The sequence below is a fragment of the Leptodactylus fuscus genome, chromosome 7 (assembly GCF_031893055.1).
Source record: "Leptodactylus fuscus isolate aLepFus1 chromosome 7, aLepFus1.hap2, whole genome shotgun sequence".
NCBI classification, from domain to species: domain Eukaryota; kingdom Metazoa; phylum Chordata; class Amphibia; order Anura; family Leptodactylidae; genus Leptodactylus; species Leptodactylus fuscus.
In genome coordinates, this window is record NC_134271.1 from 138449579 (window position 1) to 138567936 (window position 118358).

A 118358-nucleotide genomic window follows, 5' to 3' on the forward strand; every position below is an offset into this window, starting at 1 on the left:
TGCTATTATCCTAGAGGAGGACCCATGTTTTTTTAGACTTTCTCCCACTAAGAGCAAAATACTCTTTACAGAAACTGAAGTATTTGCTGCCGTTGCGAAACGCAGAGAGGGTGGAATCTGTGTTTCCGTTCAATCCTCGGGTTCAGGGACCTGAGATGAAGATTATGGTAAGTAGAAAACACCGTGACATGGGAGCAGTGAGTTACTGTTGAGAGGGCAAGGTGTTCACTGGAGATGTCTCTTCACTTCTACAGATGATGGAGGTCTTGCAGAGCGTTCCCTTCTTCATTGTCTTCATCTTGACAATGGGCTTTGACCGACTTCTTATCCACATCTTTCAGGTTATTCACAAACATTTCCAGGTTTCCTATGTGTTTTCCGGTGAGTACCAACACTGTCTTTCTGGAGGCACTCTACTGAAACACAAAGTTTTCCAATGTCTGAGTGGGGATCTGCACTTAGGGCTATGGGGTTATAGAACACTTATGGAGGAGTCATGTTCCTGTACTGAAGGTTTATGGATATATCACCCCATTATAGCAGCACTCTGATAGTAGAGGTAGATGGAGCCTATTATGCGGCCTGGGCATCAGATGTAACCTCTTACCTCATGTGTATATAACTATGATAGGATCTTCTTTCTATAGTCGAGCACAAGCTGGAAGTTTCAGTAGGAGGCGACACCTTTCTTGCCCGGCTTCTGCAGCTTACGGTGCGAGCCTTCAACAGCTCAGACAAAGCCGTAGAAATTGGTAACAATACAGGTAAATGAAGACGTCTGGAGGAGGGCTACAAGTGCCAAACAGTGAGATCATAATACATGTCCTCTAATATACACTGTATGTAACGTGACATGTATAGTATGAAGTTAGGACTCAAGGTTCTCTTCTTCCACAGTTTGCCTTCCAAACCCATCCATCATGAGCTTCCACAGCTATGTAAGCTCTTGCTTGCCGACTGTCGGGCTCTTGTCCTTGTGCTTCCTCCAGGTGTATGGCTACCGCCTCCGAAGAGTGATTGCCGCCTTCTTCTTTCCAAAAGTAAGTAACATACTTAAACTCTGCCCAATGGAAAGACCCCCCGCATTGATTACAAGATGTGGTCTTTGCAATCCGGTCTTGAATGGAGAGGCTTGTTGGACAGCACTTGCCTCTCCATTCATCTCAATGGGATCACTGGAGATGACCGAGTGCTGTGTTTCAGCAGTCCATTGAACTGGGGCGTAACTACCACAGAGGCAGCTGCCACAGGGCCCGGGACATTAGGGGGCCCGGTGACAGCCGCTACTGCTGCGTTTTTTTGGTTTTTTTAATAGGCCGTTACCGGCTGAAGTTACTTCAGTTGGTAACGGGCCCTATTTACCTACCGATCCTGGCTGGGCCAGGATTGGTAAGAGACACCGCGAGCCCCACAAAGACTATCATTATACTCGGGGGGTCTTTTCAGACCCCCGTGTATAATGATCGGAGGCCCGGGAGAGGTAAGGGAATGTAACAAACACTGTTACTTACCTCTCCACGATCCATGCAGGCCTCCTTCCTGACATCCTTTCTGACGTCTCTGACGTCACATGAACCCGGCCTGCGTCCCAGGTCATGTGACATCTGACATAATTTCAGAAGGACGGCAGCGGAGAAGACTGCGTAGGAGCCGGGGGACAGGTAAGCAACAGTGGGTTTTTTAATGTTTTTATTCCCCCGAGTCTCCAATTATTATACTCTGGGGTCTGTAAAGACCCCAGGGTATAATAATTGTTTATGGGTGTCCACAGTGGAGCATAATACTGTGTGCAGGGGCCACTATTGGGCATAATACTGTGTGCAGGGGCCACTATTGGGGATAATACTGTGTGCAGGGGCCACTATTGGGGATAATACTGTGTGCAGGGGCCACTATTGGGGATAATACTGTGTGCAGGGACCACTATGGGGCATAATACTGTGTGCAGGGGCCACTAAGGGACATAATACTGTGTGCAGGGGCCACTATGGGGCATAATACTGTGTGCAAGGGCCACTAAGGGACATAATACTGTGTGCAGGGGCCACTATGGGAACATAATACTGTGTGCAGGGGCCACTAAGGGAAATAATAGAGCGCGCAGGAATGCAGAGGATGGGTCAGTCGAGGTCTTTGGCGTCAGTGTCGGTGTGGGGGGGGGCATGTCAAAAGTTCGCCACGGGGCCCCGCCATTCCTAGTTACGCCACTGACTGAATAGACTGGCATCCAACCACCCACTTCATTCAAAACTGGAGTGCAAAGCACCCGAGTTCTCATAATTGGTGGTGGTTCCAGTGGTCAGACCCCACCCATAATCTTGTTACCGGAATGTGACCAGAATAACCATTTAAGGTCCCCATATGCAATAGAACCAAACTGATTTTGGTGGCACCAGCTGATTATGTTATGCATCAGGCCCTTGACCATGCTGGCGTGTCTGGAATCAGCTCTTATTAAAAACACATGGACACTCAGCTGAGCAAAGCATGCTTGTTTATGGAGTAGTCTGGAGGAATGGCTATGAACCCAAAAAATCTAGAAGATAAAATGAGATACATGGTACTTGTCATCCACAACGTGTTCCTATGTGTCTTTGATCCCACAGAGAGAGAAGTGCCGAGTGATCTTCCTTTACAACCATTATATTAGAAAGAGAAAGTGGTACCTTTACGAGAAACGCTTCGAGGTGATGAGAAAATGCAAGAGCAGACAGTTATGGGTGAGTTGTGAGTAATATCCCCAGCTGTACCCCTAACTCTTACCCTAAAACTCCATAGAACTATCCCCATATTCAACCTCCATCTTATGGACCTCAAACCTCATATCTGACTTCTATGGTTATGTTTTCTTGGCCAGGAGAGGTCCTTTTGGGGCAAATTCCATAAAAGTTACCTCTGGACGAGACACATTTTGCCTTGGCGCTGCATTGTATGTGAAGCGAGGAGAAATAAAGACTCCCATGAGTGCGTTACCCCAGGATGCTACACCGTATATTGTGATGAGTGCTGGTGGGACATGGACCAGTTCTGTTTGGCGTGTGTCCCATATGAACAGTACACGAACGACGACATTGATGATGAATAAATAATATATCTCTGATGTAGAGAGATTATAGAAAACATTTGTTCTTGGTTATAAAGTTCTTGCGTATTTGGTTTACTTCTGTCCATTGTTGTACAGGGTGGGCCATAAGTATGGATACAATGGAAGTGGTGATATTCATTATGGAGTGATTGACATGTTTGTAACATGGAGCAATGACAGTAACTCACTAAAGGATGTGCACAAAGTGCTGCCCATTGTGTTGAATTGTCAACGCAGTTCTCTCACTAGTAGAGCCGACTGCGCATGCGCGCAGTTGCGGCTTTGGAACTATAGCCGGCGGCTGGCATGCGCAGTTGGCTCTACTAGTGTCTCACTGGCAGAGCCAACTGCACAGGCGTCAGAGGTGACGCCGAAGAAAGATGACGAAAGAAGGGGAGGATCCAGCCGAAGATAGAGGCGTCGCTGGAGCCTGTTCTCGAGCAGCATTGGGTCGCCCCTCATCGCTGCGAGATAACTAATTTGCATGCCGGTAAAATACAGTATTTCTAAGGAACGGCGGGGCGGAGGTCACATCTAAAGGTAAGAGACGAATAGCCTTTCTAAAAGGGTTTTAATGGTAGAATCCCTTTAAGTGCCCAAGGACATGAAAGATGCTCTTTAAGATGCCAAGTGACTCAGCAGCATTTAGAAGGGCACTAGCTGGCTAGGTAAGAGGCCTTTGGCGTAGGTCAGGAGGGGTACTATGTCTCCATAAAGGGGTTTTACAGTTTCATGAAGCACCACGGGATAGGTGATCAGTAGCTGATCTGTGGGAGTCCGACACCCGGGCCCTGCACAGATTATAAGTTATGGCATCCTCCAAGCATTGGAAACTGTTAAAGTGGACAGGGATCGCTTGCAGTCTTCTCCTATTCCAGTAATAGGAACGGCACTGTAGTACCCCGACAACACCACTATACAATGGATAGGACCTCAGGTCTGTTCTCATTATTTTAAGAGGAGACTGAGCACTGTCTTGTGAATAGGGATCAGTAGGAAACAAGCATTAAGGGCCATAAAAACCCCTCAGCCACCTCCCATCCATTTACACACATCCCATACATTTTAGCAGCATTTAAATTTCCCTCCTCTATGTGATCTCAGACTATTCACACCATGTCTGTGCCTACAAACTTTACATCATTCACATCTCTGTTAGTGCCCCCACATTGTAATAATGTTCCCCTTTGGTGTCACAGCCTCTCCCACAGAATCCCTCCTTCACTAAAAGCTCCTCTAACAATTGCTATTTTTGCCATGAAACGGTTAACTTTTTTTCCTTTCTGACAGTGGAAGGCTGTTCATTATAAATCTCATTCTAGTGCAACAGAACAGAGATGAAAGAATCTCATCCTGCCCCAGTGTGGTGGGGGTGACCATCCTGGCCACAGTCGTAGTGTTGACCACTGACACTACTATAGTTACATCATTAGTTGGGCCCTCACCAAACAAAATGTCATGGCACTTCCTAGCATGGTAGTGATATACCAACCATGTTTTTGCATCTTTCCCTACCAGGCTGTTACATGGGCCAATGATGACATCTCAGTAAGAGCATATTGTATCCCCCCCCCCCCCAAATTTCCTAGAGCCAATCAAAGTGTGCAGAAGTCATACTACCCCCCTCCATCCCATTTGGTAATGTCACATTGGCCTAGTACAAGGATGACGTTACTGTGTGGTGAACCACAAGTTACCAACCAATGATTGTGAAACATTCAGATGCAAATACCCTGCACAAACAAAGAAGTCATGTGAGGAGCTTCCGCCATTGGTCTGGTATAAACTTGTGTTCCTCTAGAAAATTGGACCTGGTTTGCAGTTTCATATCCTGTAAAATAAAAATAATACTGCTGAATCATTTTGATGAGTCTTCTGTATTAGACTGCAAACCATAAATTGACTTTACAATGACCCTTTCAGGGCTGATCATGGGGGTGTGCGACCTGTAAGGCTTGGGACCACCACAAACTTGCTTCTTACCTCTTTATCCTCATTGTTCCAAGAGCTCATTTGCATATTGCCAAAAACACTGATATCACTGATTTACTAGGGAAAAACACTATGATTCAGATGACCCTAACCTATCTGTGGCTGGAGTGATATGCTGGTTCTGGTGACACTAACCTATCTATCTGCGGGGCTGGGTTCATATACTGGAGTCAGATGACTGTAACTGATCTATCTGAGGCTGGGCTGATATGCTTGGATCTGTTGACCTTAACTTATCTCTCTGCAGGGCTGGGGTGATATACAGGTTCTGGTGACATTAACCTACAGCGTTGGCCAAAAGTTTTAGCACCCCTGCAATTCTGTCAGATAATACTCATTTCTTCCAGAAAATGATTGCAATCACAAATTCTTTGGTATTATTATCTTCATTTAATTTGTCTTCAATGGAATACCACAAAAAGAATTGTCAAAACCCCAAATTGGATATAATTCCACACCAAACATAAAAAAGGGGTGGACAAAAGTATTGGCACTGTTTGAAAAATCATGTGATGCTTCTCTAATTTGTGTAATTAACAGCACCTGTTACTTACCTGAGGCACCTAACAGGTGGTGGCAATAACTAAATCACACTTGCAGTCAGTTGAAATGGATTAAAGTTGACTCAACCTCTGTCCTGTGTCCTTGTGTGTACCACATTGAGCATGGAGAAAAGAAAGAAGACCAAAGAACTGTCTGAGGACTTGAGAAGCAAAATTGTGAGGAAGCATGAACAATCTCAAGGCTACAAGTCCATCTCCAAAGACCTGAATGTTCCTGTGTCTACCATGCGCAGTGTCATCAAGAAGTGTAAAGCCCATGGCACTGTGGCTAACCTCCCTAGATGTGGACGGAAAAGAAATATTGACGAGAGATTTCAACGCAAGATTGTGCGGATGGTGGATAAAGAACCTCAACTAACATCCAAACAAGTCCAAGCTGCCCTGCAGTCCGAGGGTACAACAGTGTCACCCCGTACTATCCGTCAGCGTCTGAATGAGAAGGGACTGTATGGTAGGAGACCCAGGAAGACCCCACTTCTTACCCAGAGACATAAAAAAGCCAGGCAGGAGTTTGCCAAAACTTACCTGAGAAAGCCAAAAACGTTCTGGAAGAATGTTCTCTGGTCAGATGAGACAAAAGTAGGAAAAGGCCTCAACATAGAGTTTACAGGAAAAAAAGAGGCCTTCAAAGAAAAGAACACGGTCCCTACAGTCAAACATGGCGGAGGTCCCTGATGTTTTGGGGTTGCTTTGCTGCCTCTGGCACTGGACTGCTTGACCGTGTGCATGGCATTATGAAGTCTGAAGACGACCAACACATTGTGCAGCATAATGTAGGGCCCAGTGTGAGAAAGCTGGGTCTCCCTCAGAGGTCAGGGGTCTTCCAGCAGGACAATGACCCAAAACACACTTCAGGTCAGCACTAAAAAATGGTGGTGAGAGAAAGCCCTGGAGACTTGTAAAGTGGCAGCAATGAGTCCAGACCTGAATCCCATAGAACACCTGTGGGGGAGAGATCTCTTGGTGGCAGTTTGGAGAAGGCCCCCTTCACATCTCAGGGGGGACCTGGAGCAGTTTGCCAAAGAAGAATGGTCTAAGATTCCAGCAGAGCCTTGTAAGAAACTCATTGCTGGTTACCGGGAGCGGTTGTGCGCAGTTATTGTGTCTAAAGGTTGTGCTACCAAGTATTAGGCTGAGGGGGCCAATACTTCTGTCCGCACCAGTTTTGGAGTTTTGTGTAAAATGATCAATGATTTGACTTTTTTTTTCATTCTCTTTTGTGTTTTTTCATTGCAAGCAAAATAAATGAAGATATTACCAAAGAGTTTGTGCTTGCAATCATTTTCTGGAAGACACTGAGTATTATCTGACAGAATTGCAGGGGGGCCAATACTTTTGGCCAACACTGTATCTATCTGCAGGGCTGGGGTGATATGCTGGGTCTGGTGACCTTAACCTAGCTATCTTTTTGGCTATATTCCTTTGCTAGGGTCTGGTGCCCTTTAACAAATGATTGTCTTATGTAATGACTAATAGTGGTAATAGATGAGTGTGCGGATCTTGTAGGAGGCAGTGATCGCTCCACAAAAGGCCATGTGACCAGATCAAGATGATTGAAGACAAGTTGCAGTCCTTAAAGGGGTTATTCGGTTTCTAAGATTGATGGCCTGCCCTCAGATCACCGGTACCGAGGTAGTGCAGGAGAACCGACCTGCTCACTTATGGTACAAACTGTAGGAATGACTGTAGGTAATGCAGCATTGAGGTCTATGGGGCCGCAGCCTCAGTAGTGCTATTATAATACTCAGAAAGGGGTGGCGAGTAGAGATGAGCGAACAGTGTTCTATCGAACTCATGTTCGATCGGATATTAGGCTGTTCGGCATGTTCGAATCGAATCGAACACCGCGTGGTAAAGTGCGCCATTACTCGATTCCCCTCCCACCTTCCCTGGCGCCTTTTTTGCTCCAATAACAGCGCAGGGTAGGTGGGACAGGAACTACGACACCGGTGACGTTGAGAAAAGTAGGCAAAACCCATTGGCTGCCGAAAACATGTGACCTCTAATTTAAAAGAACAGCGCCGCCCAGGTTCGCGTCATTCTGAGCTTGCAATTCACCGAGGACGGAGGTTTCCGTCCAGCTAGCTAGGGCTTAGATTCTGGGTAGGCAGGGACAGGCTAGGATAGGAAGGAGAAGACAACCACAACAGCTCTTGTAAGAGCTAAATTCCAGGGAGAAGCTTGTCAGTGTAACGTGGCACTGACGGGCTCAATCGCCGCAACCCAGCTTTCCCAGGATCCTGAATGGAATACACTGTCAGTGTATTCCCGTATACCCGATATATACCCCGATACCCGTTCCAACGGTGTGCCCCCCCACCTTCACCCCAGAAATACCCTGCAAGTCCCCTAGCAATAGAATTGGGGCTATATACACCCACAATTTTTACTACTGGTATACAGTGCCATTGTCTGACTGGGAATTCAAAGAATATATTGGGGTTATAAATACCCTCATTTCTTGCTACTGCCATATAGTGCCAGTTTCTGACTGGTAATTCAAAGAATATATTGGGGTTACGTGCACCCACAATTTTTACTACTGGTATACAGTGCCATTGTCTGACTGGGAATTCAAAGAATATATTGGGAATACAAATACCCTCATTTCTTGCTACTGCCATATAGTGCCAGTTTCTGACTGGTAATTCAAAGAATATATTGGGGTTACGTGCACCCACAATTTTTACTACTGGTATACAGTGCCATTCCCCATACGTCCAACACAGCAGCACAACAGATGGGGTATTCCTGCCCCTGCGTGCAATCAGGACAGGTGGAACTTTTACTCAATCAAAGAACCTCCCCTATAAGAGGTCACCAGACCTCCCCCTCCTCGTGTTTTTTTCTGTCCTGCGGACAGAGACAGGTGGTGAGGAGGCCTGTGGCCTCCTCCGGGATCGGAAGAAGGTGGCTGTTAGCTCCTTCTTCTTTCCCTTTCTTTCCTTCCTTCTGAGAGAAAGATTTAGGTTTTGTCTTACCTGCTTTGCAGGGTGTCTGATGTTCAGCTGTGCACAGCTCATTCACTGCCCAGTAAGGTAAGCTGAGTCCTAGCTTTCCTCTGTGTTTACTGAAAACTAAAAGCACTGATACTTTTTGCTATGGGCACTCTATTATGTCTATGGTATGTCTATTGCAGTAGCCTGTATGTACCTGTCTGTGTTACAGTCAGGCATGGAATTTGTGTGGAAGCCTTGCTTCCCTTCATGCCTGGTGCATAGTGTGAGCACTCATTTCTATTGCAATGGCCTGTCTGTGTAACAGTCAGGCATGGAATTTGTGTGGAGTCTTTGCTCCCTTCATGCTTAGTGCATAGTGTGAGCACTTATGTCTATTACTGTGGCCTGTAGGTGCCTAGCTGTGTTACAGTTCACAGGCATGGAATTTGTGTGTCAGCTTCTGCTCCCTTTATGCTTAGTGCATAATTGTGCATGTCGATTGCGATGGCCTGTGCGATTGCTATGGCTTTACCGCACCTATCTGGCCGGGCTTCCCGCTGCCCTAAAGCGCAGCTAATGGGAACTGCAGCCTATGAGATGGCAGTGAGTTGTCCAGCAACTCCCACAGCTCTGGTGAGGTAAGCTAAGGTGCACCAAGACTACTTTTGTGAGTGAACAAGTCCCTTAAAAAAGAAAAAAAAAGGGAGTTTTTTTCGTATTGCTGTCTGTAAGGAAACAGACTTTTATGTTAAGTGCACCGGGTCTAGAGTTCTATACTGTTCGTACTCTACCCGAAGGCTAGATCTGCCTTCTCCATCTGTGCCATCTGCCTGTAGGCTGCCTGACTAACGCCTACTGTGTCGGCGTCACTACAAATTTGATCGTTGGGGTCCTCCCCCAAGAGTCGATATGGCTGTCTCTAAATTATCGAGGCGCACGTTAGTGCCATCAGAAGATGGCTCAAATCTCCAGGATGCGATATACAGGCGTGCAGAGGGTTCCCTGCACCGAATTTATACTGCAGCATCTGCGCAGGCCTCCGTGGGAGTTCAACAGGAGAAGTCGTTCAGTTCCTGCGAGGTAATATATCTACTCTGTGTAGAGATATCTATACAGGTGTTCCCTGTGATGATCTTCTGGCGTTCCTATCCTCCACCTCCGTAGCAGTAAATTATTTGGCAGAAGCAGGTTTGTATCAAGTGAAGATTGCGGCGAAGGCTATCTCATTAGCCACGGCTGCAAAACGCCCCCTGTGGATGAAGCCCTGGAGGGCAGATAGTACTTCCAAATACTACTTGTGCGCACTTCCGTTTGAGCCGGGCAGGCTCTTTTGGAAAGAGCTGGATACCATTATGGAGGAATAAATTGACGCACCATCCGGGAGCCTGAGAAGGAGAAAACTACCTTCTGACGTCTACTCCCCCCTCCCCTTGTATCCGCTTTGCCAGTGGAAGGTCGACTTTCCCACTTCTCGGTGGCATGGAGCCGTCACATTCAGGACCCATGGGGCCTCCAGCTCGTGTATTCGAGCTACAAAATAAAGTTCACATCTCACCCACCCGACAAATTTGTGTAAACCCGCGTTTTGTGTTCAAAAGCAGATCCTTCTGGAGAACGCTGTTCAGGGATACCTGGACAAAGGCGCTCTAGAGCCAGTGCCTGGCAGAGCAATCGACCGGATTTTACTCTCCAGTGTTTTTGGGACCCAAAACATCGGGAGTCAGAGAATGGTGGTCGATTTAAGATTTCTCAACCAATACGTCCTCAAGACCCGTTTCCGGATGGGAACTATCAGGTCAGTGACACCTTTTCTGCACCGAGGAGACAGGTTTGTCACCCTAGATTTAAGGGACGCATATTTACACGTCCCGATATTTCCGCCACACAGAAGGTTCTTGAGGATCGGGGTTGTGCTGAACGGTACTCTGTGTCATCTGCAGTTCACAGCTCTTCCGTTTGGAATATCCTCGGCCCCCCACACCTTTACAAAGGTCGTGGCCCCGGTCGTTGCAGCTCTTCGGCTCCAAGGTATATTCATCATACCGTACCTAGACGATTGGCTGTTAAAGGCCCACTCAACAGAGGTTCTCGCGGCCCACCTAAGGATCACTATCGCCTTCCTAGAAGAGTTAGGCGGGCTGATCAATGGTCAAAACTCGGCAGTCGTCCCCACCACCAGAATCCAGTTCTTGGGTTCATTGTGGACTCTCAGAGGATGGAGATATCTCTCCCTCACAGTCAGAAGGAGTAGATTTGTCGGGCGTTGCAACATCTGGCGGATACGCGGGAGGTTCGGGTAAGAACCTCAATGAAGGTCCTAGGTTTAATGTCAGCAGCTGCAGATGCAGTTCCATGGGCACTAGAGCATATGCGTCCACTACAGAGCGAGATCCTCAAGGTTTGGAGCCGCAGCCCCTCAGGGCTGAAGAAGCCTATCCAGTTGTCCATCAGTACCCGTCGATCACTGCAATGGTGGTCCCTATTGAAGGACGGGATGTCCACGGTCCAGCCCGACTGGACCCTGTTGACAACGGATGCCTCCTTCCATGGCTGGGGAGCGCATCGGGGGGAGACCCTGGCACAAGGGACATGGAGCCGACTGGAGACTGCTCAGTCATCGAATTGGCGCGAGTCTGCGCAGTGAATTGAACCCTGCTATACTTCACCCAGGATCTACGCGGCAAGGCGGTCAGAGTCAGGACGGACAACGTCACGGTGGTCCTCTACCTGAACAAGCAGGGAGGGATGAGGTCCCCTCCCTCTTCAAGCTAACAGATCAGATTTTTTTTTTTCCTGGGCTGAGGAAAATCTAAGCCACCTCAGTGCGGTGCACATAAGGGGACATCTGAACGTGCTGGCAGACCAGCTCAGCAGGGGAGAAGCAGTGTCGGGCGAGTGGTCCCTCAACCAGGAGGTCTTTCGTCAGTTGACTCGGATGAGGGGTCTCCCCGAGGTGGATCTGATGGCCACCCAGTACAATGCCAAGGTGGAGAGGGTCTGTTCCCTCTACCAGGAGGACAACCCCTTGGCAGTAGATGCCCTATCAATACCTTGGAGGTTCAGGCTGGCATACATCTTCCCTCCACTTCCCATGGTTTCGAAGGTATTGGCCAAGACCAGGTATGGGTGATTGCCATCATACCGTTCTGGCCAAAAAGGGCATGATTTACCCACCTCATACAGATGAGTCGAGGGAATTACTGGAGGCTTCCACTTCTTCACAACCTGGTAACCCGAAACAAGTGGCTATGCCAGGACCTGAAGAGGTTCAACCTGACAGCCTGGAGGTTGACCGCACCCTATACGGACATGGGGGATTGTCACAGGCCATGCGGACAACACTGGCCTGCTCAAGGGCAGATTCTATGAATAGAAGCTACATGAGGATTGGCAGAATTTACCAGCAATGGTGCACAGAGAATCAACGTGCAATACCAGTTATGGAGACGGTATTGGAGTTTTGGTAAAGCGGGCTGGAGAAAGCCCTCACCCCGGTGACATTAAAAGTGCATGTAGCTGCCCTTTCAGCCATATTAGGGATAAGATTGTCTCAAGATTCGTTGGTAAGTTAATCCTTAAGAGGGGCCGGTGGCTCCGACCCGCAATCCAAGTCCTAATCCCCCAATGGGATTTAGCTACGGTACTGCAGGGGCTCTGTGGGCCCCCCTTTGAACCACTACAAGACATAGGACTAAAGTTCCTCTTCTGCAAAGTGGAATTCCTCTTAGCCGTCACATCAGCTAAGCGTACTGGAGAACTGCAGGCTTTAGCAGCCTCTGAGCCGTATTTACTATTCTTCCAGACAGGGTACAATTAAGATATCTCCCGGGATTTATTCCAAAAAATCCCGTCGACCCAGAAAACCTTTCTGGTAAGTCTTTTCAGAAAATACAAGGGGTGTAGAGCCTTGAAGGCAACATTGGCGAGATGGATCAAGGAGGCCATCTCTCAAGCATTCAGTACTCAGGGCCTACTTCCGCCTGAGTTTTAAGGGCACATTCTAGTTGTGCAGTTGCCACGACATGTGGGGAGAGATATTCCATCTCCCTGGACCAGATTTGTGCGGCAGCAACCTGGAGTTCTCACTTAACTTTGTGAGACATGATAGGTTGGACGATTTTAGCGCAGAGGCGGCTGCCTTCGGTCGCTCGGTATTGACATCAGCTTGTCAGGAAGTCCCACCCTAGGGGGGGTTTCTTGCTACCTCCCCATCTGTTGTGCTGCTGTGTTGGACGTATGGGGAATGGAGGATTATGTAGATAATCTGTTTTCCCATAGTCCAAACAGCAGCACAAAGCTCCCTCCCTGTATGTTTGGCTTGTTAATTTTCTGAAGGGTTTGGAAATCTCTACTTTAGAACTAACACGAGGAGGGGGAGGTCTGGTGACCTCTTATAGGGGAGGTTCTTTGATTGAGTAAAAGTTCCACCTGTCCTGATTGCACGCAGGGGCAGGAATACCCCATCTGTTGTGCTGCTGTTTGGACTATGGGAAAACAGATTATCTACATAATCCTCCATTGTCTGACTGGGAATTCAAAGAATATATTGGGAATACAAATACCCTCATTTCTTGCTACTGCCATATAGTGCCAGTTTCTGACTGGTAATTCAAAGAATATATTGGGGTTACGTGCACCCACAATTTTTACTACTGGTATACAGTGCCATTGTCTGACTGGGAATTCAAAGAATATATTGGGGTTATAAATACCCTCATTTCTTGCTACTGCCATATAGTGCCAGTGTCTGACTGGGAATTCAAAGAATATATTGGGGTTACGTGCACCCACAATTTTTACTACTGGTATACAGTGCCATTGTCTGACTGGGAATTCAAAGAATATATTGGGAATACAAATACCCTCATTTCTTGCTACTGCCATATAGTGCCAGTTTCTGACTGGTAATTCAAAGAATATATTGGGGTTACGTGCACCCACAATTTTTACTACTGGTATACAGTGCCATTGTCTGACTGGGAATTCAAAGAATATATTGGGGTTATAAATACCCTCATTTCTTGCTACTGCCATATAGTGCCAGTGTCTGACTGGGAATTCAAAGAATATATTGGGGTTACGTGCACCCACAATTTTTACTACTGGTATACAGTGCCATTGTCTGACTGGGAATTCAAAGAATATATTGGGAATACAAATACCCTCATTTCTTGCTACTGCCATATAGTGCCAGTGTCTGACTGGTAATTCAAAGAATATATTGGGGTTACGTGCACCCACAATTTTTACTACTGGTATACAGTGCCAATTTCTAACTAGGAATTCAAAATGCGCAAGGCTCCCGGAAAGGGACGAGGCCGTGGGCGAGGTCGGGGGAATGGTTCTGGGGAGCAAGGTAGCAGTGAAGCCACAGGGCGTCCCGTGCCTACTCCTGTGGGGCAGCAAGCATTGCGCCACTCCACAGTGCCAGGGTTGCTTGCCACATTAACTAAACTGCAGGGTACAAACCTTAGTAGGCCCAAGAACCAGGAACAGGTCTTGCAATGGCTGTCAGAGAACGCTTACAGCACATTGTCCAGCAGCCAGTCAGACTCTGCCTCCTCTCCTCCTATTACCCAACAGTCTTGTCCTCCTTCCTCCCAAAATTCCGAAGCTTTACAGAACAATAACCCAAACTGTCCCTGCTCCCCAGAGCTGTTCTCCGCTCCTTTCATTGTCCCTCAACCTGCCTCTCCACGTCACGATTCCACGAACCTAACAGAGGAGCATCTGTGTCCAGATGCTCAAACACTAGAGTCTCCTCCATCTCCGTTCGATTTGGTGGTGGATGACCAGCAACCCACCCTCATCGACGATGATGTGACGCAGTTGCCGTCAGGGCATCCAGTTGACCGGCGCATTGTGCGGGAGGAGGAGATGAGACAGGAGTTGGAAGAGGAAGTGGTGGATGATGAGGACACTGACCCGACCTGGACAGGGGGGATGTCAAGCGGGGAAAGTAGTGTGGATGTTGAGGCAGGTGCAGCACCAAAAAGGGTAGCTAGAGGCAGAGGCAGAGGTCAGCAGCTTAGGCGAAGCCAGGCCACACCCGGAATCTCCCAAGATGTTCCAGTTCGTACCCAGCCCCGAAAAACTCCCACCTCGAGGGCACGTTTCTCGAAGGTGTGGAGTTTTTTCAAGGAATGCGCCGAGGACAGATATAGTGTTGTCTGCACAATTTGCCTCTCGAAATTGATTAGGGGCTCTGAGAAGAGCAACCTGTCCACCACTTCAATGCGCCGTCATTTGGAATCCAAGCACTGGAATCAGTGGCAGGCAGCAACGGCAGGACAAAGGCCGCCTGCCGTTCACGCCACTGCCACTGCCTCTGCCACTGCCTCTGCCTCTGCCACTGCCACTGCTGACTGTGCTGGCGATGCACTCCAGAGGACGAGCCAGGACACCACTTCATCTGCCTCCGCCACTTTGTTGACTTCTACCTCATCCTCCCCTGGTCCTGTCTTATCTCCTTCTCCTGCACCATCAAAGGCACCATCAGGCGTTTCTTTACAACAACCCACCATCTCTCAGACATTGGAGCGGCGGCAGAAATACACTGCTAACCACCCACACGCGCAAGCCTTGAACGCCAACATCGCTAAACTGCTGGCCCAGGAGATGTTGGCGTTCCGGCTTGTTGAAACTCCCGCCTTCCTGGACCTGATGGCAACTGCGGCACCTCGCTATGCCGTCCCTAGCCGTCACTACTTCTCCCGGTGTGCCGTCCCCGCCTTGCACCAGCACGTGTCACTCAACATCAGGCGGGCCCTTAGTTCCGCGCTTTGCACAAAGGTCCACTTGACCACCGACGCGTGGACAAGTGCATGCGGACAGGGACGCTACATTTCACTGACGGCACACTGGGTGAATGTAGTTGAGGCTGGGACTGCTTCCCAAACTGGCCCGGTGTACCTCGTCTCCCCGCCTAACATTCCTGGCAGGGACACGAGAAGAACACCCCCCTCCTCCTCCTCCTCTACCGCCTCCTCCTCCGCCACCGCCTCCTCCTCCGCTGTTAGATTGACCCCAGCTACGAGTTGGAAACGTTGCAGCACTGGCGTTGGTAGACGTCAGCAGGCTGTGCTGAAGCTGATCAGCTTGGGGGACAGACAGCACACTGCCTCCGAGGTGAGGGATGCCCTCCTCGATGAGACGGCAATATGGTTTGAGCCGCTGCACCTGGGCCCAGGCATGGTCGTTTGTGATAACGGCCGGAACCTGGTAGCAGCTCTGGAGCTTGCCGGACTCCAACATGTTCCATGCCTGGCCCACGTCTTCAACCTAGTGGTGCAACGTTTCCTAAAGAGCTACCCCAATGTTCCAGAGCTACTGGTGAAAGTGCGGCGCATGTGCGCCCACTTTCGCAAGTCGACAGTAGCCGCTGCTAGCTTAAAATCTCTCCAGCAACGCCTGCATGTGCCACAACACCGGCTTTTGTGCGACGTCCCCACACGCTGGAACTCAACGTTTCAGATGTTGAATAGAGTGGTTGAGCAGCAGAGACCTTTGATGGAATACCAGCTACAAAACCCTAGGGTGCCACAAAGTCAGCTGCCTCAGTTTCACATCCATGAGTGGCCATGGATGAGAGACCTTTGTGACATCCTACGGGTCTTTGAGGAGTCCACAAGGAGGGTGAGCTCTGAGGATGCGATGGTGAGCCTTACAATCCCGCTCTTGTGTGTTCTGAGAGAATCCCTGATTGACATCAGGGATAACTCAGATCACACAGAGGAGTCAGGGATAGCATCCGATCCGTCACAGCTGGAGAGTAGGTCCACACATCTGTCCGCTTCATCGCGTTTAATGGAGGAGGAGGAGGAGGAAGAAGAGTTGTCCGATGATGTGATGGTGATACAGGAGGCTTCCGGGCAACTTCGAATCGTCCCATTGTTGCAGCGCGGATGGGTAGACATGGAGGATGAGGAGGAAATGGAGATTGAACTTTCCGGTGGGGCCAGAGGAGTCATGCCAACTAACACTGTGGCAGACATGGCTGAGTTCATGTTGGGGTGCTTTACAACCGACAAGCGTATTGTCAAAATCATGGAGGACAACCAGTACTGGATCTTTGCTATCCTTGACCCCCGGTATAAAAACAACATCTCGTCTTTTATTCCGGTAGAGGGGAGGGCCAATCGCATCAATGCTTGCCACAGGCAAATTGGTGCAGAATATGATGGAGATGTTTCCAGCATGTGACGTTGGCGGCAGGGAGGGCAGTTCCTCCAGTAAGCAACCAAGTTCTCACCGGTCCACACAAACGAGGGGCACACTGTCTAAGGTCTGGGACACCTTGATGGCACCCCCTCGCCAAAGTGCCGCCACGGAGGGTCCTAGTGTCACCAGGCGTGAGAAGTATAGGCGCATGTTGCGGGAATACCTTTCCGACCACAGCCCTGTCCTCTCCGACCCCTCTGCGCCCTACACGTATTGGGTGTCGAAGTTGGACCTGTGGCTTGAACTTGCCCTATATGCCTTGGAGGTGCTGTCCTGTCCTGCCGCCAGCGTCCTATCTGAGAGGGTGTTCAGTGCAGCCGGTGGCATCATCACTGACAAGCGCACCCGTCTGTCAGCTGAGAGTGCCGACCGGCTCACTTTGATAAAAATGAACCACCACTGGATAGAGCCTTCATTTTTGTGCCCACCTGTGTAAAGCACCCCAACATGAAACTCCATGTCTGTACTCAACCTCTCCAATTCCTCCGCATCCTCATACTCATCCACCATAAGCGTTGCACAATTCTGCTAATACTAGGCTCCCTCCAACATGATTTCCCCCAACTCTGCTGGTTAGAGGCTCCCTCCACCCTGATTTCCACCAACTCTGCTGGTTAGAGGCTCCCTCCACCCTGCTTTCCCACAACTCTGCTGGTTAGAGGCTCCCTCCACCATGAATTTGCCCAAACTGGGCTGGTTAGAGGCTCCCTCCACCATGAATTGGTCCAAACTGGGGTTTTTAGAGGCTCCCTCCACCATGAATTTGCCAAAACTGGGCTGTTTAGAGGCTCCCTCCACCATGAATTGGTCCAAATTGGGGTTTTTAGAGGCTCCCTCCACCATGAATTTGCCCAAACTGGGCTGGTTAGAGGCTCCCTCCACCATGAATTGGTCCAAACTGGGCTGGTTAGAGGCTCCCTCCACCATGAATTGGTCCAAATTGGGGTTTTTAGAGGCTCCCTCCACCATGAATTGGTCCAAACTGGGGTTTTTAGAGGCTCCCTCCACCATGAATTGGTCCAAACTGGGGTTTTTAGAGGCTCCCTCCACCATGAATTGGTCCAAACTGGGCTGGTTAGAGGCTCCCTCCACCATGAATTGGTCCAAACTGGGTTTTTTAGAGGCTCCCTCCACCATGAATTGGTCCAAACTGGGGTTTTTAGAGGCTCCCTCCACCATGAATTGGTCCAAACTGGGGTTTTTAGAGGCTCCCTCCACCATGAATTTGCCCAAACTGGGCTGTTTAGAGGCTCCCTCCACCATGAATTGGTCCAAACTGGGTTTTTTAGAGGCTCCCTCCACCATGAATTGGTCCAAACTGGGGTTTTTAGAGGCTCCCTCCACCATGAATTTGCCCAAACTGGGCTGTTTAGAGGCTCCCTCCACCATGAATTTGCCCAAACTGGGCTGTTTAGAGGCTCCCTCCACCATGAATTTGCCCAAACTGGGCTGTTTAGAGGCTCCCTCCACCATGAATTTGCCCAAACTGGGCTGGTTAGAGGCTCCCTCCACCATGAATTGGTCCAAACTGGGGTTTTTAGAGGCTCCCTCCACCATGAATTGGTCCAAACTTGGCTGTTTAGAGGCTCCCTCCACCATTAATTGGTCCAAACTGGGCTGGTTAGAGGCTCCCTCCACCATGAATTGGTCCAAACTGGGTTTTTTAGAGGCTCCCTCCACCATGAATTGGTCCAAACTGGGGTTTTTAGAGGCTCCCTCCACCATGAATTGGTCCAAACTGGGCTGTTTAGCGGCTCCCTCCACCATTAATTGGTCCAAACTGGGCTGTTTAGAGGCTCCCTCCACCATGAATTTGCCCAAACTGGGCTGGTTAGAGGCTCCCTCCACCATGAATTTGCCCAAACTGGGCTGTTTAGAGGCTCCCTCCACCATGAATTTGCCCAAACTGGGCTGGTTAGAGGCTCCCTCCACCATGAATTGGTCCAAACTGGGTTTTTTAGAGGCTCCCTCCACCATGAATTTGCCCAAACTGGGCTGGTTAGAGGCTCCCTCCACCATGAATTGGTCCAAACTGGGTTTTTTAGAGGCTCCCTCCACCATGAATTTGCCCACACTGGGCTGGTTAGAGGCTCCCTCCACCATGAATTGGTCCAAACTGGGGTTTTTAGAGGCTCCCTCCACCATGAATTTGCCCAAACTGGGGTGTTTAGAGGCTCCCTCCACCATGAATTTGCCCAAACTCTGCTGGTTAGAGGCTCAATCCACCCTGATTTTCAAAACAAATGTTGGTGCCAACCTCAACTTACTACAAGGGCCAAATTCACTGCTGGTGACAAGCTCTCCTCACTGCAAGTGCCAAATACACATGTTTCAAGGTGTTTTCCTACTGTCAGAGAGGTGGTATTGAGTGTGTAAAGTGTGTAGTTGTTAGGCTGTGATGTTGGGGTAATAGAGGGTCTTTGGTGTTAGATGCCCCCAGACATGCTTCCCCTGCTGTCCCAGTGTCATTCCAGAGGTGTTGGCATCATTTCCTGGGGTGTCATAGTGGACTTGGTGACCCTCCAGACACGGATTTGGGTTTCCCCCTTAACGAGTATCTGTTCCCCATAGACTATAATGGGGTTCGAAACCCATTCGAACACACGAACATTGAGCGGCTGTTCGAATCGAATTTCGAACCTCGAACATTTTAGTGTTCGCTCATCTCTAGTGGCGAGGAAAGATAATACTCAAGTATCATGATGTCAGCGAGCACCATATGACTTGATTGGGCCTCAGCGGTCTCCTATGGCCTGTGATCTGACTCAGGAGGCTGGAAGAGTACCCTGCGGAAATGCCAGATGCTGCCAACAAGCCCAGGAGAGGTGAGGTTATTATTTACACACCACCCCTGGGCCTCCACTTGTTACACTATGGTCGTAAAGACCCAAAGGTCTGAAAGAGGGACAGCATGCAGTGAATTTGGCCCCACCCAGTTCCACTTTGACCCCTGCCTATTCCCATCTATTTCTCCACACAATATAACACCCCTACAGTGGGCATGACACTAGCCGGGCTGTAAGGAATGCCCCTCCTGACAGTAGAGAGATATGGACGAGTATAGTCAGGAGGGGGTAGTCTTCACAGCTTAGTGTCATGGTTGGGCGGTAAGGAACGCCCCTCCTGACAGTACAGAGATATGGACGAGTATAGTCAGGAAGGGGGTAATCCTCACAGCTTAGTGTCATGGCTGGGCGGTAAGGAACGCCCCTCTGACAGTACAGAGATATGGACGAGTGCAGTCAGGAAGGGGGTAATCCTCACAGCTTAGTGTCATGGCTGGGCGGTAAGGAATGCCCCTCTGACAGTACAGAGATATGGACGAGTATAGTCAGGAGGGGGATATTCCTCACATCTTAGTGTCATGGCTGGCGGTAGGGAACGCCCCCTCTGACAGCACAGAGATATGGACGAGTATAGTCAGGAGGGGGTATTCCTCACATGTTAGTGTCATGGCTGGGCGGTAAGGAACGCCCCTCTGACAGTACAGAGATATGGACGAGTGCAGTCAGGAGGGGGTATTCCTCACATCTTAGTGTCATGGTTGGGCGGTAGGGAATGCCCCTCTGACAGTACAGAGATATGGACGAGTGCAGTCAGGAGGGGCATTCCAGCTAGAATGTCACAAACGCCCTTCTGACAGTGAAGAGATATCAGTAACTGCAACAATATCTGTTGCCCCGCAGCTCATAATGGGGAAGCCAACAGTGTGCTGAATTCAGCGCATTATCGGCTTTCTAGCAGTATATAAAACCGCGTGCCCGAGGAAATGAAAGGCCTCTTTAAATATAAGGTTTACACAATGACCACAAACCCCATTTCAGTTGAGGACTTGCTGCACTGTTTCAGTATTCTCCGTCACTTCTGGCTTATCACACGTCTCACATGTTCTTCCCCATTGACTTCCAGTAGCGCTAGTGGTCTCTGGGAACATACCCCGAGGTAAGACAGAGGCGTCTCCAGTGGTGTCTCCAGTGTCCTGACATTCTAGATCCTAATATGTGATATTGTCCTTTATATTCTATGTGGTGTTGGGTATACATTACCTAAGACAGTGCTCACTTTCCTGCCAACTTACACTCTTTTAGTAACTACTGGCACTGCTATGAGTAAAAAATAAATAAATAAATAAATAAATAACAAAAATACAAAATAAAAAAAACCATTAAAAAAATCACCCATTTCTTCAATAATTTTTTTTATCCCCCTCCTGACCATCAATAAACTTTGGGAAGGATCCTTTAAGTTGGTGCCTAAAGGAGTTGTCCAGCCCCAAATTGATTTTCCCAATGCAGTTCCCCTAAACGTTTGCTGTGCAGTGGACGGGCTTCTGTGCTTCTCCTATTACTTGAAATAGATTCTGCACACGTTCCCTGTCCATTAGCAATTTCTGACAACTTGAGGATGCTAGAATAGCTGATCTGTGTCTGATGGGTGTCAGACCCTGACAGATCACATACACAGGATAGAGCATCAGCATGGAAAATCAGTTTTGGAGCCGGAAAAACCAAATTGGGTAAAATTACAAATTACATGCCATTGCTGTGACCATGTGGTCTGATCTTTTTAGAGTGGAACCAAAATATTTGTTTTTTTTATCAGAAAAACACTAAACATAACACGGTCTTAGACGTCTGTATTTGGTCCCTGACATCCATGGGGTTGATCCAGTTTCCTGGACAGATCACTGAGCAGGGACCTGGACTTACAGCATCATAGTCATCTGTAATGCTAGGAGTCCCTACCTCTGTCCCTCACCACTGTCTTGCACCAAAGACATGATTACAGTAGGGGGCAGTAATTTACCCATTTTTTTACTTGTTCGTACAAGTGCAGGGTGAAAAGGTGATATCTCAGACCATCAAAGCACAATGGGCAAAAGAGGGATTTCAACTATTCTTTTACTGTGATTTTTTTTTTAATTAGGAACCAGAGGCGGTGTTGGTCTGGGGTGTCTAGGGCCCCTTACAATTTATTCTAAGGGGCCCACAATACAGCTACATGTAAATATTACGTGACATTTATTTGCAATTTCCTAAAATGTCTCTCACCTTCCATTACCTTTTTTTATGGGCCTTAGGAGTCCTAAGCATGTTCTACATTATGATTTATAGATAGGTTCCTAGGAGCCCTGACAGTGTTGTACACTATGTTTTATAGATAGGTTCCTAGGAGCCCTGACAGTGTTATACACTATGTATTATAGATAGGTTCCTAGGAGTCCTGACAGTGTCATACACTATGTTTTATAGATGGGTTCCTAGGAGTCCTGACAGTGTCATACACTATGTTTTATAGATAGGTTCCTAGGAGCCCTGACAGTATTATACACTATGTTTTATAGATAGGTTCCTAGGAGCCCTGACAGTGTTCTACACTATGTTTTATAGATAGGTTCCTAGGAGCCCTGACAGTGTTATACACTATGTTTTATAGCTAGGTTCCTAGGAGTCCTGACAGTGTTCTACACTATGTTTTATAGATAGGTTCCTAGGAGCTCTGACAGTGTCCTACACTATGTTTTATAGATAGGTTCCTAGGAGCCCTGACAGTGTACTACACTATGTTTTATAGATAGGTTCCTAGGAGTCCTGACAGTGTTATACACTATGTTTTATAGCTAGGTTCCTAGGAGTCCTGACAGTGTTCTACACTGTTTTATAGATAGGTTCCTAGGAGCCCTGACAGTGTCCTACACTATGTTTTATAGATGGGTTCCTAGGAGCCCTGAGAGTGTTATACACTATGTTTTATAGATGGGTTCCTAGGAGTCCTGACAGTGTTATACACTATGTTTTATAGCTAGGTTCCTAGGAGTCCTGACAGTGTTCTACACTATGTTTTATAGATAGGTTCCTAGGAGCCCTGACAGTATTCTACACTATGTTTTATAGACAGGTTCCTAGGAGTCCTGTCAGTGTTCTACACTATGTTTTATAGATAGGTTCCTAGGAGCCCTGATAGTATTCTACACTATGTTTTATAGATAGGTTCCTAGGAGCCCTGACAGTGTTCTACACTATGTTTTAAGTCACTTTAAAGTGAATCTTTGCCTAACTCTAGTTATTTGCATTCAGTGAATTGTCTTTAGTGTTTTTACAGATATTATCCCACTGACACTCATCTAATCCATCCAAATCCCTTACCCACTGGCCTTGACTTGGGCAGACTATATAGATGTTGACACCATACCTGCTACATCATTGCTTCATTTAATATTTTGGATGCCTTGGTGCAATACACTGATGCACCTGACCTATCTGGGTGCACCGCCACCTCCACCTGGGTTTCCTTCAGCTCTCTCCTCTGTAACTCAATACCAGATGTTTGTTCTCTGTACACTTGGACGCTCAGTCACTGTGCTACGAGCTGCGACTTCTGAGGGGGAGGGATATCTGAGAAGGGGGAAATAACAGAAATGGAAATAGTGATTGGAGAAGAGGCGATGACATAATGAAAGTGAAAATCTTTTATTCCCCAGCCTTCCTGTTCCCTGTTCTCAGAGCAGAAGTGATATATACGAAACCCAACAACAAGCTCTCCCTCTGGGTCTCCTCCGGTCTCCAAGTTACGTCTTATAATAACATCAGGTGAAGGCGGCGACTTATTTCCTGGCTGTACTCAGGTAAGTGCAGGTTGCAGGACACATCCACTATACTATACACTATGTCGTTAACTTCTCTACTAATCTAATCTGCATTTGCCGTCAGGTTTGATAGTCTATTGATCTCTGTTATCAGCCATGCCAGGCTGCAGAGCGGCTGTATGTAATGTTACATGGTGGGAGGACTTACAGGAACCCTAAGATGTGCAATTTCTCAATAAGGCCACTTTATGTCACACCCTGGTAGTTCTGAGATCTTACATATGCATAGGTGCGTGGGAGATCAGCGCCCGTATACATTACATAAATGGTGGCCATACCCCTGATTTCGGCAGTAGCTGACCATCTAATGTGTATGAGCATGTGTAACTATCCCCTGAAAAACAAGGGTCAGACATCTTGGATTTCAATATTTCCAATCTTTATTTTGTGTCTGACAGCGACTTATTCCCTCCTCCGCATTAGGATCACATGCACACTCGACCGATTAATAGCTATAGGGTCACCTATATAGTAGATGACGTTGGATTTCAACATCAGTCCATCAAGTCCAACCTAATGTGCAGTGTTATAAGAGATAGACACATAGAGGGTGTGTTTTTTGCGGGGAAAACTCTAATTTGTAATGGTACCACAATGGGGTACACATGCATGCCATTATTATCATTTCATATTCCTTTCTTTTTTGAGGAAGGGGTGGATGAGAGGATTAAAAAAATTGCAATTTTGACACATTTTCTAATATATTGGGCGGGTTAATGTGATATTTTAATGGATCGAACATTTGCCGATAGGTTTATGCCATGTATGTAAGAGAAGCGGGGTGTGGATGTCTTTAGAGTTTTTACATATTTGAGGAGGGGGTTATACTTTAAAAAAAACTTGTCTTCACTTTTTTAGTCCCTCTAGGAAACATGTGATAGCTTGTGCAATACTTTAACGCATGACAGGGTATACTAGGAGTATCGACATGGTGAGCAGGTGCTGCAGGTGGGTGTATGGGGCAGGGTCTGAGCCCAGTGCACACACTCTAATGCAACAAGTGATGTACATTACATGGCAGGAAGGGGTTAATTGAATAATTTTGGAATGTCTATAAGATGGGAGTTCACTTTTAGCATTTTTTTTAGGGGAGAGGGTGGAAACGGAATGGAAACACTGGTGGTGCTGGTGGTGCAAGCACATCCTCTTATGTAATATAATGGTGGTCTGCAAGAATTAAGCAATATTCTTGCAGACCACCATTGCAGGGGTTAGGCAATTCTCCGATAGATTGTGACAAGTAGCTAACGGGCCATTATAGATCAATCCTTCACCGGGTTGTCTGTATGCCATGGCAGATTGTACTTTGCCGTTATAAAAGTCAGGGGAGTGTAATAAACATGGCCGTCACCAGTCCCTATCAGGGGTGTTCATGTGGTTTTCCTGCTTTGGTGCACAGCTGTACCTATAGCGGGAGCAAAAGGGGGAGGCAAACGTCCCCTCAGCTACATCAGAAGACACCACACGGTAGGTGGGGGAGCCCTGTGATACACTTAGCATTAGCGTTATACCCCTGAACTTGCCATATTTGTAAACATAGAAAACTTTGGGGAAATGCCAAAATTACACCCATGGGAGGGTGCTGTGGTTAACAACCTTTAATTCCGGCCTTTTAACCCCTTACATACAAGCAGTGCTGCTTAGGTCATATATGCTGCGAGCGTAGATGTGGGGAGGGGGCACTAGCCCGATGATCCTGACCGTCAGTCATTTTATTAAGATGTCACTGAGCCGCTGCTCTCGCCATCTAGGCCCTGTCTGACACACAGGATAAAGCTACGGTGATGTCGACATACAAGGAAGTAGAGGAAGCTGAAATGATGAAATCTTTGGTCACGTACTGCTCAATGGTTTTGTTAAAAACATTGCAACTTTGTAAACATTTTGCATTAATATGAATCCTCCCGTTTCGTGTATACAGCTTGTATGCCGCACACCCCCATAGAAAATGTGTGACGTACACACAGGATAAGTGATAAATATGTAATTGTTAGGGGTCCGACCAATGGGATCCCGTGGTCCCTGAGTCTAATGTAGACCACTGCTCCATTGTCTTCTGTGCGAATGAGGGTCTCGGAGGGTTGCTAGAGTGGTGGTGCCGAATCCATGCACTACTGATCCATTCACACGGGCGACTAGGGAACCTCTGTTTTTGTAATCTCTGGGGCTCCCATCTAGTGATGACACTTATCACCAATCCTATGGGTGCATGGTGATTTTTTGTCTTAGGGTAACCCCTTTAAGTAAATGACTTGGTAAAACCGATACATTATCTTATTTCTATGGAGGGGCACCCATGACACTGGACTCTCCCTTTAAATCCATGTGTATCACGCTCTGCCCCCTTAAACCCTGCACTAACCATAAAATACTAGGCCTAAATCTACGCTACCAATGGCAACCAATCGGTGCTCAGCTTTCATTTCTTAAACTGCTATGGCTAAATGAAAGCTGAGTTCTGATTGGTTTTGTTGTAGGGATATGGACTGTTTGGCAGCCTGGTGTGCCCATTTAGGTCCTGTTTTTCCTCTGTCCTGCCATGCACCATCCCCTACTTCTTTCATGAATGGGGACGCAATGGTGGTACGAGCCAAGTGTGGTACTAGGGTCTTAGTTTGCCCCCCTTCCACCTCAGACCCATGCATGGCTGGTTATAGGCCATGGCAAGTGGCAAAATCATTGTCAATTGGTTAGCAATGTGGGTTGACTTGCAGAGGATCCCATGTTTTTTTCAATGAGTTAGTATGGTCAGAAATCGTTCCCAGGGTCCCTTGGCAAGGTGCCCACGACGCCATAGCTGCGGAAATAGCCAGGACAGTGACAGCCAAGCGTCTCGCCTTGTGCGCACCTTATGCGCACTGATTTTGTACACCACAATGAGATAGGTCTGGACTAGAGATGAGCGAGTAGTATTCGATCAAATACCTCCTCGCCATAGGTATGTGTGTAAGCGACCGAACACCAAAGAGTTAAGCGCATCGAATATTCGACGTGTTTAACCTCTTGGTGTTCGGCCGCTTACACGCATTCCTATGGCGGGGAGGTATTCAATTGAATACTACTCGCTCATCTCTAGTCTGGACATATTTTTGTTGGATATACAAGATGGTGTTGAACTGGCCCTCTTTCTGTGGGCTGGCGGTGCTTCATAGAAAATGAGTCGAGGATGGGCAAGACGGACTCGCCGATGTGTTTAACTTCTTGTTGTTCAGCCGATTACACGCATACCTATGACGGGGAGGTATTCAATTGAATACTACTCGCTCATCTCTAGTCTGGACATATTTTTGTTGGATATACAAGATGGTGTCGAACTGGCCCTCTTTCTGTTGGCTGGCAGTGCTTCATAGAAAATGAGTCGAGGATGGGCAAGACGGACTCGCCGATGTGTTTAACCTCTTGGTGTTCGGCCGCTTACACGCATACCTATGGCGGGGAGGTATTTGATCGAATACTACTTGTGTCAGGATTCGCGGACGCCATGGCTTCCCTGCCAGGCGGCGCATGCCCCGGAGGCGTGTCAGTGATTCCTCTGGCCGTGTTTAGTACACTAAGGGGTTAAGTTGCCTCCTTGGTGTCGGCTTGACTGGCAGGGTGTCTGGCCAGTCATTCCCATCTGTGATGGGTGGGGTTGTTTCCCAGTTCCTATTTTAACTCCACTCACCCATCTTCATTTGCCTGCTATAGGTTCTATATACTTTGGTATTTCCAGGTTCTGTATTCTGGTACACTTGCTACAAACTCTTAATCTTTGTTTTCCCTTCCTGTTCCTTGCCTGCTTCGTCTTCTGGTTTATTTCAGCATTCTACTTCCTACCTATACCTACTACTGGACTAGCTTGAACTCTATACAGCTATTGTTCTCTGTTACCTGCCGCTACTAGTTATTCCCTGTTTCATTTTACATCTCAGCCCACTGTAGGGTTATTATAGGGAATCTATTTAGGTTCCTGTGAGGGGCGCCCTTGTAAGGACGTTACTCTGACGTTAGGCAGGTTCAGTCAGGGGTTCTTATAGGGCAAGTTTCCCAACCTGCTCCCGCCCACGTTCCAGGACTTGCACTCAGCCGTCACCAATCCAGGTCAGTGTCTTACAACTTGCTCATCTCTAGTCTGGACATATTTTTGTTGGATATACATGATGGCGTCGAACTGGTCCTCTTTCTGTTGGCTGTCGGTGCTTCATAGAAAATGAGTCGAGGATGGGCAAGGCGGACTCGCCGACTGGGAGTTCAGTTCTGCACATGCCAATCCTGATCCAAGTTATTACAAGGTTATACTCTTACTATCGGAGAGATTGATATGGAAAAATATTCAGGCTATGGGTTTAATATTTAGGTTTACTATGGGGGGGAGCGATTGGTAATGGTTGTAGATCCGTCCACATAGTCAGGGGCAACAAGGATAGTCTTACTATTAGACAATTCTGATAGGTAAGGCCCAATTTAAAGGAACACTCCTTATCAGATTTGGGGATTTTCTTAAGCAGCAGCTCCTGATATTTGGGGAATTCTCGCTGACTATAAAGAAGCTTCACATTAGTTTATGTCACTTACATGGCCTCATTTAGAGGATCCTCTGGGAAACTCTGGGAAATTTCACATACTGGAGACCTTCCTGTTGTCGTCCGTACATGTTCACTTTATATCTAGTCTAAAAAGCAACATCAACTGGAGAATACATGTATAGGTATAGATCTAGCTCTTCCTAGGGAGCTGCTATGGGGCCCTGGCCTGAGGGGGGCCTAGAGGGGCCACAGCCTGGTTGTTCCCATCTCCTTTTACGACTGGGGGATGAGAACCTGTGCAGGACTCTTCTCTGTAGAGAACAGACATAATTAGCAAACACAAGGGTGAGAAATTGGCCCAAGGGCCATGGAAGGAGGTAAATAGACACCACTCCCTGGGCAGGGGCAAATCCCAGCATCACAATACTGCCCTCTGTCTTCTATATACGCCATTGTATACTAGAGAAGTGGTTGCTAGGTCTGACTAGTCACCTGCTTCAGTTTTTATAAGAAGTGTTTGTTTTTCTGCTTACGTCTATACTTTCTATGGCCTCCATATATAATACTTCTGCTTTTGTCAGTTATGTTGAGCGACAATGGGGAAGTAAGTGTATCATCTGCTTGTACATGTATATCCAGTATTGCCTAAGATATATGGTCAGAAACCATAGCTAAGATAAGCAGATGTCATAATTTGTCATAAAAAAAAGTCACGGAGCAACACGGTGACTCAGCGGTTAGCACTGCAGCACTGGAGTCCTGGGTTTGAATCCCACCAGGAACAACATCTGCAAGGAGTTTGTATGTTCTCCCCGTGTTTGCGTGGATTTCCTCCCATTCTACAAAGACATACTGATAGGAGAAAAATGTACATTGTGATCCCTAGATGTAGAAACCTGCAGTCGCCACTAGGGGAACTCTTACTGCCAAAACCCATCCAATTTATTTTTTTTATTAAGTTCCCTCTAGTGGTGGTTTCAGATAGTCAGAGTTTTGTCCTTTATGTCCATGCAGATCATTTGGAACTCCTATGGCTATAAGCCTATATGATGGTAACAGTCAGTGGCTCTTACTCAAGTGGACTTGACTTGACTGTCTATTATATGAAGCTGAGCCCTGGATATCAGCATATAGCCAGGCCTGCCTCAACATAAATAGGACATATATTATAAAGGTTGAATCAGCAGCCATGTATGCTCTAAAACACTCTAGAATATAATAATAAAGAAAGGACAGTATCAGTTGTTTTTTTTTTTAGAAACAGCGCCACTCTTTCCCACAGGTTGTGTCTGGTATTGCAGCTCATGTTCTACAGACAGAGCTGCTTCCCATGACTTCTATGATCTATCAGCTCCTGACAGCCGTACATGTATACATATTACAAATAGTCACCGTAATACTGTATACATTGGTGTAAATAACATGTAGCCTAGACCTAGTTCTTAGATATAGTCTTGTCTGACCCATGAATTGTCCGTATTATACAAGTCTCATTTCTCCTGGACAGGATGAAGTCCTTGCAGTGTATTTTGCTGGTAGCCTTTGTAGCCGTGTCTGTGAATGCCTTCATTGACCCTGCACTGGACAATCACTGGAGTCTATGGAAATTTACATATAACAAGAAATATGAGAATGTGGTAAGAAAATACAATAGTGACATAATATAATTGTCACCATCATCGCATTACAGTAACGAGAACACGATCAATATCCTTTTACATAAGAGGCTTGCTGGTCTGGACAACTTTCTCCAGGGGCTTAACTAGGAAAGATTGGACCCCCATTCCAAAATTTTGGCTGGGAATCTTGCCCCTGGGCAGTTAGAAATTACACACCGCTACTCACCTAAAGCTTTTTCCCACAGTAAAATTCCCCTTTACAAGCCCCCCGCCCCATACAGTATACTGCTCCTGTACTGACCCACCAGACAGTATACTGCTCCTCTACTGACCCACCATACAGTATACTGCTCCTGTACTGACCCACCATACAGTATCCTGCTCCTGTACTGACCCACCATACAGTATACTGCTCCTGTACTGACCCACCATACTGTATACTGCTCCTGTACTGACCCACCATACAGTATACTGCTCCTGTACTGACCCACCATACAGTATACCGCTCCTGTACTGACACACCTTACAGTATACCGCTCCTATACTGACCCACCATACAGTATACCGCTCCTCTACTGACCCACCTTACAGTATACTGCTCCTGTACTGACCCACCATACAGTATACCGCTTCTGTACTGACCCACCATACAGTATACCGCTCCTGTACTGACCCACCATACAGTATACCTCTCCTGTACTGACCCACCATACAGTATACTGCTCCTGTACTGACCCACCATACAGTATACCGCTCCTGTACTGACCCACCATACAGTATACTTCTCCTGTACTGACCCACCATACAGTATACCGCTCCTGTACTGACCCACCATACAGTATACTGCTCCTGTACAGACCCACCATACAGTATAGCGCTCCTGTACTGACCCACCATACAGGATACTGCTCCTGTACTGACCCACCATACAGTATACTGCTCCTGTACTGACCCACCATACAGTATACCGCTCCTGTACTGACCCACCATACAGTATACTTCTCCTGTACTGACCCACCATACAGTATACCGCTCCTGTACTGACCCACCATACAGTATACTGCTCCTGTACAGACCCACCATACAGTATAGCGCTCCTGTACTGACCCACCATACAGGATACTGCTCCTGTACTGACACACCTTACAGTATACTGCTCCTGTACTGACCCATCATACAGTACACTGCTCCTGTACTGACCCACCATACAGTATACCGCTCCTATACTGACCCACCATACAGTATGCCGCTCCTGTACTGACCCACCATACAGTATACCGCTCCTGTACTGACCCACCATACAGTATACTGCTCCTGTACAGACCCACCATACAGTATACTGCTCCTGTACTGACCCACCATACAGTATACCGCTCCTGTACTGACCCACCATACAGTATACCGCTCCTGTACTGACCCACCATACAGTACACCGCTCCTGTACTGACCCAGCATACAGTATACCGCTCCTGTACTGACCCACCATACAGTATACCGCTCCTGTACTGACCCACCATACAGTACACCGCTCCTGTACTGACCCAGCATACAGTATACTGCTCCTGTACTGACCCACCATACAGTACACCGCTCCTGTACTGACCCACCATACAGTATACTTCTCCTGTACTGACCCACCATACAGTATACTGCTCCTGTACTGACCCACCATACAGTACACCGCTCCTGTACTGACCCAGCATACAGTATACTGCTCCTGTACTGACCCACCATACAGTATACTGTCCCCTTTATTGACCCAACTCACTATAATGTCCCCTGATCTATAGTAATTGTCCCTTTTATTGACTCCCGTACAGTAACTACCGTACTCCCTTTATTGGACCCCTACAAAGTATACTGTCCCCATTATTTGCCCCTAAACATTATAATTTATAGGCTCCCATACAGTAACTGCCCCCTTTGTTGCCCTCCCCTCAATATACTGCCCCCTTACTGGCCCCCACAGTGTAACACTTTAGGCCGGGACCTAGTGGATTATTCCAGCAGGTAAGAGACAATATTCACTCACCGATCCCCACTCCTAACCAGCGCGCCTCCAGGAGGAGACAGCCCTGGTCAGGATCAGGAATGGGTGATTGAATATGGGTGATTTCTTGTTGGAATAATCCACTAGGTAAAGGTCTATATAATGAAAAAAAAAAATCAAGCCGTAATGCAGCCCATTACTCTGGTGCCTCTTCTGATCCAGGGGTCACCACCCCATTGCATGGGCCACGTTATGACCACACAAGTGGGTTGTTGGGCCCCTAATGTCCTGGGCTCATAGCATCAGCTATGGTGGTACTTCTGCCACCCTATTACTTTGATAGGATTCCTAAAACGACATAATCCCATATGTGAAAGTAATTTTCAATGTATGATACTACAGCAAAGGCCGCGGGCCCTATACAAAATCCATCACATCAAACTTTTTTCTTCATACCTCCTGTTACTGGAAGATGTTTTTGGAAATTTTTGTAATACATGTATAAAACGTGTGACATTTATATTTTTGAACAGAAAGAAGATCTGACGAGGCGAATTATATGGGAAAAGAACTTCAAGTTTGTCACCCTACATAATCTTGAACATGAACTGGGCGTTCACTCCTACAGTGTTGGCATGAACCATCTTGCAGATATGGTAGGTGTAATCTATAGTATGTCATATATATGGGACTAGCTGGTACTGAGAGATTAGTCTATTCTTCATGTTACATTACTTAGCCGGGCAGGATAAAGACTAATAAGGGCACAACATGGAAGTCTGGCCATAGAAAATGCAGGCAGCACATGGCAGAGCAGGAGGAGCTGAGGAGAGCGATATATAGTTTTGTGGGAAAAGAATTAGTATAACCTGTTATTCATTTATTCAGTTGCATCTCTGTTCATTCTGGGCTTAGGAGTCCAGTAGGCGGTCCTAGTGTGCATGTAGACATAGTTGTCAATCTCACTGACCACTCGACTGCTGAGCCCAGAATGAGCAAAGGTTTAATCTAATAGTGGCAAATAGTGACCAAACAATACTATCATACAGTGACTAAATAATACCATTATAAAGTGACCAAATAATACCGTCAAACAGTAACTAAATAATACCATCAAACAGTAACTAAATAATACCATCATACAGTGACTAAATAATACCAACATACAATGACCAAATATTACCTCATACAGTCACCAAATTATACCTTCATAGTTACAGTGACCAAATTATAATTATTGACTAAATTATACCATCATATAGTGACCAAATAATACCATCATACGGTGACCAACTAATACCATCATACAGTGACCAAATAATGCCAACATACAGTGACCAAATAATGCCAACATACAGTGACCAAACAATATCATCATTCAGTGACCAAGTAATACCATCATACAGTGACCATAAAATAATACCATTATACAGAGACCAAATAATACCTTCAAAGTAACCAAATAATACCATCATACAGTGACCAAATTATACCTTCATAGTGATCAAATAATACTGTCATACAGTGACCAAATATATAGTGAATAAATAATACTAACATAGTGTGACCAACTAATAACATCATACAGTGACTAAATAATACTATCATACAGTGACTAAATAATACCTTCATACAGTGACTAAATAATACCAACATACAGTGACCAACTAATACCTTCAAAGTAACCAAATAATACCAACATACAGTGACCAACTAATACCTTCAAAGTAACCAAATAATACCATCATACAGTGACCAAATTATACCTTCATAGTGATCAAATAATACCTTCATACAGTGACCAAATATATAGTGAATAAATAATACTAACATAGTGTGACCAACTAATAACATCATACAGTGACTAAATAATACCTTCATACAGTGACTAAATAATACCTTCATAGTGACCAACTATACCTTCATTCAGTGACCAAATAATACTAACATACAGTGAATAAATAACACTATCATACAGTGAGTGAATGCTACCATATTGTAAGCCAATATTACCATGTCTTAGTAGTGAATGAATAATATCACCACATGATAATACCTCCATGCGGTGGCGTACATGTAGGTGAAGATCGGAGCATGGACCCAATATGACCTTCTTTCCTTTCCCTAGACCAGTGAGGAGGTAGAAGCCGAGCTTGCTGGGTTAGTGTTACCTCCTCGTGATGACAGGCAGAACTATCTCAGTAATACATGGAACGCAACCAAGACCTCTAACCTGCCCGACTCTGTGGACTGGAGGGAAAAAGGATGTGTCACAGAGGTTAAAAACCAGGTAAGGATATTGTCATCTACCCCTAAAGATAGCCCTGGAGGTACATGGATCAACATGGAAAATCACCTACATGGTCTCCACTTTCCAGGGTTCCTGTGGATCCTGCTGGGCATTCAGTGCCGTCGGTGCCTTGGAGGGACAAATGAAGATAAAGACTGGAACACTGGTCTCCCTCAGTCCTCAGAATCTTGTAGATTGTTCCACAAAGTATGGAAATAAAGGATGTGATGGCGGATTTATGACCCAAGCCTTTCAGTATGTGATAGACAATAATGGTATCGATTCCGACTCTTCTTACCCATATCACGGCACGGTAAGTAAGTGGTACGTAAATGTTGGCAACATCAACCCCTTACGTTGGGTACTAAAGTAGACTTTGAGGGATCCCTCGAAATCCCATAGCCCTCCACCCATGGACTATAATTCCAATAACCACAACATCATATTAGGAGTCTGTTGACACAATTCCTGAATATTTTTGGAATGTCTTCGAGGTGAACTGTTAAAGGGGTTTGCAGGTTTGGTTATCCTTGTGTAACCATTGGGACCTTTCATTTTTAGCAGAACAATGTGACCAAGGCACTTCTTATAGCATTGCAACCATGTACAGTGCCGCACTTGTCTGTGTGCAATGTAGGACCAGTAACTGGATCAATGTTGTATGATCCAGTAGATAAGATAAGAAACCGCGCTCCACAGATGGATACAACGACTTTTATTGAATGATCTAGATCTAGGTGCCTAGATCATTCAATAAAAGTCGTTGTTGTATCCATCTTTGGAGCGCGGTTTCTTATCTACTGGATCATCCAACATTGATCCAGTTATTGGTCCTACATTGCATGCTTATGCACCCACGGGATGCCAGGAACCTACACATTGCAGAGAGGGGGCCTCTAGCAATTGCTTCCAGCGCCAGTACAGAGTTGTGTATTCACAACCCCCAAAGGTGAGCCTAAAACGGTCTCACACCATTGTTGTCCTTAACAATATTACACTACAGGCCGCTCGGTGTCTCTTCTGTTCTTTATTTGAGCACTTGTCTGTGTAGCTGTGGCTAAGTTCACATCTTCTTCTTTGGAGACTCCGCTGCAGAAACTGCCAGAAATCACTTCAGCCCTGCAGATAGATAGGTTAGTGTCACCAGAACCAGCATATCACCCCAGCCCTGCAGATAGATAGGTTAGTGTCACCAGACCCAGCATATCACCCCAGCCCTGCAGATAGATAGGTTAGTCACCAGAACCAGCATATCACTCCAGCCCTGCAGATAGATAGGTTAGTGTCACCAGAACCAGCGTATCACCCCAGCCCTGCAGATAGATAGGTTAGTGTCACCAGAACCAGCATATCACCCCAGCCCTGCAGATAGATAGGTTAGTGTCACCAGACCCAGCATATCACCCCAGCCCTGCAGATAGATAGGTTAGTCACCAGAACCAGCATATCACCCCAGCCCTGCAGATAGATAGGTTAGTGTCACCAGACCCAGCATATCACCCCAGCCCTGCAGATAGATAGGTTACTGTCACCAGACCCAGCATATCACCCCAGCCCTGCAGATAGATAGGTTAGTGTCACCAGAACCAGCATATCACCCCAGCCCTGCAGATAGATAGGTTAGTCACCAGAACCAGCATATCACTCCAGCCCTGCAGATAGATAGGTTAGTGTCACCAGAACCAGCGTATCACCCCAGCCCTGCAGATAGATAGGTTAGTGTCACCAGACCCAGCATATCACCCCAGCCCTGCAGATAGATAGGTTACTGTCACCAGAACCAGCATATCACTCCAGCCCTGCAGATAGATAGGTTAGTGTCACCAGAACCAGCATATCACCCCAGCCCTGCAGATAGATAGGTTAGTGTCACCAGACCCAGCATATCACCCCAGCCCTGCAGATAGATAGGTTAGTCACCAGACCCAGCATATCACCCCAGCCCTGCAGATAGATAGGTTAGTCACCAGAACCAGCATATCACTCCAGCCCTGCAGATAGATAGGTTAGTGTCACCAGAACCAGCGTATCACCCCAGCCCTGCAGATAGATAGGTTAGTGTCACCAGAACCAGCATATCACCCCAGCCCTGCAGATAGATAGGTTAGTGTCACCAGACCCAGCATATCACCCCAGCCCTGCAGATAGATAGGTTAGTCACCAGAACCAGCATATCACCCCAGCCCTGCAGATAGATAGGTTAGTGTCACCAGACCCAGCATATCACCCCAGCCCTGCAGATAGATAGGTTACTGTCACCAGACCCAGCATATCACCCCAGCCCTGCAGATAGATAGGTTAGTGTCACCAGAACCAGCATATCACCCCAGCCCTGCAGATAGATAGGTTAGTGTCACCAGACCCAGCATATCACCCCAGCCCTGCAGATAGATAGGTTAGTGTCACCAGACCCAGCATATCACCCCAGCCCTGCAGATAGATAGGTTAGTGTCACCAGAACCAGCATATCACCCCAGCCCTGCAGATAGATAGGTTAGTGTCACCAGAACCAGCATATCACCCCAGCCCTGCAGATAGTTAGGTTAGTATCCCCAGTACCAGCGTATCACCCCAGCCCTGCAGATAGATAGGTTACTGTCACCAGAACCCAACATAGCAACCCAACTCCACAGAAGATAGGTTAGCGTCACTTGTATTTTATTTGTGAAATGGTGATTCAGTTGACAAGATATTGGCATTTTTGTCAATATGCAAAAGAACTTTTTTGGAGAAACACAACACCCTCATTGCTTCAAATAGCTAATTTTTATATTGACAAAAACAGCAATGTCTTTGCAACAGATGCTCTGATTCACAGGTGGAAAACACTTTATGAATCAGGTGACCCTAAATTATCTATTTACAGGGCCAGGTAAATATTCTTTGTTCAGGTGACTCTAACCTATCTATCTGCAGGACTGGGTTGATATTTTGGGTTCTGGTGACTCTAACCTATCTATCTGCAGGGCTGGGGTGATATTCTGGCTTCTGGCAGCACGGACCTATCTATCTGTGACGTTGGTTTGATATTCTGGGTTCTGATAGCTTTAACTGTACTTGCAAACTATATATGAAACTTGTAATAGAAATCTAATAGATCATAGATCTCTTCTAGGCTGGAAAATGCAATTATAACCCATCTACCAAAGCAGCCACATGTGCGAAGTATACAGAGGTGGTTCCTGGAACTGAAGACAACCTAAAGCAAGCCATAGCCAACATTGGTCCAGTATCTGTGGCAATTGATGCCAGGCACCCATCATTCTATTTATATAAAAGTGGTAAGGGACTCCGTGATATGAGCGGCAGGGCGATGGCTGCCATGATTTTTTTTGTAGATCACAGTTTTGAGTTTGGAAATTTTGTCTGAGTTGTAACAAAAATTTATTAACTCATCGTAAGGTTCACTGCATATAAAAACTGTCGGCCATTCTAGATCAAGTGGGGTCCATTATATGGATGCCGTTTGATGTGTATTGTCTTAGAGTTTTTCCAGGATTTTGATATTGATGACTAGAGATGGGCGAACTGATTTGTTCCGAGCCAGGTTCGACCCAAATATTCTAAAGTGTTTGGTTTTTAACTAAACCAAACAATTGGGGATTAGTCTTGGGCGAGCTAAAATGGCCACCACAACATGCATTACAGTAAATTATTATACTCTGGGGTCTCTTCTGGCCTTCTTGTGGTGTCCGGCGCTCTCCTGGTGATGTCATGTGCCCGGGGTCACCGCTGAGGCCTGTGATAGGACCACAGCCATCACATGGACACACTGAGGGTCATGACGCTTGGTGTGCCCATGTAAATTGGCCTCAGTGGTGTCCCCAGATGCATTATGTCACCAAGAGAGCGTTGGACGCCACAAGGAGGCCCAAAAGAGGTAATGGAAGGTGAGTATAATTGCTTATATTTTTTACACCTCCCCTGGGCCTCCACCTATTATACCCCAGAGTAGAATAATTTCACTTCCAGTTTTATCCAAACTTGTCAGGGAACTGAGCCACATGAACCTGAAATATCAAGGGCAATTCGAAACACCACTACATAGGAAGCAAGTGAGTGCCACAGAGGTTCCAAAACCATGGCCACAGTGCAGCTCCCTTCATCTCTGCCCTGGCTTTAGGCCTACAAGAGGACTTGGCGCCAAAAGCTGCTACCACTGAGGCCGCCATCTTGGGCCTATCCCTGACTGCGCCATATCCACACTGCACACCCTGAATTGCTGCAAAGATTGTAGCACGCTGCTGTGGAAAGACCTTCATTAAACAACATGTCTTCTTCTGTAGGTGTCTATGATGATCCAACCTGCACTCAAGATGTCAACCATGGAGTCCTTGCTGTGGGGTACGGAAACCTTAACGGAAAAGACTATTGGCTTATAAAGAACAGGTGAGGTCTGGATTGTATAAGTATATGCATGGGACACAGTCCAAAGAAAGGTGGTATGTCCAAGAGACATCATCATGACCATATTAGATATCCCACACCAAAAATCTTCACATTGCCCAGAAAGGGGTGACATTGGGTATAGGACAAGGTTTCTATAGTTCCCCTTGTCTGACGGCCCTCTGTAAGTTGTCAGAACCTTCTCAGTCACCAAGAAAGAGCCATCTACTGTAAAACAGGGTATATAATATGGGACAGAGGGAAAGTTGCTGCAGTATCTCTCTCCCTGTGTCTGCTGTGAGAGGGGAAGAGGGAGGAGGACTAACCACATTATAATCTATCTGCTCTCCCGCACAGTTATACTAAGTAAATTTGAATTCACATATGACCTGTACCAATATACTGCTATGTTTGTTTCCCAGCTGGGGACAGAACTACGGAGATAAAGGGTACGTCTACATTGCAAGGAATCGCGGGAACATGTGCGGCATTGCAAGTTTTCCATCCTACCCTGAAATGTGAAATGAGCTTCGTAATCCACAAGATGTAACAGGTGCTTTAGGACCAGGCACCAGGCTGGATCTACATGGAAATAGAAGAAAATTGGATCTTATATAATGTACAATTCATACCAGGGTCTCACCAGGATGATAAAAGTTGCACATTTTGCAAACAGAGATCTATGCATCAAATTTTCCAAAAAGTTGAGCACATGTTGAGGACGGGGCTTAGCAAAAGGAAGAAATGCCTGTCTTAATAAACCTCCCCACTGTGTGCAATGGATGTCCACTCTACATCCCCAGCATTATATTTTTAGCTCCACCCTTTTTGTCTACCAAATTGTCACAAGCCCCGCCTCTTTGTGGTCTGCACTGTGCACTTATCTGCTTCTAATAACCTCAGGTCTTCTGAAGAACATCCCCCCCCCACACCCAATATTCCCAAATGCAATAGCTAAAATAATGCAAATATTCTCTGCTGACTGGGGGAGGGGATATTGTTGTTATTATTTTGCCCATTTGATCAATGATCGCGCCAGTTTGTACTGTATGTCGTGCCAAAAAATGAGCAAAACCCGTTTGTCACCAAAAATAAAAAGGGAGATAACTTTATCAATAGTTTTGATTAAAAATGGCCAGTCGTTTTGTGTATGCAGCTCCTCTGTAGAACTATCCATCTCTATTACAGGCTTGTTTGTAGTCTGTGACCATGGAAACACGTAGGAGCTGTATACACAAAACGGAAGTATATTTCCTTCATGAACATCATCTCCTTCATGAACATCCCTTTGAGTCGTCTTCCACCATGAAGTAAAAAATTTATTGAACCATTTTTTAGGTACATCTTCCAATATGGCGACCATTATAGGTCCTACAGGAGATGCCAGTCAAGTTTTGCAGACTGTGTATTAGAAAAAGTAGGTGACAACCCGTAGGATATCTGCAATGGTGGCCATTTTGGTTGTCAGACAGTTTTATAAATGAGTTAGGATGAATTGCCAGATTGTGTTCCTCATTTGACTTCTACCTCAAAGGTTCATCACTAACACAGGCAGTAGGGGGCAGTATCAGAAAAACAGGACTTCTTGACTTAGCATCCGATCTCATTGCAGCTCTCATTCCCTGTCGTCCCACCAGCGGCACAAGGCTCCGTATTGTGCCGCTGTTGGGACTAAGGGAAAACAGATTATCTACATAATCATCCATTCTTCCCAAGTAGTTAAAGAGGCTTTTTCACGACATCCACCAATTCTGACTCTTTGTATCCTTCAATAAAGGCCGCTCTACTGATTCTAACGCAGTTGGAATTTTTTCTCTAGCCCCCACCATTCCTGAGCAATCAGTGTTGCTACTATCAGGTGGGCGGTGCCCAGACTACCTGCTCCAGCCAAGGACCTCCCATCTGATAGTAGGGAGCATAATTGTGCTGAAAATTACAGAAATGATTGCTCGGAAACCGTGGAGGTTAGAGAAAAAATTCCAACTGCAAGAGAATCAACAAAGTGACACCTATCGAAGAATGCAAAGAGTTGGAGTTGGGGAAGGTGATGAAAGGTCCTCTTTAAAGGAATAAAATCTGAGTTCTGATTGGTTCCTTTGAGAGTATTGATAAATGATGCCCCTATGGAAGCTGCAGTCTGCTGCCCTCATGTATATAGTAGCCTGGTGTCGTACCTAAAGACACTGTAGCATTATACCCATGGTGAATTGATCCACATACGAATTTGTCAAGATTTTAGTTTATTTTATCAATGTTAAAAATGACTTCCTCATAATAGATGATCAGAATATTCTGCAATCCTATTTCTGTATTTTTGATTTTTCATCATCATAATATAATTTAAGATGGTTTTAATAAAATTTATTTCATTGGGTGTGTACCAGGATTATTGGTATTCTGTAAACATCTGGGGTATTGGTGTAGTGAGGGAGGGTTGGGTGGATTGTTCGTGGCCTGAGGACATAGATATAATGAATGTGCCATGCTGATCACTAGCACACCAGGGCTCTGGGCAATAGACCAGTGTCCCAGTATAACAATGCCACTGATGTCCAAATGGAACTGATTCCTAGAGCATTGGGGGTCTGAGAGGTGGTCTATACAAGGCAACTTTTTATAAAGGAGTTCTCCTATTTCACCTAACAGTGCATCCAGACCAAGGTAGTCTGAGACACGCCCCCTGTAACCCTGATTGGTTCAGGTTATAGCAGCACAAAAGTCCCCAAACACTGCCAAACCACATACCAAGAATAAAAATCACAACGGTGATGACTTATCATATATCACATGACCGTGGTGGGCAATGACCTCAATTTAGACAGAGACATCACTTTAGATTTCTATGGGAAGAATATGCAAATCTGTCTTCCATGATGTAATTAGGAAGTCGGGTGCCTCAGTGTTGCAAACCAATAGAGGGCGCTCACTGGAATGTGCAAGCCTGTCTTCCCTGATGTAATTAGGAAGACAGAATCTCAGTGATATGGCCCAATAAAGGCTGCTCCCTTTAACATCATGCTCGACCTTCCAAGAGGCCTTTGTTTTGCAATGATGCTGGGATTATTAACAGGTATAGTCTCTCAACCGAGGACGGCCGTTTTGATGTTATTGCATCTCGTCAGCCCGGTGTAGAGAAGACTAACCTGGTAGAGGTGAGAAGCTTAGACAAGGTTAAGGGGATATTGTCACTCCTTGGGGAGAGACCACCATATAGGTGTGTGGAGACTTATTAAGCCTTTAGCACTCCACTTTGCAAGGGACCATAGGAAGAATATGCAAATCTGTCTTCCATGATGTAATTCGGAAGTCAGATGCCTCAGTGTTGCAATCCAATAGAGGGCGCTCACTGGAATGTGCAAGCCTGTCTTCCCTGATGTAATTAGGAAGACAGAATCTCAGTGATATGGCCCAATAAAGGCTGCTCCCTTTAGGTCCATGGTCCCTTGCAAAGTGGAGTGCTAAAGGCTTAATAAGTCTTCACATACCTATATGGTGGTCTCTCCTTAAGGAGTGACGATATCCCCTTAACCCTTTAGATTTCTAGTAATCTTCCTATACAACTTCATACAGAGATCTGGGCATCATGGGAATGGATGAGAATCAATAAAATAATCTGGACAGAGTTTATTAAAGGAACTCTCCAGGCAAAACTGATTATTTGTATAGGTTCTGAGGGGTCGGAGCATTGCACAGGAATTCACTGACCACCAAAGAGAGAATACGAGTGGTATGAGCCAAACAGCAGCGGATGGGTGTAAGGTCGGAGTTCACATCTGCGCATGGGAGTCCATTTGGGCAGGGAGGTAGGCATTGGCAGCGGCGTGACAGTGGTGACAGGGTGCCAATGCCTTTAGATGGCAGCTAGGGGCCTTATGTATGTGATTATATCAAGTCCCCTAAAGGGTTAAAAAAAAAGGTAAAAAAAAAATGAAATAAAGTCTTATAAAATAAATTTAAAAAAAAAGAGTTAAAAAAGTAAAACAAGAAGCCCCCCTCCCGAAATATTTTTTAAATTAAAAAAAAAAAAAAATACACATCTTTAATATTGCATCCAGATTGACTCAGACAAATACCACTGAAAATAGTTTCTTGCGCAATAGCCCAATTTTTATAAATTTCTTTGCCATAATTTGTTTTTTATTACGTTAAAACTTTTTTTTTTTTTTATTTTGAAAAAGTAAATAAAACATAAAACAAAACAAATTTGGCATCAACGAAATCATTTTGACCCTGAGAATAAACCGATGGGGTTCTTTAAGCCTCAAAGTTCATGACGCAAAATTTACAATTTATAGAGTCAATGGCAGAATTGAGGGTTTTTTTCTATTCCTTCCCAGAAAAAGCTAATTAATGATGTATATCTACCCCATGCCATGAACCTTTACAACGGAAAAAAAAAAAAACAAGCCCTCGTACAGTTATATTGACGGCATTAAAAAGAAAAAAATTTGGAAAAATGCAAAAAAATGGTAAAATGAGATTGGCTGGTTACTAAGGGGTTAAAATTTTTTTAATAATTTGCATTGATCTCTTTATGTTTCTATAGGTATGCCATCAAATATAATGCAAATCTTGTTATTGCAAAGCAAGTGTTGTGCTAAACCATTAGGGGGTGCTACTGAATTCACATGACTGTGAAATATTTTTTACACTATCCCTATGGGTTATATCAGACCTCACTAATTTTTTTGCTTACAATGCAAAATACTGTAAAACTATAGAGGGATCTGCTAAGATCTACCCCCTTAGACCTACCCTTATCTAAAACAAGATTTCCATTGAGTAGAGCTCTCCCCTTGATTTTCATATAAAATATATGAAAAATTTACATTATTTCAAGAGGAATTCTATAAATTCTTACAAATTAGAAAATGTTTAAGGAATAAAATATGCACTTCTTACCCTTCCTACTACATGTGGGACGTGCACCTCTTAAGGTCGAAAGTTTAGGTATGGGACCTGGGAGCTTATTTGTTATCGAAGGCAGTGTCGGTCTAGAGTCCACCAGAGGAACTTGTTCTGGGGGCCACCCAACCTGATGATCGCATGTTTGAGCCCAGGGGCGTAACTACTAGGGTAGCAGCGGGAGACCGCTGCGGATTATTTAAAATAAATATAAAGAAATAAAAGTAAACATATGCACATTACACATTACAGTTCTTGCCCCATTTCTCTTCACACTGTACACTGCTGACTTTAGGCACAACTCCTCCAGCTGTTACTTACAGAAGTCCTCCGATGTCTCTGCTATAGTCGGCCTTATCACTGATGGTGACGATAGGGAATACAGAGACTTAAACCGGGACTTTGTTGAATGGTGCCAGCAGAACTAGCTCAGGATTAATGCTGGGAAGACCAAGGAGATGGTGGTGGACTTTAGTAAATGGAGAAGTGCTCCGACCCCGGTGGAGATCCAAGGGACATGCATTGAGATAGTCAGGACCTATAAGTATCTGGGTGTTCTCCTCAACAATAATCTAGACTGGGCTGATCACCTGGAGGCGCTGCACAGAAAGGGCCACAGCAGACTCTACCTGCTCAGGAGGCTGAGGGCCTTCAGAGTCCAGGAGACACTTCTTAGGAAGCTGGTTGCTTCAGCCATCTTTTTCGGTGTGACCTGCTGGGGGAGCAGTATATCAACCAGGGACAGAAATAGACTTGACAGGCTGATCAGGAGGGCCAGCTCTGTCCTGGGGAACCCCTTGGTCCCAGTACAGGTGGTGGGTGACAGAAGGATACTGTCTGTGGTGACCTCCATGCAGGAGAACAAATCCCACCCCATGTATGAGACCTTGATGGGACTTGGCAGCACTAAGTGACCGTCTGCTTCACCCCAAGTGTTAGAAGGAGCTATCGCAAGTCCTTCCTTCCAACCGCGACCAGGCTGTATAATCTACATCAGTCCAAGCGAAGACACTCCGCACAGAGAACTAATGATTATGACCATGAAGTCTTCCTTCTTTCTTCTTCTGTTCCTTAACTGCTATGGACTCCTAGTATATCTTCTCTTCTCAGCAGATGTGTGTCTACTTCTGTGTTATATTACTACGTATTATCCTGTATCTGTATTACTAGGCTGCTGTAACATACTGAAATTTCCCCAATGTGGGACTATTAAAGGATTATCTTATCCCTTAACTCCGAAAATGTCCAAACTATTAGAATATTAAAACATGTTCCATACGGTAAACGCCGTAGCAGGAAGAAAATCAAAATGGCCAAGTTGTCTTTTTTTATTGCTGATTTGCCTCACTGAAAAAATGGAACAAAAAGTTTACAAATCATCATACATTCCCCAACATGGTAATAAATTGAAGTTCACGTTTGACCTTCTTTGGTGACCAAAAACTATTAGTATAATAAAAATACACAAATGCAGCAAAAACAATGACAAAAAGTTGACATCATTGTTGTGTAATATGAAGAGGTTGAGGCAGGAGAAGGCCCGCTATGACTCCATCGCCCAAGGGCACAGGGAAACTTGGATCTGGCCTTGACTGGTCTGTAAGACAGAAGAGTCTCCGGTGTCCTCCTGACATTCTAGCTCCTTCCGTCTCTTATAGGCCATTATGTTCCATGTTTGTAGTATATTTTTGCCCAAGATGGTGTTCCATGTCCTGCTACCTGACACTCTTTGTAACTCACTATGTCTATAGATCCATCGAAAATATAGTCAGCCCTTTTGTAAGGTAAGGTACATTGGTAAGACAAGGCTCTGTGTTGTCAGAAAATGGCAGGTTGGGCAAAGTTACAATGGCCATTGCTGATAAGGGACTGGCACTATGGTGGCCTGATTTGTCCAGTGTGACGGGGAACTGTCCTTAACGGAACAACACGTGTGGAAAACCAAGATGTCTTCTATGTCAATGGATGTGTCATTAAACCTGTCATTTATGATGTTAAAGTGGTTCTTCGGGGTTAAGGATTTTTGGCCTATCACGTACTCACTCACTCAAACTTACACCTACCCTTCACTCAGGCTGCAAAATGAGTGTAAATTGCAATCACAATAGCGACCCATTGACAAGGGGGCTTTAGAGGGACTTTTGGTTCTCCATCCTCCTGATCACTGAGGAACCTGGTAGTTGGACCTCCAACGTTTGGACATTTATCAGGGATAAATGTCCATAATGGCACAATCCCGTATGAAACACCAATCTTACTAAATCTGCCCCAATGGTCCTTCCTCCTAAAAGTCAGTTTTTAGAGTATGAGAGGTTTGTCCTCCGTAATCTGATAAGATCTTTCATTGTTATACAAACTGAGACTTCTGAGTAGGAGGAGAAATACGAGAAGAGGGAAAAAAGTAGTAAAAATAGAATAGAAAGAATAATGGAAATAGTGATGAGAGGCGATGACATAACTTATTGTCCTGTATAAATGGCCGTCACTGACAAGGTCTCCTTCTATCTCTGAGCGACGTCTCTGCAGGTGAAGACGGTGACTTGTATCTCCTGACTGTACTCAGGTAAGTGCAGGCTGCTTATCTATCTTCTATCTATCTATCTATCTATCTATCTATCTATCTATCTATCTATCTCCTATCTATCTATCTATCTATCTATCTATCTATCTATCTCATATCTATCTATCTATCTATCTCCTATCTATCTATCTATCTATCTATCTATCTATCTATCTCTCTCTCTCTCTCTCTCTCATATCTATCTATCTATCTATCTATCTCCTATCTATCCATCTATCTATCTCCTATCTATCTATCTATCTATCTATCTATCTCTCTCTCTCTCTCTCTCTCTCATATCTATCTCCTATCTATCTATCTACCTATCTCCTATCTATCTATCTATCTATCTATCTATCTATCTATCTCCTATCTCTCTATCTATCTATCTATCTATCTATCTATCTCTCTCCTATCTATCCATCTATCTATCTCCTATCTATCTATCTATCTATCTATCTATCTATCTATCTATCTATCTATCTATCTCTCTCTCTCTCTCTCTCTCATATCTATCTATCTATCTATCTATCTATCTATCTATCTATCTATCTATCTATCTCCTATCTATCTCTATCTATCTATCTATCTATCTATCTCCTATCTATCTATCTATCTATCTATCTATCTATCTATCTATCTATCTCCTATCTATCTATCTATCTATCTATCTATCTCCTATCTATCTATCTATCTATCTATCTATCTATCATCTATCTATCTATCTATCTATCTATCTATCTATCTATCTATCTATCTATCTCCTATCTATCTATCTATCTATCTATCTTCACCTATTTTCCCCAATGTGGGACTATTAAAGGATTATCTTATCTATCTATCTATCTATCTATCTATCTATCTATCTATCTATCTATCTATCTATCTTTCTATCTATCTGTTAGTTACAGGTGGCATCTGCTGCCGATGGCACAAACAGAACCTATGTACCCAATGAAAGTCTGTCCAGTTAGGCAATGCTGAGCACTACAAAATCTGAATCATTTACAACAAGCATCATCCTTTGCTGTAGAGCATTTTACCAATGCTGTGTCTCAGCTACCCACATGGTCACATCGATTGAGTGTTGGTGAATCAGCTTACGGAGATACATGTGCAGATAATGCCGGTATATTTCATATTACTTCTAGTATTATCACATCTAGGAATCCCTATTATATCCCATTCAGACTGGATCTGCTGATAATGGTGAATTCTAAAATGTGGTCTCGCATAGAAATACCAGAACAGGATATATTGTTTATTGGAAAGTGAACCTGCTGGAAGTTTCAAACCTCTAGTTAGCCCCTTCCTGACATTCGCCATACTAATACAGTGGAAGTTGGGTACTTAAATATGGCTACGGTGAAGGCCAAGATCAAAAAACAGGAACACGCTGGAGGCACATTAGGTTCAGGGTCAGGAGCAGGACAAAGTACAGGGAAAGCTGTCACCAGATGAAACTGACTAACCAGTAGCGGGCTGGAGCCAGAATGAGGCCTAAATACCCTCTGGCTCGCCGCTGACCCCGGAAGTGCTGTTTCTGGCCCTTTTTTTTGCTGTTTGGCTTCTGATTAGGGTTGAGCGATCAGGATCGGGAAAGATCGGATCCCGATCGGCGATCGAGCAAATTTCACAATTGGGATCGGCAGGAAAAAAAATCAGATTTTAAAAGCGATCTTGAAATCTCAAGATCGGCTAAACCCTACGTCTGATAAATTAGAACTAAAAAGTACACCTGGCCATGCCATAAAAGATTCCCTATACATCCCCATACAGAATATGGCGACTTTAAGGAAAAACAAAATTTGGCACAGTTTTGGATTTTTGTTAAGGGTTAAATTGTAAATAAAACCATATAAATTTGATATCCCCGGAAACGTACCGAAACATAGAATACAGGTGACATGTCATTTTGGCTGCAAAGTGAACGCCATAAAAACTAGGCCCTGAAGAAAGTTGCACAAATGCAGTTTTTCTCCAATTCCACCCCATTCTGAATTTTTTTCCAGCTTCCCGGTGTAACAGGCCAGAGTATACCCTAAGGCCAGACTATATCCGGGGTTAAAGTGGCCTAGGCTAGATTGTAGCCCCGGTATACTTTGGCATAGGCCAAATAATACCCGGGGTTAATCTGGGACAGGGTTACTATGGCCTGTTACACCGGTTAAAATGGTTCCATTATGGAGAACAATTTGTCCTGCAAACATTAAGGCCTCCTATGGCTCTATCAATAGAAAAATAAAAAACTATTGGTTTGGATGATGGGGAGTCAAAAACGAAAAATGAAACATGCCTGGGTGTTTCATTGAGTCTCTTTGATTCTAGGAGTGCAGGGTTCCTGATTTTCCATCAGTCTCGGGGGTTTTTTTGCCTTGCCTAAAGGAAAATTTGCTCTCCAATGGTGTAATGACTGTTAGGAACCCGATGCAACAAACACGGACAGTTAGTCCTGGGCAACCAGAATCCCCAAACACCAAGGCTAAAAACAATCCTGAGTGTACAACGCTCTCCTAACCAGAGCGGAAACAGATCCCAGAGGTCTTCGCCGGAACTCCTGATGGTGGAGTTGGACTTGGTAAATTCTGGGGCCCAGAACCGCAACTGCCCAGAGAACGCCGCACACTCATCGCACCCCAAGTAGCAGAGGTCCCAGAAAATCCAGTAACACTAACCTCAGCAGTGCAGGAAGGTCATACAGGCAAGTCAGTACACAGGAGGTCTCACAGGTTTCAGGGATAACCAAGACGAAGTCAATCAAGTTGGGTTGGTACACAGGAGGTCACGAGGTAGCAGGAGGGAGAAGCAAATGTGTAGTTGGTAGAGCTGGGTCATACACAAGAGGTCATGGAGTAGCCAAACAGGCGTAGTCAGGAGACAAGCCGAGGTCATCCATAGGAGGTCAGAAGATATCCAAATCGAGAGGTCAAAGGGTCCATTCACATGGAGGAAAATGGTGAGGAATTTGGTGTGAAATTTCAGCGCTGAAAAAAAAGCCTCCCATTGACTTCAATGGGTTCCTTTCTCTGCTAACTTCAGACAGAGTTCTGCTAGCAGATAAAGGAACCCATTGAAGTCAATGGGAGGCTTTTTTTTCAGCGCTGAAATTCCTCACCATTTTCCTCCGTGTGAATGGACCCAAAGAGAGGTAGCGTGGAAAGCAAGCCAAGGTCAAAAAACAGGAACACGCTGGAGGCACATTAGGTTCAGGGTCAGGAGCAGGACAAAGCACAGGGAAAGCTGTCACCAGATGAAACTGACTAACCAGTAGCGGGCTGGAGCCAGAATGAGGCCTAAATACCCTCTGGCTCGCCGCTGACCCCGGAAGTGCTGTTTCTGGCCCTAAGAGGAGACCGGAATCCCGCAGACTAATGCGCGGTACAGCGGAGGCTCTGGCCCAGCCTAACAATGATATTATGGTAGACTCAAACATGAGATTAAAAGGGTATGTCCAAAAACTCCCAGTGAGCCTTGAAATTTTAACATAATCTGCGGCACATTGGCTGCGCCTCTAAGTTGTAGATAAAATTTCTCATTGTACTAAAAATAGTCTAGTGGAAAGTTTTCTGTACAGATTGTATTGTCATCCATATCCAAGAACAAGAAAACCAAACCCCTTTATAAAAGGACAATGGGGTAAAGTGAGAAGACAACTCGGGATCCAAACAGGTGTCTTTGTGAGGAAATTATATCCCATGTATGTCTAAGGTACGAGGGGATCTGTTTAACATGTTTTTGGAATGAGAGATCTAAAAATAGATCTTAGTGTTTTTATATGGTAACACATTTTTTATTTTTATACTACTGTATTCTAATTCTTTACTTTTTTTGACAATGTACAGCACCATGGAATTAATATAATAATGTACAGCACCATGGAATTAATATAATAATGTACAGCACCATGGAATTAATATAATAATGTACAGCACCATGGAATTAATATAATAATGTCCAGCACCATGATATTCATATAATAATGTACAGCACCATGGAACTAATATAATAATGTACAGCACCATGGAACTAATATAATAATGTACAGCACCATGGAATTAATATAATAATGTACAGCACCATGATATTCATATAATAATGTACAGCACCATGGAATTAATATAATAATGTACAGCACCATGGGATTAATATAATAATGTACAGCACCATGGAACTAATATAATAATGTACAGCACCATGGAACTAATATAATAATGTACAGCACCATGGGATTAATATAATAATGTATAGCACCATGGAATTATATAATAATGTCCAGCACCATGATATTCATATAATAATGTACAGCACCATGGAACTAATATAATAATGTACAGCACCATGGAACTAATATAATAATGTACAGCACCGTGGAATTAATATAATAATGTACAGCACCATGGAATTAATATAATAATGTACAGCACCATGGAATGAATATAATAATGTAAAGAACCATGGGATTAATCTAATAATGTACAGCACCATGGCATTCATATAATAATGTACAGCCCCATGGGATCAATATAATAATGTACAGTACCATGGAATTAATATAATAGTGTACAGCAACATGGAATTCTATAATAATGTACAGCACCATGGAACTAATATAATAATGTGCAGCACCATGGAATTATATAATAATGTCCAGCACCATGGAATTATATAATAATGTACAGCACCATGGAATTAATGGTGGTCTAAAAGTAAATAATAATATTCATAATGATGATAATAATATTCATATATATTATATAAGTGTAATTTCTACTTGACAGGATGAAGTCCTTGACATATATACTGCTGGCAGCGTTTGTAGCCGTGTCTAAGACTGTGACCATCAACCGTGCACTGGATATTCACTGGAAAGCATGGAAAGCTACACATAGTAAGAAATATAGGCATACGGTAAGAACATCACCTTCATCATCACCTTCATCATCATTAAATGCATTACAATTCTGCCGACATAGCCCATTACTTGCAGAGTCTTCTCTAGTTTGGACAACTTCATAACTTTTGATAGATTTCCCAAAACTAGATAATGTCTCTCTAGCTTCCATAAAACTACAACTCCCAGCATGCCCAGTCAATGTACAATCTGTCGCCTCATATACTGTATATAAAAACAGCTAAGAAAATAATAAAATTAGTACAAAAAATGTCATTAAAACAATACGTCACTTGTATATTTTTATACAGAGCGAAGATCTCTCAAGACGATTGATATGGGAAAATAACTATAACTTTGTCGCACAACATAACCTTGAACATGGCCAGGGTCTTCATTCGTACACCGTGGGCATAAACCATCTTGCAGATTTGGTAGGTGTAATTTATAATGTGTAACAAACATGGAAAATTTGGTGTGCTTTTTTATATTACTCCATTTGATGGGGCAGAAAAAGAGTGACCAAATAATACAATGGTAAATACCACCATAGAGTGCCCAATATTACAACTATGACAGATATACACCAACATAGAGTGACCATATAATACAACGGTAAATACCACCATAGAGTGACCAAATAATACAACTGGTAAATACCACCATAGAGTGCCAAATAATACAACGGTAAATACCACCATAGAGTGCCAAATAATACAATGGTAAATACCACCATAGAGTGCCAAATAATACAACTGGTAAATACCACCATAGAGTGCCAAATAATACAACTGGTAAATACCACCATAGAGTGCCAAATAATACAACTGGTAAATACCACCATAGAGTGCCAAATAATACAACTGGTAAATACCACCATAGAGTGCCAAATAATACAACTGGTAAATACCACCATAGAGTGACCAAATAATACAACAGTAAATACCACCATAGAGTGCCAAATAATACAAAGGTAAATACCACCATAGAGTGCCAAATAATACAAAGGTAAATACCACCATAGAGTGCCAAATAATACAATGGTAAATACCACCATAGAGTGCCAAATAATACAACGGTAAATACCACCATAGAGTGCCAAATAATACAACTGGTAAACACCACCATAGAGTGCGAAATAATACAACTGGTAAATACCACCATAGAGTGCCAAATAATACAACTGGTAAATACCACCATAGAGTGCCAAATAATACAACTGGTAAATACCACCATAGAGTGCCAAATAATACAACTGGTAAATACCACCATAGAGTGCCAAATAATACAACTGGTAAATACTAGAGATGAGCGAACACTAAAATGTTCGAGGTTCGAAATTCGATTCGAACAGCCGCTCACTGTTCGAGTGTTCGAATGGGTTTCGAACCCCATTATAGTCTATGGGGAACATAAACTCGTTAAGGGGGAAACCCAAATTCGTGTCTGGAGGGTCACCAAGTCCACTATGACACCCCAGGAAATGATACCAACACCCTGGAATGACACTGGGACAGCAGGGGAAGCATGTCTGGGGGCATAAAAGTCACTTTATTTCATGGAAATCCCTGTCAGTTTGCGATTTTCGCAAGCTAACTTTTCCCCATAGAAATGCATTGGCCAGTGCTGATTGGCCAGAGTACGGAACTCGACCAATCAGCGCTGGCTCTGCTGGAGGAGGCGGAGTCTAAGATAGCTCCACACCAGTCTCCATTCAGGTCCGACCTTAGACTCCGCCTCCTCCGGCAGAGCCAGCGCTGATTGGCCGAAGGCTGGCCAATGCATTCCTATGCGAATGCAGAGACTTAGCAGTGCTGAGTCAGTTTTGCTCAACTACACATCTGATGCACACTCGGCACTGCTACATCAGATGTAGCAATCTGATGTAGCAGAGCCGAGGGTGCACTAGAACCCCTGTGCAAACTCAGTTCACGCTAATAGAATGCATTGGCCAGCGCTGATTGGCCAATGCATTCTATTAGCCCGATGAAGTAGAGCTGAATGTGTGTGCTAAGCACACACATTCAGCACTGCTTCATCAAGCCAATACAATGCATTAGCCAGTGCTGATTGGCCAGAGTACGGAATTCGGCCAATCAGCGCTGGCCAATGCATTCTATTAGCCCGATGAAGTAGAGCTGAATGTGTGTGCTAAGCACACACATTCAGCACTGCTTCATCAAGCCAATACAATGCATTAGCCAGTGCTGATTGGCCAGAGTACGGAATTCGGCCAATCAGCGCTGGCTCTGCTGGAGGAGGCGGAGTCTAAGGTCGGACCTGAATGGAGACTGGTGTGGAGCGATCTTAGACTCCGCCTCCTCCAGCAGAGCCAGCGCTGATTGGCCGAATTCCGTACTCTGGCCAATCAGCACTGGCTAATGCATTGTATTGGCGTGATGAAGCAGTGCTGAATGTGTGTGCTTAGCACACACATTCAGCTCTACTTCATCGGGCTAATAGAATGCATTGGCCAATCAGCGCTGGCCAATGCATTCTATTAGCGTGAACTGAGTTTGCACAGGGGTTCTAGTGCACCCTCGGCTCTGCTACATCAGATTGCTACATCTGATGTAGCAGTGCCGAGTGTGCATCAGATGTGTAGTTGAGCAAAACTGACTCAGCACTGCTAAGTCTCTGCATTCGCATAGGAATGCATTGGCCAGCCTTCGGCCAATCAGCGCTGGCTCTGCCGGAGGAGGCGGAGTCTAAGGTCGGACCTGAATGGAGACTGGTGTGGAGCGATCTTAGACTCCGCCTCCTCCAGCAGAGCCAGCGCTGATTGGTCGAGTTCCGTACTCTGGCCAATCAGCGCTGGCCAATGCATTCTATTAGCCCGATGAAGTAGAGCTGAATGTGTGTGCTTAGCACACACATTCAGCTCTACTTCATCAGGCTAATAGAATACATTGGCCAATCAGCGCTGGCCAATGCATTCTATTAGCTTGATGAAGCAGAGTGTGCACAAGGGTTCAAGCGCACCCTCGGCTCTGATGTAGCAGAGCTGAGGGTGCACAAGGGTTCAAGTGCACCCTCGGCTCTCCTACATCAGAGCCGAGGGTGCGCTTGAACCCTTGTGCAGCCTCGGCTCTGCTACATCAGAGCCGAGGGTGCGCTTGAACCCTTGTGCACACTCTGCTTCATCAAGCTAATAGAATGCATTGGCCAGCACTGATTGGCCAGAGTACGGAATTCGGCCAATCAGCGCTGGCCAATGCATCCCTATGGGAAAAAGTTTATCTCACAAAAATCACAATTACACACCCGATAGAGCCCCAAAAAGTTATTTTTAATAACATTCCCCCCTAAATAAAGGTTATCCCTAGCTATCCCTGCCTGTACAGCTATCCCTGTCTCATAGTCACAAAGTTCACATTCTCATATGACCCGGATTTGAAATCCACTATTCGTCTAAAATGGAGGTCACCTGATTTCGGCAGCCAATGACTTTTTCCAATTTTTTTCAATGCCCCCAGTGTCGTAGTTCCTGTCCCACCTCCCCTGCGCTGTTATTGGTGCAAAAAAGGCGCCAGGGAAGGTGGGAGGGGAATCGAATTTTGGCGCACTTTACCACGTGGTGTTCGATTCGATTCGAACATGGCGAACACCCTGATATCCGATCGAACATGTGTTCGATAGAACACTGTTCGCTCATCTCTAGTAAATACCACCATAGAGTGCGAAATAATACAACTGGTAAATACCACCATAGAGTGCGAAATAATACAACTGGTAAATACCACCATAGAGTGCCAAATAATACAACTGGTAAATACCACCATAGAGTGACCAAATAATACAACAGTAAATACCACCATAGAGTGCCAAATAATACAAAGGTAAATACCACCATAGAGTGCCAAATAATACAAAGGTAAATACCACCATAGAGTGCCAAATAATACAACGGTAAATACCACCATAGAGAGCCAAATGATACAACGGTAAATACCACCATAGAGTGCCAAATAATACAACTGGTAAATACCACCATAGAGTGCCAAATAATACAACTGGTAAATACCACCATAGAGTGCCAAATAATACAACTGGTAAATACCACCATAGAGTGCCAAATAATACAACTGGTAAATACCACCATAGAGTGCCAAATAATACAACTGGTAAATACCACCATAGAGTGCCAAATATTACAACGGTAAATACCACCATAGAGTGCTAAATAATACAACTGGTAAATACCACCATAGAGTGCCAAATAATACAACTGGCAAATACCACCATAGAGTGCCAAATAATACAATGGTAAATACCACCATAGAGTGCCAAATAATACAACAGTAAATACCACCATAGAGTGCCAAATAATACAACTGGTAAATACCACCATAGAGTGACCAAATAATACAACTGGTAAATACCACCATAGAGTGCCAAATAATACAACTGGTAAATACCACCATAGAGTGACCAAATAATACAACTGGTAAATACCACCATAGAGTGCCAAATATTACAACGGTAAATACCACCATAGAGTGCTAAATAATACAACTGGTAAATACCACCATAGAGTGCCAAATAATACAACTCGTAAATACCACCATAGAGTGCGAAATAATACAACTATGACAGATATATACCACCATAGCATGCCAAATAATACAACTGGTAAATACCACCATAGAGTGACCAAATAATACAACAGTAAATACCACCATAGAGTGCCAAATAACACAACTGGTAAATACCACCATAGAGTGCCAAATAATACAACGGTAAATACCACCATAGAGTGCCAAATAATACAATGGTAAATACCACCATAGAGTGCCAAATAATACAACTGGTAAATACCACCATAGAGTGCGAAATAATACAACTGGTAAATACCACCATAGAGTGCCAAATAATACAACTGGTAAATACCACCATAGAGTGCCAAATAATACAACTGGTAAATACCACCATAGAGTGCCAAATAATACAACTGGTAAATACCACCATAGAGTGCCAAATAATACAACTGGTAAATACCACCATAGAGTGCCAAATAATACAACTGGTAAATACCACCATAGAGTGCCAAATAATACAACTGGTAAATACCATCATAGAGTGACCAAATAATACAACAGTAAATACCACCATAGAGTGCCAAATAATACAACGGTAAATACCACCATAGAGTGCCAAATAATACAACGGTAAATACCACCATAGAGTGCGAAATAATACAACTGGTAAATACCACCATAGAGTGCGAAATAATACAACTGGTAAATACCACCATAGAGTGCGAAATAATACAACTGGTAAATACCACCATAGAGTGCCAAATAATACAACTGGTAAATACCACCATAGAGTGCCAAATAATACAACTGGTAAATACCACCATAGAGTGCCAAATAATACAACTGGTAAATACCACCATAGAGTGCCAAATAATACAACTGGTAAATACCACCATAGAGTGCCAAATAATACAACTGGTAAATACCACCATAGAGTGCCAAATAATACAACTGGTAAATACCACCATAGAGTGCCAAATAATACAACTGGTAAATACCACCATAGAGTGCCAAATATTACAACGGTAAATACCACCATAGAGTGCTAAATAATACAACTGGTAAATACCACCATAGAGTGCCAAATAATACAATGGTAAATACCACCATAGAGTGACCAAATAATACAACTGGTAAATACCACCATAGAGTGCCAAATAATACAACTGGTAAATACCACCATAGAGTGACCAAATAATACAACTCGTAAATACCACCATAGAGTGCCAAATATTACAACGGTAAATACCACCATAGAGTGCTAAATAATACAACTGGTAAATACCACCATAGAGTGCCAAATAATACAACTCGTAAATACCACCATAGAGTGCGAAATAATACAACTACGACAGATATATACCACCATAGCATGCCAAATAATACAACTGGTAAATACCACCATAGAGTGACCAAATAATACAACAGTAAATACCACCATAGAGTGCCAAATAACACAACTGGTAAATACCACCATAGAGTGCCAAATAATACAACGGTAAATACCACCATAGAGTGCCAAATAATACAATGGTAAATACCACCATAGAGTGCCAAATAATACAACGGTAAATACCACAATAGAGTGCCAAATAATACAATGGTAAATACCACAATAGAGTGCCAAATAATACAACTGGTAAATACCACCATAGAGTGCCAAATAATACAACTGGTAAATACCACCATAGAGTGCCAAATAATACAACTGGTAAATACCACCATAGAGTGCCAAATAATACAACGGTAAATACCACCATAAAGTGCCAAATAATACAACTGGTAAATACCACCATAGAGTGACCAAATAATACAACAGTAAATACCACCATAGAGTGCCAAATAATACAACTGGTAAATTCCACCATAGAGTGACCAAATAATACAACAGTAAATACCACCATAGAGTGCCAAATAATACAACGTTAAATACCACCATAGAGTGCCAAATAATACAACGGTAAATACCACCATAGAGTGCCAAATAATACAACTGGTAAATACCACCATAGAGTGCCAAATAATACAACTGGTAAATACCACCATAGAGTGCCAAATAATACAACTGGTAAATACCACCATAGAGTGCCAAATAATACAACTGGTAAATACCACCATAGAGTGACCAAATAATACAACTGGTAAATACCACCATAGAGTGCCAAATAATACAACTGGTAAATACCACCATAGAGTGCCAAATAATACAACTGGTAAATACCACCATAGAGTGCCAAATAATACAACTGGTAAATACCACCATAGAGTGCCAAATAATACAACTGGTAAATACCACCATAGAGTGCCAAATAATACAACTGGTAAATACCACCATAGAGTGCCAAATAATACAACTGGTAAATACCACCATAGAGTGACCAAATAATACAACAGTAAATACCACCATAGAGTGCGAAATAATACAACTGGTAAATACCACCATAGAGTGACCAAATAATACAACTGGTAAATACCACCATAGAGTGCCAAATATTTCAACGGTAAATACCACCATAGAGTGCCAAATAATACAACTGGCAAATACCACCATAGAGTGCCAAATAATACAATGGTAAATACCACCATAGAGTGCCAAATAATACAACAGTAAATACCACCATAGAGTGCCAAATAATACAACTGGTAAATACCACCATAGAGTGCCAAATAATACAACTGGTAAATACCACCATAGAGTGCCAAATAATACAACTGGTAAATACCACCATAGAGTGCCAAATAATACAACTGGTAAATACCACCATAGAGTGCCAAATATTACAACGGTAAATACCACCATAGAGTGCTAAATAATACAACTGGTAAATACCACCATAGAGTGCCAAATAATACAACTGGTAAATTCCACCATAGAGTGACCAAATAATACAACAGTAAATACCACCATAGAGTGCCAAATAATACAACGTTAAATACCACCATAGAGTGCCAAATAATACAACGGTAAATACCACCATAGAGTGCCAAATAATACAACTGGTAAATACCACCATAGAGTGCCAAATAATACAACTGGTAAATACCACCATAGAGTGCCAAATAATACAACTGGTAAATACCACCATAGAGTGACCAAATAATACAACAGTAAATACCACCATAGAGTGCGAAATAATACAACTGGTAAATACCACCATAGAGTGCCAAATAATACAACTGGTAAATACCACCATAGAGTGCCAAATAATACAACTGGTAAATACCACCATAGAGTGCCAAATAATACAACTGGTAAATACCACCATAGAGTGCCAAATAATACAACAGTAAATACCACCATAGAGTGCCAAATAATACAACGTTAAATACCACCATAGAGTGCCAAATAATACAACGGTAAATACCACCATAGAGTGCCAAATAATACAACTGGTAAATACCACCGTAGAGTGCCAAATAATACAACTGGTAAATACCACCATAGAGTGCCAAATAATACAACTGGTAAATACCACCATAGAGTGACCAAATAATACAACTGGTAAATACCACCATAGAGTGCCAAATAATACAACTGGTATGGGCGAACCTCTGAAGTTTTGTTCTGTCCTGTGTTTGTTTGTATTCGAACTTGTTAGGATAGAACCTAAATGCAAATGATTACACTCTGCAGTCTCTTCAGACCCCCGAATATCATAGGTAGAGGCCCAGGGAAGGTGACAAAAATAAAAACCATTTATCCTCACCTTCCATTACAACATTTGGGTTTCATCACGACGTCTATCACTCTACCGGTGACATCGTGCGTCCGGGGTTGTGAAGGCGGCCATTTTAGTTTATCTGCGACAAATCCCAAATTGTCCGGTTTCGTTAAAAAACAAACAATTAGGAATAATTGGGTTGAAAATGGTTCATTATAAACGGATTCACCCACCTCCACATACAACTAAGACAGCAGGTTAGAAAGTTGAAGTCTGAACACCGGCGTAACCTACTTTTCATTCCTTAGGCTAGTGCGGAGGCAAGAAAACAGCTTAGCGGGTTGATAGTGCCGCCCGGTGCCGTCAGGAAGAAGTTTTTCAGTAACACCAATGCCAGGAACACTACCTTGCCACCTTCTGTGGACTGGAGGGACAAAGGAGCTGTCACTGAGGTCAAAGACCAGGTAAGGATATTGTCTAAGATTTATGAACCAGTGGACATGGCCTTAAAGCAACAACAAATATCAATGACTCCAGCAACGATGACCAAGTCTGGTCATCATCATGGACCTACATTTTCTCCAATTTCCAGGGCGCCTGTGGATCCTGCTGGGCATTCAGTGCTGTCGGTGCCTTGGAGGGACAACTGAAGATAAAGACTGGAACACTGGTCTCCCTCAGTCCTCAGAATCTTGTAGATTGTTCCTCTAAGTACGGAAGTGCAGGATGTAATGGCGGATTTATGACCCAAGCCTTTCAGTATGTGATAGCTAATAATGGCATCGATTCTGACACTTCTTACCCGTATCATGGCACGGTAAGTAGATGACTATGATTGATTCGTAATATTAAATTTTCAATTATTATAAATGGAATTCTCAAATATTCTCGAAATATCTCCTAGGTGAAGATTTAATGGGGTTTCCAGGTTAGACTATCCTCGTGTGATCAGTAGGCCGAGCTGCTTTATCAGGGGGGTCATAGTGCACCAGGACTAGGCTCTCATCCACTATATTCTAAGAGTAGGACATGGGAGAAAAAACCTGGACATCCCCTTTAAATGCATCTTTATCCATTGTGCGGGATCTGAGCTTGCAATAGAAATCTAACTGGTTATATATCTCTTATAGACTGGACAATGCGGTTATAACCCATCTAACAGAGCGGCCACTTGTGCACAGTACTCACTGATACACTCAGGACATGAAGATATTCTGAAGCAATTGGTAGCCACCATTGGTCCAATATCGGTGGCAATTGATGCCGGACACCAATCCTTCTATTTATATCAAAGTGGTAAGGGGCTGCTCTATATCATCTGGAAAGATAGAGTGGCAAAAGGAATATGGGGTCCATGACCCACATATATCAAGGATCTAGCCAAAGAGGATGTAACTCAGGATCAGTACAGGATAAGTAATGTAATGTATGTACAAGTGACTGTACCAGCAGAATAGTGAGCGCAGCTCTGGAGTATAATACAAGATGTAACTCAGGATCAGTACAGGATAAGTAATGTAATGTATGTACACAGTGACTGCACCAGCAGAATAGTGAGCGCAGCTCTGGAGTATAATACAGGATGTAACTCAGGATCAGTACAGGATAAGTAATGTAATGTATGTACACAGTGACTACACCAGCAGAATAGTGAGCGCAGCTCTGGAGTATAATACAGGATGTAACTCAGGATCAGTATAGGATAAGTAATGTAATGTATGTGCACAGTGACTGCACCAGCAGAATAGTGAGCGCAGCTCTGGAGTATATTACAGGATGTAACTCAGGATCAGTACAGGATAAGTAATGTAATGTATGTACACAGTGACTGCACCAGCAGAATAGTGAGCGCAGCTCTGGAGTATAATACAGGATGTAACTCAGGATCAGTATAGGATAAGTAATGTAATGTATGTACACAGTGACTGCACCAACAGAATAGTGAGCGCAGCTCTGGAGTATAATACAGGATGTAACTCAGGATCAGTATAGGATAAGTAATGTAATGTATGTACACAGTGACTGTACCAGCAGAATAGTGAGCGCAGCTCTGGAGTATATTACAGGATGTAACTCAGGATCAGTACAGGATAAGTAATGTAATGTATGTACACAGTGACTGTACCAGCAGAATAGTGAGTGCAGCTCTGGAGTATAATACAGGATAAGTAATGTAATGTATGTACACAGTGACTGTACCAGCAGAATAGTGAGCGCAGCTCTGGAGTATAATACAGGATGTAACTCAGGATCAGTACAGGATAAGTAATGTATGTACACAGTGACTGTACCTGCAGAATAGTGAGCGCAGCTCTGGAGTATAGAAGATAGTGTAATGCATTACTTACGAGTGATGTAAGTCGTTGTTCCCACATATAGTGTTAGCAGTCATTCCCTCTCTATATAGTACCAACCACATGAGGAGCACTTTCTTATTGGCCTGGCTTGTTGTGGCTTTAAGCTTGTTGTGGCACAACATATATGGGCACTTCTGGCGGACCCTGCTTATGTAGCCCCTCTGCCTGACCCTGGCCCTCTTATTATTATGGACATATCACTAGTACCAGGATCGGTGATCTCACCAATAACATTCTGTAGATTGTCTGTAAAGATCATTACTAAACCACATGCCTTCTGTAGGTATCTACAATGATCCAGCTTGCACTCAGACTGTCAACCATGCAGTCCTTGTTGTAGGATACGGAACCCATAATGGACAAGACTACTGGATTGTAAAAAACAGGTGAGGAATGGGAGACATTGCAAAAGAGGCAGCACAAGCCAAGAAGAGGCCTCTAGCGCCACCGAGTAACAGGACTTGCAACGTGAAAGGAGAAAGCAAAGTAACCAAAATACATTATTTCGTGCATTGCGGAATTTTTTTTACATTTTTTTATGGCATTCACTGTATACGATAAATAATGCTATTTTTGGATAATGGATATTTATATGCACATGGTTATTCCTTACATTTTTTTTGTTTGCTTGCCTTATGTGTTTTTTTAAACTTTTTATTATTGGTTTATTTTTTTTATACCTTTTAACAATTTTTTTTTTTTCAGTTTTTACCTATCCCACAAGGTTACTTGAACCTGGGATCTCAGATTTGCAGTGCAATGCATAGCAATACATAGCATTGCAGCTGATCAGCTCCCTATGTTCAATGGGTGTAGGCAGTCAGGAGGCTGTTGCTCAACCTCCTGCTGGCCACCCTTGGACCCCAAAATCCTATCGTGGGGGATCCGATGGCTGGTGGGCGGATCTTGTCCCTAGATCCCCTAATTGCTGTGATCGCCATTGATCAGAGCGTCTTCCGACTCTACAGGCTTGTCCCGGGCTTCAGCTATAAATCTATTACGCTCAGGGCGACTTAGTAGTATGGCGCATAGTGGAACGGAACAGGGTTAATGAGTTGCTGTAGATGAAGATGAAAATTCCCATTTGAGAACCTGCTCAATCAGTAAAAAATCCATGTGGTGTAAATCATCAGTATCTTCCCTTCAGTGTCTGTATGCTGTGAGAGGGGAAGAGGGAGGAGGAGATCACATTACAGTCTTTTCCTATGTAACAATCAGTACTACAGTCTTTACATGTCCATTTTTGTTTCCTGCCTGAAAATCCATCAATAACCTGAATGCCCATTTCTTGTTTTGTTTCTTTTCTAGCTGGGGAGTGAACTGGGGAGAAAGCGGCTATGTCCGCATGGCAAGGAACCAGGGGAATATGTGCAGCATCGCAACGTATCAATGCTACCCCCACATGTGAAACGAGATAAGATGTAGCTGGTGAGGTGCAGGGGCTTTATGAGTAGACGCTAGGCCGGACCTACGTGGAAGTAGATAAGAAGAGATCTGGATCTTATAGAATGGTTTCTTTCACTTGATCATTTCTCACTTTACCATATACAATGTGCTATACGTCCATACTGCATATCCCTATATGTCACAAGTTTTAGCCCATATAAGACCTTCCCTGTTCTGTCTATAAATACCGCTTTTATCCAAATGGTCATAGGCCACACCTCCTTGGAACCACTTTACTGCACTGTTGGGAAGTATAATATTGTAAAATGATGTGATTGTAATAACCTCAGGTCCTTTGACAACACAATTCCTCTCACGGTTCATGGGCAAGAGCAAAAAAGTAGAAATGGAAAATTGAATGTACAATTACATTGCACCATAACACGAGTATATCCCATTTGAAGGGTATGTCTGACTTGGTATGTTCTTTTTCTGAATATTACATCACATTTAAGACTGATTTAATAAAATATATATTTTTGGGGTTTCTACCAGAGTCATTGCTGAATTCTGTTAACACTTGGGACAATGGTTGGGTGGGGTCTAGTGGCTGTGCGGGTTGGGATGATGTTTCTGAGAATATATTGGAAAGTGGGGACCATTGGGTTTCCAACGCACTGGCCCAAAGACTGTAACCTCTAGGAAACCGTAATCAAGTAGGACAGTCATGCAACCATACTGGGAAATAGCTCATAACTTCTACATTTTACAGTAAGATATGCCATGGAAAAATTCTGTGGAGTACTTATTGTTTCCCTACATATGTCTACTAGAAGTATATACGGTATGTTACATTTGGAAATAATCACAGAAAGCACCAGCTTCAATAACCAAGTGTGCAGGATCTACAGTAGAGCGTAACGCACAAGCTAACAATACTTAGACTAGTAAGGTCACCAATACTGTTACCTAATAGTGATGGGGCACATGCTGGAATTATATTCCTCCTAGCCTGAGTCTTCCTCTTCTTGATGAGTTTGATAAGAACAGTCAACGCTTTTTGGATGTTGAGGCCGCTGAGATAGAAGACATGTTGGTGGTGGAAGAACTATTGGTAGGGAATGGAGTACTGGTAGTTGTGATTGGTCAGGGGACTATAGGCGGAATATGTTGGTGCTATATACTGTAAATAAAATGTATTATTATTATTAACTTGAGGTTGGAATTATAAGTGTGTGCAAGAATCCTATAGTTATGATGAATCCGAAAAAATTGGCAAAGAAGATGATGACACTGCCAGTGATGGTTCTGTTGCAGATAGAACAGAGTGACAAGGTAAAATTAGAAGGTGCTGCAATAGTATAGATTTAAGACCATGCACAACCTCAACATGCACTACATCTCTCCATACTCACGTGTAATGGCACTGGTAGACAAAGTGATCAAGACCATCCTTCTCCCCTTGACCTTCTTTGTGGCTAGGCCATATCCATACCTAACACATGGTCTTCATTATCTTCATCATCACCATTGCATTTTCTACTCCTGTCATACACTATGTTTTATACAGTAGATAGGTTCCTAGGAGCCCTGACAGTGTCATACACTATGTTTTATAGATAGGTTCCTAGGAGCCCTGACAGTATTCTACACTATGTTTTATAGATAGGTTCCTAGGAGCCCTGACAGTGTCATACACTATGTTTTATAGATAGGTTCCTAGGAGCCCTGACAGTGTCATACATGTTTTAAGCAAATTTAAACTCTGTTTCATAACAAATTCATTCAACCCTAAACAAAACCACCCAAAATGGAACAAAACTTCAGATGTTTACCCATCTCTAGTCCCAGGACTCTCCTTATATCCCAGAGACTGACAATTTGGAAAAGCACGTGTTATCATTACCTATTGCTCTCGACTAGAAACTTTCTGTCCCCAGTAAAACCCTGGCTTTGGTTCACTATGTGCCTCTTATTATTTGCATCCCTGCAACTAACCCCAGGTCATGACTACACGGTGTACCCTTACCATATACACTCACTAATTATTTTCGGGATTCCATTGTGTATGTACAATCATTGTGATATTTGTCCAACGTTAACAAAGGAGAAGATCTACGCAAAACTAACATTTATTTAATGGATACAGACTCTGTGCTCCAAGACAACACGATACAGTGAAGAAATGCATAAAGTGACTGTATAAGACCACCAAACCGTAACAGCAAAATATTTCCATATCATGACTGTATACCACCACCACTATACAGAAGGCTAGAAAACATATGTCCTATACTCCTGTACTCTGTAAGATAAGGCACATCCTAACAAGTCCCTATTCCACTGAAGAACCGACGGCATTTAATGTGGACCACATACACAATACTCAAAGAAACCCTACAGGAGCTCATGGAGTAACACCTCTGTATATTTGCAAACCTTGAGACCTTAATATGTCAATTCTGTAGAGGTTTACGTCATAGATCACCAACTCCTACTCCATATGCTCAGGGCCATAAGTCCATAGGTCTTCTTTGAATATGTGGCTGTGTGTGCTCCTATGGGTGTTTCTAAGAGTTTAGGTGATAGGGCCCTTGTCGTGGATGTTTTGGTATGGTATTTGCCATGTTCTCTTCCCTTCTGTTGTGGTTGGGATGACAACGCACAAAATTACGCGCGTTATTGAAATGAATGGTATCTGTTTTGAGCGCTCACATTCTGACACGTGTATACGTGCCAGAATGCGCCCCCGTAAACTCCATGTGAACTGGCCCTTAGTGTTACGTGAGCCCCTCTGTTAATGTAGGAGACCCCCAAGAGGAACCATTGGGTATAAACTGTATTCCCCTGGGTCTGAGCCATTGCTCAGTCCAAAGATACATCTCCCCATAGTCGCAGTATAACATGCATTTATTCCAAGTTAGTTTGTCCTCTGGCCAGTCAACGGAGCAAGTCTGAGATCCCTTCCCATCCCGTTAGAGGGGTTTGAGTCCATTGGGCATAATGTAGGCTCGCAGCCTGCTTTATTTCGGATTCGGGCCCACTCCCGGTATGTTAATGTCAGTATTTGCCCATACTTATAATGTTTCATATTCAGAGGACTTTACTACTGGAGGTCACCAGGGAAAGAAATAGGCCCAAGTATTGCCCCAGGCCTCTCCTTATACCTGAGAGATTGACACTGTTGATAAAGGGGGAGCCATATCTGAACATCAAGTGAACTTTCTGTCCCAAGTAAAATCCATTGCCTCCCATTGCTCGCACCCCTGTACCTACCCCCAGGCCATGACTACATGGTGTACCCTTACACAGCTACACCCGCCAAGACTTTTTATGATTCCATTGTTTCTGAACAATTGTAGCGATACCTGGCCAATGTTAACAAAGGAGAAGATCTACATAAGACTGTCGTCTATTCAATGGCTGTGGACTCTGCTGTACAAGACACCACTATACAGTGACTAAATGCATAATGTGACTGGATAAGACCGCCATGTTGTAAGTGTAAAATACCGCTATAGCATGGCTGGATAAGATCGCCATGTTGTAAGTGTAAAATACCGCTATAGCATGGCTGGATAAGACCGCCATGTTGTAAGTGTAAAATACTGCTTTAGCCACATGGGGGCTTTCGAAGGTGGTGATACAGTTTATCGGCATTGGGAGTCTTGCTGGTTTGAGTCTTATAGACATGTGGACCAGTTGTAGTCCTGGCATGTGTGGGCAGTGCTTGAGTTTCTTTCATGGTACTTGTATGTTAATGTTAGCTTGTGATGTTTCCTACAACTTCCAGGAGGCGCCTGGTTTGGATAGTGGGGCAATAGCATGTCTACTGGGAGTTGAATTCTCCCACAGCTCCATTGTTTTTCCAGGCTGGATCAATCTCTGGATATCCTAGTCCTTCACATAGGTGGCAAGAACATGGTCATGGGTTCCTCCCGGGATCTTTTCTGGGATATTAAGTTTGACATGTCGCCGTTCCTGGGTGTGGTGCTGGTATGGTCATTCTGTGGACAGATTGAATAAGGCCAGTGGGAGATGTCTAGTTTTGTGGCCAGGAACGGTAGAGTAGTGGTTCGGCACCACATGTTGGAGAGGTTCCAAATGATGGAATCTGGTGTTCACCTAAATAAGGTTGACATTGATATTTGGTGTCTGGGCCTACAGGAAAATATTGTTAAGGCAGGACTCGCAGGAACAAGAGGTCATTCCCACTCGCTGTGATGGTAAGGGAACCATGGATGGTACTCAGTGAGGTGGTTGTGGTCCATAAGTTATGGTTAGCTCTAGTTAGTCACGGTTATGTTATTGGTTGGTGGGTTCCTGTTGGGGCAGTCCAAGGGAGCTACTTCTAGGGTGCAGTGGGTAGTACCTTCGAGAAATTTTTATCAACCGCTACAATCTCCTCCATTTCTTCCTTCTAGAATAATGTCCATTATTATATTAATGATGTTCTGTTGGTGAGTTTTATTATGTAAATAATTTTTGGATATTTTCTATTATTTTGCATGTTATTACTACAAGAGTCTACTGTAGCCTTCCACGGTGTTGCGTTGCTTTATGTTGTGTGCTATCCAAGGTGAGGTGGGTGGTGGAGAAGTAGGCTCGATATAGCAAATCTACAATACCCATAGTCATGAGTAGGAGGAGAGATTTTGGAAGAGGGAAGTAATAGAAGCCAACATGTTATTGGAGAAGAGGCAGATGACATAACCTATTGCGAAGTCTTCCTGGTATAAATGTTAGTCCACGACTAAGAGTTATGACTTGCAATATCTACAGGTGAAGACGGTGACTTGTATCTCCTGACTGGACTCAGGTAAGCGCAGGCTGCCGGATACATACTGGTACAGACACATCCACCTACTGTACACCATATCTCATAATCTATGCTCCAAAAACTATTAAGTTGGTATCCTTGGTACAACACCTTTTCGAGCATTCACCTCTGACATGAGTTGGGCACAACATATTGGGTATTGATATTATGTATTTCTATAAACAATTGCTATTTTCACTTTTCACCATTCATTTCTATAATGTAAAAGAATGCAACACTCAAGGAGGAAAATTGATCACTACGTCCCTTGATGGGGGCAGTTCACAAAATGGGGTCACATGTCGGGGGATTCAACTTTACTGGCATCCACAAACCAAACCATCTAAATCCGTGCTCAAAAATGAAATAGCGCTCCCTTAGTTGTGATGTCTTTTTCCTCACGAACTCTAAATTTGGAGTGTACCCAGAATGTGGCGATTTTAGGTATTTCATTGGCACATTGTACATTTGTCCTATTATTTTTTCTGTCTATTGATGTAGCCATATTAGGATTTGTTTTGTTGCAGGCTAAGGTGCACTTTTCAATGACACCATTTTGGTGTGCCTATTACTTTTTGAATACATTCAGCTCTTCATAAGGGGAGGGGAAAAAAAAAATTCTGGGATTGCTTTTTTAATATTTTCATTTTTTTGTCGTTCATTATATGTAAAATGTTATTTTTATTCTAAGGGTCAGTACAATTATGATGATACCTAACATACTGTATGTGTTTTTTTTTATTTTTGCTAATTTGAAGAAAAAAATCAATTGTTTATGCATAGTATTCTTCTGAGGCGTGTAACGTTTTTATCTTTCTGTCTACGGAGCTGATCAAGGGCTTGGTTTTTTTGCCAAGAGCTGTAGTTTTCAATCTTGAAGGTCAATTCCTCCAGGGTCTGTGTGATTAATCTAAACAGAACTCCACACCAGCTCCTTGCTGGCGTTAGTAATGATAATGAATCTGACCGGGTCAGGAAAGTTGCCGTGTATTTTTTATGTAGTAGGTTGGACCTGTAGAATCAATCTCACTGGTGGGCCCTAGAGTCAATCCCACTGGTGGGCCCTAGAATCAATCCCACTGGTGATCCCTAGAATCAATCCCACTGGTGAGCTCTAGAATCAATCCCACTGGTGGGCCCTAGAATCAATCCCACAGGTGGGCCCTAGAATCAATCCCACTGGTGGGCCCTAGAATCAATCCCACAGGTGGGCCCTAGAATCAATCCCACTGGTGAGCTCTAGAATCAATCCCACTGGTGTGCCCTAGAATCAATCCCACTGGTGAGCTCTAGAATCAATCCCACTGGTGGGCCCTAGAATCAATCCCACAGGTGGGCCCTAGAATCAATACCACTGGTGGGCCCTAGAATCAATCCCACAGGTGGGCCCTAGAATCAATCCCACTGGTGAGCTCTAGAATCAATCCCACTGGTGTGCCCTAGAATCAATCCCACTGGTGAGCTCTAGAATCAATCCCACTGGTGAGCCCTAAAATCAATCCCACTGGTTAGCCCTAGAATCAATCCCACTGGTGAGCCCTAGAATCAATCCCACTGGTGGGCCCTAGAATCAATCCCACTGGTGGGCCCTAGAATCAATCCCACAGGTGGGCCCTATAATCAATCCCACTGGTGGGCCCTAGAATCAATCCCACTGGTGAGCCCTAGAATCAATCTCACTGGTGGGCCCTAGAATCAATCCCACGGGTGAGCTCTAGAATCAATCCCACTGGTGGGCCCTAGAATCAATCCCACTGGTGGGCCCTAGAATCAATCCCACAGGTGGGCCCTATAATCAATCCTACTGGTGGGCCTGTAGAATCAATCCCACTGGTGATCCCTAGAATCAATCCCACGGGTGGGCCCTAGAATCAATCCCACTGGTGGGCCCTAGAATCAATCCCACTGGTGGGCCCTAGAATCAATCCCACTGGTGAGCTCTAGAATCAATCCCACTGGTGGGCCCTAGAATCAATCCCACTGGTGAGCTCTAGAATCAATCCCACTGGTGGGCCCTAGAATCAATCCCACTGGTGAGCTCTAGAATCAATCCCACGGGTGAGCCCTAGAATCAATCCCACAGGTGGGCCCTAGAATCAATCCCACTGGTGAGCCCTAGAATCAATCCCACTGGTGAGCCCTAGAATCAATCCCACGGGTGAGCCATAGACATCCTATTCTAGCTCCACATATTAGGCAACATGCACATCACCGTGTGAATGTCGCTGATATGAGTGAGCATGAACTTCGAAGTGGACAAGAATAGGACCTATCCTGAGTTTTGCTACCGGCTCATGGCCCCACACAGGACCATGAATACACACGGTCAATAATGTCAAAAATGTAGTAAAATTTACCACTTTCAAAAAATGTGCCCCATTGTCTTCTCTAACCCATGAATTATCCATATTATAGAAATGTCTTTTCTCTGGACAGGATGAAGTTCTTGATGTGTATTTTACTGGGGGCCTTCGTAGTGGTGTCTGAGACTGCGAACATCAGCAGTGAAAGGGATCGTGACTGGAATATATGGACAAAGGAATTTAAGAAGAATTATAAGAATGCGGTAAGAACATCATCTTCATCATCATCACTGTAAAATTGACTTGATAGACCCGATACCTCTGCACCCTCTATAGCAGTATATGTCTCTCTAGCTTTCACAAAACTACTCTCCGTATTCCCATAGATATTGATGCATCTTGGAAAATATTAGAATAAATGCAAAAAATATTTTTTAAAAAGTAAATTTTATATTTTTATCTAGGAAGAAGCTCTCTCGAGGCGAGAGATATGGGAACAGAATCATAACTTTGTCGTAAAACATAACCGTGAACATGGCCAGGGGCAATATTCATACACCGTGGGCTTGAACCACCTTGCAGATTTCGTAGGTGTCATCTATAAAATAAGTGTTATGGGATGGGATGTTACAAAAAAAATTAGTATTTTTTTTTATATATATTACTTCATTTGATGGGTTAAAATAAACCAGTGGTATCACGACCAAATAAAACCGCTAAGGGTGCCTTCAGATTAGGTTAATACACTCCTTCTGACAAATACGTTTTTATAAGATATGCCACAGGGTCACCACTGAGGCCTGGGTTCTCCTCCCTGGGCATCCACTTATTATTCTCTGTTTCATGCTGAATAAGATCAGTCAAAACCCCATAGCTATTCGCTGAAACAAATCTCATGAGGTTCACCCATCTCTACGTATCAGTATGCATCATGGCACTATAAGGCGTGGTCCTGTATAGATAATCCTCCCCCACTTCCTTTCTTCTTAAAAAAAAACAGATTTTTTTTATGTACCACCATATGGTGTCCAAATAATACCACCGTACAGTGACTGAAGAATCCTACGAAGCATGAATGAACTATTCACTATATAATCCAAACAGTCAATGATACCACAATGCAGACAATTTTACCAGTGATTGAATAATAACACTATATAGTGACTCAATAATATACCTCCATACTGTGACCAAATAATACCACCATATAGTGACTGTATAATATCACTATACGGTGACCAAATAATACTGATAAATACTACCATACAGTCACTAAGTAATACTACTAAGACTGAGAAATACTACTGTACAGTGACCAAATAATACAACTAAGACTTATAAATACTACCGTACAGTGATCAAATAATACAACTAAGACTGATAAATACTACCGTACAGTGACCAAATACTACAACTAAGACTGATAAATAGAGATGAGTGAACAGTGTTCTATCGAACACATGTTCGATCGGATATCAGGGTGTTCGCCATGTTCGAATCGAATCGAACACCACGTGGTAAAGTGCGCCAAAATTCGATTCGATTGCTAAGCACACACATTCAGCACTGCTTCATCACGCCAATACAATGCATTAGCCAGTGCTGATTGGCCAGAGTACGGAATTCGGCCAATCAGCGCTGGCTCTGCTGGAGGAGGCGGAGTCTAAGATCGCTCCACACCAGTCTCCATTCAGGTCCGACCTTAGACTCCGCCTCCTCCAGCAGAGCCAGCGCTGATTGGCCGAATTCCGTACTCTGGCCAATCAGCACTGGCTAATGCATTGTATTGGCGTGATGAAGCAGTGCTGAATGTGTGTGCTTAGCACACACATTCAGTTCTACTTCATCGGGCTAATAGAATGCATTGGCCAATCAGCGCTGGCCAATGCATTCTATTAGCGTGAACTGAGTTTGCACAGGGGTTCTAGTGCACCCTCGGCTCTGCTACATCAGATTGCTACATCTGATGTAGCAGTGCCGAGTGTGCATCAGATGTGTAGTTGAGCAAAACTGACTCAGCACTGCTAAGTCTGCATTCGCATAGGAATGCATTGGCCAGCCTTCGGCCAATCAGCGCTGGCTCTGCCGGAGGAGGCGGAGTCTAAGGTCGGACCTGAATGGAGACTGGTGTGGAGCTATCTTAGACTCCGCCTCCTCCAGCAGAGCCAGCGCTGATTGGTCGAGTTCCGTACTCTGGCCAATCAGCACTGGCCAATGCATTTCTATGGGGAAAAGTTAGCTTGCGAAAATCGCAAACTGACAGGGATTTCCATGAAATAAAGTGACTTTTATGCCCCCAGACATGCTTCCCCTGCTGTCCCAGTGTCATTCCAGGGTGTTGGTATCATTTCCTGGGGTGTCATAGTGGACTTGGTGACCCTCCAGACACGAATTTGGGTTTCCCCCTTAACGAGTTTATGTTCCCCATAGACTATAATGGGGTTCGAAACCCATTCGAACACTCGAACAGTGAGCGGCTGTTCGAATCGAATTTCGAACCTCGAACATTTTAGTGTTCGCTCATCTCTACTGATAAATACTACCATACAGTGACCAAATAATACTACTAAGGCTGATAAATACTACTGTACAGTGACCAAATAATACCACGGTACCTTGGCTCAATGTTTCTTCCGAACAGTGAACGAACAATAGTACAGCTCAGTGATTCAATAATAATACCTCTATACTGTGACTAAGTAACACCCTCAAACAGTGGCTGCATAATAGCACCATACAGTGACCAAATAATACTATCATACAGTGACTGAATACAATTGCCATGCAGTAACCAAATACCATCATCCTGTAAATAAATACAACCATCATACTGGTACTAAATAATATCTGATGAATACTTCCATATAGTCACAGTTTTATATCACAATACAGTAGTTACTATAAAGTCCTGGACATAGCAGTGTGTAACTGGGGAAATGTAATAGGTGAAGATTTAGGGAATGTTGAAGTCTGAACACTGATGTAACCTACTTTTCTTTATTTAGACCACTGAGGAGGCAAATAAACTGCTTAATGGTGTGATAGTGCCACCTGTTCTTGTCAGGGAGACCTCTGACCATAACAGATATAATAACACCAAAACCGCAATCCAGCCAGACTCTGGGGAGCGGACCAAATGCAAGGTAACTAAATTATCTTGGACACATAATAATAGTAATGATTAAAAAATACATCTATAATATAATTTTTATGGGACTGGCTGTTACAATATTTGAGCGGGTAGAACAAACAAATATTGTCAAACAGTGAGAAAATAATACCACGAAGACTAATGAATACCACCATATAGTGTCCAAATAATATCACCGTACAGTGTCCAAATAATATCACCGTACAATCACTACATAATTCTACCCAACAGTGATTGAATAATGGTGCCACACAGTGACTGAATAATACCACCATACTGTGACTGAATACTTCTATCAGTGACAAACTAACATCACCATATAGTTGATGGATACCACAATATTGTAACTGAATAATGCCGCAAAACTCTCACTAAATAATACCGTCATACTGTTACTACTACATACTGTTAATACCCCTGTACATTGACTGTATAGTCCATACAGTCACTAATACCACAGTGAAATAATAAGATTATTTTACCTTTGATTGAATAATACCGCCATACAGGAACTGAATAATATACCTCCATACTGTGCACTATACAGGGAACAAATAATACCGCCCCCTCCCCCCTCCTCAAAAGTTAGAAAATTAGTGCACGTGCACACCACTCAGCACTGAATCCATCTGGCTGAGATACATCACTGAGTCGCCGGTGCTTGAGCAGTATCAAAGGAGCCGGGAACATACACCCAGCTTCAGTGCTCAGCTTAAAGGGATCCTATCATTTAAACACTTTTTTTTTCTAGCTGACACGTCGGAATAGCCTTAAGAAAGTCTATTCTTCTCCTACCTTTATCAGTTGCCTCCAGCCCGCCGTTCAGTAGAAATACCGGTATGCAAATGAGTTCTTTCACAGCACTGGGGGCGGGCCCCAGCACTCAGACAGCACTGGGGTCATCAACAATGCTGCCAGAGAACTCTCTCCAGAGAACTCTCTCTATCTTCAACAGCAACTGCCTCCTCCACGCGCGCATGCGCAGTACGCTCCTGTAGTTCTATGGAAAAAAAAAACCAGTCACCTATCCACACTCCAGGGCCCATTGGCATCTATGAATGACATCACCAGTCTTTTTCCAGTGACAGCTGACACTGCTGATAGCCTTAGGGGTGAGGGGCGTAGAGCTTCTGGGGATTGACAAGGGAGTAGGTTTATTTTTTCATGTTACACCTGCCCCAGCTCCTCCGGAGTTTGTCCAATTCCTGGAAAATCCTTTTAAAAATAATGTACCATCCTGGACATAGTAGTGTGTAACTGGAGAAAGGTAATAGGATTAGGAGAGAGATGAAGCCTAAACACCGGGGTAACCTACTTATCTTCATGTAGACCTGTCCGAAGGCAAGAAAAACGTGTAAATGTGCCAAGAAATGCAAGGTAAGAAAATTATCTTAGACACATCATAATAATGATTAAAAATACAGCTATAATATAACTTTTATGGGATCTGTCGCCTGAGGCAAGATGCTCATCTCTACTCATGGCAAATGCAACCCTTATTATATGCCTCAGGTGCCACAGTCGGCCATTATTCATCACAAATTATATGTGTATACAATACTGCGATAAATACGGTATACTGAATACCAGAGCCAAATACTAGGCCCAACCCAAATAGCAACTTAGAGTATCTCTGGAAAACATATAGTGCAGGTCATAGAGACTGTCTACATGTCCTGAGGTTACTGATCATACAGTAACTACCTTCCTGGACATAGTAGTGTGTGACTGGGGAAACAGCTGAATATTAGGAGAGAGATGAAGCCTGAACACCGGTGTTACCTACTTATCTTTATGTAGACCTGTCCAAAGGCAAAAAAGCCATGTGACTGTACCAAGAAATGCAAGGTAAGAAAATTAACTTAGACACATCATAATAATGATTAAAAATACATCTATAATACAACTTTTATGGGACTGACTGTTACTAAGACTTGAGCAAATAGAATAACAAATAATATGAGAAAGTAATACCCCTAAGACTGGTAAATGACACAGTACAGTGACCAAATAATACTACCAAACAGTGAACAAATAATTGTGCCACAAAGGAACTAAATAATACCTTCATACTATGACTGAATACTTTTATCATGACAAACCAATGTCACCATAAAGTTACTGGACACTATATTACTATAGCCGAATAATACCACAATACTGTTACTAAATAATGCCTTCATACTATTATTACCACTGCTAATACCCCCATACATTGAATATATAGTCCATACATACAGTCACTAACACCACAATGAAGTGATAAGATATTTTTGCCAGTGATTGAATAATACCGCCATACAGGGACTCAATAATACCTTCATACTATAACTAAATAATACCACCATATAGTGACTGTATAATACCACTATATAGTGATCAAACAATACTACCATATAGTGGTTGAATACTATTGATATACTGTAGCTGAGTAATATGATATTGTAACAAAATAATAACATCATACTATTACAATATAATACCTTATTAATATTTCCATGTAGTGACTAAATGATATGATAATATAGTAATTGACTAATACTGACATAACTGTGGGGGGCACTATTACAATAAGAGTGCTCTAATAGTGCCCTCCCTCATAGGGAATGTTATTGCCTGTGGGGGGCCCTATTACTGTAATAGTGCACCCATAGCACCCCCTCCCAGGTAATGGTCTCCCTTCACATAAGCAATGTTTTTAACCGTGTGTGGGAGAAATATTAGAGTAATAGTTCCCCCATCATGAGTAATGCTATTATCTGTATGAGGGCGCTATTACTTTAATAGTTCCCCCCAGGCAATAGTTTCCTCCCTATAAGTCATGTTATTACCTGTGGGCATATCTCCCAATTTTCAAAGGACAGAAAGAGAGACAAATTTAGCTCCACCCACTACTACATGACTCCGCCCATTATCACCTTTTTTTTTTTGTGCCCCCACACAGTATAATGCTTCCCTACAGTCACCCTAACATTATATGATCCCACATTATAATGTTCCTCTCCAATTACCACACAGTATGAAGTCCCTCTCCTCGTGCCCCAGTTTAAACTGGGGCAAATAGAGTGGGACATTAAACTAGGGCTGCTGGAGGGGGACATTAAACTGGGGACAACTAGAGGTAGATATGTCACCCTCCAGCTACCCCCATAGTTTAATGCCCCCCTTTAGTTGTCCCCAGTTTAATATCACCCTCCATCTGCCCCACAAGTGTAATGTCCACTCCTCCATCTGTCCCCAGTTTAATGTCCCCTTCAACTACCACCAGTTTAATGTCCCATTCAACTACCACCAGTTTAATATCCCCCCGCCAACTGCCACCAGCTTAATGTCTCCTGCCACCCACCACTAGCTTAATGTCCCCCCTTCATTTGCCAAAAATTTAATATCCCCCTACATCTGCCAACAGTTTAATGACCCCATTCATCTGCTACTAGCTTAATGTTGTCTCTTCATCTGCCCCCAGTTTAATTGCCCCCCTTCATCTACCCCCAGTTTAAGGTCCCCTTCATGTGCCACCAATTTAATGTCACCCCCAAAGTTTAACATAATAAAATCACTGATACTTACCTCTTCTCGCTCCCCTGCTGCTCTGTCTCTTTTCCTGGACTGTTCAGGCAGATGCAGGCGCGTTCTGAGTGACGCCATCACATCATGCCCACAGATCCTGGGGCCAGAGCATAGAGAGGAGAGTGCTTCACCACTGTATTCAACTCATCTGTGTCCTCTCTGGATGCAGATGAGATGAATCCGGGATATACCTCCTGATGACCGTGACAAGACACGACCCGGAATCTGGGAGTGTCCCACAGAATCCAGAATGGTTGGGAGGTATGCCTTTGGGGGCACTATTGCCTGGAGAAGAATAAAAGATGCACACATTCTGTGTACCAGAAAAGGTCCCGGGCGCCACATAAGTGAACTTTAATTTTATTTTTAGTTCCAAGCAGCAGGGTAGGAGGGGAAGCAAACTGAGGCATCTCTAACACTGTGGGAGTTCCGAGGAGTGCTGGGGAAAACGTGCAAGTTGTGGCTCAGGTGTAGGTAGTGGTGCAGTTTGGCACTCACTGTTTGCGTCCTACGATCTTGCCACCAACCCCTCATGCAGGCTGTGATTTGTCGCCTGAGGCGAGATGCTCATCTCTACTCATGGCAAATGCAGTCATTATCACATACCTCAGGTGCCCCACTAGGCCATTATTCATCACTGATCATATGTGTAGACAATACTGCGATAAATACGGTATACTGAATACCAGAGCCAAATACTAGGTCCAACCCAAATAGCAACTTAGAGTATCTCTGGAAAACATATAGTGCAGGTCATAGAGACTGTCTACATGTCCTGAGGTTACTGATCATACAGTAACTACCTTCCTGGACATAGTAGTGTGTGACTGGGGAAACAGCTGAATATTAGGAGAGAGATGAAGCCTGAACACCGCTGTAACCTACTTATCTTTATGTAGACCTGTCCAAAGGCAAAAAAAACGTGTAGATGTACCAAGAAATGCAAGGTAAGAAAATTATATTACACATCATAATAATGATTAAAAATACAGCTATAATATAACTTTTATGGGACTAGCTCTTACTAAATGTAAGACTAATGATATACCACCATATGGTGTCCAAATAATATCACCGTACAATCACTAATTCTAGCAAACTATGATTGAATAATAGCGCCACACAGTGACTGAATAATACCTGACGACCGGTGTAACCTACTTATCTTTATGTAGAAATGTCCGAAGGGAAAAAAAACATGTGGATGTACCAAGAAATGCAAGGTAAGAAAATTATATTACACATCATAATAGTGATTAAAAATACATCTATAACACTGATACGCAAGGTTTTGTTGTTTTGAAGTGAATAGGTGTATCGGAATGGATTTTTGGCCCAGATTCCGAAAATGACCTTCAAAATTCCATATCACGTCAGGTTTTTTCACAAATGATGGAAATGTGAAAATTAAAAAAACATAATTTTTTAATCACATTGATATATGACAACGTTTGTATCTTGTGAAAATCTTATCTGGAGGGACGGAATGATTGTGTAAGGGATAGATAAACATAAATACATACTCATACTCAAAATTATTTTTGGTATGTATTGTATATAAAACTTAATGAAAGACTTACACGTCATCTGACAGACTTTATTCAGAATATTGTAAATAATTATTTTTTATGTAAAAAAATAAATAATGTCAAATATTCTGAATAAGGTCTGTCAGAAGACGCATAATAGTCTTTTATTAAGTTTTATATATTACTAGCTGGTACCCGCGACTTCGTCTGCGGTGATTGTAGAAGTGGGTATATACAGGTGTGGGTAAGGTTTTCGTACTGTGTATAAGGGATGGGATATGAAATGTAACTGTGTGTCTTGTTTTTGCTGTAATTCTGAGAGCACATGAGACTTTTGTGTTGAATGTAATTTGTATTTCAGCTGCTATACGGTGTTGGTATAAACTGTACATAGTGACTTTGGGACAGAGGTATTTCAGGTTAATATACTTCGATATACGACATTGTATGAGTTGTTATTTTGCGCCAGTACATGTAAGTTTTGGGCACAGGATACTCTTGAGTAAGCAGCATAAAGTCTGGCCCTGTGCATGACAGTTTAGTAACTCCATGTGCCTCTTATTAATAGCAATTAACCCCATCATGTCCCTCACATTAACCCCAGTGTAAGAGTTACTGATAGAGATGAGCAAGTACTGTTGGGATCAGCCGATCCGAACAGCACGCTCGCATAGAAATGAATGGACGTAGCCGGCACGCGGGGGGTTAAGCGCGCTGGCTAAATCCAAGCGGAAGTACCAGCTGCATCCATTCATTTCTATGGAGCGTGCTGTTCGGATCGGCTGATCCCCACAGTACTCGCTCATCTCTAGTTACTGATATGTGAGAGACTTGGAGGCAATAATTAAGTATCTTCATTACTGAGGTCTTTTATTAGTCCCTCCATATGTCTCACATATTAGTAACCTTTATATGGGGCACACAGGGGTTAATATGAGGGACATGATGGGGTGTATTCCTATTAATGTGAGGCACATGGAGTTACTAACACTAAACTAATAACCCCAAATGCCTGACATTAATGAGAATAGGAACTAAAGGAAGGGAGCTGTGTGTTTCTTACTTTCAGTTTGCTAGCAGCTTCGACAGGAGCTATCACTATAGATGGCAGAGACCTGAGCGATTAAGCTCCACCCCCTGGGTTTCCTGCACATCTCACAAAGGGGAGTGTCCTTATGCCTCAGCTCTAGCAGAGACTTTATTTAACTCTTGCAGGTCCTGTGCTGCTGGCATGCCAGTGAAATATGGCAGGAGTGCCACTCTTGGCATGTGTGCCAGGGGTTGCTGACCTCTGCTGTAGGGGGTAATATGAATTTTGTGGCTTGCTATGGTCCAAAGTGTGTGAGATTGCAGAGATAGTGATGTGAGTTTGGGTTTTGTGGGGGTCCTGGGAAAAACGTATGTGCGCTATTGTGACGAAAAGTAGCCTATTGCGCAATCGAGTGTAGGGACTATGTTTGTGGAAAATTTCAGCCAAATCGGTGGAGCGGTTTTTGCGTGATTGACCGCCAAAGATCCGAACATCCAAAGGGTCCTGGGAAAAACGTATGTGCGCTATTGTGACGAAAAGTAGCCTATTGCGCAATCGAGTGTAGGGTCTACACTCACCGGCCACTTTATTAGGTACACCTGTCCAACTGCTCGTTAACACTTAATTTCTAATCAGCCAATCACATGGCGGCAACTCAGTGCATTTAGGCATGTAGACATGGTCAAGACAATCTCCTGCAGTTCAAACCGAGCATCAGTATGGGGAAGAAAGGTGATTTGAGTGCCTTTGAACGTGGCATGGTTGTTGGTGCCAGAAGGGCTGGTCTGAGTATTTCAGAAACTGCTGATCTACTGGGATTTTCACGCACAACCATCTCTAGGGTTTACAGAGAATGGTCCGAAAAAGAAAAAACATCCAGTGAGCGGCAGTTCTGTGGGCGGAAATGCGTTGTTGATGCCAGAGGTCAGAGGAGAATGGCCAGACTGGTTCGAGCTGATAGAAAGGCAAACATCCGAACATCCAAAGGGTCCTGGGAAAAACGTATGTGTGCTATTGTGAGGAAAAGTAGCCTATTGCGCAATCGAGTGTAGGGACTATATTTGTGGAAAATTTCAGCCAAATCGGTGGAGCGGTTTTTGCGTGATTGACCGCCAAACATCCGAACATCCAAAGGTTCCTGGGAAAAACGTATGTGCGCTATTGTGAGGAAAAGTAGCCTATTGCGCCATCGAGTGTAGGGACTATGTTTGTGGAAAATTTCAGCCAAATCGGGGTCCAAAGTGTGTGAGATTGCAGAGATAGTGATGTGAGTTTGGATTTTGTGGGGGTCCTGGGAAAAACGTATGTGCGCTATTGTGACAAAAAGTAGCCTATTGCGCAATCGAGTGTAGGGACTATGTTTGTGGAAAATTTCAGCCAAATCGGTGGAGCGGTTTTTGCGTGATTGACTGCCAAACATCCGAACATCCAAAGTCACAAACCCACAAACATTTCACATTTATAATATTAATAGGATTATTTTTTGGTATATAGTGCTTAATATCTTGTTTGAGTCGATCAAGGCTTTGTCGGCACTGTGTGAACTTTTGATTGTATAAGTTTCCGCAAAACTTGTTTGAATAAATACAACAATGGAAATGCAACTTATTTATCTGTATGACGTTATGATTTGCTGCACTAACAAAAGTGGAGAATGAGAGAATGTTATCTTAGCACGGCAGTATGACTCCTACCTCACGCCATCACTCCCTTCTTTCTATTGGTCACGTGGCGCCATTCTGGGGAGATTTAGCCAGTGCGAAGAAGGGACTGGTCACGTTCGGTTGTTTCTTTGTGGTGTGTGCAATGGCTTCACGTGGTTGTGTTAATCATCCAGACGTATTTTGCTACATATGGGGCTGTTATACGACAGGAAAAAACGAAGGCAAAATATTACGCCTTTCGTGAAAAAAGCTTATTTCCAATACTTCGGGATTAAACTAGCAGATCAGGACAAAGTGTGGTCGCCTCACAAAGTGTGCCGTGCATGTGTGGAGGGGTTGAGGAACTGGAAAAGTGGAAAGAGGGCATCAATGCCAATCGGTGTAACCATGGTGTGGCATGAGCCAAAAAATCACAGTGATGACTGCTATTTCTGCACAGTGAAAATCGTGGGCCATACCAGAACCAGTAAGTGTAACATTGTGTATCCCAATATCCCATCTGCCATAAGACCAGTGCCCCATAGCGAATACATCCCTGTGCCATCCCCGTCCAATGTCAAGCCCTCAACAGACACAGATTCAGACGGTGATACAAGTGATGGGACGTACCAACTGGACAGTATGTTAGGTATGTTTGGTATGTTTGCTTTTAAATATGTATTTATGTTTATCTATCCCTTACACAATCATTCCATCCCTCCAGATAAGATTTTCACACTTTACAAACGTTGTCATATAGCAATGTCATTAAAAAATTACGTTGTTTTCACTTTTCACATTTCCATCATTATTGAAAAAACCTGACGTGATACGGAAATTTGAAGATCATTTTCAGAATCTGCAGAAAAAATCCATTCAGATACACCTATTCATTTGAAAACAACAGAAAAAAGTTGAAAAATTGCGTATCAGTGTAATATAACTTGTTTGGGACTGACTGTTACTAAGATGTGTTTTACATATGTGTATGTATATATATATATATATATATATATATATATATATATATATATTTATATATTAGCTTCTGCCCATGGCTTTGTCTGCGGGTTGTTGGCGTTGACGATCCGCCTATATTCAGCAAATTGCTGCCGTCGATGGTTTGCCTGCTCCAGCATTTTGGCGGCTCGCAAGCTGTTCTGCTGCTGACCTTGTTCCTCACACTGTGCCTGTGATTGTTCCGGCATCTCAGCAGCTCGCTGGGACGCCATATAATGAACGTGTTGTTGGTGTTGATGATCCGCCTGCTCCGGCGTTTCAACAGCTGTTAAGCTGGCCTGCTGCTGAACTCGTTCCTCAAGCTGCACCCGGGATTGTTCCGGTATCTCAGCAGCTCGCTGCAACGCCATATAATGAGCGTGTTGTTGGCGTTGATGATCCGCATGCTCCGGCATTTTGGCAGCTCTCAAGCTGGCCTGCTGCTGAACTTGTTTCTTGCACTGTGCCTGTGATTGTTTAGGCTTGTCAGCAGCTCGCTGGGACACCATATAATGAGTATATTGTTGGCATCAATGATCCCCCTCAGCTCTGCTTGAGGAGAACTCTGTGACTTCTGGCTACCTTCATAGCTCTCATTGTTTGCGACAAATTAGATTTTCTTTTTCCCGACATGTTGAAAATTGGCAAACTGACAATTTTGATTAAAGGTATTTGGCCATGTTTGTCAGCATGTTGCCTGGAGCAGATCTGATAATATGCAAATCTATGAACACTGAGGGTTAGCTGAGTGTTTACACAGAGATAACAGACCTGGCTTTCTCAGAAGCTGAGATAAGAGCAGTGTAATATAGTATGTGAACATAAATTCATAACAGTCGTGAAGCCATGTCATTTACCGGGACAAAAAGTAGCCTATGTTTTAATTGAAGTTACAATCTATCTATGTGCCAAATTTCATTCAAATCCATTCAGCCGTTTTTACGTGACTAAGGAACAAACTGCCAAACACACAAACTTTCACATTTATAATACTGTATTAGTAGGATTATAATATTAGTAGGATAGGATTGTATATACAGTATATATATTTTATATAATTTGAGCAAATAGAATAACATAATACCCCTAAGACTAATAAATAACAGTACAGTGACCAAATAATACTACCAAACAGTGAACAGAGGGACTAAATAATACTTTCATATTATGACTGAATACTTTTATCATGACAAACCAAAATCACCAGATGAGTTGAATCCGGGACTGCTGGACACGACCTGGAATCCTGGCCTGTCCCGCAGAATCAGGGACATATTCTGTGTACCAGAAAAGGTCCCGGGCACCACATAAGTGAATTGTAATTTTATTTATAGTTCCAAGCGGGAAGCGGGATGGGGGGGGGGGCAAACGGAGCCATCTCTAACACTAAGGGGGCACCAAGGAGTGCTGGGAAAAATGTGCAGGTCGTATCTCAGGTGTAGGAGGCACTCACTGTCCGTCTCCTACCATCTTGCCACCAACCCCTCATGCAGGCTGGGATCTGTCGCCTGAGGCAAGATGCTCATCTCTCCAAACAGTGAATGAGTAATAGTACTATATCCGTCATATAGTTACTAGATACCACAATACTGAATATAATACTACAATACTGTTACTGTCTAATGCCATCATACTATTACTACCACATACTGTTAATATCACCATACATTGACTATATAGTCCATACAGTCACTCATACCAAAATGAAGTACGGTAATAAGACCATTTTAACAGTGAAAGAATAATACCGCCATACTGGGCCTAAATAATACGACTAAAATGACTATATAATAGCACTATACAGTGACCAAACTTAACTGAATACTAGTACCATACTGTTGCTCAGTAACATAATACTGGACTAAATAAAATCATCATACTAGTAGCCATAAAATGATGGAAAAAATAATGCCGCAATACATTGACTGAATAATGTTGCAGTGACTCAGTACAATCTGGTCAGTGAATGCCTCATGGTGTATTTATTTCTGCTCTTGTGCATGGTCCCCGACCCGGCCTAAATTAGGAAAAAGATGAAGACGAATAATAAGTAGATAGAACCTGTTCAGACACCTGCCCCGGCCCCTCCGGAGTTTGTCCAATTCCTGGAAAATAATAATGTACTGTCCTAGACATAGTAGTGTGTGACGGGGGAAACAGCTGACTATTAGGAGAGAGATGAAGCCTGAACACCGCTGTAACCTAATTTTCTTTATGTAGACCTGTCCAAAGTCAAAAAAAACGTGTGGATGTTCCAAGAAATGCAAGGTAAGAAAATTATATTACACATCATAATGATGATTAAAAATACATTTGTAATATAACTTGTATGGGACTGGCTGTTACAAAATGTAAGCGGGTAGAACAAACAAATATTGTCAAACAGTGAGAAAATAATACCGCTAAGACTAATGAATACCACCATACAGTGTCCAAATAATATCACCGTACAATCACTAATCCTAGCAAACTGTGATTGAATAATAGTGCCACATAGAGATGAGCGAACAGTAAAATATTTGATATTCGTTTCGAATAGCCGCTCAATATTCGACTATTCGAACGAATATTGAACCCCATTATAGTCTATGGGGAAAAATGCTTCGTTTCAGGGGATCCCACCATTCAACTCAGGAGAGTCACCAAGTCCACTATGACACCCCAGGAATGATGCCAACACCCTGGAATGTAACTGGGACAGCAGGGGAAGCATGTCTGGGGGCATCTAACATGCCCAAGTCACTGTATTATGTCGGGATCCCTGTCAGCTTGTGATATACGCGAGCTGACTTTTTCCCATAAGAATGCATTGACCAGCGTTGATTGGCCAAATGCCATACAGAAGTACGGCATTCGGCCAATCAACGCTGGTTCTGCCAGAGGCTCATCTGTGAGGAGGCGGAGTCTAAGATCGGACCAGAATGGAGACTGCTGTGGACCACTCTTAGACTCCGCCTCCACCGGCAGAACCAGTGTTGATTGGCTGAATGCTATAGCATTCGGCCAATCAACGTTGGTCAATGCATTCCTATGTCGAGATATAGCAGTGCTGGCACTGCTACACCGGAGATTTAGCAGAGTTGAGTGTGCACTGAACCTTGCTGCACACTCAGCTCTGCTGCATCAGACTGCTACATCGGCCAGCACTGCTACATCGGGCCGTGCGCTCAGCTGGGCTATTCCTGAGATGCTGCTGAGCAGAGCGCACTCCCAGCACTGCTACATCGGAGATGAAGCAGAGCTGGCTGTTGGCTGAGCTCGGCTACTCCAGAGTAGCCAAGCCAGCGCACGGCCCAATGTAGCAGTGCTGGCTGATGTAGCAGTGTCCAATGCAGCTGAAACCCAGCTGCACACTCAGCTCTGCTCTCCGATGTAGCAGTGCTGGGCGTGCACTCTGCTTGGTTGCATCTCTGGAGTAGTCCAGCTGAGCGCAAGCCCCGATGTAGCAGTGCTGGCCGATGTAGCAGTGCAGCAGTGTCCAATGTAGCAGTCCGATGCAGCAGAGCTGAGTGTGCTCTGCTGCTTCTCCATGTAGCAGTGCTGTGTCAGCACTGCTACATCTGAGATCGGACCACAATGGAAACTGCTGTGGACGGATCTTAGACTCCGCCTCCTCCGGCAGAACCAGCGTTGATTGGCCGAGTGCTATAGTCTGTATGGCATTTGGCCAATCAACGCTGGTCAATGCATTCCTATTGGAAAAAGTCAGCTCGTGCACATCGCAAGCTGACAGGGATCCCGACCACATAGAGTCCCAAAAGAGCTGGGTGAGTGACATTCCCCCTAAATAAAGGTAATCCCTAGCTAATCCTGTCTGTAGATCTGTCCCTGTCTCACAGTCACATAGTTCACAGTCTCATATGAAACGGATATTAAACCCACCATTCATCTACAGTACATTGGAGGTCACCAATTCCTTTTTCCGATTTTTTTTCGATGCCTCCGTTGTCGTAGTTCCTGTCCCACCTCCCCTGCACAGTTATTGGTGCAAAAAACGTGCCAGGGAAGGGGATACAAATTTTTACTGCATTTGCCTCGTGGTATTCGATTGGAATTGAACACCTCGAACGGTCTGATATTCGATCAAATATGCATTCCATCGAATGGTGTTCGCTTATCTCTAGTGCCACATAGTGACTGAACACCGGTGTAACCTACTTATCTTTATGTAGACCTGTCCGAAGGCAAAAAAACCATGTGGATGTACCAAGAAATGCAAGGTAAGAAAATTATATTAGACATCATAATAATGATTAAAAATACATCTATAATATAACTTGTATGGGACTGATTGTTACAAAATTTAAGCAGGTAGAACAAACAAATGTTGTCAACAACAGTGAGAAAATAATAGCACTAAGACTAATGAATACCACCATACAGTGTCCAAATAATATCACCGTACAATCACTAAATAATTCTAGCAAACTGTGATTGAATAATACTGCCACACAGTGACTGAATAATACCTGTACACCGGTGTAACCTACTTATCTTTATGTAGAAATGTCCGAAGGGAAAAAAAAAGTGTGGATGTACCAAGAAATGCAAGGTAAGAAAATTATATTACACATATTACATATTACATATATTACACATCATAATATATATTACACATCATAATGTGTGCTACTGAGGGAGAAGCTGAACCTTGGTGGAGTGGACCATCACCTGTCCGACTGGATCTTAGACTACCTGACAAACCGACCTCAGTATGTGAGAGCCCGGGACTGTGTGTCCGACACTGATCTGTAGTACGGGGGCACCACAAGGTTCGGTTCTTGCCCCATTTCTCTTCACACTGTACACTGCTGACTTTAGGCACAACTCATCCAGCTGTTACTTACAGAAGTCCTCCGATGACTCTGCTATAGTCGGCCTTATCACTGATGGCGACGATAGGGAATACAGAGACTTAAACCGGGACTTTGTGGAATGGTGCCAGCAGAACCAGCTCAGGATTAATGCTGGGAAGACCAAGGAGATGGTGGTGGACTTTGGGAAACGGAGAAGTGCTCCGACCCCGGTGGACATCCAAGGGACATGTGTCACGGAGCAAAGGTATACGTCTTCCTCCGGAAGGTCTTTTGAATCAACACGGACGCAAGAGGTCGGGAGACAACAGCAATTTATTGTAATCCACAAAGTTAGTAGCCGGCGGCGGTCACATCAACCGTAATAACAATAAGTCCACAGAAGTCACAATCCAATGATAACTTTGGTTCCTTGGTCCTGTAACTATATCCTGGCTCTCTACAGAGCTGTGCACAGGCCGGCTAACACATACTAACTGCAAGCTACAACTATATACTAAACTGTTACTTCCTCTATCTGTGGGTGGGAAGGGCTGAGGCACAGATCCTTCCCCCCTCACCTATACCAAGGAGAGCAGACTCCCTGTCTCTTTTGAACAATGCACAGTCCAACATCTTCTTGGAGACACTGATCAGATTATCTCCACCCATTGTCCTCACTGGTCCTCACTAGTTAGAGGGATTTGCATACAATGTGCTAACACACTAGACCCGAATCAGCCAACTACACACTGATGTTTACAACAGGTTAGAGAATACATTCCACATGAAATATATATTACACATGGCCTATAGTATAGACTCTAACCATCCCGTGACAACCCCTCCCCCTCTCAAAACATGTGCATGACACAATTGGCCTACACAGGTAAATTGGGGAATGCACATCAGTCTCTATAGCTCATATGTCCTCCTGCCGGGATAACCCATCTGTGTTCTGGTGTTGGTTCCCTCGGCGGTACTGAATGGTAAAGTTGTAGGGTTGAAGGGCTGGCATCTGGCAGAAAATCCGGTCGATCCATGTTGGCGTCTCTCTGAGCTTGGCTTCGGGTCACTGCTCCCACAAAGTGGCACTGTAGATTTCCAACATCGTTGCCTAACAGAACATCGGCCGGCAGCCCGCTCATCACACCAATTGTGCATCGTTTTGGTCCATAACCATAGTCGAGTTCCACGGTAGCTTTAGGAATACGTCTTTGAGTACCCCCTGCCAACTTGATAGAAATGCCAGGGCCCTCCTCTAGGGCCTCGGGTCGAACCACTCGGGGGTCCGCTACCGTTAGGAAAGCTCCCGAGTCCCGGAATCCAACAACTGTTCGGCCATCCAGTAGGACCTCCTGCAAGTGCTTCCGCTGAAGGTTTGCGGGATGTGTGGCGGAAGGCTGAATCCCATAGACCCCTGGAGGTGGAACAGATGGGTCATTCATGGAGTCATCTGGAAATGGGGCCAAACTTTCAGTCCTAGGGGTGGTTCCCAGGTAGTGAATAGGCCGGGATGCCACGGTGGCCCGTGCCCCCATGTTAACAGGGCAACTAGCTTGCAAATGTCCAGGCCGCCCGCACCCAAAACATCTGCGCTCTAGCATTCTTCCAGTAGGTCGTTGTCTAGGGACAGGGTTGTTCATAGCTGGAGGCCGATGGGCTGGGGCAGGGGTAGAGGGGGAATTGTAATCCTGAGGCCGGGCACAAAAGGTGGGTGGCTGGCTGAAGGGTGTCTGGCGGACTGTGGTAGTTTTCCGCTCCTCTGCAAACAACCTCTTCCACTGCGGCTTGATGGTCAGGCCCTCATCTGCAAGGGAAGCAGCTTGCTCCACTGTGGCTGGGTTCCGTTCCAGCACCCACTCACGGATCTCAGCGGGGCACTGGGAAAAGAACTGTTCCTTAAGTATGACTTGGAGGATCTTATCGACTGTGACAGCCTCCTCTCCTTCTAGCCAGCGCTTGCATGCTTGCTTCAACTTGTGGGCGAACATGTGGAAGGAGCTTCCCCCATTGTAAGACAAAGAGCGGAACTGAACTCGGTAGGTCTCTGGAGTGACTGCATAATACTTCTGCACCGCTCTTTTAATGGCCTCATAGTCCCGCTGATCACTAGGGTCCATGGCTCTGAGAGCTTCCGCAGCCCCATCTCGTAGGTGCCCCACCAGATACCGGACCCAATCCTTCTCTGGGACTTCCATCAGGTGGCACTGGTGTTCGAAGTCCTGAAAATATCCATCAACATCCCCAGCCGCTTCATCAAAGGTCTTGAAGTGTTTATGGGAGACATATGGTGGTTCTCTCACTGTTGGGCTGGGGGTCGACGTTTGATTATAATTCCGCGTAGTTATCTCAGCCATTCGCATTTCATGCGCCATTCTTTCCTTTTCATGCGCCATTCTCTGTTCCTCCTTCTCCGTTTCCTGAGCCCTCTGTAATGCTCTACTCCTTTGCTCTGCAGTTGCTCCTAGCCCCAGCACTGCCAATTCCTCCTCATACAAAACAACCCATCTGCTCTTTTGGGTCTGTACCTGCCACTCCCGTATCTCTCCAGTCTCCTGGGGGCAGCCCTCCTCATGGTCGCTTTGCAGGGTCATCTCCTCCAGTGCCTCGATCAGTTGCTCTTTCGTTCTTCCCTGGTAACTCAGGTTTAGTTCCCGGGCTCTTACTTGTAGACTTGCCATAGTCCAGTTCCTGTATTCTGAGGTTGTGGCTCCATTAATCGCTGGGCTGCTGTAGTCCATCTCGCTGTCCGCTGTTGATCCCACCGCTGCCAACCAGTTGTCACGGAGCGAAGGTATATGTCTTCCTCCGGAAGGTCTTTTGAATCAACACGGACGCAAGAGGTCGGGAGACAACAGCAATTTATTGTAATCCACAAAGTTAGTAGCCGGCGGCGGTCACATCAACCGTATAACAATAAGTCCACAGAAGTCACAATCCAATGATAACTTTGGTTCCTTGGTCCTGTAACTATATCCTGGCTCTCTACAGAGCTGTGCACAGGCCGGCTAACACATACTAACTGCAAGCTACAACTATATACTAAACTGTTACTTCCTCTATCTGTGGGTGGGAAGGGCTGAGGCACAGATCCTTCCCCCCTCACCTATACCAAGGAGAGCAGACTCCCTGTCTCTTTTGAACAATGCACAGTCCAACATCTTCTTGGAGACACTGATCAGATTATCTCCACCCATTGTCCTCACTGGTCCTCACTAGTTAGAGGGATTTGCATACAATGTGCTAACACACTAGACCCGAATCAGCCAACTACACACTGATGTTTACAACAGGTTAGAGAATACATTCCACATGAAATATATATTACACATGGCCTATAGTATAGACTCTAACCATCCCGTGACAACATGTATTGAGATAGTCAGGACCTATAAGTACCTGGGTGTTCTCCTCAACAATAAACTAGACTGGGCTGATCACCTGGAGGCGCTGCACAGAAAGGGCCACAGCAGACTCTACCTGCTCAGGAGGCTGAGGGCCTTCAGAGTCCAGGGGACACTTCTTAGGACCTTCTTCAACTCTGTGGTTGCCTCAGCCATCTTTTTCGGTGTAGCCTGCTGGGGGAGCAGTATATCAACCAGGGACAGAAATAGACTTGACAGGCTGATCTGGAGGGCCAGCTCTGTCCTGGGGAGCCCCCTGGACCCAGTACAGGTGGTGGGTGACAGAAGGATACTGTCCGGATACTGTCCGTGGTGACCTCCATGCGGGAGAACAAATCCCACCCCATGTATGGGACCTTGATGGGACTTGGCAGCACTGTAAGTGACCGTCTGCTTCACCCCAAGTGTGAGAAGGAGCTATCGCAGGTCCTTCCTTCCAACCGCGACCAGGCTGTATAATCTACATCAGTCCAAGCAAAGATCACTCCACACAGAGAACTAAATGACTATAAAGTCTTCATTCTTTCTTCTCTGTTCCTTAGCTGCTATGGACTCCTAGCAGGGTCGGACTGGCCCGCCGGAGCACCGGGGAATCCCCCGGTGGGCCCCGACTTAAAGTTTTCATTTTAACAATGCAGATGCATTGGTCGGGGCCCGATCGGGATGGCCAGGGGCCCCCAACCGGGTACCTGGCCAATGCATCTGTCTCCCCACACAGGGGCCCCCATTAGCTGATGCTGAAGCTGTATAGCATGTGCAGCTTCAGCCTCAGCTAACGGCCTTTCCCTTCACTTACCTGCAGCTGCTTTGCTGCTCTCCTGTGAGGTCTCTCCTGCTGCCCGCACGCACTTCCTCCCCCTCCCCCCTCCTCCTCACACTGAATGCTCTTGCATCGCAGCGTGTGGGGAAGACAGGAGTCGTCTGCTGAGTTCACTACTGCTGGAATAGGTGAGTAAATTCTTTTTGTAAAATCTGTATGTTTAATATGTATATATGTGTACATTTGTGTAAAGTATGTGTCCTGTATACTGTGTGAGTACTGTATGTTTGTATACAGGTATGTGTGAGTATATACAGTATGCTATAATGTGTATGTATATATGTGTGTGTATATATAGTATTCATACAAGTATATATGACTTATATATGGTATATGAATGTATATAAATGTATATGTGCTATAGTATTGTATATGTGTGAGTATAAATATGGTATATGTATAAGGCCTGGTTCACATCTGCGTTCGGTGAGTTTGGGGAGTCTGCATGGGAACCCCCCCGAATGGATTACCAAACGCATTAGCAGGCGGTGTGCAGTGAAAGTATGCGGACCCCATAGACTATAATGCGGTCCGTGTGCTTTCCACGCGGTGTCCACACGAGTCATGTGGACAGGAAAGTAGATTGTGAAGTACTTTTCTGTCCGCATGTTCTTTGCGGACACTGCGCAGAAAGCACATGGACCCCATTATAGTCTATGTGTGCTTTCACTGCACAGCGTCTGCTAATGCGTTCGGTAGTCTGTTTGGGAGGGTCCCCATGCGGACTCCCCGAATGCATTACTGAACGCAGATGTGAACCAGGCCTGAGTGAGTAGGTATATAGTGAGTGCAATCCCATCCACACATTGCAGAAAAACACACATGGCGGACACACTGCAATTTCCAAAACTGTTGCGGTTTTGGAAATTGCAGCATGTCACTTATATCTGCAGAAACACCTGCAGTTTCCCTATAGGTATAAGTCTAAGTTCACACAGGGTTTTATGCTCCGGAACCTGAGGCGGAGGCTGCCTCAGGTTCCGGACCAAAAAACAGGTAGCCTTGACTGAATGCCGGTGCACTGCACCGGCATCCAGTCACGCACTCTGCTCCAGATTAGGCCCAATAAATGGGCCTAGATGGGAGGAGGGAGTGTCTTCAGGCCGAATCGTGAGGCGAAATGACCTGAAGAATGAGCACCTCACTTCTTTTTCCAGGAGCTGGAACAAAACGGCTCCCGGAAAAAAAAGAACTGACCGGCTCCTATTGATTTCAATGGGAGCCGTCTTTTTGGTCAGGATTTTGAGGGTGATACGGCCTCAAAATCCTGACCACGAAACCCCGCGTGAACTTACCCTAAAGGAAACAAAGTCCTCAGAGGAAACCTTTGCGGAGTTTCTGCAATAAGCGCTGCAGGAAAAACTGATGTGTTGCCGCCGGGGTTTTTCCGGCATCGCTTTTTGCTTTGTCTTGCTACGTGGGGCTTTAGCCTAAGGCTGAGTTCACACGGAGTTATTTGGTCAGGAATCCACCTCAAAATCAGCCTCCAAAAAAGCCTCCAGATAGAACCAAATTCCTGACCAGAAAACTCTGTGTGATCTCAGCCTTATAGTATGATGCTCAGTATATTGAGATAATAAGGATGAGGCCCAACGGCGAGACGCAGCTAAAAAAAATAGCTGTGGAATAAATAGCGGCGAATCTCAATGTATTTTTTCCACAGTGTTTTTTTCATTGCGCTTTTGATGCATTTTCCCCGCACTTTCTCCCAATTGCGCAGCTGAATGTAACCGGCCATGTTTTTAGAAGCGCGCACATTTTAGAGTTTGTGGCTGTTTCACATCTTTTTTCCTGCAATGTGCAGATGAGGTAAATTTGATTAAATTTCATTCACTTTGCTGGTTCCTTACACATTTTTTTTTTTTTTCTGTAGTAGCCGCAGACGTTGTGTCTCTGCAATGTGAGGTTTCAGGTATTTATGGCCTATCCTGAGTATAGGCCATAAAAAAAACTTTAACCCTGGACAACCCCTTTAATATGCCCCACACAGTTTAACATCCCCCTTCCGCACAGGATGTTACCCTATCACTGCTCCCACACAATATAATGGCCCCATCACTGTACCCCATACATTATGGGGGACCAGTGAAGAGGTCACTGTATGGGGGGAGACCAGTGAAGTGGCCATAAAATATTTGTCCCAGACAACCCCTTAAAACATGTTGTCTATAAACTGGAGTGATCGCTGTGGTGGCCACCAGGGAGGTGTAAAATAATTATTTTTTTTTTTTTTTAAAGCCTACTCACCTGTCCCCCGCACCCCGTTGTCCCCACCTGTGTCTGTTTGGTCTCATGGCTTCATTTCTGGAAATCCTGTACCTAATTGGTCTCAGCGATCACATGTGGTGCAGGACTCCCAGCATGGAGGCTCCGGCACGAAACCGAATAGACACTACCGGCGGACAACGGAGCACCGGGGACAGGTGAGTATTCTTTTTTTATTTATAAGTTTTTTATTTTACACCTCCCTCCCAGCACATGGGTCGCTCCAATTCCTGAACAACCCCTTTAAAGGATTTAGCCATGTTTCTAATATTGATGGTCTGTCCTTAGGATAGGCCATCAATATTACATATGCGATGATACAACAGCCAGGACCTCTGCAGATCAGCTTTTTCCAGGACACTTCAGCTACGGGTAATGGTAACATTTCTAGGAGCCATGCTGTTCACTTGCCATACAAGGTGTAGCAGTAGGTATATGTAGTGCAAATGGTATAGTGCGTGAGTAGCATGGCTCCCAACATGTTATAACCTTTAACCACCCTGTCTCGGTACCGCTGATCTGCAGGGTCCTGGCGGTGGGCCCCTAGAAACAATTCCACTGGTGGGCCCTAGACACCCCAGTCCGACCCTGACTCCTAGTATATCTTTCTCAGCATATGTGTGTCTACTACTTCTGTAATATTTACTGTGTATTATCATGTATCTGTATTACTATGCAGCTGTAACATACTGAAATTTCCCCACTGTGGGACTATTAAAGGATTATCTTATCTTATCTTATAATAATGATTAAAAATACATCTATAATATAACTTGTATGGGACTGACTGTTACTGAGTGGGCTTCCACAGATACATATATAAATATGTACACAAATAGGGTATAATGAATATATACAGGGATGTAACTAGAAAAGACTAGGCCCCATAGCATACTTTTGACTTGGGCCCCCCATAACATAGCACCCCCTTTCCTGGCCCCCACACAGTATAACGCCCCATTTAAATACACTACAGTGGTCCCACAGTGGCCCATCAAACAGTATAATGTCCCAAAGTGGCCCCTGCAAATGACATAAAATCCTCCCCTCAGCAAGTGGCAAAAAAAAATTAGGTTATACTCACCTATCTGCAATCCTGATGAATACAGACTGCAGCCGCCGTCTCTGTGTCCACACGCAGGATGTATGTCTCAGCACAGGCGTCGCGTTGCTATGATGTCATTGCGGCACCCGTGCTGAGAAGCAGACAACGGTCTGTGTTCTCCCTGTCTTGTAAACTGCGGGCCTCATGTGGCTTGCGGTTTACAATTTTAACTAGATTGGTGTCTGCAGACACCGATCTAGTTAAAAGTAGAAACTATATTAATGGTGGCGCCGAAGTGGGCCCAGGGCAACCACCCCCTGAGTGGGCCCCTTAGGAGATTGGGACCACGGCACTAGTTTGCTGGGTGCTGACGCGCCGCGGTCCTGGTACCCACTACACTTAAGGTTTAGGCTACATTTTTTTCCTTGGGTTCCTATGACTTATTTTTGGTAGCCCTCATAGCACGGGATGAAATGTACATCGGGGCAGGGATGGTGCATGGTAATTTTTTTTTTCTTAGGGTGAACTTGGGTACTGCCTTTTTAAGGGTGTGAGTCATTGTGGGATTATAGGGAACGTTGGATAGGGTATAGCATCGAGAGCATTTCAATTGGATTTGTGCTCAGTGTTGCTGTTTTTAGTAAATAATACCGCCATACATTGTCTTAATTATGTTGCGATGACTTATAGGCCCATGTATATGTATTGACAAAGCACTGAATGCCCATTTGGCGACAGGTTGTTTCTTGTATACAGCATATATATGATCTTTGTTTCTACAGTCGCCCTACGGTTGCCCCACAGGGTGACTATCAGTTCCCAAAGACCTACGTTACATGACGTTACAAGCCCCAGGTTTCCTTCTTATCTTTGTTTAGAAATGTCCAAAGGCAAGAGAACAGCTTAATGGTTTCAACGCATCGTCTCATACTATCAGGAAGAGATCTGTCAGTGACACTAATGTCGAGATCACTGACCTGCCAGACTCTATAGATCGGAAGCCACAGGTAAGTTCCACAGGGGTCAAAGGTCAGGTAAGAATATTGTCTTGGAAGTTAGTATAAGTGCTTGTTATTTTTAACCTCCCCATAGCCTCCATGTACTATACTCTGGGGTCTTGTTAGACCCTAGAGTATAACACTGCTTTGAGGGTGACAAACCGCAAAAGTTTCAGGTTTGGTCTGAACCCAAAATTTTTTGAAACTTCGGATCAAGTCTGATTCTGAACGAATTGGTTCACTCATCCTTTATAGTCAATACTTGTACCAGAATGAAGTGATAAGATGAGTTTACCAATGCCGGGACTGAATAATATACCTCCTTACTATGACTAAATAATACCACCATACAGTGAAGGTATAATAGCACTCTATAGTGACTCAATAATGCTAACAAATAGTGACTGAATACTACCGCCATACATTAACCGAATACCATTATCCTGTAACTAAATTAAACCATCAAACTGGAACTAAATAATATCTAATGAATACTTCCACATAGTGAGTAAATAATACCGCGATACAATAACTGATTCATATTGTCATACAATAATGAAATAAATAATACTGCCATACGCAGTGGTTCAGTACAACTGAACTGTATGCCTCAGGGTCAGTGGCGTAACTAAAGTCTTGTGGGCCCCGGTGCAATCTTTTGTCCGGGGTCCCTACTTCATCCCTACAGTGAATTGTTGATAGTGATGGTTACGGGGACTAAGGAGTTTAGGGTAATCTATGGGTCTCCTTGGCTTATGGGCCAGATGGAAGCTGCAATCTCAATACTGATGCCAGGGCTTATGGGCCCCCGGAGGCTCCTGGGCCCTGGTGTGACTGCACCCCCTCAAGTCACGCCCCTGCTCAGGGTGTATTCATGTACACCCTATAGCAGGGGACAATAATCAATGAATGACTATATACAGGCCCATGGAAATGTCTTCCCGATTCGTCGACAAAGGTCTTGCATGCAGCTCTGTGCGGGGTCCGCTGCTAGGATAAATGATCATAGTGCAGGTCACACATCCCGGCGCTAACAATACAGTAAACATAATAGGTGAAGATTCGAGGAAAGTTGACGCCTGAACACCAATGTAATCTACTTTTCTTTATTTAGACCATTATGAAGTCAAAAGTCCAACATACTAGTTCGATAACACAAGTTCATCTTACTAGTTCGATAGAGAACACCCTTATTACCAGTTTTACAGAAAAAAGCAAGTTTAATGGTTCAACAGCCCCTCCGAGTAATGTCACGCCGAGCGCCAGCAATAACACTATTGTCAGCCCCACCGCCCTGCCAGACTCTGTGGACTGGAGACAAAAAGGAGCCGTCACCGAGGTCAAAAACCAGGTAAGAATATTGTCTTTGACGTATGATAGTAGCATAAAAAATGGAGCAAAATTGTATTATGTGGGCAAGGTCTTAAAGCATAGCTGACTCCATCTTGGTTATACTGTCTACTGGGGGTCTAAGGTAGTCTAAAATCCTCCTCCTGACTGATCAGTGACTTTGGCTTCGGCTACAACCGTACTATACAATGCCAAAGTTAATACCACCATGTAGTGCTGAAGCAATACCAAATAACAGCGCTATACCATGTCTAACCAATACTTCTGTGCAAATTATATCAAGGCTACGGGGATACAGGCTTGATCGCTGCACTCCGCTATGTGGGATAGTTATTGGCTGGGCGATTGGGTAAGGCTAGGTTCACTCTTGCACTGGATTCTCCCATAGACTACAATGGGGTCCACCAGGTCTCGTTTTTATGCTGGAGACTCCGACGTGGATGTGAACCTATCCTAAGGAAACCTAAAACATGGGGATTGTCATCATGACGAATCACCTGCATTTTCTCCACTTTCCAGGGTTCCTGTGGATGCTGCTGGGCGTTCAGTGCCGCAGGTGCCTTGGAGGGACAAATGAAGTTGAAAACGGGAAAAGTGGTCTCCCTCAGTTCTCAGAATCTTGTGGATTGTTCCTCTGCATATGGAAGTGCAGGATGTAATGGCGGTTTTATGACGCAAGCCTTTCAATATGTGGTAGACAAAGGGATCAATGCCAACGCTACGTACCCGTATCATGCATCAGTAAGTAGATGTCAATGATTGACCCCCAATAATCACAATATTAAATGTGTGGCTACTATAGACGGACGTGATTCCCAAATATTCTTGCAATGTCTCCTGGGTGAAGCTCTAAGGCTCCACGTTGCGACAATGCAGCTTTTTGTTTTAGGGTTTTTAAGCCAAAGCCACTACCTCCTACTCAATGCACTCCAGGCTTGGGCTCAAATAACCGCAACGAAATCTGCAACAACAAAAAAGCTTCATTTCCCCAACGTAGGGCCTTAGCCAATGGGGGGTGTCCAGGTTAGACTATGCCTTTGTGATTGGTGGTCAGGGCTACTTTGTTATAGAGCAAATGGTGCAACTGCACCAGGCCACCCTATGGCAATGGGCCCCTGTCAGCCTTCGGGAACAAGTAAGAGTATCTCATTGTCCCGGGCGGCATGTTCTGATTTCAACTCTGAGGATACAGATAGAATTGAATGCAGTGGTGAAGAAAAGAGCAGTCAGGTACCTGTTCCACCATTCACCCCGCTGTCTTCGACTTGGTGCAAGCTGGCCTGATGCAATGAAGCCATCATGCTTATTGTATGGGACTGGAGACAAGTCAAACTAAAGGAGAGCTGCAAACACCTTTGTGGGAATCAGTTTAGGTGAATATTTTGACTGGAGTGTGGGGCCTCCAAGGGGACATTATACAGCGAGGTGACCACTGTGCAGCATTATACTGCGGTACAGTCAAGGGACCACCAAGGGGGCATCATATAGTTTGGAGGAAACTAAGTTTACATTATACTATGTGTGGGTTACTAAGGGTGCATTATACTTTGTGAGTGTCATTGAGGATGCATTCTACTATGTGGGGAAACTAAGGGGGCATTATACTGTATAGAGCAGGGGTAGGCAAACTTTGACACTCTACCAGTTGGGAAACTACAATTCCCAGCATGTAGTATTTGGAGCTACCCACAGATGTGAATGGAGTTTCCGAAGCTTGCTGATACCTTGTATAGGGGCACCAATGGAGTGTCATACTACGTGAGGCCACTAAGGGGGCATTGTACTGTGTAGGAGCCTATAGGGGAGCATTATAAAGTGTGTGCCAGTAAGAAGTATTTTAACGTGTGGGGCTACTAATGGGTAGATTATATCTTGTAGGGGGTCATCATATTGTATAAGAGAACATAGGGACATCTTTCTGTATGTGGAGAACTAAGGAGGTATCATCAATCTGTTATACAAAGAAGGGCACTATTACTACGCAGGGGCACATAGGGACATGTAGGCAATGCAAAGGGGACTCAGGCACTGGTAGTGCAGCTCAGTCCCATTCACTATTCTTATAGGACATGGGAAAAACCTGGACATCCCCTTTAAATGCAGCTTTATCCATTGTGTTGGATCTAACTGGTTATATATCTCTTTCAGGCTGGACCGTGCACTTATAACTCATCGGCCAAAGCTGCCTCATGTGCAAAGTCCATACTGTTATCTCCAGGGACGGAAGATACTTTGAAGCAAGCCGTAGCCAATATTGGTCCAATATCTGTGGCAATTGATGCCGGACAGCAATCCTTCCATTTATATCACAGCGGTAAGGGGCTGCTCTATATCAGCAGGAGGGATAATGGGGTACAAAGGATTTGGGGTCCATGATCCACATTTCTATAATATCCAGCCACTATACATAAGCAAAACAGATTCATAATGAACTGGCTGTGACTCTAATAAACAACCAGAGATAAGAAGAGCCATTTTTTGATATTGCAGGTTTAGGGATGTGTTATAAGTCTATACTCCAAAGCAATGGTTGTTACACTGCTGGTGGAAGAATAACATCAACATTGCATAGTACTACATAATAAGTAGACGACTAGTGGAGCACAGTATATAGAATTATAGGAGAGAACTAGTGGAGCACAGTTTATAGAATTATAGGAGGAGGACTAGTGGAGCACAGTATATAGAATTATAGGAGGAGGACTAGTGGAGCACAGTATATAGAATTATAGGAGGAGGACTAGTGGAGCACAATGTATAGAATTATAGGAGAGGACTAATGGAGCACAGTGTATAGAATTATAGGAGGAGGACTAATGGAGCACAGTGTATAGAATTATAGGAGGAGGACTAATGGAGCACAGTGTATATAGAATTATAGGACAGGACTAATGGAGCACAGTATATAGAATTAAAGGAGGAGGACTAGTGGAGCACAGTATATAGAATTATAGGAGGAGGACTAGTGGAGCACAGTATATAGAATTATAGGAGGAGGACTAGTGGAGCACAGTATATAAAATTATAGTAGAGGACTAGTGGAGCACAGTATATAGAATTATAGGAGGAGGACTAGTGGAGCACAGTTTATAGAATTATAGTAGAGGACTAGTGGAGCACAGTGTACAGAATTATAGGAGGAGGACTAGTGGAGCACAGTATATAGAATTATAGGAGGAGGACTAGTGGAGCACAGTTTATAGAATTATAGTAGAGGACTAGTGGAGCACAGTGTACAGAATTATAGGAGATGGACTAGTCTGGAGCACAGTATATAGAATTATAGGAGGAGGACTAGTGGAGCACAGTTTATAGAATTATAGTAGAGGACTAGTGCAGCACAGAATATAGAATTATAGTAGGAGGACTAGTGGAGCACAGTTTATAGAATTATAGTAGAGGACTAGTGGAGCACAGAATACAGAATTATAGGATGAGGACTAGTGGAGCACAGTTTATAGAATTATAGTAGACGACTAGTGGAGCACAGTATATAGAATTATAGGAGTAGGACTAGTGGAGCACAATATATAGAATTTTAGGAGGAGGACTAGTGGAGCACTGTATATAGAATTATAAGGAGGAGGACTAGTGGAGCACAGTTTATAGAATTATAGGAGTAGGACTAGTGGAGCACAATATATAGAATTTTAGGAGGAGGACTAGTGGAGCACTGTATATAGAATTATAAGGAGGAGGACTAGTGGAGCACAGTTTATAGAATTATAGGCGGAGGAGTAGTGGAGCACAGTATATAGAATTATAGGAGATGGACTAGTGGAGCACAGTTTATAGAATTATAGTAGAGGACTAGTGGAGCACAGTTTACAGAATTATAGGAGGAGGACTAGTGGAGCACAGTGTATAGATTTATAGGAGGAGGACTAGTGGAACACAGTATATAGAATTATAGGAGGAGGACTAGTGGAGCACAGTATATAGAATTATAGGAGGAGGACTAGTGGAGCACAGTATATAGAATTATAAGAGAAGGACTAGTGGAGCACTGTATATAGAATTATAGGAGGAGGACTAGTGGAGCACAGTTTATAGCATTATAGTAGAGGACTAGTGGAGCACAAAATATAGAATTATAGGAGATGGACTAGTGGAGCACAGTGTATAGAATTATGGGAGGAGGACTAGTGGAGCACAGTATATAGAATTATAGGAGGAGGACTAGTGGAGCACAGTATATAGAATTATAAGAGAAGGACTAGTGGAGCACTGTATATAGAATTATAGGAGGAGGACTAGTGGAGCACAGTTTATAGCATTAAAGTAGAGGACTAGTGGAGCACAAAATATTAAATTATAGGAGATGGACTAGTGGAGCACAGTGTATAGAATTATGGGAGGAGGACTAGTGGAGCACAGAATATAGAATTATAGGAAATGGACTAGTGGAGCACAGTGTATAGAATTATAGGAGGAGAACTAGTAGAGCACAGTGTATAGAATTATAGGAGGAGGACTAGTGGAGCACAATATATAGAATTATAGGAGGAGGACTAGTGGAGCACTGTATATAGAATTATAAGGAGGAGGACTAGTGGAGCACAGAATATAGAATTATAGGAGGAGGACTAGTGGAGCACAGTATATAGAATTATAGGAGGAGGAATAGTGGAGCACAGTGTATAGAGTTATAGGAGAAGGACTAGTGGAGCACAGTATAATTAATTATAGGAGAGGACTAGTGGAGCACAATACATAGAATTATAGATGGAGGACTAGTGGAGCACAGTATATAGAATTATAGGAGGAGGACTAGTGGAGCACAGTATATAGAATTATAGGAGAGGACTAGTGGAGCACAGTATATAGAATTATAGGAGAAGGACTAGTGGAGCACAGTATATAGAATTATAGGAGGAGGACTAGTGGAGCACAGAATATAGAATTATAGGAGGAGGAATAGTGGAGCACAGTGTATAGAGTTATAGGAGAAGGACTAGTGGAGCACAGTATAATTAATTATAGGAGAGGACTAGTGGAGCACAATACATAGAATTATAGAAGGAGGATTAGTGGAGCACAGTATATAGAATTATAGGAGGAGGACTAGTGGAGCACAGTATATAGAATTATAGGAGAGGACTAGTGGAGCACAGTATATAGAATTATAGGAGAAGGACTAGTGGAGCACAGTATATAGTATTATAGGAGGAGGACTAGTGGAGCACAGTATATAGAATTATAGGAGGAGAACTAGTGGAGCACAGTATATTGATTTATAGGAGGAGGACTAGTGGAGCACAGTTTATAGAATTATAGTAGAGGACTAGTGGAGCACAGTTTACAGAATTATAGGAGGAGGACTAGTGGGGCACAGTATATAGAATTATAGGAGGAGGACTAGTGGAGCACAGAATATAGAATTATAGGAGATGGACTAGTGGAGCACAGTGTATAGAATTATGGGAGGAGGAATAGTGGAGCACAGTATATAGAATTATAGTAGAGGACTAGTGGAGCACAGTTTACAGAATTATAGGAGGAGGACTAGTGGAGCACAGTATATAGAATTATAGGAGGAGGACTAGTGGAGAAGAGTATATAGAATTATAGGAGATGGACTAGTGGAGCACAGTGTATAGAATTATGGGAGGAGGACTAGTGGAGCACAGTGTATAGAATTATAGGAGGAGGGCTAGTGGAGCACAGAATATAGAATTATAGGAGATGGACTAGTGGAGCACAGTATATAGAATTATAGGAGGAGGACTAGTGGGGCACCGTTTATAGAATTATAGGAGGAGGACTAGTGGAGCACAGTTTATAGAATTATAGGAGAGGACTAGTGGAGTACAGTTTATAGAATTATCGGAGGAGGACTAGTGGGGCACAGTGTATAGAATTATAGGAGTAGGATTAGTGGAGCACAGTATATAGAATTATAGGAGAGGACTAGTGGAGCACAGTATTTAGAATTATAGGAGGAGGACTAGTGGAGCACAGTTTATAGAATTATAGTAGAGGACTAGTGGAGCACTGTATACAGAATTATAGGAGGAGGACTAGTGGGGTACAGTGTATAGAATTATAGGAGTAGGACTAGTGGAGCACAGTATATAGAATTATAGGAGAGGACTAGTGGAGCACAGTATATAGAATTATAGGAGGAGGACTAGTGGAGCACAGTTTATAGAATTATAGTAGAGGACTAGTGGAGCACAGTTTACAGAACTATAGGAGGAGGACTAGTGGAGCACAGTATACAGAATTATAGGAGGAGGACTAGTGGAGCACAGAATATAGAATTATAGGAGATGGACTAGTGGAGCACAGTGTATAGAATTATGGGAGGAGGACTAGTGGAGCACAGTATATAGAATTATAGGAGGAGGAATAGTGGAGCACAGTGTATAGAGTTATAGGAGAAGGACTAGTGGAGCACAGTATAATTAATTATAGGAGAGGACTAGTGGAGCACAATACATAGAATTATAGAAGGAGGACTAGTGGAGCACAGTATATAGAATTATAGGAGGAGGACTAGTGGAGCACAGTATATAGAATTATAGGAGAGGACTAGTGGAGCACAGTATATAGAATTATAGGAGAAGGACTAGTGGAGCACAGTATATAGTATTATAGGAGGAGGACTAGTGGAGCACAGTATATAGAATTATAGGAGGAGAACTAGTGGAGCACAGTATATAGATTTATAGGAGGAGGACTAGTGGAGCACAGTATATAGAATTATAGGAGGAGGACTAGTGGAGCACAGTTTATAGAATTATAGTAGAGGACTAGTGGGGCACAGTATATAGAATTATAGGAGGAGGACTAGTGGAGCACAGTTTATAGAATCATAGCAGAAGGACTAGAGGATCACAGTTTACAGAATTATAGGAGGAGGACTAGTGGAGCACAGTATATAGAATTATAGGAGGAGGACTAGTGGAGCACAGAATATAGAATTATAGGAGATGGACTAGTGGAGCACAGTGTATAGAATTATGGGAGGAGGACTAGTGGAGCACAGTGTATAGAATTATAGGAGGAGGGCTAGTGGAGCACAGAATATAGAATTATAGGAGATGGACTAGTGGAGCACAGTGTATAGAATTATAGGAGGAGGACTAGTGGGGCACCGTTTATAGAATTATAGGAGGAGGACTAGTGGAGCACAGTTTATAGAATTATAGGAGAGGACTAGTGGAGTACAGTTTATAGAATTATAGGAGGAGGACTAGTGGGGCACAGTGTATAGAATTATAGGAGTAGGATTAGTGGAGCACAGTATATAGAATTATAGGAGAGGACTAGTGGAGCACAGTATTTAGAATTATAGGAGGAGGACTAGTGGAGAACAGTATATAGAATTATAGGAGGAGGACTAGTGGAGCACTGTATACAGAATTATAGGAGGAGGACTAGTGGGGTACAGTGTATAGAATTATAGGAGTAGGACTAGTGGAGCACAGTATATAGAATTATAGGAGAGGACTAGTGGAGCACAGTATATAGAATTATAGGAGGAGGACTAGTGGAGCACAGTTTATAGAATTATAGTAGAGGACTAGTGGAGCACAGTTTACAGAATTATAGGAGGAGGACTAGTGGGGTACAGTGTATAGAATTATAGGAGTAGGACTAGTGGAGCACAGTATATAGAATTATAGGAGAGGACTAGTGGAGCACAGTATATAGAATTATAGGAGGAGGACTAGTGGAGCACAGTGTATAGAATTATAGGAGGAGGGCTAGTGGAGCACAGAATATAGAATTATAGGAGATGGACTAGTGGAGCACAGTGTATAGAATTATAGGAGGAGGACTAGTGGGGCACCGTTTATAGAATTATAGGAGGAGGACTAGTGGAGCACAGTTTATAGAATTATAGGAGAGGACTAGTGGAGTACAGTTTATAGAATTATAGGAGGAGGACTAGTGGGGCACAGTGTATAGAATTATAGGAGTAGGATTGGTGGAGCACAGTATATAGAATTATAGGAGAGGACTAGTGGAGCACAGTATTTAGAATTATAGGAGGAGGACTAGTGGAGAACAGTATATAGAATTATAGGAGGAGGACTAGTGGAGCACTGTATATAGAATTATAGGAGGAGGACTAGTGGAGAACAGTATATAGAATTATAGGAGGAGGATTAGTGGAGCACTGTATATAGAATTATAGGAGGAGGACTAGTGGAGCACAGAATATAGAATTATAGGAGATGGACTAGTGGAGCACAGTGTATAGAATTATGGGAGGAGGACTAGTGGAGCACAGTGTATAGAATTATAGGAGGAGGGCTAGTGGAGCACAGAATATAGAATTATAGGAGATGATCTAGTGGAGCACAGTGTATAGAATTATAGGAGGAGGACTAGTGGGGCACCGTTTATAGAATTATAGGAGAAAGACTAGTGGAGCACAGTTTATAGAATTATAGGAGAGGACTAGTGCAGTACAGTTTATAGAATTATAGGAGGAGGACTAGTGGGGCACAGTGTATAGAATTATAGGAGTAGGATTAGTGGAGCACAGTATATAGAATTATAGGAGAGGACTAGTGGAGCACAGTATTTAGAATTATAGGAGGAGGACTAGTGGAGAACAGTATATAGAATTATAGGAGGAGGACTAGTGGAGCACTGTATATAGAATTATAGGAGGAGGACTAGTGGAGAACAGTATATAGAATTATAGGAGGAGGACTAGTGGAGCACTGTATATAGAATTATAGGAGGAGGACTAGTGGAGCACAGTTTATAGAATTATAGTAGAGGACTAGTGGAGCACAGAATATAGAATTATAGGAGATGGACTAGTGGAGCACAGTGTATAGAATTATGGGAGGAGGACTAGTGGAGCAGAGTGTATAGAATTATAGGAGGAGGGCTAGTGGAGCACAGAATATAGAATTATAGGAGGAGGACTAGTGGAGCACAGTTTATAGAATTATAGTAGAGGACTAGTGGAGCACATAATATAGAATTATAGGAGGAGGACTAGTGGAGCACAGTGTATAGAATTATAGGAGGAGGACTAGTGGAGCACAGTATATAGAATTATAGTAGAGGACTAGTGGAGCACAGTATATAGAATTATAGGAGGAGGACTAGTGGAGCACAGAATATAGGATTATAGGAGGAGAACTAGTGGAGCACAGTATATAGAATTATAGGAGGAGGACTAGTAGAGCACAGTGTATAGAATTATAGGAGGAGGACTAGTGGAGCACAGTATATAGAATTATAGGAGGAGGACTAGTGGAGCACAGTATATAGAATTATAGGAGGAGGACTAGTGGAGCACAGTATATAGAATTATAGGAGGAGGACTAGTGGAGCACTGTATATAGAATTATAGGAGGAGGACTAGTGGAGCACAGTTTATAGCATTATAGTAGAGGACTAGTGGAGCACAAAATATAGAATTATTGGAGATGGACTAGTGGAGCACAGTGTATAGAATTATGGGAGGAGGACTAGTGGAGCACAGAATATAGAATTATAGGAGATGGACTAGTGGGGCACAGTGTATAGAATTATAGGAGGAGAACTAGTGGGGCACAGTGTATAGAATTATAGAAGGAGGACTAGTGGAGCACAGTGTATAGAATTATAGTAGACGACTAGTGGAGCACAGTATATAGAATTATAGGAGGAGGACTAGTGGAGCACAATATATAGAATTATAGGAGGAGGACTAGTGGAACACTGTATATAGAATTATAAGGAGGAGGACTAGTGGAGCACAGAATATAAAATTATAGGAGGAGGACTAGTGGAGCACAGTATATAGAATTATAGGAGGAGGAATAGTGGAGCACAGTGTATAGAGTTATAGGAGAAGGACTAGTGGAGCACAGTTTAATAATTATAGGAGAGGACTAGTGGAGCACAATACATAGAATTATAGAAGGAGGACTAGTGGAGCACAGTATATAGAATTATAGCAGGAGGACTAGTGGAGCACAGTATATAGAATTATAGGAGAGGACTAGTGGAGCACAGTATATAGAATTATAGGAGAAGGACTAGTGGAGCACAGTATATAGTATTATAGGAGGAGGACTAGTGGAACACAGTATATAGAATTATAGGAGGAGAACTAGTGGAGCACAGTATATAGATTTATAGGAGGAGGACTAGTGGAGCACAGTATATAGAATTATAGGAGGAGGACTAGTGGAGCACAGTTTATAGAATTATAGTAGAGGACTAGTGGAGCACAGTTTACAGAATTATAGGAGGAGGACTAGTGGAGCACAGTATATAGAATTATAGGAGGAGGACTAGTGGAGCACAGAATATAGAATTATAGGAGATGGACTAGTGGAGCACAGTGTATAGAATTATGGGAGGAGGACTAGTGGAGCACAGTGTATAGAATTATAGGAGGAGGGCTAGTGGAGCACAGAATATAGAATTATAGGAGATGGACTAGTGGAGCACAGTGTATAGAATTATAGAAGGAGGACTAGTGGGGCACCGTTTATAGAATTATAGGAGGAGGACTAGTGGAGCACAGTTTATAGAATTATAGGAGAGGACTAGTGGAGTACAGTTTATAGAATTATCGGAGGAGGACTAGTGGGGCACAGTGTATAGAATTATAGGAGTAGGATTAGTGGAGCACAGTATATAGAATTATAGGAGAGGACTAGTGGAGCACAGTATTTAGAATTATAGGAGGAGGACTAGTGGAGCACAGTTTATAGAATTATAGTAGAGGACTAGTGGAGCACTGTATACAGAATTATAGGAGGAGGACTAGTGGGGTACAGTGTATAGAATTATAGGAGTAGGACTAGTGGAGCACAGTATATAGAATTATAGGAGAGGACTAGTGGAGCACAGTATATAGAATTATAGGAGGAGGACTAGTGGAGCACAGTTTATAGAATTATAGTAGAGGACTAGTGGAGCACAGTTTACAGAACTATAGGAGGAGGACTAGTGGAGCACAGTATACAGAATTATAGGAGGAGGACTAGTGGAGCACAGAATATAGAATTATAGGAGATGGACTAGTGGAGCACAGTGTATAGAATTATGGGAGGAGGACTAGTGGAGCACAGTATATAGAATTATAGGAGGAGGAATAGTGGAGCACAGTGTATAGAGTTATAGGAGAAGGACTAGTGGAGCACAGTATAATTAATTATAGGAGAGGACTAGTGGAGCACAATACATAGAATTATAGAAGGAGGACTAGTGGAGCACAGTATATAGAATTATAGGAGGAGGACTAGTGGAGCACAGTATATAGAATTATAGGAGAGGACTAGTGGAGCACAGTATATAGAATTATAGGAGAAGGACTAGTGGAGCACAGTATATAGTATTATAGGAGGAGGACTAGTGGAGCACAGTATATAGAATTATAGGAGGAGAACTAGTGGAGCACAGTATATAGATTTATAGGAGGAGGACTAGTGGAGCACAGTATATAGAATTATAGGAGGAGGACTAGTGGAGCACAGTTTATAGAATTATAGTAGAGGACTAGTGGGGCACAGTATATAGAATTATAGGAGGAGGACTAGTGGAGCACAGTTTATAGAATCATAGCAGAAGGACTAGAGGATCACAGTTTACAGAATTATAGGAGGAGGACTAGTGGAGCACAGTATATAGAATTATAGGAGGAGGACTAGTGGAGCACAGAATATAGAATTATAGGAGATGGACTAGTGGAGCACAGTGTATAGAATTATGGGAGGAGGACTAGTGGAGCACAGTGTATAGAATTATAGGAGGAGGGCTAGTGGAGCACAGAATATAGAATTATAGGAGATGGACTAGTGGAGCACAGTGTATAGAATTATAGGAGGAGGACTAGTGGGGCACCGTTTATAGAATTATAGGAGGAGGACTAGTGGAGCACAGTTTATAGAATTATAGGAGAGGACTAGTGGAGTACAGTTTATAGAATTATAGGAGGAGGACTAGTGGGGCACAGTGTATAGAATTATAGGAGTAGGATTAGTGGAGCACAGTATATAGAATTATAGGAGAGGACTAGTGGAGCACAGTATTTAGAATTATAGGAGGAGGACTAGTGGAGAACAGTATATAGAATTATAGGAGGAGGACTAGTGGAGCACTGTATACAGAATTATAGGAGGAGGACTAGTGGGGTACAGTGTATAGAATTATAGGAGTAGGACTAGTGGAGCACAGTATATAGAATTATAGGAGAGGACTAGTGGAGCACAGTATATAGAATTATAGGAGGAGGACTAGTGGAGCACAGTTTATAGAATTATAGTAGAGGACTAGTGGAGCACAGTTTACAGAATTATAGGAGGAGGACTAGTGGGGTACAGTGTATAGAATTATAGGAGTAGGACTAGTGGAGCACAGTATATAGAATTATAGGAGAGGACTAGTGGAGCACAGTATATAGAATTATAGGAGGAGGACTAGTGGAGCACAGTGTATAGAATTATAGGAGGAGGGCTAGTGGAGCACAGAATATAGAATTATAGGAGATGGACTAGTGGAGCACAGTGTATAGAATTATAGGAGGAGGACTAGTGGGGCACCGTTTATAGAATTATAGGAGGAGGACTAGTGGAGCACAGTTTATAGAATTATAGGAGAGGACTAGTGGAGTACAGTTTATAGAATTATAGGAGGAGGACTAGTGGGGCACAGTGTATAGAATTATAGGAGTAGGATTGGTGGAGCACAGTATATAGAATTATAGGAGAGGACTAGTGGAGCACAGTATTTAGAATTATAGGAGGAGGACTAGTGGAGAACAGTATATAGAATTATAGGAGGAGGACTAGTGGAGCACTGTATATAGAATTATAGGAGGAGGACTAGTGGAGAACAGTATATAGAATTATAGGAGGAGGATTAGTGGAGCACTGTATATAGAATTATAGGAGGAGGACTAGTGGAGCACAGAATATAGAATTATAGGAGATGGACTAGTGGAGCACAGTGTATAGAATTATGGGAGGAGGACTAGTGGAGCACAGTGTATAGAATTATAGGAGGAGGGCTAGTGGAGCACAGAATATAGAATTATAGGAGATGATCTAGTGGAGCACAGTGTATAGAATTATAGGAGGAGGACTAGTGGGGCACCGTTTATAGAATTATAGGAGAAAGACTAGTGGAGCACAGTTTATAGAATTATAGGAGAGGACTAGTGCAGTACAGTTTATAGAATTATAGGAGGAGGACTAGTGGGGCACAGTGTATAGAATTATAGGAGTAGGATTAGTGGAGCACAGTATATAGAATTATAGGAGAGGACTAGTGGAGCACAGTATTTAGAATTATAGGAGGAGGACTAGTGGAGAACAGTATATAGAATTATAGGAGGAGGACTAGTGGAGCACTGTATATAGAATTATAGGAGGAGGACTAGTGGAGAACAGTATATAGAATTATAGGAGGAGGACTAGTGGAGCACTGTATATAGAATTATAGGAGGAGGACTAGTGGAGCACAGTTTATAGAATTATAGTAGAGGACTAGTGGAGCACAGAATATAGAATTATAGGAGATGGACTAGTGGAGCACAGTGTATAGAATTATGGGAGGAGGACTAGTGGAGCAGAGTGTATAGAATTATAGGAGGAGGGCTAGTGGAGCACAGAATATAGAATTATAGGAGGAGGACTAGTGGAGCACAGTTTATAGAATTATAGTAGAGGACTAGTGGAGCACATAATATAGAATTATAGGAGGAGGACTAGTGGAGCACAGTGTATAGAATTATAGGAGGAGGACTAGTGGAGCACAGTATATAGAATTATAGTAGAGGACTAGTGGAGCACAGTATATAGAATTATAGGAGGAGGACTAGTGGAGCACAGAATATAGGATTATAGGAGGAGAACTAGTGGAGCACAGTATATAGAATTATAGGAGGAGGACTAGTAGAGCACAGTGTATAGAATTATAGGAGGAGGACTAGTGGAGCACAGTATATAGAATTATAGGAGGAGGACTAGTGGAGCACAGTATATAGAATTATAGGAGGAGGACTAGTGGAGCACAGTATATAGAATTATAGGAGGAGGACTAGTGGAGCACTGTATATAGAATTATAGGAGGAGGACTAGTGGAGCACAGTTTATAGCATTATAGTAGAGGACTAGTGGAGCACAAAATATAGAATTATTGGAGATGGACTAGTGGAGCACAGTGTATAGAATTATGGGAGGAGGACTAGTGGAGCACAGAATATAGAATTATAGGAGATGGACTAGTGGGGCACAGTGTATAGAATTATAGGAGGAGAACTAGTGGGGCACAGTGTATAGAATTATAGAAGGAGGACTAGTGGAGCACAGTGTATAGAATTATAGTAGACGACTAGTGGAGCACAGTATATAGAATTATAGGAGGAGGACTAGTGGAGCACAATATATAGAATTATAGGAGGAGGACTAGTGGAACACTGTATATAGAATTATAAGGAGGAGGACTAGTGGAGCACAGAATATAAAATTATAGGAGGAGGACTAGTGGAGCACAGTATATAGAATTATAGGAGGAGGAATAGTGGAGCACAGTGTATAGAGTTATAGGAGAAGGACTAGTGGAGCACAGTTTAATAATTATAGGAGAGGACTAGTGGAGCACAATACATAGAATTATAGAAGGAGGACTAGTGGAGCACAGTATATAGAATTATAGCAGGAGGACTAGTGGAGCACAGTATATAGAATTATAGGAGAGGACTAGTGGAGCACAGTATATAGAATTATAGGAGAAGGACTAGTGGAGCACAGTATATAGTATTATAGGAGGAGGACTAGTGGAACACAGTATATAGAATTATAGGAGGAGAACTAGTGGAGCACAGTATATAGATTTATAGGAGGAGGACTAGTGGAGCACAGTATATAGAATTATAGGAGGAGGACTAGTGGAGCACAGTTTATAGAATTATAGTAGAGGACTAGTGGAGCACAGTTTACAGAATTATAGGAGGAGGACTAGTGGAGCACAGTATATAGAATTATAGGAGGAGGACTAGTGGAGCACAGAATATAGAATTATAGGAGATGGACTAGTGGAGCACAGTGTATAGAATTATGGGAGGAGGACTAGTGGAGCACAGTGTATAGAATTATAGGAGGAGGGCTAGTGGAGCACAGAATATAGAATTATAGGAGATGGACTAGTGGAGCACAGTGTATAGAATTATAGAAGGAGGACTAGTGGGGCACCGTTTATAGAATTATAGGAGGAGGACTAGTGGAGCACAGTTTATAGAATTATAGGAGAGGACTAGTGGAGTACAGTTTATAGAATTATAGGAGGAGGACTAGTGGGGCACAGTGTATAGAATTATAGGAGTAGGATTAGTGGAGCACAGTATATAGAATTATAGGAGAGGACTAGTGGAGCACAGTATTTAGAATTATAGGAGGAGGACTAGTGGAGAACAGTATATAGAATTATAGGAGGAGGACTAGTGGAGCACTGTATACAGAATTATAGGAGGAGGACTAGTGGGGTACAGTGTATAGAATTATAGGAGTAGGACTAGTGGAGCACAGTATATAGAATTATAGGAGAGGACTAGTGGAGCACAGTATATAGAATTATAGGAGGAGGACTAGTGGAGCACAGTTTATAGAATTATAGTAGAGGACTAGTGGAGCACAGTTTACAGAATTATAGGAGGAGGACTAGTGGGGTACAGTGTATAGAATTATAGGAGGAGGACTAGTGGAGCACAGTGTATAGAATTATAGTAGACGACTAGTGGAGCACAGTATATAGAATTATAGGAGTAGGACTAGTGGAGCACAGTATATAGAATTATAGGAGAGGACTAGTGGAGCACAGTATATAGAATTATAGGAGGAGGACTAGTGGAGCACAGTGTATAGAATTATAGGAGGAGGGCTAGTGGAGCACAGAATATAGAATTATAGGAGATGGACTAGTGGAGCACAGTGTATAGAATTATAGGAGGAGGACTAGTGGGGCACCGTTTATAGAATTATAGGAGGAGGACTAGTGGAGCACAGTTTATAGAATTATAGGAGAGGACTAGTGGAGTACAGTTTATAGAATTATAGGAGGAGGACTAGTGGGGCACAGTGTATAGAATTATAGGAGTAGGATTGGTGGAGCACAGTATATAGAATTATAGGAGAGGACTAGTGGAGCACAGTATTTAGAATTATAGGAGGAGGACTAGTGGAGAACAGTATATAGAATTATAGGAGGAGGACTAGTGGAGCACTGTATATAGAATTATAGGAGGAGGACTAGTGGAGAACAGTATATAGAATTATAGGAGGAGGATTAGTGGAGCACTGTATATAGAATTATAGGAGGAGGACTAGTGGAGCACAGAATATAGAATTATAGGAGATGGACTAGTGGAGCACAGTGTATAGAATTATGGGAGGAGGACTAGTGGAGCACAGTGTATAGAATTATAGGAGGAGGGCTAGTGGAGCACAGAATATAGAATTATAGGAGATGATCTAGTGGAGCACAGTGTATAGAATTATAGGAGGAGGACTAGTGGGGCACCGTTTATAGAATTATAGGAGGAGGACTAGTGGAGCACAGTTTATAGAATTATAGGAGAGGACTAGTGCAGTACAGTTTATAGAATTATAGGAGGAGGACTAGTGGGGCACAGTGTATAGAATTATAGGAGTAGGATTAGTGGAGCACAGTATATAGAATTATAGGAGAGGACTAGTGGAGCACAGTATTTAGAATTATAGGAGGAGGACTAGTGGAGAACAGTATATAGAATTATAGGAGGAGGACTAGTGGAGCACTGTATATAGAATTATAGGAGGAGGACTAGTGGAGAACAGTATATAGAATTATAGGAGGAGGACTAGTGGAGCACTGTATATAGAATTATAGGAGGAGGACTAGTGGAGCACAGTTTATAGAATTATAGTAGAGGACTAGTGGAGCACAGAATATAGAATTATAGGAGATGGACTAGTGGAGCACAGTGTATAGAATTATGGGAGGAGGACTAGTGGAGCACAGTGTATAGAATTATAGGAGGAGGGCTAGTGGAGCACAGAATATAGAATTATAGGAGGAGGACTAGTGGAGCACAGTTTATAGAATTATAGTAGAGGACTAGTGGAGCACATAATATAGAATTATAGGAGGAGGACTAGTGGAGCACAGTGTATAGAATTATAGGAGGAGGACTAGTGGAGCACAGTATATAGAATTATAGTAGAGGACTAGTGGAGCACAGTATATAGAATTATAGGAGGAGGACTAGTGGAGCACAGAATATAGGATTATAGGAGGAGAACTAGTGGAGCACAGTATATAGAATTATAGGAGGAGGACTAGTAGAGCACAGTGTATAGAATTATAGGAGGAGGACTAGTGGAGCACAGTATATAGAATTATAGGAGGAGGACTAGTGGAGCACAGTATATAGAATTATAGGAGGAGGACTAGTGGAGCACAGTATATAGAATTATAGGAGGAGGACTAGTGGAGCACTGTATATAGAATTATAGGAGGAGGACTAGTGGAGCACAGTTTATAGCATTATAGTAGAGGACTAGTGGAGCACAAAATATAGAATTATTGGAGATGGACTAGTGGAGCACAGTGTATAGAATTATGGGAGGAGGACTAGTGGAGCACAGAATATAGAATTATAGGAGATGGACTAGTGGGGCACAGTGTATAGAATTATAGGAGGAGAACTAGTGGGGCACAGTGTATAGAATTATAGAAGGAGGACTAGTGGAGCACAGTGTATAGAATTATAGTAGACGACTAGTGGAGCACAGTATATAGAATTATAGGAGGAGGACTAGTGGAGCACAATATATAGAATTATAGGAGGAGGACTAGTGGAACACTGTATATAGAATTATAAGAAGGAGGACTAGTGGAGCACAGAATATAAAATTATAGGAGGAGGACTAGTGGAGCACAGTATATAGAATTATAGGAGGAGGAATAGTGGAGCACAGTGTATAGAGTTATAGGAGAAGGACTAGTGGAGCACAGTTTAATAATTATAGGAGAGGACTAGTGGAGCACAATACATAGAATTATAGAAGGAGGACTAGTGGAGCACAGTATATAGAATTATAGCAGGAGGACTAGTGGAGCACAGTATATAGAATTATAGGAGAGGACTAGTGGAGCACAGTATATAGAATTATAGGAGAAGGACTAGTGGAGCACAGTATATAGTATTATAGGAGGAGGACTAGTGGAGCACAGTATATAGAATTATAGGAGGAGAACTAGTGGAGCACAGTATTTAGATTTATAGGAGGAGGACTAGTGGAGCACAGTTTATAGAATTATAGTAGAGGACTAGTGGAGCACAGTTTACAGAATTATAGGAGGAGCACTAGTGGAGCACAGTATATAGAATTATAGGAGGAGGACTAGTGGAGCACAGAATATAGAATTATAGGAGGAGGGCTAGTGGAGCACAGAATATAGAATTATAGGAGATGGACTAGTGGAGCATAGTGTATAGAATTATAGGAGGAGGACTAGTGGGGCACCGTTTATAGAATTATAGGAGGAGGACTAGTGGAGCACAGTTTATAGAATTATAGTAGAGGACTAGTGGAGCACAGTTTACAGAATTATAGGAGGAGGACTAGTGGAGCACAGTATATAGAATTATAGGAGGAGGACTAGTGGAGCACAGTTTATAGAATTATAGTAGAGGACTAGTGGAGCACATAATATAGAATTATAGGAGGAGGACTAGTGGAGCACAGTTTATAGAATTATAGTAGAGGACTAGTGGAGCACAGAATATAGAATTATAGGAGATGGACTAGTGGAGCACAGTGTATAGAATTATGGGAGGAGGACTAGTGGAGCACAGTGTATAGAATTATAGGAGGAGGGCTAGTGGAGCACAGAATATAGAATTATAGGAGATGGACTAGTGGAGCACAGTGTATAGAATTATAGGAGGAGGACTAGTGGGGCACCGTTTATAGAATTATAGGAGGAGGACTAGTGGAGCACAGTTTATAGAATTATAGGAGAGGACTAGTGGAGTACAGTTTATAGAATTATAGGAGGAGGACTAGTGGGGCACAGTGTATAGAATTATAGGAGTAGGACTAGTGGAGCACAGTATTTAGAATTATAGGAGGAGGACTAGTGGAGAACAGTATATAGAATTATAGGAGGAGGACTAGTGGAGCACTGTATATAGAATTATAGGAGGAGGACTAGTGGGGTACAGTGTATAGAATTATAGGAGTAGGACTAGTGGAGCACAGTATATAGAATTATAGGAGAGGACTAGTGGAGCACAGTGTATAGAATTATAGGAGGAGGACTAGTGGATAACAGTATATAGAATTATAGGAGGAGGACTAGTGGAGCACAGTTTATAGAATTATAGGAGAGGACTAGTGGAGCACAGTATATAGAATTATAGGAGGAGGACTAGTGGAGCACATTATATAGAATTATTGGAGGAGGACTAGTGGAGCACTGTATATAGAATTACAGGAGGAGGACTAGTGGAGCACAGTTTATAGAATTATAGTAGAGGACTAGTGGAGTACATAATATAGAATTATAGGAGGAGGACTAGTGGAGCACAGTATATAGAATTATAGGAGGAGGACTAGTGGAGCACAGAATATAGAATTATAGCAGGAGGACTATTGGAGCACAGAATATAGAATTATAGGAGGAGGACTAGTAGAGCACAGTGTATAGAATTATAGGAGGAGGACTAGTGGAGCACAGTGTATAGAATTATAGGAGAGGACTAGTGGAGCACAGTATATAGAATTATAGGAGGAGGACTAGTGGAGCACAGTATATAGAATTATAGTAGAGGACTAGTGGAGCACAGTTTATAGAATCCGAGGGATGTAACTTGAGAGCATGCAGAAAGTGTAATTTAGTCTAGGCCCATGAATTTTAACGGCCTATAAGGTGGATCTTCCCAATATGAGAAGACTAGTACTATAAACAATACAATATAATTAGTTGTTACGTGTTTTGCATTATGGCTCTGGCACTTCATGTTGCACTTCTGCTGCTACCAATTATATTCCAAACACTGTCTGTAACATATTGTTGTTTAAAGACCTTAAAGGTTTTCAATCTACGAACACAACCATACTTAAGGTTGTAGACTATTAAGAATTAAAAAGTTCTTCAAATATAAAAAATTACAAATTGTAAAGATTTTCTCTAATCATTCATTAGTGACAGTCTGTTGTCTTGATCAGCTGCCAATGGGTACAACCATGAATTCAGGAACTGTCTATACTCTAAAAACCCAGCAATGATTCCATTTTTATATCTGAATTATCTTCTCATGCATGTAGTGTCTCCACCTAATAGCCTGGCCACAATTGGGAGATTATGGCTGAGTTTCTGATGAGTACCAGATCAAAGAAAGTTCCTGCATTCATGGTCGTATCTACTGGCAGCCCATCGAGACCAAAGACAAGAGTCACCACTAAGATGATAAGAGGAAATCTTTCATACTCACAATGTTTAATCAGTTATATTTGCAAAAATGCTTAACTTTTAATTGTCTACAGATCTACATATGGTTATGTCCAAGGAATACCCCTTTAATTAAACAACATGTCTCCTGTAGGTATCTATAATGACTCTTCTTGCAGTAAAACCGTCAACCATGGAGTCCTTGTTGTGGGATATGGAACAGACAATGGGGTGGACTACTGGATTGTCAAAAACAGGTGAGGTTTTGGTTGTATAAGTATATGCTACAACTACAGGAGCTCATTTGCGGAGGTTGGGTTGACCACCATGAAACAACACCCAAAAGGAGGTTGGGCGTTGTTTCATGGTGGTCACAGTGGCAAAAATTTTGACCAAATTTTATAAGTCTCCTCCTAGACTGCTACAGTCCTGTAGTGGTCTGTAGAGTGTCTGATGGTCATAGTAGTGTTTTCTAGGGCACGTCATAACTGTGGTTAGCTTCTCTGAGTCTGATGGTTGTTGGAGTAACCTTGTCGGTCATGCAGGAACAAGACTCAGGAGACTGGGTTTTTGTAGGTAACTCACAGTGTATACTTGAGATAGAACCAGCCAGCAGCCAGATCCTGGAGGCACAACTCTTGTAGATCATCCACTGAAGGCTGGGGCTGAGTGGGATGGGGGTACTCCCATTGGCATTCATTTAAATAGTGTGCTACAATCTTCCAAAATCCATAATTTTTCTACAAGTTCCCAGGCTGTGGGATGTAGATTGTCTTGTATGACTTCAGGCCGCAGGCAAGGTTGTAACAGTGAGGCTCATATATCTTTAATCCATATTGTGATCTTGCACACTTTCACAAGGCAAGCAGGGATAAGTCCCATCTCCTGACTGTTGAATAACATACAACTGTCTCTAAGCTGGTGGCCTCCTAGCCTAACTCTGTGCTATGGTTCAGTCTTCTAGGTTCTACACTCCTTGCTGAGAGAGTTGACGAAATTGACTCTCCTTCCACCAGAAAGTCCTGCTAGTATAAAACATCAGTATCTTTCTTTCAGTGTCTGCATGCTGTGAGAGGGGAAGAGGGAGGAGGGGATGACACTACTGACTTTCACAGTATTTACATAAACATTAAGTAACCTGAATGTCCATTTCCTATTTTTCTTCTTTTCTAGCTGGGGAGCGAGCTGGGGAGAAAGTGGCTATGTCCGCATCGCAAGGAACCAGGGGAATATGTGCTCCATTGCAACGTATCCCTGCTACCCCCAAGTGTGAAATAAGCTTCATAAGCCACAAGATGTAGTCGGTGAGGTGCAGGGGCTTTATGGGCAGGTTCTGGACTGGACTCACATCCAAATAAATAAAAAGACATTTGGCTCTTTATATAATGATTTCTAGTTGCTCTGACATATTCAATCATTTTTACCTGTACCGTGGTCTATATACTGTATGTCCATAGGGTATATCTCATATTTGAATCACAAGTTGGGGCACATCTGACCTGTTCTGTCTAGAAATACCCCTATTATATAAATTGGCATAGGCCCCACCTCCTGGGAACCACTTTACTGCACTGTTGGGAGGTATGATGCTTCTTAAAACATTAGGTCCTCTGAGGAACAATTCCACTCAATGTTCATGTGCAGTAGCTAAAAAGTATAACGTTCTTCTGTTCCATTTTTGCCATCACTAAAACTGAAC

At 43.5% G+C, this 118358-nt stretch overlaps 4 protein-coding genes across 4 annotated transcripts; all 4 read left to right on the forward strand.

The window, feature by feature from the left end:
* Positions 1–47: 47 nt before the first annotated feature.
* DCST1 (DC-STAMP domain containing 1) lies at positions 48–3085 on the forward strand (the record flags this gene model as incomplete). The annotated part of the gene is made up of 6 exons (XM_075283514.1): positions 48–167; positions 255–381; positions 648–764; positions 898–1040; positions 2607–2720; positions 2858–3085. Coding segments are annotated over 6 exons (849 nt in total), but the record flags the coding sequence as incomplete, so codon positions are not given.
* Positions 3086–23265: 20180 nt separating this feature from the next.
* Positions 23266–40601, forward strand: LOC142214258 (cathepsin S-like). The gene is made up of 8 exons (XM_075283154.1): positions 23266–23424; positions 29458–29587; positions 32093–32215; positions 33688–33849; positions 33938–34162; positions 36965–37130; positions 38136–38238; positions 38658–40601. The coding sequence occupies exons 2-8, from the start codon at positions 29459–29461 to the stop codon at positions 38755–38757; spliced, it is 1008 nt and encodes a 335-aa protein (XP_075139255.1). The 5' UTR covers positions 23266–23424; position 29458; the 3' UTR covers positions 38758–40601.
* Positions 40602–50479: 9878 nt separating this feature from the next.
* LOC142214261 (cathepsin S-like) lies at positions 50480–62556 on the forward strand. The gene is made up of 7 exons (XM_075283156.1): positions 50480–50608; positions 50903–51025; positions 59100–59255; positions 59384–59608; positions 59922–60087; positions 61432–61534; positions 62457–62556. The coding sequence occupies exons 1-7, from the start codon at positions 50480–50482 to the stop codon at positions 62554–62556; spliced, it is 1002 nt and encodes a 333-aa protein (XP_075139257.1).
* Positions 62557–63791: 1235 nt separating this feature from the next.
* LOC142214574 (cathepsin S-like) lies at positions 63792–117932 on the forward strand. The gene is made up of 13 exons (XM_075283516.1): positions 63792–63869; positions 65897–65991; positions 66407–66535; positions 66702–66760; positions 67317–67353; positions 69790–69919; positions 70121–70243; positions 72662–72764; positions 96199–96257; positions 96776–96997; positions 98405–98570; positions 116814–116916; positions 117833–117932. Exons 1-13 carry the CDS (start codon positions 63792–63794, stop codon positions 117930–117932), a joined length of 1404 nt encoding a protein of 467 aa, XP_075139617.1.
* The last annotated feature ends 426 nt before the right edge of the window (positions 117933–118358 follow it).

Bases quoted from the DNA above. Each gene is read 5' to 3' on its own strand.
- LOC142214261 (XM_075283156.1), top strand. From the start codon at position 50,480: ATGAAGTCCTTGACATATATACTGCTGGCAGCGTTTGTAGCCGTGTCT. The intron at 59,256-59,383 runs GTAAGGATATTG...TCCAATTTCCAG, and splicing joins TCACTGAGGTCAAAGACCAG to GGCGCCTGTGGATCCTGCTG. The intron at 61,535-62,456 runs GTGAGGAATGGG...TTTCTTTTCTAG, and splicing joins TACTGGATTGTAAAAAACAG to CTGGGGAGTGAACTGGGGAG.
- LOC142214258 (XM_075283154.1), top strand. From the start codon at position 29,459: ATGAAGTCCTTGCAGTGTATTTTGCTGGTAGCCTTTGTAGCCGTGTCT. The intron at 29,588-32,092 runs GTAAGAAAATAC...ATTTTTGAACAG, and splicing joins ACAAGAAATATGAGAATGTG to AAAGAAGATCTGACGAGGCG. The intron at 38,239-38,657 runs GTGAGGTCTGGA...TTTGTTTCCCAG, and splicing joins TATTGGCTTATAAAGAACAG to CTGGGGACAGAACTACGGAG.
- LOC142214574 (XM_075283516.1), top strand. From the start codon at position 63,792: ATGAATCCGAAAAAATTGGCAAAGAAGATGATGACACTGCCAGTGATG. The intron at 96,998-98,404 runs GTAAGTAGATGT...TATCTCTTTCAG, and splicing joins CGTACCCGTATCATGCATCA to GCTGGACCGTGCACTTATAA. The intron at 116,917-117,832 runs GTGAGGTTTTGG...CTTCTTTTCTAG, and splicing joins TACTGGATTGTCAAAAACAG to CTGGGGAGCGAGCTGGGGAG.